This window comes from Ictidomys tridecemlineatus, chromosome 8 (assembly GCF_052094955.1).
Source record: "Ictidomys tridecemlineatus isolate mIctTri1 chromosome 8, mIctTri1.hap1, whole genome shotgun sequence".
NCBI lineage: Eukaryota > Metazoa > Chordata > Mammalia > Rodentia > Sciuridae > Ictidomys > Ictidomys tridecemlineatus.
Genome location: NC_135484.1, coordinates 45,561,171 through 45,705,349, shown reverse-complemented (window position 1 = coordinate 45,705,349; position 144,179 = coordinate 45,561,171). Strand labels below are relative to the sequence as shown.

The following is a 144,179-nucleotide window of genomic DNA, read 5'->3' as shown; positions in this document are numbered from 1 at the left end:
TGCATTTGAAATCTACAAGGACAGCTTCCTTGTACCTGAGTGATGGTAAGCCTCTTTCCAGCCCATCTCAGGGCTGGTGATCATTCTTCAGGTCCTTTCTTACATAATCTCAAGAAGTCTGTGCCTTCTGTTGCTTAACTGGCAGTAGCTACAGAATACTCTAGGGGTTATATAAACTTGTAAGTGGTTATATAAATTTGCAAGTGGGTTATATAAACTTTCAAGTGGGTTATATGAACTCACTAAGAACATAAATTTGTTTTCCACTACACATAGAGTTGCCCTTTCTAATTGATGTCCTGTTGTTTGTTTTAATGGTGGATATTACCTTTTGGTTTTCCACCATAACTGTTATTCATCTCACGTCTGTTCTAACATCTATCATGGAATTTTGAGTCATTCCTCAGTCTTTTGCTGCTCATACAAGCTGCTCTTAGATAATGATTCTCAGGTTCCCGCTAAATACAGAATTTGATCCCAGGGGAGATCTTGAATCTTTTCAATGTACAAATCCTCTTGGTTAGAAAGTAAGATGTAATCTGAGGCTAATTTCAGTTTATAAATATTAAACCTGTCTCTTATTCCTCATGAGATTTGTCAACTAAGTCTGTGTTTCTGAAATAGTCCATTTTGTGATGATCAACATACTGTGAAGAGTAGAAATAGGACTATTATTATTACAAGCTCAATAAGAATTTCTTTCATTATACAAATTTTAATGAACCGAATGTATAAGGGGGTCTTTTCAGGTTCTTAGACTCTTTTGCATTCCTCTCCTCTCTCTTTTTCTCGCTGATTCCTCATAGTTACCAGCTGTGAGACATCTAGACCAGTCAGTAATAACAGCTAAGCGAATAAGACAGCTGCTTCCATGAGCAGAAGCAGTGTTTTTTTTTTACTTAGTTACACATGACAGTACAATAACCTTGACATATCATACATTTGAATCAGATGGAATATAATTTCTCATGTTTCTGAGTGTACAGGTTGCAGAATCATATTGATCATGCAGTCACATATATACACACAGTAATAATATGCCTGTTTCATTCTACTATCCTTCCTATCTCCCCAACCCCTCTCCTCTCCTTTCTCTACTTCTCTCTACTTAATCTAGGGTAATGCTATTCTTTTTTTTCCTCACATCTTCATACATGTATTTTGTATAACAATGAGGGTCTCTTTTCACCATCCATCTAATTCCCTTTCTCCTTCCCTTTCCCTCCCACCTCTATTCCCTATGTAGAGGTAATCTTCTTCCCATGCTCTTCCTCTCTTTCCCATTTTGAGTCACCCCCTTATATCAGACATTTGGGATTTGTTTTTGGGGATTGGCTAACTGCATTTATCACAATCTGCCCTAATTCGATCCGTTTCCCTGCAAATGCCATGATTTTATTATTTTTTAGTTCTGAGCAATATTTAATTTTGTATATATGTCACATTATTTTTATCCATTCATTCATTGAAGGGCATTTAGGTTAACTCCACAGTCTAGCTATTGTGAATTGTGCTGCTATAAATGTCGATATGGCTGTGTCTCTGTAGTATGCTGTTTTTAGGTCCTTTGGGTATAGTCCAAGAAGAGGAATAGCTGTGTCAAATGGTGGTTCCATTCCTAGCTTTCCAAGGAATCTCATATTGCTTTTCAAATTGGCTGCACCAATTTGCAGTCCCATCAGCAGTGTATGAGTGTACCTTTTCCCTTGCATCCTCGACAGCACTTTTTGTTGTTTGTTTTCATCATGGCTGTCATTACTGGAGTGAGATGATGTCCTAGAGTAGTTTTAATTTGCATTTCTCTGATTGCTTCAGATGATGAGCATTTTTTTCGTATATTACTTAATTGATTGTATATCCTCTTCTGAGAAGTGTCTGTTCAAGTCCTTGGCCCATTTGTTGATTGGGTTATTTGTTTGTTTGTTTGTTTGTTTTTTGTATTGCTTTTTGAGTTCTTTGTATACACTAGAGATTAGAGCTCTATCTGATGTGTGGGGGGTAAAAATTTGTTCCCAGGATGTAGGCTCCCTATTCACCTCACATATTATTTTTCTTGCTTAGAAAAAACTTTTTAGTTTGAATGCATCCCATTTGGTCATTCTTGATTTTAATTCTTGTGCAATAGGTGTCTTATTAAGGAAATTGGGGCCTAAACCCACTTGATGGAGATTAGGGCCTACTTTTTCTTCTATTAGATGCAGAGTCTCTGGTTTAATTCCTAGATCCTTGATCCATTTTGAGTTAACTTTTGTGCATGGTGAGAGATAGGGATTCAATTTCATTTTGTTGCATATGGATTTCCAGTTTTCCCAGAACCATTTGTTGAAGATGCTATCCTTTCTTCATTGCATGCTTTTAGCAACTTTGTCTAATATAAGGTAGTTGTAATTTTGTGGATTAGTCTCTGTGTCTTCTATCCTGTACCATTGGTCCACCAGCCTGTTTTGGTGCCAGTACCATGCTGTTTTTGTTACTATTGCTCTGTAGTATAGTTTAAGTTCTGGTGTAGCCATACTACCTGTTTCATCCTTCCTGCTTAGAATTGCTTTAGCTATTCTGGGTCTATTATTTTTCCAGATGAATTTCATAATTGCTATTTCTGTGAGGAATGAGAGGTAGCGTTTTGATTCCCTTCTTCCCAACCACACAATGTTATGTGCATCTAGCAAGTAAGATGGCCTGAGAGGAATCCAGAGCAATGGCTGAGTGCAGAGGTGGGGCAGGTAAGGATAGATGTGGGACATCTGGTACCAGAGTGTAAAGATTCACACAAAGAATAATGACAAAGTCAAAAGACACCAGAGCCAGCTTGCAGGTATCACATCTGACCACTTCAGCAACAATTTGAATTTTGCAATACATAATCATTACAACCATTTCAGTACAATGAGAAAATATGAGTTTATATAAAGGTAAGACAAACCTTACTAGGTGGGACAGACATTAAAAGTTTAAGGCCTTTCAGGAAAAGTGGCAAGAATGAAGTAATATTCAGGTGTTGACAACAAACAAGTAAGAAAAAAGTTCCCAATGTTACTAACAGATGCAAAGATAACACTAATTTATAACAGTTCCTGTCAATACCTGAACTAAAATTAGAGTGCACTCATTTTGGAAGGAGGTATGATATTAGGCACGTATATTTTCTCTGGGCACATGTCTTCAGCTGCTTTAATCAAACATCATTTAGTTGATTCAACAGCAGGAAACAGCCTACCTTGCTTGTCTCACAAAAGAATACTGAGAAGTTTGTTTCCAGCATCATTTTTATTTTTCCTTTTCTTGTTTGTAAAAAACATGCATTTAAAAAGTGTTACTCTTTCCAAAACTAGACTCTTTAGAAGGCCTCACTCATTAAATCTCATTTGAAATATTTTTTATAAAAACAAAACCATGAAAATGAATCTATAATAAGTCAACATCTCAGTGATTCATTTGATAGCCAAGTAGGGCAGACTATTTTCTAATATGGAATCTATGAAACCATGTTTAATATTTTGTCCCATCCTATCAGATGTGGAACACCTATAAAAGCTTAAATGGAGCAAAAAATATAACATTTTCAATAACTTTGCATTAACCTGTGTTGAAATATTTGCAAAACTAAAAATTTGGAACTTGATGGGTTTTAAGCTTCTAAATGTTTCTAAACATTTCTTTCTTGTGAGTTGGGAATATTGTGATGATTGCTTAATCTGAAAATGTTGATATACACTATGTTCTTCAGCATTTGATAGTCAAATGGGTACTTTGCCAACTTCCTTAATAAGAAGTAATCCGCACTCCGTGTTTCCTTAAAAACACTCATAGTACACTTTTCCCTTCTAGATTTTACACACTAAATATGCACTGGTAAATTTAAAACATTAACTAACTACCAGGGTATGACAAAACACCTGCCACATGAAGCACTGTTGTGTTACAATGACATCACTGTGACTTGTAGTGCAATAGGCAGCAGTGCAAAGCAATGTTCATGTAGACAGCCAGGTGTAGTTTCTGCAACTATTGCTCAAACTGACTATGTAATACAAAAGTGATCAGAGACATATTAAATGAATCATAACATTTTGAAAATGAAACTCCCTGAAATTACACTGAAATTTAGAGTTCATACAATGTTTATGAGAAAAAAATTCTTTTAATTCTTTTCCATTCATGAAGGAAAATCATTCTTCCTTCACAGACTATACAGAAAGAGATGATGGGGTGGATTTGCCTCACATATTTAGATAAAATATCTCTGATGGGTACTGGTAATAAATGAAGGCATGATTAAATATGTGAGGAGGAACAATATCTCTTTGGACCTAAATATCAAGAAATAAATATAGAAGAAATAATGGGAGGGAATGCTTGAATGAGGAAGAGGTTATTTACATGTGTTCAAAGAATGCACTGCCAAATAATTAATAAAGTGCAGAAGAGTCATTTTACTTGTAAAACCCAGGTAGACACCACTTTAACCAAGTTAATCAAAGTAGCATCCCTAATACTGACATTAAGCCAACCTACATTTCTCCTATTGACCACTGAGAGCACATTGAATTCAGGGTATTCCTGTCAAAAAGTTCAACCTTATTCTATCATGAGTAAACATCAGATAAACTCAAAGTTAACCCCATTATGCCATATACTATTTTTATAAATGCCAAAAAGGAGTAAGCAAGCAGGACAGACAATGATTTGAGATTAAAGAAAACTAGCTACACATGACAATTAAATACAAAGAACAGTCTGACACAGTACTGTATGTCTGTAATTTCAGTGATTTGGGAGGCAGAGGCAGGAGGATTGCAAGATTGAGGCAGTTTGGGAATGTAAATTAGACACTGTCTCAAAATGAAAAATAGAAGAGCCTGGTAGTGTACCTTTGTGTTACAGTGCCACTGGGTTCTATATCCAGGGGCACAAATATAAATAAATTAATAAATATGCATGATGTTGCATTTGATCCTATCACAGAAAAAATTTATAAAGGACATTGTTGTTACAACTGAACATTTTAAAATATATATTTGTTGTTTACATAATAGGACCATGTCAATATTGAATTTTCTGGTTTTGATAAGTGTATTATGTTTTAGATAATGTCATTATTATAAGGAAATTCACATATAAGTAAATAGGAATACAAGGATATGATTTTAATTTCAAATTTCTTTTAAACATTTAGTTTTTAGTTGTAGGTGTACATAATACCTTTATGTTATTTTTATGTGGTTCTAAGAATTGATCCCAGCGTTTCATGCATGCCAGGCAAGCACTCTTTCCTCTGAGCCAAAGCCTCAAATATTTCTTCTATATGTAAAAGGAAAAATAGATATGTAGTATAGTAAAGGAAATAACAAATATAAAAATATAAAGTATTTAAAAAATTAAATTAAAATAAAGTATTTTTAAAAAGCACTTCAGGGTGCTTTTGTTAATCACATAAACTCCTGAGAAAATGAGTATCCACTTAATATTATCATCATCATTTACATTAGTTTAAATTAAGCCCCCCATCTTTATCAGTAGGCAAGCTTAAGTAATTCCAGAGCCAGGATAACTGCAAACTATTTTGCACTCCAATTGTTTTCTTTTTTTTAATCAATTTTTTTTAGTTATACATGACAATGTGGTTCATTTTGATGCAATTATACAAGCATGGAATATAATCTGTTCTAATTCTGTTTCCAATACTTCCCCTTACTCTTTCCTCTTTCCACCCCTCTTCCCTTCCTGTGCTCTACTGATATTTCTGCTATTCACTTATAGTTTATTAAAATTAATTTCCTGTGGATGAACAAGATGGTGAGATTCACTATGGCGTATTCATATATGTACTTGGACAGTTAGGTCAGATTATCCCATATACCCTCCTCCCTTTATTTCCCTTTGTCTGTTCCACTGATCTTTCTTCTATATTTTTCTTATTAATCCCCCCTTGCCATTTTGGATTAGCTTCTGCATATCAGAGAAAACATTCAACCTTTGACTTTCTGGGACTGACTTAGAAATGAATAATTTAAACCAAATGTAATAAAGACTATACCTTTTAATCTTTCATAAAAATATCAGAGTCAGATTAATTAGGTATGAAGAACTACTTTAGTAAGAAAAATAAAAGCACTCCAATGGAATAAATGACTAAAACATGAATGAATAAGCACACAAAAGGAAATCTGATTGGGGTATTAACAGATATCTTCAATTTTGTATTTGGTAGTAATCATGGAAATACAAATTGAAACTACTTTCCAATCACTAGGATGCTTGAAAATAAGCCAGACAGGGTAAGTCCAAGGGGATATAGAGAAACAGGAACCTCAGGTATTACTGGTCAGAATAAAAATTAACACAATTTGGAGAGCAACTTGACATATCAAGTCAAAGAAACACATCTATGAAGCAACATCAGTAGGAATTTACTTTTCTCTGTGGGAGGGTGTAGCAAAGAGGGGAATGCAATCAGAGAAAGATACTTTCTGTATCTAAAACTGATTGGTGGGTGTATGTGACTTCAGTGTAAGCATGAAGGTGTTCTCTGTAGCCTTATCTACTATTTGTATTTCATAATTAAGGAATATTAAATGTCGTAATGTTGTCTGCATCATTATTATCCAGGCTTCTTTGCTTAACTGGTAACTGCAGACTCCTGGGTTCCTCCTGTGGGAGCTGACAAGGTGTGGATGAGAGGCCCAGGCTCTGGTGGGATTGCAGAATGTGACATTGGTTATGGAGGGCTGCTCTGGCATCCAGAATACTGAGGAATGCGACTGGTCATCTGCACACATGGCCACTATGTTCCCTATGGTGGCTTCATCCTTTTGACCTACATCCACTTTTTCTTTAAGTGCTTTACTTTTCTATATTCTTCGTCATGAAGAGACCCAGGGTCCATATTTAAGATTCAGTGAGATGAAAGATGGCCATGCCATGCTTCAGCTGTGAAAAGTCTTCATTTTGTAGCCTTCTTCTCTCTGTGTTAGGACTAGTATTCTGCAGATCACCTACTATACCTCCAGGCTGCGTAGCACCAGTAATGCAGTTTCTGAATGAAGCCATGGAGAATTAGTTACTTCTTGTCCTACTACTTTCTCTAGTCATCCTTATATAATACAGAAGAGAATGAATAAAAAGATATCTTACTACCTCATAGAAAATGATGAACACTTGGCAGCTGTTAAGCTTTAAGTGTGAAACATGAATTATGTGGTAGATATATTATGCTGCTCCTATGAAGTTCCCATGCACCATTCCTTGTAAGTGTGCATTATCTCATTGCAAAAAGACTTGCACATGGAATGAAGATTACTAATCAGGTGGCCTTAATATTGGGAGATTATTTTTTATTTTCCAGCAGATCGCAGTGTTTTCTTACAAGCCCATGAAGCAGAAAAGAAGATCAGAAAACCAAGATGGATCCAACAAGTTAATGCTGATTTGATGAAGGAGGGAACCACATGTGAAGGAAAGGCAGACCTCAGTCTAATAACCACAAGGAACTGAATGCATTAAAACACATGAGTGACCTTGGAACTGCTTTCTTCCACAGTGTCATCAGAAAGGAAAACAACTTGATTTTAGTCCTATAAGGCCTTAAGGAAAGTACCTAGCCAGATCCTGCTGGAGCTCTCATCCTGCTTGAACTCAGAGGTCAAATAAGGGTGAGGTTTTTGTTTTTGTTTTTTTCATTTTTTCTTTTTAGATATACATGACAGTAGAGGATATTTGACATATTATACATGCATAGAGTATAATGTTCTAGTTAGGATCCCATTCTTGTCCTTTTACATGTTGTGGAGGTTCACTGGAGATATATTCATAGATGCATTAGGGAAGTTATGTCAGATTCATTCTATTGTCTTACCTATTCCCCTTTGTCTGATCCAATAAAGTTCTATTCCTGCTGCCCACTGATTGTTGTTTAGCTTTCACATATCAGAGAGAATATTTGGCCTTTAGTTTGGGGAGTGGCTTATTTCACTTAGCATGATAGTCTCCAGATCCATTCATTTGCCAGCTAATGCCATAATTTCATTATTCTTTATGGCTGAGTAATAATCCATTGAGTATATATACCGCATTTTCTTTATGCCTGTATCTGTTGAGGGCCACCTAGTTAGTTCCATGGCTTAGCTATTGTGAATTGAGTTCTATAAAAATTGATGTGACTGCATAATTATAGTGTGCTGATTTTAAGTCTTTTGGTTATAAACTAAGGAGTGACAGAACTTGATCAGATGGTGTTTCTATTTTTAGTTTTCTGAGGAATCTCTACACTGCCTTCTAGAGTGATTGCATATCACAACCAGTGTGACAGTTAATTCAGAAACTGGAAAGTTGATGTGGGGATGAACAATAGACAAACAGACAAACATAGAAGACAAAGCTGGGGCCAGGTGGATAGCCAAGCCCTGGAGAGGCTTGACTGACACTAGAGCTTGTTTAACATGTTCATTATATAGGTTTTGTCATCAGAAGGTTATTTGTGAGAAAGTTTTAGCAAAGCAGGCCATCTGAAGGATGCAGCAAAACTTGAGAGACTTTGAGGTCATCTTGTCATGCCCAGAATTGTCTACCCCAGGAGTTGGTGTCTGAATCCAAGGTTCTAACTGTTAGAGCAGCATGCCTTTGCTTGTAGCCACCTATGGCCATCATTACCATAGCAATTGGGGCATCTCAACTTGCACTTTTGTATAGACAGCTCCCAGCACAAATGAAGCCATGAGGGAATCAGAGACTAGGGTTCGAGTCATCACTCTCCACAACTGCACCAATTTGAAGTCCGCTCAGCAATGTATGAGTGAACCCTTTTCCCCATATCCTTGCTGACATTTATTGTTACTCGTATTCTTGATAAATGCCATTCTGCTTGGAGTACAGTGGAGTCTCAGTATAGTTCTGATTTGCATTTCTCTAATGGCTAAAGATATTGAACTTTTTAATACATATTTTTGATGACCATTCATATCTCTTCTGTAAAGTGCCTGTTAAGTTATTTTGCCCATTTTTTTCTTTCTTTTAAATTTCCATTTGTTATATATGACAGCAGAATTCATTTCAATTTATATTACACTTCTAGAATACAATTTTCTATCTGGTTGTACATAAATTAGAGTCACAGCATTCATGTCTTCATACATGTACTTAGGGTAATGATGTCCATCTCATTCCACTGTCTTTCCTACCTGGAGGCCTTCTCCCTTCCCCTCCCTCCCCTTTACCCTATCTAGAGTTCATCTAATTCTTCCATGCCCCTCCCCAACCACATTATGGATTAGCATCCTTAAATCAAAGAAAATATTTAGCATTTGTTTTTTGGGAGTTGGCTAACTTTTCTTAGCATTATATTCTCTAACTCCATCCATTTACCTGCAAATGCCATGATTTTATTCCCTTTTAATGAATAATATTCCATGTGTATACATACCACATTTATTTATTCATTCATTTACTGAGGGGCATGTAGGTTGGTTCCATAGTTTACCTATTGTGAATTGTGCTGCTATAAATATTAATGTGGTTGTGTTCCTGTAGTATGCTGATTTTAAGTCTTTTGGGTATAGACTGAGGACTGGGTTAGCTGGGTCAAATGCTGGTTCCTTTTCCTGTTTTCCAAGGATTCTCCATATTGCTTTCCATATAGGCTGCACCAATCCCATCAGCAATGTATGAGTTTGACTTTTTCCCCACATCCTTGCCAACACTTATTGTTGTTTGTATTCTTTTTTAAGTAGTAATAATGTTATTAGTCACTATATTATTAAAAATAACTGATATTTTAATAGTACAAATAACCTATTTTTTTCAATTTTGAAAAAGCACAATTTATTTTGTATTTTTCTTTTGCTGCTTATACTTAAAATGTCAAATCTAAGAATTAATTGCTAAATCCAACAGGAAGATTTTCCTGTTTTATTCTGAGTTTTTAAAAGTTTAATTCCTTATATATGACAACAGAATGCATTACAATTCATATTACACATATAGAGCACAATTTTTCATATCTCTGGTTGTACACAATGTAGATTCACATCCTTTGTGTCTTCATTCATGTACTTAAGGTAATAATGTGCATCTTATTCCACTGTCTTTCCTGCCCCTATTCCCCATCTGTTTAACTCCCTCCCCCTTTCCCTTTTGTCCTTTCCAGAGTTCATTTAATCCTCCCATCCCCCTCGCCCCTGCAGAATATTATGAATTAGCATCCTTAAATCAGAGAAATCATTCAGCATTTGGTTTTGGGGGATTATCTAACTTCACTTAGTATTATATTCTCCAGCTCCATCCATTTATCTGCAAATGCCATGGTTTTATTCTCTTTTAATGCTGAATAAATTCCATTGTATATATAGCACATTTTCTTTATCCATTCATCTACTTAAGGGCATGTAGGTTGGTTCCATAGTTTAGCTATTGTGAATTGTGCTGCTATAAACATTGATGTGGCTGTGTCCTTGTACTATGTTGGTTTGAAGTCTTCAAAACTGAGGAAGTGAGATAGCTATGTCAAATGGTGGTTCCATTCCCAGTTTTCCAAGGATTCTCCGCACGGCTCTTCATATTGGCAGCACCAATTTGCAGTCCCACCAACAATGTATGAGTGTGTCTTTACCCCCACATCCTCACCAACACTTATTGTTGTTTGTAGTCTTAATAGCTGCCATTCTGACTGCAGTGACATGAAATCTTAGAGTAGTATTGATTTGCATTTCTCTAATTGCTAGAGATGTTGAGCATTTTTTCATATATTTGTGGACTGATTGTATATTCTCTTCTGAGAAGTATCTGTTCAGGTACTTGTCCCATTTATTGATTGGGTTCTTTGTTTCTTTGGTGTTAAGATTTTTGAAATGAAGGAAACAATACATCAAATAAAAAATAGAAAGCATCACCAACAGACTAGATCACTTTTGTGCATTTATTAATTGGGTCATTATTGTTATTATTATTATTATTATTATTATTATTATTATTATTTTAGTGGTAAATTTTTTTTGAATTCTTTCTATATCCTTGAGATTAATGATCTGTCTGAGGCATACATGGCAAACATTCTCTCCCATTCTGTAGGCTCTCTCTTCACATTCTTGATTGTTTCCTTGCTGTGAAGAAGCTTTTTAGTTGGATACCATGCCATTTATTGATTTTTTAAAATATTTTAGTTGTAGGTGGATAGTATGTCTTTATTTTATTCATTTGTATGTGGTGCTGAGGATTGAACCCAGTGTCTCTCATAGGCTAGGTAAGCTCTCTGCCACTGAGCTACAGTCCTTTCCCCCATTTATTGATTTTTTATTTTATTTCTTGTGCTTCTTCTTGAGAAAGTCAGTTTCTGAGCCAGTATGATGGAAAGTTGGGCCTCCTTTTTAATAGGCACAGTGTATCTGGTCTAATGCCTAGTTCCTTGATGAGCTTTGAATTGAGTTTTGTGCAGGGTAAAAGATAGGGGTTGAATTTCATTCTGCTACACATGGATGAATAACCAATGTGATCCTGCAATCTGTACATGTGGAAAAATGAGAATTCATACCCTATTTGAATCAAATGTATGATATGTCAAGATCATTGTATTGTCTTGAGCAACTAATAAAAAAAACTCAAATAAATAAAATAAAGATGTTGTTTACAGTTATAACTAAAAGAATAAATATTAAAATAAATAAATAAATGAATAAAACAGACAACATTCTTCTTAATGGTAAATATCAGTGGTAAATATAGTAATTACTTTGTTTATTATTTTGTTTTTTATAATAAGTTAAAAAATGGGCTTTTCCAGAGCAAGCTGCCAAAACCAATGAAAGCAGCCAGGTCAGACAGAAATCAGATTAAATGTTTCAAAATTTCAAACATTAATTTTTCTTATAAGTGGCTTCTCTTTTAAGCTGCTATACTTATTTATCCAGAAGATATTGTTAGGCTTTATTTGTGAAACTCTCGTGTCAATCTGGTGAGTTATGCAATTTTTATTTTTATTTTTTTATTTTTATTTTTTTAGAGAGAGAGAAGAGAGAGAAAGAGAATTTTTTAATATTTATTTTTCAGTTTTTGGTGTACTAATTTTTATTTTCTAAGCAATTATTCCATGGCACTTCTGTTAAGATAGAGAATTTCTTAAGTTGGGAGGCCAAGTTTGATGTAGAACTTCTGCAAATTAAAAGAAAAAACAGATAAAAGAAGAAGAGCAAGCAGAAAAATATAAATTAAGTGGTATGATACTCCCCTACCTTTTTTTTTCTGTTACCCTCAAATATTTTGGTATCCTTTCTTGTGCAGCAAGAGGATCATTTGAACAGATTTTTATAAGACAATAATATTTGTAGGCATCTAGGACAAAAAGAGAAAATATATTAACATGATGTTATTTTTTAAAGTATAATTTATAATTCATTTTTCTCCTGTACAAAGGATATATTCCAGTGACCTTCTATCACTGAGTCATGTCCCCAGCCCTTTTTCATTTTTTATTTTGACATGAGGTCTCACTAAGATAACAAGGCCTGTCTTGATTGCAATCCTTCTGCCTCAGTCTCCCAAGTAATTGGGATTGCAGGCATGTTTCACTGTGCCTGGTTATGAGGAATTTTTATGTCTGATTTCTGGTACAAATATTACAACTAATAGATTTTGAAATACAGGAATATTTACATTTTATATAGAAGCAATCTCACTTTTCTAGTACTCTACATAGACTAGGTTTATCACTTGTTCCTTTTTAATGTGAACATATTTCATATACATCCTAGCTACTAATGGAGTTCATAAATTTATTGAAATTTGTAGGAAGATAGATTTTCAGACTTGTTTTCCTGAGTTTTTATATTTTTTTCAATGTTCATAGGGAAGGTGAATGAATACTATGCCATTTGAGTTAATCATACTTATATCTTTTAGGGAAACAGCTGTTTGAAACAGATCATAATCTTGACACATCTGATATCCAGTTCTTTGAGGATGGTGACATAATATCAGAATTCCATATGTGTATAATCTTGTCTTTAATTTTAAAGATCAGAGTGATAATTCAATGTAAATTTTTCCTCCCAAGACAGATGAAAAAATTCATTTTGAAGCAAAAACAGTTGATCAGTTAATATATTTGAACTGAATGTTTAATTCTACAACAATGTACTATTTGAACGTTTTATGATAAATTAAACAATCTATAGATAGGAACAGGTAGACATCTATGGTGACAAGAAAACAGGTGACTCAGATGACTTGTTTCCCTAAAATTTCTAGCATCACAGGTCTATGGGAATGATTTTCCATAGTCTCTCAGGGAGCTTGGAAAACCTCAGATATAGAACTCCTAGTATTTCCTCTCTTGCTGCCTCTTCATATCCAGTAAGTTACCAAAACATACCTATTGATTTTGCCTCTGAAATGTCTTTTCATCACTTTCGTTCTCTTACTTGAAGGTTTTATCATTTTCACTTGGACTTTTGTAGTAGCCTCTGAAACTATATCCCCAAATCTGTTCCTCCTTCTAATGTCCTTATATGTTTTATTGTTGCTGCCTCTGAGATGGCATTTCTAAAACCTATATTTAATCATAAAACCTCTCTTTTGAAATTCTTTCTTGGTTTCCATTAGTTTGAAAAAAGGGTTGACTTATGCTGTCCTCAGTCTGACCCTTATGTTTTATCTGTTGGTATTTTTCCTAGAAAACATTGCCTTCCAGGTCGACATATTCAAGGTCTTACTCTTATTCTTGCTTTTGTATACATTTCTACCAACAATTACTTTCACCTGACCTTTTCTTCTTGGTGAATTCAAATATATCACAAAGATATTTTAGATTTCATTTGCTCTGTGAAACCCTACAGAGACAGTTATTCTTTGACTAGGGCTTAGCATTTCATATTTTTCTTTCTGATCTACTCATAGGCATGAAATAACACTTGTTTTCTTTATATTCTCATTGAAGTGAATGTCAGTAAGTGAATCTGAGAGGGAAGGAAGTTTACAATGTGTGGGGATTCACTAGAGCTATGCTATCCTTTATTTATCTACTTCAGATAAAGTGAAGAGTGATATGTTTAATGGGGAGCCTGGCTATTGCTTACTGTAGGGCTCAGACACATGAAATCTTGAGAAGTCTACTGATTACAAGGAGTCTTGATGGAAAGAAAAGGTCAAGTTCCATCTGTCAATTAATTAGCAAGTATGAGAGATTTCTGGTATAAGTCTTATTGATAGTTAATATAACCAGAGCAACATATCTTCAGTATATAACATGCCACATTATAAATATGTATTCTATGGTGGTCCCTTAAGAACAACAATAACAACAATTTTTTTTTGAATTTTTAATATTTATTTTTTATTTTTTTAATTTTTATTTATTTTTTAATTATTTATTTATTTATTTTTTTAATTGGTTGTTCAAAACATTACAAAGCTTTTGACATATCATGTTTCATACATTAGATTCAAGTTGGTTATGAACTCCCATTTTTACCCCAAATACAGATTGCAGAATCACATCTGTTACATATCCACATTTTTACATAATGCCCTATTAGTAACTGTTGTATTCTGCTCCCTTTCCTATCCTCTACTATCCCCCCTCCCCTCCCCTCCCATCTTGTCTTTCTACCCCATCTACTGTATTTCACTTCTCTCCTTGTTTATTTACCCATTCCCCTCCCAACCTTTTATGTGTGATTTAGTATAACAATGAGCGTCTCCCTCCATTCCCATGCAATTTCCCTTTTCTCTCTCTTTCCCTCCCACCTATTGTATCTGTTTAATGTTGATCTTTCCTTCCTGCTCTTCCTCCCTGCTCTGATCCTGGTTATTCTCATTATATCAAAGAAGATATTTGGTATTTGTTTTTTAGGGATTGGCTAGCTTCACTAAGCATAATCTGCTCTAGTGCCATCCATTTCCCTGCAAAATCCATGATTTTGTCATTTTTTAGTGCTGTGTAATATTCCATGGTGTATAAATGCCACATTTTTTTAATCCATTCATCTATTGAAGGGCATCTGGGTTGGTTCCACAGTCTAGCAATTGTGAATTGTGCCGCTATGAACATCGATGTGGCAGTATCCCTGTAGTAAGGTCTTTTAAGGTCTTCAGGGAATAGTCCGAGAAGGGCAATAGCTGGGTCAAATGTTGGTTCCATTCCCAGCTTTCCCAGGAATCTCCATACTGCTTTCCAAATTGGCTGCACTAGTTTGCAGTCCCACCAGCAATGTACAAGAGTACCCTTTTCCCCACATCCTCGCCAGCACTTGTTGTTGTTTGAGTTCATAATGGCTGCCAATCTTACTGGAGTGAGATGGTATCTTAGGGTGGTTTTGATTTGCATTTCTCTGACTGCTAGAGAAAGTGAGCATTTTTTCATGTACTTGTTGATTGATTGTATGTCCTCCTCTGAGAAGTGTCTGTTCAGATCCTTGGCCTATTTGTTGATTGGGTTATTTGTTATCTTATTGTCTAATTTCTTGAGTTCTTTGTATACTCTGGATATTAGGGCTCTATCTGAAGTGTGAGGAGTAAAAATTTGTTCCCAGGATGTAGGCTCCCTATTTACCTCTCTTATTGTTTCTCTTCCTGAGAAAAAACTTTTTAGTTTAAGTAAGTCCCATTTGTTGATTCTTGTTATTAACTCTTGTGCTATGGGTGTCCTATTAAGGAATTTGGAGCCCGACCCCACAATATGTAGATCGGAGCCAACTTTTTCTTCTATCAGACACAGAGTCTTTCAGGATAACAACAGATTTTTGAACTGTGACCTGGAGCAATGAAATTCCTCTTAAAGTGTTAAGAGTCTCTATCGACAAAGAAAGATGTCATTTGCACTAGTAGTTTGGGATTTCATAAGTGACACCTCCTATATACACTGAGAAGCTTCTGTCTGGTAATCCAGTGAATTCTATGTTTGTTTTTTGAGTATAAAGCTGAGAGGGAATTTTGTTTTGCTTTTTGCAGCTGGAAACAATGTGGAGGTAGATGAGTCTTTGTTCCAGGAAATGGATGACTTGGCGTTGGAGGATGATGAAGATGATCCAGACTACAATCCTGCTGACCCAGGGAGTGACTCAGCAGACTAATGAACTGTCTCCATCTGCAGAGAAGTTGACTGCCACAGCATCTGTGGCTATGCTGAGAGGGTTTTGATTTTCCTTTCTTTTTTTTTCTAAGAAAAAAAATAATTTTCAGGAGACTATTTTTCTGATCACTTTCATCACTGACTTAATAAACTGACCTTAAAGTTTCAAATATAGAATGCTCATGTCTTCTAATTGATAAGCAGAATATTACATAGTTAAAGGTATTTAGTGTTGAAGAGAGATTCTTCCAATAACACCAAAATTTGAGGGTAGGCTTTGGCATGTGAGGGTTCATACATGAAGAACCAGAATAACTCAGAATTTCTCTGCTGGTGATAGTTGTTTCTTTGTTTCTAAGTGTTATCATTTGTATCAGAAGGCTGAGGCAAATAGAGCATTAATCCTAGATCCTTCTGACACAATAAACTTAAGTCTTAATAAAACCAGAGCCCATAATATATGCAGAGAAAAAATGGATTTAATATAATAGTAGGATTGGAGTCGGAATTTGTGGTATTTTTAAGAGATGTTTATTCTTAGGTGACTTCTCAGTTAAGACTTTTGTAAGTCCCAGTCTGCATTTTTAAACAGTGAAATTGCATACCAGTTCTACAGGTGATTCTGATGCACACTCCTTATTGAACTACTGTCATGCAATTGTGACATCTGTATGTTTTAGTGTTTCCCTGCTGCTTTCTAATTAGCCAGACTGAAGTTTTCTGAATTATAAGAGTTATACACTGTGTGCAAGAGGAACACACATCAATCTCAATACATGTGTAAGGCTGTCTTTTTATTAATTTGAAATGATTGACTTGGGAGTACCATATGTGACAGCCAGGCTGCATGTGAGTTTTCCAGTCTTTGAAGCCATGGAGGATTGATCCAAATCCAGTGGGAAATCACTTGTGCTGTTGTAAAGAGCTGCCTTTAGTCAAAAAAGATGCATTCCACATACCTGCAAACAAAATATGTCAAACCCACATTGACTCTTGGACTTTTGTTATTAAAAGCCAAATTATCATTGGGTAATTTATTACTTTTTTAAGGAAACTTCTAGTCAGTCTTGATGCCAGAGCAATAGAACAGAATAGCAGGGAGAGATACAAAAATGGTTACATGAGGTTTTGTTTTATCTAAAATATCCTGCTGAAAGCTGTTTAAAAGATGCATAAGCACGTAGAAGAAGCAGACTAACTGGGGCTAAGACAGCAATGAGGAGCCATGTGATACTGTGTTCAGTGAAGACATGACCTCACAGTGTCAAGAATGATTCCCAGGCCTGGGGATGTAGCTCAGTGGTAGAGTGCTTACCCAGTACGTGTGAGGTTCTGAATTGAATCCCTAGCACTGCCAAAAAATAAAAAAGATTCCTTTCTCCCCTTCATGTTGTTTTTAAGAATGAGTTTTATACATTTCCTCCAGGTATTGAAATGGCTTTCCACTTTTGTCATTTCAGACTATAGGCAAAACTTAGTGATAAAATAAATATTACCTGGTTAGTCCTAATATCATTTCCAAGTCTTTTCATGTAGGTATTCAGTTTGTGCTTGGTGTTATTTTGGGAATTAAATCAAGATTCAGCTTTCAAAACAGAGCACACAGACTCCCAGGATGAGCAATAGCATGACTAATGGTATATGAAGCAATAATTAGCATGTCTTGAATTATCTGTTTTTTCTTGGATTTGGGCAAATCTTTGTTTAGTTTTTCTACTTGAGCCAAGTTAAATTTTACCAGGTTAAAAATAAAAACTATATTAATTACAGTGTACTCTAGTAATGCCTGTCATGGAGTAAGCAGCTAGTATTGTTGAATGAATGAATTATGGAATAGAATGCAAAATGATGTACTTCAAAAGATAAAACATGAGAACTCAAAGAAATTTCATTTTTGCCAGCTACATCTTTGGACAGTAGTAGATTCCACATTACTCGATGTTCTTTTCCCAGAGGGGCTCTCCTGGGTAAAAGGCTGAACAGGTTGTGATCTAAGGCAGCACATTAAATAGTTATGTGGACATTGCCTGCTTGGGATAGAACCAAGGGGAGTGATCAGTCACAACTCAATGGAAAGAATGAGTTTATTGATGGTATTGTCACAAACTCAAGATACATGTGCCATGAAGGAAAGAGATGCATTGTTGGATCCCAGACAAAGAAAATTATTGTGGGTTTTCAGTATTTGTGTGCTTACACTTTGTTAGGTGTGTTGAAGTACAAATGAAAAGCAGGAGAACTGCCTCAATATATGGTGTTTGTCTTTTGAAGAATACACATGTCAGATGGTAAAAGTAGGAGACATTATGTGATTTGTTGTCAAAATGAATCACACTCTTTAATAACTGTAGCGAATGTTTTTTGAGAACACTGAATGGTAGGTAAACTTTTTCAAAGAAATGACATAAAAAGTAAGAATTTGTGTAACTGTATATATGTGAACAACAACAATTAGCTGTTTTAAGAACTGTGTCAAAGTGACATTTAAAAATATTGTCAAAAAGGTATATTGTTAGGTTTTCAGGTTTCATTTTCAGTGGATTCATGTGAACTTTTGATGAAGTTACTTGTGTAAGAAGGTGGCTGATGGGTCATTCTGTTGGTTAAACTCATAATTGTTGGTTAAAGTCATCAAAAGACTTAAAAATGGTCTATGATGATTTAATCTTACATCTAAACTTATTTTGCATTATCCTTTCTCAGTGACTGAACCTCAACCCAGTTTTCATTTTTTGGTTCAACTTTTAAAAATTTCATTTTCACAAGCACTTTGGAAAGCAAGAAAAATACACACAAATTTACTTTGGTGTTGCTGATTGGGAATGTTCACTTTGAAAGATCTGTTAACTAAGCTGACTTATTGAGCCAGTAAGGTGAGCAACTGATTCAGTTAACACTTGAGTGCTACTGTGTGCCACCTGTCATTTGTGGTAATGTGAATGTTTTTTCCCTCCTCACTGAGAAAGGAAGTAAAATAATGCAGTTTGGACCTGTGTTTTCTGACAAGCACTTTATCCACATGTAGCCACACGAAAATATAGGTTAGGTTCTGTAATAACCACTTTTAAAGACACTCCCCAGTACGCCACAAGTAAGCACACCAACACAAATGGTGTTGTTTGCAGTCCTGAACCACCAAGTTAAGTGGCTTTTCATTGTTTCTCAATTCTGTGATTGCAGCTAAATATTTTAGGTATATTAGGCCAACTGAGAAGAGAGCACTGGGTGGAAGAGGAGATAGGAAGAGTAAGAGAGACAGACTGATTCATGCTCTTGGAAAAGTGTAGTCTCTGAAAGAGACTAATGAGAAAAAGGGTTGTTTTCAAAGAACTAAGAGAATTGTTTTCCATAGTTAACCAAATCTTTTCATTTCCTTTTACATTTAATTAATGTTTTTAAATAATTGTTTTGTTTTCCTGCCTATTGGCTTTTTCTATTAGGCATTTGCTCATCCTAAACCTACTTAAGATATTTCCTCTTCTACTTCCACCTCATCTCTATATTTGCAACAATGTTTCTTTGAAAGAACACTTTGCTAGTTTTTCTGACTTTCTTTTCTTGTACAGAGGTGAAGAGTATTTACTTTTGGAAATTTTTTACTTTTGAACCATTTTTTATCTGAAAGATGCACCCTGGGATTCATTGAAAATAATTTGGAAACAAAGTATCTTTAGTTCTCCCCTTTTTTTTAATGATGAATTATTTAAACCACCAAAAGCAGGTGGCAGGGGTGGGCCATAAACTATCTCATGATGCACTTATATGCCAATACTAAAATAATTTTTTATAGCAATAACAAAATCAATGATTAGAAAATGGGAAACAATAGGTTTGATGAAGTTTGTATTTTAAGTAAAATCATATTTGCCACTATTCTCTTTCCTTCCTATTATTAACTAATTTTATGGGATTTTGTTTGGGATAGGAAGTCTGCACATTTGTTTATTATGTGGAATGGTTGGTGTTTTTCTGTCTATCTTCATTGGAAATCAATTGGTAATGAACTTGCATACTTTGAGCCAGTGCTGAGGGGCTTTAGCACAAGAGAAAACAAGAAATAAGAGTGAAGATTTAGTATTTAAAAATTAATATGTTAGTTCACCAATTATGTTGGCACATTTCTTAGTGTGCAAGTGTATGGTACAGTTGTTTAGAATGGTGAGGATTGAAATAGTCATGCACAAGTAGTGTGAACTTGAAGAAAATTCACTGAACCTGTCTGATCCTTGTCTCATCTGTAAGGGTGGGGATGATAATATTTAATGATTCACTTTTAGAAATGGAAAATTGTTGAGTTATTGGTCAACTACAGTAAAACTTTTCACTGGGCTTTGCCTATAAATGTTTCCTGATGCATCTTATTCCACAAGCCCTACACAATTGAATTGCATTGCTGTGTACTTCTCCATCTTCCTTTTTTTTATTATCATCAAAATGTCTAAACACAGAAAAAGTCAAAAGTTTATTTAGCAGTGTGTATCTCCTTTAGTTTGCACAAATATTGCTCTGCGTTCCCACCTGTGGCAACCAACCTGCCTCAAGTTAGAATAATTCTGAAGAGTAGAATAGGGAGCTCCTTATCTCCCTATTTGATCAGCTGTGGTCTCTATTGCAACTGCATTTCAATTCAGCTTCTCAAACCACCATAGAGGGTACTCCATTATCAAAAAATGGACAAGGGCCAGGTGTTTACTCACGATATTGTGGAGAAAGGATTCAGGCTCCATTGCCAAAAAAAGGACAGGGGGCCCAATGCTCCAGGGCCCATGACCACAAATATATGGGGAACTGGAGGAACCCAGTAACACAATCAGGGTAGTGCCCAGGACACATTATCCATAATATCTCTCATCAGACAAACCAGAGGGAGCACAGGGTTGGACATCTGCACCTCTGCCAGAGCAGTACTAACTCCAGAGATGGGAGTTCAAATCATTCCCACAGGAGAAAAAGGACCTCTTCCCCAAGGAACAGTAGGCTTATTAGGATGCAGTTCTTCTACTCTAAAAGGACTTATGATAAGTCCTGGGGTAATTGATCCTGATTATGAAGGTGAAATAAAAATTATAGCTAGCTCTCCAAGAGGTATATCAGTAATTTCACCAGGAGATAGAATAGCACAGTTATTAATAATACCCAGCCTGCACGACAAATTTTCCAGTAGTACTATAGAAAGAGGTTCTAGGGGATTAGGCTCCACAGGTGTAGATTGGACTATGCTTTTTTTCAATTTAGATTCTCTCCCAATGCTAAAACTAAATATTCAAAGACATGAATTTAATGGGCTACTAGATACAGGTGCAGACTTTAGCATCATATCTCATCAGGAATGGCCAAAACGTTGGCCATTACAACAAACCACTCAAACGCTTCGAGGCCTAGGAGTGGCAACTAATCCCCATAGAAGTGCAATGGTATTAGATTGGAGGGATCCTGAAGGATGTGAAGGAACTATACAGCCATATGTAATGGATCATCTTCCCATAAATTTATGGGGACGAGATGTCCTAGATCAATTAGGTTTGACATTAACAAATAACATCAATCCAAATGCTCCCACTATTATGGCTAGACAAGGTTTTATGAAAAGAAAAAGATTAGGAGAAAAAGGGCAAAGTATACTGGCACCAATACAAATAGATCAAGAAATAGATAGACATGGATTGGGTTTTCAAGAGAGGTCACTGAGACAATAAAAATTACTTGGAAATCAGAAAGACCAGTATGGGTTCCTCAGTGGCCTCTGACTAAAGAAGAAAAGATACAAGCAGCCCATGACCTGGTCAAACAACAATTAGTGGAGGGATATATACAATATTCTGTATTTCCCCATAATACTCCCATTTTTGTCATCAAAAAGAAATCTGGTAAATGGAGATTATTGCAAGATTTAAGAGCCATTAATAATGATATGGTTATTATGGTACCTGCTCAATCAGGGATTCCTCAATTGTCTGCTTTGCCAAAAACCTGGTATGTTTTAGCTATAGATATTAAAGATTGGTTTAATTCAATTCCAATTCATCCTGAGGATAGTCCACGTTTTGCATTTACTATCCCTGCACTGAATCATGAAGGTCCTGATCAGAGATATGAATGGAAAGTGCTCCCTCAAGGGATGGCTAACAGCCCAACTATGTGTCAAATTTATGTTAACAAAGCAACCCAGCCACTTAGAAATCAAAATCATGAACTAAAAATATTTCACTATATGGATGATGTATTATTAGCACATAAAGATAAAAACACATTGCTAGAATGTTATGCCACACTTACAAATTTATTTAAAAAATTATAATCTAGAGATAGCAATAGATAAAGTAAAATTAAATTTTCCAATTAATTATTTAGGAGTTCTGTTATCCTCAACCATGGTCCATCCACCAAAAATTCAAATATGAGTAGATCAAATCAAATCACTTAACAATTTTCAAAAGTTATTAGGAGACATAAATTGGATAAGGCCTTATCTAGGCATACCAATAGGAGAGTCGGGACCTTTATTTGATATCCTAAAAGGTCAATCAGATCCAAATTCACCCCGAATGTTAACGCCTGAAGCAAGAAAGGTATTAAAAATCATTGAAACATATATGGAAAATATGCATTTGGATAGAATTGATATAAGTTTGTCTTTATATTTAGTGTACTACCAACAAAAAATATTCCTACAGGAGTATTTTGGCAAGAAGGTCCATTATTGTGGATACATTTATCTTATTCTCCTAACACTATTCTTACTAGGTATCCTGAGGCTGTAGGACAATTGATACTCAAAGGAATAAAAGCAGCAAAGGGAGTGTTTGGAATTTCTCCCAGTAAAATTATTATTCCACATACTATGGATCAAATTGATGAGTTAGGTATTGAGTTAAATACTTGTGCAATAATCATGTGTAAATCTAATGTTTCATTTGATAACCACTTACCATCTAACACTTTGTTGTCTTTTTGGTCTTTTCATCCTATAGTTTTTCCAAAAACTACAAGAAAAACACCTATCAGGAATGCTCCAAATATATTCACTGATGGGTTAAATAATGGTACAGCAGCAGTAGTTACCCTTGATCAAACTTTTATATTTTTAGTACCCAAACAATCAGCTCAAAGTTAGAGCTTAATGCAGTATTACAAGCTTTTGTGATGTTTAAAGTTTCTGTATTTAATTTATTTTCTGATAGTCAGTATATAGTTAATGCTATAGTATCCCTTGAAGATGCTTGTAGGATTACCCATTCCTCTATTGTTTTCTCTTTGTTTTCTACTATACAACGCCTAATCTAGGACAGAAAAGATCCATTCTTTATAGGAAATATCAGGACACATACAGGATTGCCTGGAGCCCTTAGTTTAGGCAATGATTTTGCAGATAAAACTACACATGACATACATATTTTTTCTACACTAGAAGAAGCTACAAATTTTCATAAAAAGTTCCATGTCAATGCTAATACTTTACAAAAGCATTTTAAAATAACTAAGGAACAAGCTAGACAAATAATAAAACAATGTCAAAATTGTGTGACCTTTTTACCACAAGTTAATCTTGGAGTCAATCCTAGAGGACTGATACCTAACCATATTTGGCAGATGGACATCACACACTTACCAGAATTTGGAAAATTAAAATATTTGCATGTTACAGTTGATACTTCTTCTGGATTTTTGATGGGCTCCCTTCATGCCGGAGAAAAAACTAAAGATGTTATAGCTCAATGCTTACAAAATTTTGCCACTGTGGGCATTCCAAAACAGTTAAAAACAGATCATGGCCATGGCTATACTTCTACCTCTTTTAAACAATTTTGCTCATCATTTGGCATTACTCATATAACAGGAATCCCATACAATCCACAGGGACAAGGCATAGTTGGAAGAGCTCATCAAAATATTAAAATGTACTTATTAAAGCAAAAAGAGGGAATTGGGAAGAGGTATATATCCCCCAAAGATAAATTTAAAATAACCCTTTTTGCTCTAACTTTTTAAAATTTGGATTCATCCAGGCTTAGTGCTGCGGAAAGGCATATGTGTCCAAAAAATGGACATAAGCCTAAGGTACTTTGGAAGGATATTCTAACAGGACAATGGAAAGGTTCTGACCCAGTGATTGTCTGGAGTTGGGGGTCTGTTTGTGTGTTTCTACAGAGAGAACAGCAGCCAATTTGGATTGCAGAGAGACTAACTAAAGCAATTTCTACAGACCAAAAAGAAGGTGACTTGGCTCAAATCCATAAAAGCTGATATCCTTACATCTAAAAACAGTGGTTCTCCCACACCTAGAGGCTAATACATAATGAACATCATTAGAGCCTATTTCAAATGTAAAAAACCTTGGGGCTTGCTTGTGGGAATACCTTCAGACCTATATGCAAGTTACAGGAAAAAGAATGGGATATCCAAAGAGTCTAACCCAGGTGGTAACCAGGATGCTTTTTTCAATATCTATTTTATTATTGCCTTTTCCCACATATTGAAGTTCTATTTTATTTTTTGAGCTCATACAGACCTAGGTTAATGTTTTTCTGATCAGTTCTATTTTTTGACTGTGTTTCTTTTAAACATTGCAATGGAGATTTTACCTGTGAAAAGCTACAAGGCCTTTACTATTATGTTATGTGTTGTATGTATTGTGTTATGTGTGCACACTTCTGTTTTGTGTTGTATGTCTGTATTTGTTTATGTCATATATCATATATGAGGAGGGCTCATGAAAAAATGGATCCAAATATTTTTATTATTCATGTGATTTAAATAGTTTAATTTAAATTGGGTAAACAGCTGTTGGGGATTGTTTTAATATGTGAACAAAAAGGAGGTTAACAGATTTGTTTACTTTCACCTTTCCTTTTCATTATATTTAATAACTCTGTTCAGGATAATGTAAATTATTCAGAAAATATTTTTCTTAGTGCCTGCTGGAATGTTACATAATTTTTTAGCCATCATTGCCAGAATTTCTATCTTCATCCCAGTGCCAGTGAAGACAAAGATAAAACCAAACTATGGCTTCTACGATAGCTATTACAACAAACTGTATAAACCGATGCATCAATGAATAATAACTCAACAAGTAGTGCTCAATCAAGGAGTTGATTTACTTTGGGAGGAAATGGACATATTAATGGATTCCTCTGCTTTGAACTGCTAGCAGAACTTGCCTGGACTAAGTATCTCTTGTATGCATTGTGAACTATCTGTTGGTACAGTGAATTGTGGTAGTGCTGAGGTATCTTTGCTGATGGTGTCATTGGTGGTACAATTTTTCCAAAAGGGGCCAACATTTGGCTTGGTGTCTTGGCATTTTGCATCCTCCTCCCTTCTGCTTGTAATGGTCTAAATTTTGGGGGCCAACAGAGGTGAGGAAAACTATCTCACACCCCCACTGGCACCAAGGCCAAATTTGGGGGCCAACAGAGGTGAGGCAAAGAACCTCACCCCCCAACTTGTGCAAAGGCCAAATTTGGTGGCCAACAGAGGTGAGGCAAAGAACCTCACCCGCCCACACACTGGTGCAAAGTCCTATCCACAAGTATGACAGTATGCTGAACCATTAGTCAGTGACAAGTAAGATCCAATTGCAATGGTACCAACCTAACACAGGAGGCTGATGCCTTGAGGTCAGCTCATCAGATGATAGGTAAGGACAATATGTAGTATTAGACAACCTAAGACAGGCACCGTCCCTAAACCACATGCTTGTTGTTTAATTAAACAGAAGAGGGAGATGTTGAGAGCCACAGCCGAGTCGGAAAGGCCCCTGGCATTTTGCCAGAAGGAATGGTTGAGAGGTGATGCCAGCGAGCCATTGAGATGATGATAATTAAATTAAGCTGTGTATAATTATTATGACTGGATGATGCTGGATTGAAACAGGCTGTGTATTCAGTTGTATATAGACTCCTGCTGTCTGGCAATAGGGCAGCTCTTGCTCCCTGGGGCGCCCACTACTTTTGAGTTCTCGGGAGTTCCCGTTGAGTTGGTTGAGCTCTCGCAGGGATTCCTGGAGAGTTTGCATTGGTTGGTAAAGTTCCAGTGGAGGGAGTTCTGGTTGGTGTGTGGTGTTCCTGGAAGGGCAGCATGGGTGGCGTTCACGGGAGTTTGGGCAATAAAAGAGTACCTGTTGGAACCTACAAGTGTCTCATGGTGGTTCGATTATTTTGTGCCCAGCCAGACTTCGGCAAGTCTGTAGGTTGAATTTATTTTTTAAAATGATGATAATGGAGAATTAAGGATAAAATGACTTGGTAGAAAATAACATCCCCTACCCCTATGCCACTCTGAGTCATAGAGCAACAATCCTTACCAAGTTGTAGGAGATTGAGAGAATCATTAAAGCCCTTGACTTAAGTTTGTATCAGTGCTGGAAGGTGCCTCCCAGGCAGCAAATAACTCAGCCAGTGAGAGAGCAGAGCACAGCACTATTGAAAAGTTCTGTGAAAATGGACATCTTATAGGTCCTGCAGTGAGTTACACTTAAACAATATTCATTATTTATCAAAGACAGGAACTGTGTTGAAGTAAATGCAATGAATTTATTTTATTTTTTGATATTGTTTATGATGAAAAAGATAAGCACATCTTCAGTTTCTCTAACATGGTTGTGAATGAGAGAAATGAGACTAATGTGACTTTCACTCTCAATTATCATATGAGGCCAATACATTATCATTAAATAAGGAATCTGTACATTTTTCTAAGCATAAAATATACTCATAATAACTATAGTGTGGATATATAATTAATGGTAAATTTAAATGCCTCTTTTGATCCTAGAAAATATATTAAATAGAGTAAATTATCTGGATGGGCAGTGTTCATGAGCGCCACTTACTGGTAAAGTATTTATTGTGTTCCAACTGCCAGTACTATTATCTGTGGCTTGCTCCTGAGAGCAAATGGGAAACAAAAATAAAAAACAAAAAAGGAAAACTTTACCCTCCCCATTTTAGATTCTTCTTTTGAGTTTTGTTTCCCCTCCACAATCTTCCTGCCTTTTCTTACCTTTCTGTATCTTCAGCTACTTGAATTTTTGTTATTTACCTAGAGTTTACAGATGTTTGACAGATGGTCTCAAAGGGTGGTAAATTGCCATAATGGTATGGAAAATTGAATTGTATGGTTTTCACTGAACGGTTTTATGAATTTTTGAATTACCACACGGAGCTTTAACCTCCTGTAAGCTGGATTTATTTGAGAAAAAATCCTGGTCTCTTAGGTGGGTTTCTCTCCTATATGGTACATTTTCCCCCCCACAACTGGCATCTGTAGTTTTTCCTAGGAACCTGTGTTTTCTTGAATTCTTTACTTTCCAAGAATTCCTGATTTTTCCAGGTTACAGTTGTATTGAATTTAAACTTCATCTTCTTCCCCATTTATCCAAGATTCTAGAGGTAACGAATTTCTTATTTTCTCTTTCAACTCCACTGAAAGGTTAGAAATATATATACCCTTTGCCGCAGTCTGGCTGGGCACAATTCAGGAGCCACTTGTCAAAAGAAATTAACTTTATTTTTAGAACTACAAATGCCAAACAAAACAGCTCCTCAGGAAAAAAACCCTCAGAGCCCAACTGCCACCACCGGCTTCCACAAGCCTCTCACCCACCCAAACCTCACCACCTCACACAATCCTCCTGCTCTTGAGGCCGATTGGCTGGGTCATGTGGGCGGAGCCAAAGAAGTCCCCCAATGAGCAGCTCCGTGGTCTGAAAGGGCAGGGAAACAGCCCAATGAGCAGCTCCATGGAGGAGTCAATCAGCTTGATGTTGCTGGGGCCGCTGTGAGCCAATCATCAGCTGGCAGTCAGAAGGGCAGGGAAACAGCCCAATGAACATCACCACAGAGGAGCCAATCAGCTAGATGTTGCTGGGGCCGCTGTGAGCCAATCATCAGCCGGCAGCTGGAAGTTTGCTGGCAGCTGGAAGTTTGCTGGGGCCCCTTTGGCTGTGGCTCTCAACACCCTTGACCTTTCCTTCTTTTAAATGTTTTTTTTTTTACTTGTCAGTGGACCTTTAATCTTTTTAAAGAAATTGAACCCAGTACCTCACACATGCTAGGTATGTGCTGTTCCACTGAGCTGCATACAAACCTATCCCAGACCCTTGACCTTATTAAGGGGTGACCCGAGAGTTTCAGACTTTCCCAGATAAGTGTAAACCAGTGTGCTTATTTTTATGATAAAATAAAATTTATAGAAATGAAAATTCATATTTCTTTTCTAGATCTTTTTAAGGATCCTGTGTATTTCAGGTTCTATAGAGATGTTAGGCTTAAGAAACATTATCTACCTCGTTCCCCAAACAGTTACAGGGAAGATATTCTTTAATCCTTGTAATGACATCCATCAAATTCACTCTATAGGGGGCACACTTTTTATCTGTCCCTTCTCAATATTCTCAAGGTTAAGAGACTTCTGCCCATTGCAGAGGAGAAAACTTTAAAATTAACATTTAAAATCTAATTTGTCCTTATTGTCAGTGGTTTGCTAAAGGCCCAATGCTTTATTCTCTTTCTTTTATCATCTGGGACTTTTTGCATCTGAGCACATCATTAAGTATTACCTAGTTTTTAAATTTTGATAACTATGAATTAATGTTTTGTCCATTTAGTTACTGCAAGATATTTTTCTGCTCTTTGGAAATGTTTTCTTATTTATTTTATAAATCAAATAAATGTATGGTAAAATCAGAAAAATGTACAAATACTATGTACACTGTCACACAAATATTCCCAAAATGAACAGTACTGAGATTAAGGGGGAAAATGATCCTAACAACCCAGAAGTGCTCTCATTTACCTGTTGTTACTACATTATTCCTTGAAGGTGAACACCTTCTAAAACCATCATTAATTGCACCTGATTTTGAATCATATAAGAAAACATGCAATAAGTGTCTGTTTTTTTCCACTGAATATTATATTTCTAGACTTGTGTATGTTTTTCAGAGAGTTGTAATTCATGCTTCTTTATAGATAATTTGTTTCATAATGTGAAATGCCACAATTTACTTATTTATTTGGATGTACATGGATATTGGTTTGTGCTGTGGTTAGGGTAAGTGTCCTCCAAAAGACCCCTCTGTTGAAAGCTCCATCCCTACTCCTTAGTTCTCTTGTGAAGCAGAGTAACATGTTGGGTCTAGATTGAGGAAGTTAAGTCATCAGGGCCATTCCATTGGGGAATATCAGGACCCTGGACTTTTCTTCTTTCTCTCTTTTTCCTTCCCAGGTGCCTTGAAGGGAGCAGCTTTACTCCACTACACACTTCCCATCATGAAATAATGTTTCACTACAGCCCATAATCCACTGAGTCGAGTGACTGTGTCTAAAACCTCTGAAACAATGATCAAAAATGAACTTTTCCTTTCTGATGAATTTATTATCTCAGGTATTTTGTCATAATAACGGAAAGCCAAGTAACACAGGTTTTTTCCATTTGATGACTTTGTATGGTGCTACCCTCATAGGCTTATAAATCTACTAAACTTTTATTAAATGTTCAACTGTTAAATTTCTCTGATGTAATTGTACTGAGTGATATATTATGGATAGAACTTTTGTTGTAGTGGCAGTGGTGTTACAGTACTGGGGAATAGCCACAGGGGAGTTCTACTACTGAACTATATCCCCAAGTCTCCTTTCCTTTTCTAAAACTTTTGAGACAGGGTCTCTGTATGTAGCTGAGGCTGGCTAGAACTTGCTATCCTCTTGCCTCAGCTTCCTAGGTCGTGAGATTACAAGTGCATGCCATCATACCAGCCTGAAAAAACTACTTTTTCATCTAGTACAAACTGTGATCTGTTAAATTATTAAAAAGAACTACCTGTTTATGTAGGATTTCTCCATTTATTCTATATCACATTTGAATATCTACATTGATTTTGAAACCAAAGAATTAAAATTTAAGTACAATAATAAAATGATTTTTAAGGTTTAATTGATCCTGAGTTTAATTGTGGGTAATGGAAAATACACAATACAGAATTGTCTCTAAAGATATTTGCAAGTCATGTTTTATGCTTTCTGTTTTGCCATTTTCTAGCAGGGTACCAAAGCTGCAAAAGCAATTTAATTTCTGATTTGTAATTTTAATTATTGAAGTAAAACTAATTTTTTAAAATTTTAAAGAATTCATGGCAACTAATCTAAGCATAGTTTATTTATTTTGTTAGTTAAGTTTTATAATTAGTAATTAAATAGGCATAAATTATTATGTAGGTTAAGGTATAGCCTCTGATTAGAGTTTATATAATTCTTTTATGGTTTGATTACAATTCTACTCCTCATTTATATCCCAGATGAACTTCAGGGAAATGTCTTTCATTTCCCTTTGGAATATCTGGTCAAATCTTTCATTCTGCTCCACAGTAAAATGATGTTTCCAATCTCCAATGATACCTAATGGGATAAGAACATGAATGGCACTTTGGTGATAAAGAACACTTCATATTAAAGACTGCCTCAACCATTTGAACCCATGTGTCCCATTGTCCCAGATGTGGAACACCTGTCAAATTTAAATGGAGCAACCAATATACCTCTTGTGGTAACTTTGTAATAATATGTGAATATTATTGTGTTCACAGAATTAAAAAATTGGAAATTAATGGGTAAATCTCTTTTCAACCAAGCTAAATATTTGTTCATGTCCACAGGATTGGAGACCTCATCTTTTCTTACACAGGAATGATTGAATAAAGAATCTAGGAATGCAATAATGCAGTAAATAGATTTAAAATTGACTTCCCAGTATGTTAGCCTTTCCCCCTATGTGATCCTTAGAAGGGAAAAACTATAAGGATATGAATATATTAGAATTTTAGAAGTATGTATATATACCAAGTGAACCTCACACCAAGTGAACCACATTTATCAACTGTAATATAATTCTTACTAAAACCCTTCAAGTGTTTCTTTCTTTTTAAATTTGAAAAAAAAAATCCGAGACTCAAATAGTTTCAAGTAAATAATTCAAAGTCATATACAGCACCAGAGCTTCTCTTTCTGCACTTTTTTAATGCAATGGTAAACCATAATTATGCCATTTTTTTGTGTGTGGGGGTGAGTACTGGAGATTGAACTTAGGTGTACTCGACCACTGAGCCACTCCCCACCCCTATTTTGTACTTTATTTAGAGCCAGGGTCTCACTGAATTGCTTAGCACCTTATTTTTGCTGAGGCTGGCTTTGAACTTGCATTCCTCCTGCCTCTGCCTTCTGAGCCACAGGGATTATATTATGCCATTCTTCTTAAGTGAAAACTAACTTGGCATTTCCAGATATCAGGTTCACTTGTGTAGACATTATTATTGGCCTTTGGAAAAGATAAAAAGCTCTTAGGGATATGAGAATTGCTTTTTATCTGTTGTAGCTGAAGAATGAAACAGGAGAATTGATAATAAATGTCACCAAAAAAATAAGAATTTTAAAATACATCAATATCTAGGGCAATGTCCATAAGATGTTTATATAATTGTTCATAAATTAATATCCATCATTCTATTGGTAAATTAGGAGCCAATTATGACATAAATGTGAATAAAGTAGAAGTGAAGAGTTTAGAATGTTTATACACTAAATGATTAAATTAAAAATTAACAATTTGAAGCCAAGTGTGGTGGTGTATCCCTGTATTCCCAGCAGCTCAGGAGGTTGAGGCAGGAGGATGTTGAGTTCAAAGCCAGCCTCAGTAAGGGTGAGGGTATAAGCATCTCAGTGTGAGACCCTGTCTAAATAAAATACAAAATAGCAGCAGGGGACGTGGCTTAGTGCTTGAGCGCCCTTGAGTTCAATCCCTGGTACTACTACTACTACTACTAATAATAATAATAATTTGAATTTAAATAATATTCATTCTTGACAACTACTTCAAGCATGTAATAGGATCACAGTAAAAATGAATTTTGAAGTAACTGAATTCATAGCAGATAGCACTATTAAGATATCACTCTTTGTGATGACACATGGGAACACAGTAATCCAAACCTCCTCCCAGCACAGAAAAACACACATTAAGTTTACTTCTTAGATTATTCTAGAAGAAAAAGGGAAAATAAAGATTATTGTTCTTCTCATTTAATATACCTGACCAGGCTCATGTGACTTAGAAATAAGGCAATATTAATTAAACAAGTTAATGTGTCAGTTTGTATACTAAAACGCTTAGTTTTTTTGAAAACCTCTTCAGACTTACTCTCAGTTAGACACTTAATTTCTCTAGGTTCCAAATGTCACTGTTACTTGGAGAAACATATTGGAAGCACTTATTATTTCTCCTAGGTACCAAGGACTTGAATGACAGCTTACATCTTGCTACTATAAACTACTGAATATTACCTTTGCGCAGAAAATGTCCTTCATCATTTCTCACTCCAATTTCATATTTTAGAATATCATGATAATTTGCTTGTGGATTAGTCTTCATGTTCTGAAAGGTAGCCTCTTTCACAACAGTATCCACAACTTCTTCACTAAGTTCTTTCTCAAGAAATCTACAGATTTTCAGCACTGCACTTCTGAGGTCCTGAAAGAGTCAGGAGTATGCATGAGTTACAGCTAAACACACAACATTTTCCTATTCTAGTAAAATTGTTTCCTGGAATGCAAAGAAGTGTCATCGTATCATATGAACCGTGTAGTTTGTTATGAGAAGAGAATGGGGAAACCAACTGACATGATTTTCTCAATTGATGCACAAAAAACATTGAACAAAACCCAACATATTTTTATGATGAATTGCTCACTAAATCTGCAATGGAAGGAAACTACCTCAACATGAAAAAGGGTTTATATGAAATGCCTGCAGCTAACAACAAACTCAACTGAGAGAAACAGGAAGCTTTTCATATGAGATCTGGAGTAAGTCTAATTAAGTTTTTCCACTTCTACTTATCATGACACTAGAAATACTAGCTGGAGCAACTAAGCAATAAAAAGAAAAAATGGATTGAAACAGAAAATAAAGAAAATTAAATGATCCCTCTTAGTCCACAATACTATCTTTTACATAGAAAACCCCAAGAAAAATACTCACACACACCACAAAGAACATTAGGACAAAGAAATTTAATTACATTGTAGAATAAAAAACAAATATCTGATAAGTTCTATTACCCAGAATACATAAAGAATTCTTACAAATCAACAGGAATAACAAAATCAGACCAATGAAAAATTGGCAAAGAATTTAAATAGAGATTTCTCCAAACTACATATACACATGTCCAATAAGTACATGAAAAGATGCTCAGCATCACTAATCATTAGGGAAATGAAAATCAACTACAGTAAGGTACCACTTCACACCCATTCGGAAGGCTATTATTATTTGAAATTTTAAAATATTTTATTTCTTTTTTATTTCAATATTTTTATTATTAAAAATAAACCACAACAGAAAACAATAAGACCAAGGACACAGAAAAATTAAGATTTATGCATGTTGGTAGAAATGTAAAAATGCTGCAAATGCAATGAAAATAGTATGAATCTAAAAACAGTATTACAATATGACCCAACAAATCCACTTCTGTGTATGTACCCCCAAAATTGAAAGTAAACTCTCAAAGTGAGATTTGTACACCATGTTCATACATCATTATTCACAATGCAGAATATAAAAGTGATCTATATGTATGCATATGTATGAGATATATAAATAAAATATAGTACATATGTACAGTGGAATATTATTCATCCTTAGAAGAAAGGAAATTCTGATTATGGTACAAATACATGAACCCTGAAGACATTATGGTAAGTTAAATGAGCCAGTCAAAAAGGACAAATACTGTATGATTCCCCTAAGACTAATAAACTTTGTAAACAAAGAAAGTAGAATGGTTTTTTACAGAACCTACAAAGGGCTGAGTGGAAAATGAAGGATTATAGCCTTGTGAATATAGAGTTTCAGTTTTGCAATAAGAAATCATTTTAGACTAGGATTGTGGTGAGTTGGCACAAGAATATGAACATACTTCATGACACAAAACTGTTCCCTTAAAAAATGGTTAAAGCAGGCTGGGAACGGTGGCTCATGCCTGTAATCCCAGGGACTCAGGAGGCAGAGGCAGAAGGATGGTGAGTTCAAAGCCAGCCTCAGCAATTTAGCAAGGCACTAAGCAACTCTGTGAGACCCTGTCTCTAATAAAATACAAAATAAGGCTAGGGATGTGGCTCAGTGATCGAGTGCCCCTGAGTTCAATCCCTGATACCCATCTCAAAGAGGTTAAAGTGGTAAATTTTATGTCATGGATATTTTATCACAAGTAAAAAATATACTTTATGTCCATAGATATTTTATCACAAGTAAAAATTTCAGTGGGAGGATAAAACCTAAACAGAATTACTATAGGCAATAGTACTTTAAATGGAAAAACTGTATCTCAAAGAGGTTATAACAATTTTCATGAGAAAGGAACTTTTCTTTCAATTCAAGAAGCAAGGATTTCTCTTGTGAATAATAAAAAAAGAGCCCTCTACTACAGAAACCTGAAACCCCTACCCCTATGAAATGTGAACTTCAAAGTGCTGGACACACTATGTGCTCACAAGAAATGGAGATGAGTTGGCAGGTTGGGGACAGAGGATATGGAGCCTTGCTAACTTCCTGAGTATGTTAGTTGTATTCTTGTAGCGGAAAATTTTTAATGTGAGAGGATGAATAAAATAATAGGTCCACAGAAAAGGCTCAGGGGTTATTCCAGTTGAACTGGACTAATTGGGCTGTGCAAAATAACCACACAAGGGACACAAACACCTTTTTCTTTGGGGTGGCTGTGATGGCTCCTCTGACCTTAAGGGTCTGCAGGAAGAGAGAGAGCACACATGCCCTGACCCCTTTTATTGAGCAGAAGCTATTTATATGAGGAAAGGGGTCAGGTTTCAGGGGGCTGAGTCTATCATCATGATGTCCACTATCAGCAGGTTGACTGACACCTGGGTAGGCCACACCCAAAGGCACAGTAGGAGAAAGGAACACACACAGGTACTTCCATGGAAGATTCTATTAAACAGGGTAAGGGGTTATATTACAAAGCAACAGGTGAGCATAGCTCCACCCATGGGACTGTAGCAAGACATGCCCATGCACAAGACACCATCCCTTGAACCCAAGAAGGGTGAGGAAAGCTCTGCCACATTTCTGTGATTGAGTGCCTGAGCACCAGGCTGGGGAGTGTGACTCAGTCACATGCAAGGTTGGTTTCAAATATCACAGTTATTAACTTATTTCTACACCAAACTTGGGAGTAGATAAATCAGGATATAAATGAATACAAAGGGATAGAAAATGTGAACAAGCTCTAGCATAAAAAAGACAATAAAAATAGAACTAGAGATGTTACGAATGTAGAAATTATCCGAAAGAATTTCAAAACATCTATGCTTGTCACATACAAGAAGATAAGAGACAAAATTAAAATCTTTTCCCCAAAGATAACTATTATTTTTTATTAGCTACTCATGACATTACAATGATTTTGGCAATTCATACATTTGAATCAATTTGGGTATAAATTCTCATTTTTCTGATTGTACAGATTGCAGAATCACACTGGTCATAGAGTCACCTATATACATACAGCAATCATAATGTCTATTCTATTCTGCTGCCCTTCCTATGCCCCCTTCCCCTCCCCTTTCTTCCCATCATTTCTCTCTATTACAATCTAATGTGACACACTTACTTTTCCTTTTTCTCCTCACAACATCATACATGTATTCTGTATAAGGAAAGCTAACTATTATTAACCAAAATATCAGCTAAACCCCAGCATGTTAATTGAAATGTAGACTTTGGTGAATAATTTTAATGGAAGATAAAACACAGATTGTTTTAGTCAGGTTTTTCATTGCTGTGACCAAAAGACCTGACAAGAATAAACTTAGAGGAGGCAAAGTTTGTTTGGGGGCTCACGGTGTCAGAGGTTCAGCCCATAGACAGCCGGCACCATTCCACAGGGCCTGAAATGAGTCACAACATCATGGTGGAAGAATGTGGTGGAGAAAAGTGATTCAAGACATCTCACCAGGAAGCAGAGAGAGCTGCAATCAACTCATGACATTATACCTCAAAGGAATATCCCTGATGACCTACCTCTTTCAGCTCTACCCTACCTACCTGCCTACAATTACCACTCAGGGGATTAATGCCCTGATTAGGTCAGGCCTTTTATCATCCTATCATATATCATCCCTAAACTTTTCTTTCAAAGTCTCACATATGAGCTTTTGGGGGACAGATCATATCTAAACCATAACATAGATTCAGAGATTCTTTTCTAGGTCTTGCTACAGTCTTGCACTTTGGCCAGTTCTTCAACACACCAGCCATTCCCTAATTCTACTACCTATTGCTGTCCAATATTCTAGCCATATTTCACAAAATGTTTTCTCATGTAACACAACAGGCAGCTCTCTTCTTTACCACTTTATTTATGGGGTCTCCAAAGACAACTGCCCCATACCCTTTAGGTATGTATGCATTTCTTTCCTAGAGGCATCAGCCAGTTTCAATATATTGAAGGAAAAGATAACAGGATGGGAATGATTAAATATTTCATATAAGACTCCCCCCAAAGGGGAGTATCATTTCTCTTAAGGTAAATTAAAGTATTTCCAGAATTTTTACATTTTAAAATACACATATGAAAATGACACGCATTCCAGAACCACCCAATAAACACCCTTTCCTCATTTTAAACCTTGTTCTTCCCCCAATGATAACCTCCATCCTCATTAAATGATAATGAATTATTGGTCTTTTAACTTGACTTTTGCCACCTAAATATGAATCTTTATGCTTCTAGTTCAGTTATATACCACTCGACTCTACTTGTGACAGGAAGTAGAAAATAATCCTGCATAGTCATTAAGGTTCGAGGGCTACGACTACTAATTAAGTGAGAAATGTGAAAAATCCTCTGAGAGAAACTGCCCTGAGTTTATACATCTTGCTGGGTTTATCACTGGAGAAGCAGGCATGGGCAGTGTTTTTTAAAAATACCAAGACATTTCCAAGGGAAGCAGCAAAGGAAGACTCCAAAATGTATTCCAACTTTAATGAATACCTAATTTTTTAAAAAAATATTGTTTGCATATTGATGGACCTTTATTTTATTCATTTATTTAAATACGGTGCTGACAGTGCCTGACACATGCTAGGCAAGCACTCTACCACTGAGCCACAGCCACAGCCTTGAATATCTAATTTTTGACAACATTGTGAGGTTTCTCTAGAAAGAGCTCTAAAGCTGAAAACTTGACTTGACCAAGGTCTATATTCCTTCTCTCCTTTACTTCCTTACTCCATCCTACCCCAATCAATTTTATCCACATTCATTCTTCTCATACATTCTTTCTTTTTCTTTTTGGTATTGGGAATTGAATCCAGAGTCACTTAACCACTGAACCACATCCCTATTCCTTTTTATATTCTATTTTGAGATAGGGTTTCATTGAGGTGCTTAGAGCCTCACTAAATTGCTGAAGCTACTTTTGAACTCTCAACCCTCCTGCTTCAGCCTCTCAAGCTACTGCCATTATATTCTTTATAGTGATGATGTTCAAATTAATGGCATTAATATCTAAAGGCAGAAATTTTTTTGAGCTTTTGATTTGTATTTTTTGTTTCTCACTCTATTTATTTGATTTCTTCTAGATCACTTTAATCTTCATAGGTCAAAAACAACATCATATTCCAGCACCTCTGATCTCCCTCTAACCTGATCCTGCCTCAGAGTGCCCTAAACACCTTCACAAATGAGACCACTCTCTGCAGAGATGCACCAACTGAAAATAAAAAAGCATCATTGATACCTCTCTCTTTATCATTTGTCCTTTGTACAATCTTTTTTTCTTTACATCTTAACTGTGCCTCAAAAGTCTGTATTCTCCTCATTCATAATGACATTACTTCATTTCAAGGAACTACTGATGTTCAGTGGATTAACACACTGGTCTCTGTCTAGTCTGGTATCCTTATGTTCACTACTTTTCCTTTTCAACTCATGAATGGAAGTAATATTTAAAAATATGAGTTATATTTTATGACTACCATTCTTAATAATTTTTTAAGAGGCTCCTATTTTTAACTTTAAGCAAATCACTCTCATTAACATAGCCTACAGATCTTATAAATCTGGCTCCTACAAAACTCCTCTATATTATCTTTCATCTCTCCCACATTGTTCAAGTTCTTCCCTTAGGTCTTCAAAGGTCTCATGTATTTTCCTTTTTCCTTATAAGTCTTTCCCATTTCTTTTCTTTCTGTTAGCTCTTATTTATTTATTTCAGAAAAAAAGACCATCAACTATACTAGATACTCTCAGTACATATGCACATTGACATTATAGTTAGACTTTTCCTTAATAATTTCACTTATTACTCTTGAACTACATATACTAGCTTGGCAAGTATCTGTTTGGCCTGATAGAATATGAATTCTGTCTATAAAAGATTCAGTCATCTATTACTCAAGATTCAGTGCCAGTCACAGAGCAATCATTCAATGATTTTTAAAGTAACTGAATAGATGATGTATTAATGAATCAGCATACCAACCAGAGTACACAGAACAATAAACTTCAACTGTATTATGTTTGAATTACATAAAATTTTCAGGCAGTTTTAAAACTTTCACCAGCATGTAAGCATCCTATGAGTTCACATGAGAACTAGTTTTAAGATTCTCTTTAAAAAACAGGAAGATGTGCCTCATAGGGGTCACTCTCATATATAGCAACAAATATCCTGTCTTTGTAGTGGCTTCTATCCCCAGTGTCATGGTGTTCCTTGATGAACTTTCTTAAGTATAACTACCATGGAAAAAAAGTTTGGTGTATGCTCTATCCTAAAAAAAAAAAAAAAAAAAATTAAAAACAGAACTACTGTATAATCCAACTGTTACATTCCTGGGTATGTATCAAAAAGAAACAGGGTCACCATACATAGAAGAGACAACTCACATGCCCATGTTTATTGTATCACAGTTCACAATACATAAGGATTCAGCCTAGGTGTCTATCAAAGATGAACACATAAAGAAAATATGACGTGCAGGCCCACACACAGATACACACACACACACACACACACACACACACACACACAGTGGACTATTATTCTGATATAAAAAATGTAGTCCCTCAGAAAAATTTATGAACTGGAGGAGATCATGTTAAATAAAATAAGCAAGACATAAAAAGACAAGTAGTGCAAGAGCACACGTGAAAACAACAACAAATATTGAATGAAAGTACAATCGTGAATACTAGGGTCTATGAAGGGTCCAGGGCAAAGGGGAGGTAAGAGAGTGGGATAAAGGAGATTGAATATTATCAGTGCATGTTGTATGGTCATATAGAAATCAGATACCAAAACCCGTTAATACATAATTAATATTAATAAAAATGATTTACAAGATTGGTATCCTAGATATTTGAGGTTGCCTTTAATGCTACAGTTGTTACATGATAACCACGGTGACTGTGTGTAGTGAGAACAAACCCTTGAGGAAAACTAGTAATAATTCATGGATAAGCAGAAAATTAGAACCCCCACTTGACTCCCAAAGCATATAATATATGTATGAAAATGACTAGAAGAATGAGTTTTCCTGAAACCAGGAGAAAAAAAGGTTTAAAAAATAGAATTTTAAAAAACACTTCTTATTTTACCTTTTTCATATCTTCATAGCTCATGAACTGAATATTGAAGTCATGTCTGTGTTCATACCAGCCTTTTACATGATCAAACCAACGACTTCCCACCACTGTGAAAAAAATAATTAGTTAAAAAAAAAAGAAAAAGAAAAAAATAATTAGTAACATGGTGAAGATGTTGCACTTATTGAATAGCAAAGTATTCTGTTTTTTCCTCCTTATACTCACAAAAACAAAAATAAAGGCCCAACCACTGGACATATATATTACTGTTTTGAAATGATTACTGCTTAGGGAAACAATCATGGTTTTCATAGAGAAGTGACCATGAAATTGCCCTTATGGATGTAGGAAGGCAGCAATAAAGAAATGAGAAAGCCCCTGGGTCTAAGTTTAAATCAGATTTCTTTAAAGCAAGTTCCTCCACTTTCCTATATCCACCAGAAAACACACATGTTCATTTTTCTTCTCATTCTCTAAGATCTCTGGATAGCAAAGCTACCTGTTTACAATGAGACAGAACCTGAATGTAATCTTTAAATGAGTGTGATCCTGATACTTCTCACTACAAGTCCAGTAGAACAGTCAATCCTCATCAGTAGTGGAGTGATAAACTTCACCATGGCCCTAGAAGGCTTACCACAGGTCCAGGAGAGAGTACACAAACACCCTGATCATTAGTGATTCTGGAATATATTGTTTTAATTATATTTGTAGCTAGTTTAAATTGATAGAATATTTGTAAGCCTCTTATGGACTGGTCAAAATGTTTTCTAAACAACATGCCTTTGAAAACTTGACAAGACCCACATGGTCCTGGCAAGGAAGGAAAAGCCACTGGGTGGCAGACTAAGTTGATGTGTCATGAGCATCCATTGTACAATTGCCCTTTTCCATCTCTCGAAATATCTTCCCTAAATTCCTTGATAAATAAACTTAGAGTTACCTTGTCCATCTAGAAACATTTTCATAAAATTCTCAAAAGTTTCAGAATTCTTTAATATAGCCACCCAATTTGAATAATGAAAAAAGGAAACCAAAACATCTTTAGGATTTCTGTAGATATAAAGAATCTGCAGGAAGAATTAGAAACAACATTAACAATTCCAGCATACTATTTCAAGATTTTAACAGTTGCATCATATTCATTAGCTGAATGAATCATAATCATCTTAATCCATTCTTCTAATCATGGAAAATTAGGTGTTCCCCTAATTTTTCTCTATTACAAAAAGTGTTGAAATAAATTCTTTTACTTATAGGACAGAAACTGTATAAAGAAAATTAATATGAAAATACCACTAATGAAAAGATGAACCAAAAATGTCCTTTCACAGAATACACAATAATTATTGTCAATAACCTTTCAAAACAGGCTTAATCTCATTACTGAATATGGACATGTAGGTTAAGATCACTTTAACATACCTCTTCATAAATAACACATTGAAAAAATTTAAAATTCTGATATGTATCATTACTAGGAGGAAGTCAAAACATGTTCATTAGCAATTTAGCAGGAACTGATACACCTGCTTTCTTCAGAAAATATAGCCCCATCCCATAGAACTGAACATCCTTGTACTTGTGGCTTTGCAGTTTCCTACTTGGATATATATTCTAGGAAAATTCCTGCATATGTGCCCAAAGGGCATTCTCAAGAACACTAATAAAAGCAGGTAGTGATATGCAAATTTTGGAATATTCTAATTTTTCTATGAAGAGAAAGTACAGATCTGATAGAACTACTTTCAGAAGTGATATTATGCAGCAGTGAAATTGACATTTCAAGTCAAGAACAAACATGTGGCAAAGTCCCAGAGAATTAAGGAGATCCAACATGGCGGCAGGCGGAGAGGCAGCGATTTCAGTACCCCCTCAGTAATGGGGTCAGAGAGACGCAAATATACGCTTAGATTCTACCCGTGGAGAATCTCCTAGCAAAATTCCACTGAAGAGAGACCAGCCGGGAGTTACTAGGATTTTTGGAAGTGACAGATTGCCCCAGACAAGTGAATCCCCGCCACGAGATGCAGAGGTGCAGAACCCCCAGCCACTGTCCTCGCACCGCAGTGCAGCCACCTGCCCATAGCCAGTGTGACTGAGTGGCTAGCCTCTGAGACACAGCTTGGCAGGAAGAGGTCTTTAGCCAAGCCTTCATGAAATAGCGAGCCAGGAGCTAAGGCCAACCAGGGACAAACCAGTCCCACCCCTCACTTTGGACACTCTGGCAAGGAGCCTGGGGCCCGCCATAGCAGAGAGGTGACGTCACCAGTGTTCAGCTGACGGAATTCCTTCCCAGCGGAATCCACTTTAGCAGGTGTGTGACTACCACCCCATCCAGGTACAAGCAGCCAGGAAACCTCAGGAATCTCTCTGGGGGTGTGTCTGTAGGGAAGCAGAGGGGATTCTTGACCCCCAACCCCCCATATCACCAGCAGTGATGCCCAAGGTCTTAACCGCCAGTTTACCACAGCACTAGGGCTTAAATGGGACACACGGTGGGGCTGCAAGTGTAACTAGATCTTTGGGGAACCACTTCCCGTGAACAGGACCTGGCTGGCCGGCTGACAGGAGGAAGGGGGGAGGGGCTGGAGAAGTGAAAAAGCTTTGGACTGACAAGATTGAGAGACTCCCAGGAGCCACCTTACAGGGTTTGCTATCGGCACGTAGAGGGCAGAAGCTCAGATCGAAGGGCACAGCTCCGCCTACTGGAAGAGAAGAAAATGGATCTCTAAGACTTCAATTTGTTTTTCTTTTTTTTCTTCTCTCTCTGTTCTTTTCCTCCCTTTTCCTTCTTTCCTTCTTTCCCATTTCAAGTTTTATTGTTCTTTTCATTCTCCTCTAATCTATCTCTCTCTCTCTCCTTCTTTCTTTTAAAGAGCACCTTCCTTCCCCTAACCCCAACTTTCATCCCAAGCATTACGTCTTCCATTATATGTAATTATATACATGCAAATAGGTGAATGTTTCCAGGCTGTCTATAGGGCTCCTAAATACATAGCTACTACCAACACCCTGATCCAATCGCCTGTTAGTATCCCCCTTCAGTAGAGCAATCTTCTAAAGTAGCCAAGACATACTAACCCACATACCATCATAGCACCTAACATAAACATAAAGTCCTAAGAACAAACAACAAATCACTATATGCATACAGAAATCAGAAGTCTTTTATGAATTGAATGAAACAGCTTCAAAGTACAATAAAGCCCAACATTTCTAGGCATAATCTCCCACCACAAAGGAGAGACAACAGAGATATACAAAACCAAAACAAATTTATAGGAGAAAGCAGTTACACAGCAGTAAAACAGAGCTGGAAAGTAATGTGAACAACATGAAAAAACAAGGGAAAAAAGGATTACAAACAATGCAGGACAACTTAAATCTACAGGAGGACCTAGAAGCATCAGAAACATGGACAGGGAAAGAACTCAAGGCATACCTAACTTAGATGGAACGGAATATTAGAGAAGACATGAGACAGCAAGTCCAAGCAATGAAAGTATATTTTGCAAACGAATTAAACAAACAAAATCAAACTGCAAAAAATGAGCTTCACCAGGAGATAGAGATTAAAAAAAAACAGTAATCCTAGAAATGCAGGAAACCATAAACCAAATTAAAAACTCTAATGAGAACATTACAAATAGACTACATCAAATAGAAGTCAGAACATCAGATAGTGAAGAAAAAGTTTATCAACTTGAAAATAATATAGTCAACACAGAAAGGATGCTTAAATCTCATGAGCAATCTATCCAAAAGATATGGGATCTCATAAAAAACCAAACTTGAGAGTCATTGGGATAGAAGAAGGTATAGAGGTTCAAACTAAAGGAATGGACAACCTATTAAATGAAATAATCCTAGAAAACTTCCCAGAGATGAAAGATGGAATGGATTGCCAAATGCTGGAAGCCTACAGGACCCCAAACATTCAAAACCATAATAGACCAACTCCAAGACATATAATTATAAAGATAGCCAACATACAGAACAAGGAGAGAATATTAAAAGCTAGGAGAGAAAGGAGGCAGATTACATTCAGGGGTAAACCAATTAGGTTAATGAATGATTTTTTGTCACAGGCTTTGAAAGCTAGAAGATCCTGGAACAACGTATTTCAAATGCTGAAAAATAATGGATTCCAACCAAGAATACTGTATCCAGCAAAATTAAGCTTCAGATTTGACAATGAAATTAAAATAGTTCACGATAAACAAAAGCTAAAAGAATTCACAGCCAGTAACCCAGCACTGTAAAGCATTTTGAGCAAAATACTACAAAAAGAGGAATAGAAAAATAGCACCCAAAACTAACAGTGGGAGGTATCTTAGTAAAGGTGGAGAAAAATAACCAAAGAGGAAAAACTAGCCAAACTAAAATAAATAAATAAATAAACATGACTGGAAGTAAAAACCATATTTCAATTGTAACCTTAAATGTTAATGGCTTAAATTCACCAATTAAGAGACATAGGCTAGTAACCTGGATTAAAAAAACAAATCCAACAATATGCTGCCTTCAGGAGACTCATATGATAGGAAAAGACATACACAGGCTGAAGGTGAAAGGTTGCAAAAAATCATACCACTCACATGGCCCTCGGAAACAAGCAGGAGTGGCCATACTCATATTGAATAAAATCAACTTCAAACCTAAGTTAATCAAAAGGGATAAAGAAGGACACTATATACTGTTAAAAGGAACCATCCACTATCAAGACATAACAATTATCAATTTGTATGCGCCAAACAATGGTGCTGCAACGTTTATAAAACAAACTCTCCTCAAGTTCAAGAGTCAAATAGACCACAACACAATAAATATGGGTGACTTCAACACACCACTCTCGCCATTAGACAGATCCTCTAGACAAAAGCTGAATAAAGAAACTATAGAACTCAATAATGCAATCAATAACCTAGACTTAACTGTCATACATAGAATATATCAACCATCATTAAGTGGATACATGTTCTTCTCAGCAGCACATAGATCCTACTCAAAGATAGACCATATATTATGCCATAGGGCAACTCTCAGTAAATATAAAGGTGTGGAGATAATACCATGCACCATATCTGACCATAATGGAATGAAACTGGAAATCAATGATAAAAGAAGGAAGGAAAAATCCTGCATCACCTGGAAAATGAACAATATGTTACTGAATGATCAATGGGTTACAGAAGACATAAAGGAGGAAATAAAAAAATTCTTAGAGATAAACGACAATACAGACACAACATACTGGAATCTATGGGACACAATGAAATCAGTTTTGCGTGGAGTTCATTCCTCAAAAAAAGAAAAAAAACAACAAATAAATGAACTCACACTACATCTTAAAACCCTAGAAAAGGAAGAGCGAAACAACAGCAAATGTAGTAGAAGACAAGAAATAATTAAAATCAGAGCAGAAATCAACGAAATTGAAACAAAAAAAACATTGAAAAAATTGATAAAACTAAAAGTTGGTTCTTTGAAAAAATAAATAAGATTGATAGACCCTTAGCCATGCTAATGAAGAGAAGAGAGAGAACTCAAATTACTAACATACGGGATGAAAAAGGCAATATCACAACAGACACTAGAAAAATACAGAAGATAATTAGAAAGTATTTTGAAACCTTATATTCCATTAAAATAGAAGATAGTGAAGATATTGATAAATTTCTTAAGTCATATGATCTGCCCAGAAGATCAGGAAGACTCACACAATTTAAACAGACCAATAACAAAGGAAGAAATAGAAGAAGCCATCAAAAGACTACCAACCAAGAAAAGCCCTGGACCGGAGGGGTATACAGTGGATTTTTACAAAATCTTCAAAGAAGAATTAATACCAATACTTTTCAAGTTATTTCAAGAAATAGAAAAAGAAGGAGCTCTTCCAAATTCATTCTATGAGGCCAACATCACCCTGATTCAAAACCAGACAAAGACACTTCAAAGAAAGAAAACTACAGACCAATATCTCTAATGAACTTAGACGCAAAAATTCTCAATAAAATCCTGGCGAATCAAATACAAAAGCATATCAAAAAAAATTGTGCACCATGATCAAATAGGATTAATCCCTGGGATGCAAGGCTGGTTCAATATACGGAAATCAATAAATGTTATTCACCACATCAATAGACTTAAAGATAAGAACCATATGATCATCTCGATAGATGCAGAAAAAGCATTTGACAAAGTACAGCATCCCTTTATGTTCAAAACACTAGAAAAACTAGGGATAACAGGAACTTACCTCCACGTTGTAAAAGCTATATATGCTAAGCCTCAGGCTAGCATCATTCTAAATGGAGAAAAACTGAAGGCATTTCCTCTAAAATCTGGAAAAAGAAAGGGATGCCCTCTCTCACCACTTCTATTCAATTTAGTTCTTGAAATACTAGCCAGAGCAATTATACAGACAAAAGAAATTAAAGGCATAAAAATAGGAAAAGAAGAACTTAAATTATCACTATTTGTAGATGATATGGTAATATATCTAACAGACCCAAAAGGGTCTACAAAGAAACTGCTAGAGTTAATAAATGAATTCAGCAAAGTGGCAGGATATAAAATCAACATGCATAAATCAAAGGCATTCCTGTATATCAGCAACAAAACTTCTGAAATGGAAATGAGGAAAACAACTCCATTCACAATATCCTCAAAAAAAAAATACTTGGGAATCAACCTAACAAAAGAGGTGAAAGATTTATACAATGAAAACTACACAATCCTAAAGAGAGAGATAGTAGAAGATCTTAGAAGATGGAAAAATGTACCCTGTTCATGGATAGGCAGAACTAAAATCATCAAAATGGTGATATTACCCGAAGTTCTCTACAGGTTTAATGCGATGCCAATCAAAATCCCAGTGGCATTTCTTGTAGAAATAGATAAAGCAATCATTAAATTCATCAGGAAAAACAAAAGACTCAGAATAGCAAAAGCAATTCTAAGCAGGAAGTTTGAATCTGGAGGTATAGCGATACCAGATTTCAAACTGTACTACAGAGCAATAGTAACAAAAAGAGCATGGCACTGGGACCAAAACAGGCAGGTGGACCAATGGTACAGAATAGAGGACACAGAGACTAATCCACAAAATTACAACTATCTTATATTTGATAAAGGGGCTAAAAGCATGCAATGGAGGAAGGATAGCATCTTCAACAAATGGTGCTTGGAAAACTGGAAATCCATATGCAACAAAATGAAGCTGAATCCCTTTCTCTCACCATGCACAAAAGTTAACTCAAAATGGATCAAAGAGCTTCATATCAAATCAGAGACTCTGAATCTGATAGAAGAAAAAGTTGGCTCTGATCTACACATTGTGGGCTCTAAATTCCTTAATAGGACGCCCATAGCCCAAGAGTTAATAACAAGAATAAACAAATGGGACTTACTTAAACTAAAAAGGTTTTTCTCAGCAAGAGAAACAATAAGAGAGGTAAATAGGGTGCCAACATCCTGGGAACAAATTTTTACTCCTCACACTTCAGATACAGCCCTAATTTCCAGAATATACAAAGAACTCAAAAAATTAACAATAAGATAACAAATAACCCAATCAACAAATGGGCCAAGGACCTGAACAGACACTTCTCAGAGGAGGACATACAATCAATCAATAAGTACATGAAAAAATGCTCACCATCTCTAGCAGTCAGAGAAATGCAAATCAAAACCACCCTAAGATACCATCTCACTCCAGTAAGATTGGCAGCCATTATGAAGTCAAACAACAATAAGTGCTGGTGAGGATGTGGGAAAAAGGGTACACTTGTACATTGCTGGTGGGACTGCAAATTGGTTCGGCCAATATGGAAAACAGTATGGAGATTTCTGGGAAAGGTGGAAATGTAAACACCATTTGACCTAGCGATTGCCCTTCTTGGACTATTCCCTGAGGACCTGAAAAGAGCATACTATAGGGATACTGCCACATCGATAATCATAGCAGCACAATTCACAATAGCTAGACTGTGGAACCAACCTAGATGCCCTTCAATAGATGAATGAATAAAAAAAATGTGGCAATTATACACAATGGAGTATTACTCTGCACTAAAAAATGACAAAATCATGGAATTTGCAGGGAAATGAATGGCATTAGAGCAGATTATGCTAAGTGAAGCTAGTCAATCCTTAAAAAACAAATGCCAAATGTCTTCTTTGATTTAAGGAGAGCAACTAAGAACTGAGCAGAAAGGAAGAGCATGAGGAAAAGATTAACATTAAACCGAGACAAGTAGTGGGAGGGAAAGGGAGAGAGAAGGGAAATTGCATGGAAATGGAAGGAAACCCTAAACATTATACGAAATCACATATAAGATGTTGTGAGGGGAAAGGGGGGAAAACAAGGGAAAGAACTGAACAACAACAGATGAGGTAGAGAGGGAAGATGGGAGGGAAGGGGAGGGGGGATAGTAGGGGATAGGAAAGGCAGCAGAATACAACAGTCACTAATATGGCATTATGGCATTATGTAAAAATGTGAATTGTAACTGATATGATTCTGCAATTTGTATTTGGGGTAAAAATGGGAGTTCATAACTCACTTGAATCAAATGTATGGAAGATGATATGTCATGAGCTTTGTAATGTTTTGAGCAACCAATAAAAAAAAATCCCAGAGAATTAGAGAATAAGGAACAAAATGAAATTAAGTAAAATTGTAGGCCAAATGATTTAACAGGATGTCCCATAATTTGTTTTCAAAGACCAACAGAAAAGGAACCTTTGTCCACTGATGATCATAATAGAAAACCTTCAATGGAAAAGTTCTAGTAAATCTGTAAGTATTTTGATTTAGCCACAATTATAGTAGAACACTTACAGAGAATTGTCTTTAATAAAACAATAAAAGCAAAAATAAACTTGTAAAATTGATTATTAAAATTTTATTTTATTTAGTTTTTAAAATTTGTATAAGTATCCAACACAGAAAGTTTATCTCTTTTTCTCATGTATGAAATATATTACATGTTTGAAAACTGATCATGCAATTGACAATTAACTTTTAAATAAATTCCAAAAATTAGAATATGTAGACACCATTGTCCATGATAGAAAACTATACAAACACTTTCAAACTAAAAAAAATCTCAAAAGAGCTGAAAACAATTATAAAAGTAAAACTGAAATAACAGATTTTTAAACATTAACAAAATCATATCCATAATTATACTAAAAGTGATATTCATTTTAAAATGTTAATATTGACAAAAATAAATACTGGAAATAGGTAAACTGAACACTTAATTAAAGAAGATAGAAAGATATATACTAAAATGAGACAATAATTAAAATGAAAGTATACATCCAGAAAAAAAGCTAGTTCTTCAGAGGGTGAAAACCCAGTAAAATAGAAAACTCATTATATCCCGAAAATATAAAAATAAGAGAATATAAAATTTTTATCATTGCAGCATGAATGCAAATATATAACCACAAATTGGAGTAAATTGACAAGATTATTAAAAAGTTATACTTTTTTCTATTAAATATCTACAACTGGGTAAAAAGAGTAATAATAAAAGGTACATATTGATGGTATTAAGTAGACCTGATAAAATAGAGCCATAGAATGAAGCTCGAAGAATGTTGGTATTTTGCAATGTCTGTTTTCCCAGAACAAATGTCTCTTAAATTAAAATCCACAATTGACAAGCATGGTGGAACTACACTATATTGTAAAAAGTTGATAGAAAACTTTGCCTTACTAATTGACACAGAATATTTAAGAATAATACACTGTGTCAATTAGTGACTCTTGGTACAAGTATAATGCAATATTCATATCTCATATAATAAGCAGTATAAGATTTAATTTATAATCCTAAGAAGGTTTTAATATAGCCAGGCTTGGTGACCCAAGCTTATAGTCCCAGCTACTTAGGAGGCTGAGACAGGAGGATCACAAGTTCAGAGCCAGCCTCAAAAAGAGAGGTGGTGAGGGGCTGGGGATATGGCTCAAGTGGTAGCGCTCTTGCCTGGCATGCATGTAGCCCGGGTTCGATCCTCAGCACCACATACAAACAAAGATGTTGTGTCCGCCAAAAACTAAAAAAAAAAATAAATATTAAAAATTTCAAAAAAAAAAGAGAGGTGCTGAAAATATAAAACCACAGAAATGAAATGAAAGAGCAAAACCCTGTCTCTAAATAAAATACAAAATAGGGCTGGGGATGTGGCTCAGTGGTTGAGTGACCTTGAGTTCAATCCCATATCCCCCCCCCAAAAAAAAGGTTAAAAATAATGTTAGCTAGGAAAAAGCTGGAGGGTATTTACATAATATTTGTTGTTGGTGTTCTGTTTTCTTAGTAAATCACCAGAACCAGAAGTCATGAAAGAAGTATTAAGAGTTGGGTTACCTAAGGTTAAAAGTTTTAAACCGTTTTTCAGAAAAGTCTTTTCTTTTTAAAGGGGAAGACTTTGCCCCAAGTAAATATTCCACAAACAGTAAATAAGACAACCTAAAGAAATACAGGCAAAGAATAAAAAGGTTATTTAAAGGCCTATAAAAATATATAAAAAAATAATCTTATTAAAATTGAAAGATTAAGTTCACTCACAAATGAGATTACTTTCTTACTTAGCATATTAGGCAAATTTGATAATTCCCATTATTAGTAAGCATGTGAGGACAGAGGCATTCCTACATGGTATTTGATGAAGTATAATTCATATATCATAAAAACAGGTAGATAATCCCTGTCAACACTTAAAATATTAGACATTTTAACTTGTAAACTTCACATTAGTTGAAACATGGCATGAGAATTAAAGTGCAAGTCTTTATAGGAATGTTTATTACAACACAAGACATCCATTGGCTAAAACTTACCTGTCCATCAAATAAACATTAATTATTGCAAAGCCACACAATAAATTCTATGAAACCATAAAAAAGAGTGGCATTCATGGCCAATGTGAAAGAATTTTTGTTATATGCTATAGAATTACATTGCAAATTATATCCACAATTGCTTATTACAGGCATAGTTTTTAGGACTTCCACATATTTTTATTGTGGAAGGCAATATCCTAAACATACAATGATTGTAACATTTGGAAAACTGTGGTTTAGTGAGGTTGGGGAATCTACTTAAAGCAGGTTATTTTGTTTGTGCAAAAGAGAGAGAGAGAGAGAGAGAGAGAGAGAGAGAGAGAGAGAGAGAGAGAGAGAAATTTAAGCTGTATGACATACTTTAGCTTTTTTGTTCTTCAGACCTTTTGGAACTAAATAGTATGGCATGTGGGAAGTAAAGATTCGAGGGGATGGCATTTTGATAAAGTCCAAATTACGAGGATTGTATTCAAAGAAGGGAGCTCTATCCATTGTTTTGATGTCTTCGGTTCTGTTACGATGCCCCTCAAAATAAATCAAGCTTAGTATTTGCTGTGTCCAGATGGTACCTGAAAAAATAAATCATTTTGTTTTCAAACTCAATTAGTCATTAAAAATTAAGTCAACAGTAGTGTCATTCACCATAAAACCATTTGAGCTTTCTTTTAAACACTCTATGTATGCTAACAACTTTGTCCAACTTTCATTTTTGTCTCTATGAAACATTAAAGTTAATAAAGATAAAATCAAAGACTCTAAATTCCTTTATCACTTGAAGAGTTGTGTTTGTTCTGATTCCATGATAGTGATGATTTGGGTTATTTCTGCCTCTCCTCTCTTTTTCCTGCTCTGTGTTAGGTCCTTTTTTGTGTTTTTAACTTTTTCCTTAACTTATAATAATTCTACATATTGATGGGGTAGTGTGTGATATTTCCACACATGCATATGCCCTGCACTATTCACATCAGGGAAATTGGCATTTCCATCTTTGTGTCATTTCTTTATGTTTGGAGTCTTGGAGCTTATTTCTTCTATATTTTCTTACAATATGTTATTGGTTACTGAGTCCCTTTTGGCTATATTTTGTGGGTACCTGTTTCTCCTTCATGAAATTCCTTTTTCAGAACTTTACCCTTTAGGATTATAGACAAATTAACAAAATTATTGCGAGTTCACTTCCCCTTCTTTTTTTCTTTACTATGTAAGGTGGTTTTGTAAACTATTTAAGCATCCAAGGATGTCAGGAAATAGCAGAACTTGACATGAGCAAAGCTATATATATATATATATATATATATATATATATATATATATATATATATGACATTTTTATTCACTTATGTGGCCTAACCATGTATGACCAACATTCTTGTGGTATTCTGGGGAAACTACACTATAAATGAGCAAAACATTGTATGTGGACATTAATAACTTCAGCTTTACCTCTTAATCTACATGGGCCACTCTAAAAACTCAAGCTAAGTATCCTGTCCTGCTGAAGTAAAAGTCACTATTACATAGGCTGTTTAGTACTTGTTTAGCCCAACACGATTGTGTTTTACTACTTCTTTGTAATGATGGTATTCAAAAATCTCAAAATCATTCTTATTTTATTTTCTAGTAGAACTGACTGGTTGAAAACGTTTTTGAGAATCTTCAGTGGAATTCAGCTGTCATGGAATACTTCTCAAGAAAATGAAACATCTTGGAACATGATAAATATCTCAACCCATGAAGGATTTACAAATTAGAGAAAAGATGAGTTTAAACTGTGTCAGGTCTGTCTGGCAGACCATGTCAACAGGTCAGCATTTACCCAGTACCTGCTCTTGGCTCAGCATTTTATATATATATAACAAATTGACAATATATCCATTGTAAATTTAGGTAGTAGAGATTTGAGATTCATCTAACTTTTTTCTGATCCTTAATGGATATATAAATGTAGATCAGGTTGCTGTGGATATCTGAAAAACAGCACATTTACACACACACAGACACACACACACACACACACACATTTACCAAACTTAATTAAAAATCTACTATCATGAGGCCACTTTTTACACTTACCTGATTTTGGATATGTGATTATGAAGACATCATCATCTCTAATTTCAAAATCATCTGCACTTTCTACTACATGAATATTAACTAAAGACCTTTCAAAATTGTAGCCTTTATATTCAAATAAGTATTCCTCTGTTTTGTCCATAATTTTTCACCTACAAGTGCAAATATATAATATCAAGTTATTTTAGAAGTGAATAATAGTTATTGAGTGGTCAATATATGCCTAGCACTTTTGCAATGTCTGATGTGTATGAACATACTAATGGCCCTAACCACAACACATATATGAATGATTTAAAACTTCACAAAATGCCAACATTGCTGTATTGCTAGCATCAGTATTTTAAGGATGAGGCAGCAGAAATGCAGAAAAGTGAGACAACTCTTCTTAAAGGGCCATGAGAAACAGATATTATGATCCTCAACATAGAGAAGAGGAAATTAACTCAGAGAAGTCAACCAAATTATTTAAACTTGTCCAGCTAGCAGAACTGGATAGATTGGAGAAGGGATAATTTGGCCAGAGAATTCATACTTTTTATCCAGAAATTCTTAGTGTTTTATATTTTTATTGCTTATAATTTTTGATTGTTGTAGAAATAAGAAATTCTTCAATGAATATTCTTTTATTTCTAATGTTTTTCTAGAGTATGTATCTCATTGTGTCTGAAAGAAACTTCTGAATTAGGGATCTGAGATGCTGCTGAAAGTGAAGAATGATAAAGCTTTGCTTTTAAAATTGGTTTTTACCTCAGAAATGCTGCCCTCGTAGTTACAAGTTACTTCATGAAACTTATCATAGTTTACAGTAGGAGATTTAAAATAAAAAATCATATGAATCTTTTAATACAAAACTAAAACAAAAATGGAAAGCAAACAATGTAAAGACAAATATTATTAAAATTTTGTAATGAGAACAAAAAGGGAGACATACAGGCAAGATGCCGAGGCAGGAAAGATGACAGAATGGCCAAGCTGCCAGCTTTATTTATATCCATAGTTCACTTCAGGTCATTATCATCTTTGGTATGTATTGTTCATTATATGACTAGGCAGGTTACATAATTAGTAACATTATGCAGCTTATCCCTCAGTTACATACTAAATTGCAATGTGCAATGTTAGGAGTTGTATGTATCTCTCAAGAAAGTTTATTGTATAAAGTTACTGTTATGTGGAGAAGTTTAGGGTCAGTGAAACATTGTATTTGTCTCAGGAGCTATGTGCCTGAGATCAAGGTCTAGGCTGATAAGACTCTAGGGGCATTGCCACAGCAGCTAGACATAGCACATATATTTATTATCTTACTAGTTCCTAGGAGAAATTGCAGGGCATTCTAAGAGTGGGAAACAGAGTGCCAGTTACCCTCTCTGAATGTGCTCAGAAGAAGAATGCTACCCTGTCTATATCCATGGTCAGAATCCCTACAAAATTCAGACCAGCCAAGCATTTCTATTTGCTCTTCCTGAGAAATCTTTCCTTGAAGGTTACATGATTGAGACAATCCCATAAGTTCTAATAATTGTAGATTTAGAACCAGTATAGATTTCAGTTATTTTTTAAAATTCTTTGCATACCAAGAAACTGAATTTGATTTTTAAAAAAGCTGCAAATTTGGCTTTGTTTAAATTGTATGTCAAGAAATAACATTGAGTTCTTTACAAAGAATCCAAGTTACCTGATCAATAGGAGGAATTCAGAGTTTAGTCTTTTCCAGAATAAGAACAGAAAATGATTAATGTTATACTAACCTGAGTGATGCCTTCATGAATGGTTTCTTGGCTACCAAATGAAAGATAAAATTAAGGCCCTACTAAGCTGCTAGAGGTTTCCCCTCATTAAGTTGACATCTAGGAAACATGAAATTTTGAATAGTGGGGACAGAAGAGCTAGGCTGATGCATCAAAAGATTGTTTTCAATACAGGCAGATGGAGAGCTATTTTGATATTGAAATCCTGCATTTCCTAGGAAAAACCTTGGAAAATTCAGCCTTCAGATTGTGGTGAGGGAGAATTTATACTGCACCACATGGATAAATGGAGAAGAACATGGTAGGAGATATAAGTTAAAGAGAAAGCCAAAAGTGAAGTGTGATCCCTACCACATCCCTCCTAACAACTAGTAACACCATCCACACACACTTTTAAATGTCCCAAAGGGTTCCAGAAACTCTGGGTGATGAGAAAGAGCATCAGGCAGCATCTACAAACATTCCGAATTCTTCTATTTTCTTGTTGATTGCATTTAGTCACTCAACTTTCAGTCTGAGGGGAGAGAAAATTTTGAGAGCTCTGGTATCACAGAAGCAAAGGAGAAAGCTGCATGTGAGGAGGATTCAGGTGGGTGCTCACTGGCTCCTCAGTATAGTTTGCATGTCTTTGATGCATGTAGGAGAAGGCAGTTGTGTAAGTAGGAAGCCTGTCTGTGTCTCCCTCTTATTCCTTCATGGAAGTCCCAAAGAAAAGGGATGAGGGTGTTCATAGATAATTAAAGGAGGTAAATACAGATAGTAATCTCTCATGCAAAACAGGATGAGAATTGACAGTGGCTCAGAATCTATTCTGTTAGTACTCACTGTTGAGATCAGCTGATGAAGGAAAACCAGCTCTCACAAAAATTCCAGGCTGACAGGAACTGCTGTCACTGAGGAATAAATAGTCCCCATGGGGTTTGTTTTGGCCAGTGAGTAGTGTTCTATAACCTGTGTAACTCAGCTCTTATCAATTGGGTAAGATTTTGTTGACACTGGTGAAAGCATATCAGGTTATTTCAGGTTCTTTAAAGGGATCAAACCTTTGGAGATACTTCAAAAATTTCAGAAGAAGAGAGGGCACATTTACTGAATTACAGCAATTATGAAACAAACACAAAGATGCTTTCAAAATCTTCAAGGACAGCTTCCTTGTACCTGAATGATGGTTAAGTCTGTCTTTGCAGCCCATCTCAGGGTCTGGTGATCATTCTTAAGATCTTTTCTTGCATAATTTCACCCAGTTTTTTTCTTCTGTTGTTTGGCAGTGGCTACAGAAGGCACTAGGGTTATATGAACTTACAAGTGGGTTATATAAACTTGCAAAGAACATACATTTGTTTTTCAGTGTACATAGAGTTTGCCTTATTTGTTTTAATGATAGATGTTAGCTTTTTGTTTTCCACGATGACTTATTCATCTCAGGTCTCTTCTAACATCTCTCATGAAATCATTCCTCAGTCTTTTGTTGCTCAATCAAGATGCTCTTAGATAATGATTATCTAATGATTTATTCTCAAGTTCCCACTAAATACAGAATTTGAACCTTTTAGGTGCAGGACAGGCTGAGTAAGCTGTCTGCAGGGCATGCTAAACAAAGTTAGCTGCAGGATAACCTGGCCACTCAAACCCTCTGTCTGGTCCTTTATCAACTGTTTGCTTCAAGCCCAAAAGCCCAAGCCCCTGCTCAAGGCTGAGTGGTTCGCCCCCCTGCTCACTCTTGTACTTGCTCTCTCTCTCTCTCTTGCTCTCTTGTTCTCTCTGTCTCCCTTTCATGCGTGCTCTCTCCTCTTTCTCTCTCTCTCTCTCTCTCTCTCTCTCTCTCTCTCTCTCTCTCTCTCTCTCTCTCTCCTTTTCTTTCTTTCTTTTCTCCTCTGTTGCACTGCAATGAAGATCTCTTGGTCACTCCAAGTGTTGTGGTCACTTTCATTTCATTGGTGCCAAAACCCAGGAAGAGAGTTAAAACCCATTTTGGGGTTCCTTTTCCTTCGGAAGTGCCATTTACTGGACAGCCTGAACCCGTTTTCTCCACTGCCAGAACTCCATCCACCATCAGCCTTCGATTGGTGAGTTTCCCATTCCTGGAGTCCTAAACCCAATGGTGTAAGGAGTATTTGACCTTTGATTGTCCGAAAAATCTCTTTGCCCACCTGCAGGGAGGAAAACACCCCACCACAGCCTTCAAGGCTATAGTGGCCCTCAGGGATTCATTCCTAGGGCAGATTAGACTCCTGGGTTCAAAATTATTCCCTTCCCTTCCCAGCTGGTAGTTTACCAGCATAGGCTTTGTAGGTCTCCCTACAAACCTTACAGGCTGAGACAGACATTAAAAGTTTTAGGCCTTTCAGGACAAAGGGCAAGAACAAAATAATATTCAGATGTTCTCAACAAGAAAGAAAGAATGTCCCTAATTTTTTTTAACAGATGCAAAGATAACACTAATTTATAGCAGTTCTTGTCAATACATGTGTAGTAAAATTAGAGTGCACTCATTTTGGAAGGGGAGTGTGATGTTAGGCAACTTTATTTTCCTCTGGGCACATGTCTTAAACTGCTTTAATCAAAGTTCATTTACTTGATTCAATAGCAGGAAACAGCCTACCTTGCTTGACTCACAAATGAATACTGAGAAGTTTGTTTCCAGCATGATTTTCATTTTTCCTTTTCTTTTTTGAAAAAAAATGCATTTAAAAAGTGTTACTATATCCTCTTTCCAAAGACTAGACTCTTTAGTAGGCCTCACTCCTTAAATCTAATTAAATTTTTTAACAAAAAAAAATGAAAATCAATATGTAATCAAAGTCAACATCTCAGTTATTCATTTGATAGTCAAGCAGGGTAGACTATTTCCTGATGTTGAATCTATGAAATCATGTTTAATATTTTGTCCCACCCCATCAGATGTGGAACACCTATAAAAGCTTAAATGGAGCAAAAAAATATAACACTTTCAATAACTTCAGTTGCCTGTGTTGAAATATTTGCAAAACTAAGAATTTGGAATTTCATGGGTTTTAAACTACTAAAAGTTTCTAAATATTTCTTTCTTGTGAGTTGGGAATATTGTGATGACTGCTTAATCTGATAATGTTGATATACACTATGTTCTTCAGCATTTGATAACCAAATGTGTGCTTTGATAACTTCCTTAATAAGAGGTAATGCACACTCCGTGTTTCCTTAAATATATTCATAATACACTTTTCTTTTCTAGCTTTTACACCCTGAGTATGCATTTGTGATTTTAAAACATTAACTAACTACCAGGGTAGGACAGGACACCTGCCACATGAAGCACTGTTGTGTTACAATGACATCACTGTGACTTCTAGTGTGATAGGCAACAGTGCAAAGCAATATTCATGTAGACAGCCAGGTGTAGTTACTACAACTGTTGCTGAAACTATGTAATACAAAAGTGATCAGAGACATAATAAATGAATCATAACATTTTGAAATGAAACTTCATGAAATTAAACTGAAATTTAGAGTTCATATAGTGTTTATATGAAAAAATTCTTTTAATTCTTTTCCATGCATGAAGGAAAATCATTTTTCCTTCACAGACTATACAGAAACAGATGATGGGGTGGATTTGCCTCACATATTTAGATAAAATATCTCTGATGGATACTGGTAAAAAATGAAGGCATGATTAAATATGTGAGAAGGAAAAATATCTATTTGGACCTAAATATCAAGAAATAAATGTAGAAAAATGTTGGGAGGCAAGGCTTGAATGAGGAGGAGATTATTTACATGTTTCAAAGTGTGTACTGCCAAATAATTAAATTTTAAGTAATAAAGTGCAGAAGAGTATGCAAAACCCAGGTACACACCACTTTAACCAAGTTATCAAAGTAGCATCCATAATACTGACATTAAGCCAACCTACATTTCTCCTATTGGCCACTGAGAGCACATTGAATTCAGGGCATTCCTGTCAAAAAGTTCAACCTTATTCTATCATGAATAAACATCACATAAACTCAAAGTTAACCCCATTATGCCATACACTATTTTTATAAATGACGAAAAGGAGTAAGCAAGTAAAACAGACAAAGATTTGAGATTAAAGGCAACTAGCTAGACATGACAATTAAATACAAAGCATAGTCTGGCACAGTGCTGTACACCTGACTTGGGAGGCAGAGGCAGGAGGATTGCAAAATTGTGGGCAGTTGGGAAGGTTAGTCAGACACTGTCTCAAAATAAAAAAATAGAAGAGCCTGGTGTCTAACTTCACTTAGCATTATATTCTCCAGCTCCATCCATTGATCTGCAAATGCCATGGTTTTATTCTCTTTAAATGCTGAATAAATTCCATTGTATATATAGCACATTTTCTTTATCCATTCATCTACTTAAGGGCATGTAGGTTGGTTCCATAGTTTAGCTATTGTGAATTGTGCTGCTATAAATATTGATGTGCCTGTGTCCTTGTGGTATGCTGGTTTGAAGTCTTCTGGGTATAAACCGAGGAAGAGGGATAGCTGGGTCAAATGGTGGTTCCATTCCCAGTTTTCCAAGGATTCTCCGCACTACTCTCCATATTGGCAGCACCAATTTGCAGTCCCACCAGCAATGTATGAGTGTGTCTTTCCCTCCACATCCTCACCAACACTTATTTTTAATAGCTGCCATTCTGACTGCAGTCAGATGAAATATTAGAGTAGTTTTGATTGAATTTCCCTAATTACTAGAGATGTTGAGCATTTTTTCATATATTTGTTGACTGATTGTATATTCTCTTCTGAGAAGTATCTGTTCAGGTACTTGTCCCATTTATTGATTGGGTTCTTTGTTTCTTTGGTGTTAAGATTTTTGAAATGAAGAAAACAATACATCAAATAAAAAATAGAAAGCATCACCAACAGACTAGATCACTTTTGTGCATTCATTAATTGGGTTATTATTATTATTATTAATATTATTATTATTATTATTATTTTAGTGGTAAAGTTTTTCGAATTCTTTCTATATCCTTGAGATTAATGCTGTCTGAGGCATACATGGCAAAAATTCTCTCCCATTCTGTAGGCTCTCTCTTCACATTCTTGATTGTTTCCTTGCTGTGAAGAAGCTTTTTAGTTTGATGCCATCCCATTTATTGATTTTTTAAAATATTTTAGTTGTAGTTGGATAGTATGTCTTTATTTTATTTATTTTTATGTGGTGCTGAGGATTGAACCCAATGTCTCTCATAGCCTAGGTAAGCACATTGTCACTGAGCTACAGTCCTAGCCCCCATTTATTGATTCTTGATTTTATTTCTTGTGCTTTTTCTCGAGAAAGTCAGTTTCTGAGCTAGTATGATAGAAAGTTGGGCCTTCTTTTTAATAGGCACAGTGTATCTGGTCTAATGCCTAGTTCCTTGATAAGCTTTGAATTGAGTTTTGTGCAGGGTAAAAGATAGGGGTTGAATTTCATTCTGCTACACATGGATGTATAACCAATGTGATCCTGCAATCTGTACATGTGGAAAAATGAGAATTCATACCCTATTTGAATCAAATGTATGATATGTCAAAATCATTGTATTGTCTTGAGCAAATAATAAAAAAAAACAAATAAATAAAATAAAGATGTTGTGTCCAGTTATAACTAAAAAATAAATATTAAAAAAAATAAATAAATGAATAAAACCGACAAAATTCTTCTTAATGGTAAAAATAAGTGGCAAATACAGTAACTACTTTGTATATTATTTTGTTTTTTATAAAAAGATAAAAAAATGGGCTTTTCCAGAGCAAGCTGCCAAAACCAATGAAAGCAGCCAGGTCAGGCAGAAATCAGATTAAATGTTTCAAAATTTCAAACATTAATTTTTCTTATAAGTGGTTTATCTTTTAAGCTGTTATACTTATTTATCTAGAAGATATTGTTAGGCTTTATTTGTGAAACTGTCATGTCAATCTGGAGAGTTATGTAATTTTTATTTTTATTTTTTTATTTTTATTTTTTTAAAAAGAGAGAATTTTTTGAATATTTATTTTTCAGTTTTTGGTGGACTAATTTTTATTTTCTAAGCAATTATTCCATGGCACTTCTGTTTCAATAGAGAATTTCTTAAGTTGGGAGGCCAAGTTTGATGTAGAACTTCTGAAAATTAAAAAAAAAAAACAGTTAAAAGAAGAAGAGCAAGCAGAAAAAATAAATTAAGTGGTATGATACTCCCATACCTTTTTTTTCTGTTACCCTCAAATATTTTGGTATCCTTTCTTGTGCAGCAAGAGGATCATTTGAACAGATTTTTATAAGACAATAATATTTGTAGGTATCTAGGACAAAAAGAGAAAATATATCAACATGATGTTATTTTTTAAAAGTATAATTTATAATTAATTTTTCTCCTGTACTAAGGATTTATTCCAGTGACCTTCTATCACTGAGTCATGTCCCCAGCCCTTTTTCATTTTTTATTTTGACATGGGATCTCACTAAGATGACAAGGCCTGTCTTGATTGCAATCCTTCTGCCTCAGTCTCCCAAGTAATTGGGATTGCAGGCATGTTTCACTGTACCTGGTTATGAGGAATTTTTATGTCTGATTTCTGGTACAAATATTACAACTAATAGATTTTGAAATACAGGAATATTTACACTTTATATAGAAGCAATCTCACTTTTCTAGTACTCTACATAGACTAGGTTCATCACTTGTTCCTTTTTAATGTGAATATATTTCATATACATCCTAGCTACTAATTGAGTTCATAAATTTATTGAAATTTGTAGGAAGATAGCTTTTCAGACTTGTTTTCCTGAATTTTTATATTTTTTTCAATGTTAGTAGGGAAGGTGAATGAACACTATAACATTTGAGTTAATCATGCTTATATCTTTTAAGGAAACAGCTGTTTGAAACAGATCATAATATTGACACATCTGATATCCAGTTCTTAGAGGATGGTGAGATAATATCAGAATTCCATATGTGTATAATCTTGTCTTTAATTTTAATCCATAAAGATTGGAGTGATAATTCAATGTAAATTTTTCCTCCCAAGACAGATGAAAAAATTCATTTTGAAGCAAAAACAGTTGATCAGTTAATATATTTGAACTGAATGTTTAATTCTACAACAATGTACTATTTGAACATTTTATGATAACTTAAACACTCTCTAGATAGGAACAGGTAGACATCTATGGTGACAAGAAAACAGGTGACTCAGATGACTTGTTTCCCCAAAATTTATATCATCACAAGTCTATGGGAATGATTTTCCATAGTCTCTCATGGAGCTTGGAAAAACCTCAGATATAGAACTCCTAGTATTTCCTCTCTTGCTGCCTCTTCATATCCAGTAAGTTACCAAAACATACCTATTGATTTTGCCTCTGAAATGTCTTCTCATCACTTTCCTTCCCTTACTTGAAGGTTTTATCATTTTCACTTGGACTTTTGTAAAAGCCTCTGAAACTGTATCCCCAAATATGTTCCTCCTTCTAATGTCCTTATCTGTTTTATTGTTGCTGCCTTTGAGATGGCATTTCTAAAACCTATATTTAACCATAAACCTGTTTTTTGAAATTTTTTCTTGGTTTCCATTAGTCTGAAAAAAAAGGTTGACTTTTGCTGTCCTCATTCTGACCCTTATCCATTTTGGTATTTTTCCTAGAAAATATTGCCTTCCAGTTCGACATATTCAAGGTCTTACTCTTATTCTTGCTTTTGTATGCATTTCTACCAACAATTGCTTTCACATGACCTTTTCTTCTTGGTGGATTTAAATATATCACAAAGATATTTTAGATTTCATTTGCTCTGTGAAACCCTACAGAGACAGTTATTCTTTGACTAGGGCTTAGCATTTCATATTTTTCTTTCTGATCTACTCATAGGCATGAAACAACACTTGTTTTCTTTATATTCTCATTGCAGTGAATGTCAGTAAGTGAATCTGAGAGGGAAGGAAGTTTACAATGTGTGGGGATTCACTAGAGCTATGCTATCCTTTATTTATCTACTTCAGACAAAGTGAAGAGTGAGATGTTTAATGGGGAACCTGGCTATTGCTTACTGTAGGGCTCAGACACATGGAATCTTGAGAAGTCTACTGATTACAAGGAGTCTTGATGGAGAGAAACTGTCAAGTTACATCTGTCAATTAATTAGCAAGTATGAGAGATTTCTGGTATAAGTCTTATTGATAGTTAACTTATTATAACCAGGGCAACATATCTTCAGTATATAACATGCCACATTATAAATATGTATTCTATGATAATCCCTTAACAATAACAACAAGATATTTTTGAACTGTGACCTGGAGGAATGAAATTGCTGTTAAAGTGTTAAGAGTCTCTACTGACAAAGAAAGATGTGATTTGCATTAGTAGTTTGGAATTTTGTAAGTGACGCCTCCTATATACACTGAGAAGCTTCTGTCTGGTACTCCAGTGAGTTCTATGTTTGATTTTTTGAGTATAAAGCTGAGAGGGAATTTTGTTTTGCTTTTTGCAGCTGGAAACAATGTGGAGGTAGATGAGTCTTTGTTCCAGGAAATGGATGACTTGGAGCTGGAGGATGATGAAGATGATCCAGACTACAATCCTGCTGACCCAGGGAGTGACTCAGCATACTAATGGACTGTCCCCATCTGCAGAGAAGTTGACTGCCACAGCATCTGTGGCTATGCTGAGAGGGTTTTGATTTTCCTTTCTTTTTTTCTAAGAAAAAAATAATTTGCAGGAGATAATTCTTCTGATCACTTTCATCACTGACTTAATAAACTGACCTTAAAGTTTCAAATATAGAATGTTCATGTGTTCTAATTGATTAGTAGAAGATAACATTTTAAAAGGTATTTAGTGTTGAAGAGAGATCCTTCCAATAACACCAAGACTTGAGGGTAGGCTTTGGCATGTGAGGGTTCATACATGAGGAATCAGAATAACTCAGAATTTCTCTGCTGGTGATCATTGTTTCTTTGGTTTCTAAGTGTAGTCGTTTGTATTAGAAGGCTGAGTCAAATAGAGCATTAATCCTAGATCTTTCTGACACAATAAATTTATGTCTTAATAAAACCAGAGCCCATATTATAGGCAGAAAAATGGATTTCATTATAATAATAGTAGTATTGGAGTCAGAATTTGTGGTATTTTTAAGGATGTTTATTCTTAGGTCACTTCTCAGGTAAGACTTTTGTAAGTCCCAGTCTACATTTTTAAACGGTGAAATTGCATACCAATTCACAGGTGATTCTGATGCACACTCCTGATTGAACTACCGTCTTGCAATTGTTACATCTGTATGTTTTAGTGTTTCCCTGCTGCTTTCTATTTAGCCAGTCTGAAGTTTTCTGAATCATAAGAGTTATACACTGTGTACAAGAGGAACATACATCAATCTCCATACATGTTTAAGACTGTCTTTGTATTAATTTGAAATGATTGACTTGGGCGTACCATATGGGAGAGCCAGGATTCATGTGAATTTTCCAATCTTTGAAGCCATGAAGGATTGATCCAAATCCAGTGAGAAATCACTTGTGCTGTTGTAAAGAGCTGTCTTTAGTCAAAAAAGACCCATGCCACATTCCTGCAAACAAAACTATATCAATCACACATTGACTTTTGGACTTTTGTTATTAAAAGCCAAATTATCATTGGAAATTTAATACTTTCTTAAGGAAAATTGTAGTATGTCTTGATGCCAGAGCAATAGAACAGAATAGCAGGGAGAGATACAAAAATTGTTACGTGAGGTTTTGTTTTATCAAAAAGCTCCTGCTGAAAGCTGTTTAAAAGATGCATAAGGGATCCAACATGGCGGCAGGCACTGCGAGATCAATTCTCTGACCTCTTCAGCTGTGAGGGCAAAGGGAGTCTTAAACCAACTGAATGCTGTTTGTTCAGAATCACTTGGCAATGCTGGGCTGAAGTAGACCTGGGGCGAGCAGTTTGCACCCCTCAGAACCCACACCAAGCCCAGAGCCGGTGAATTCAGGCTCCCAAACACAGTTTCTGGCTGATTGACTCGTCTCGCTGCCAAACCGCCGTGACTCAGTGCTACAGATGCTCCTGTGGAATAGAGAAACAACTCTTCAGTTCTTCTGTGAACCTTTTGGGGTGATACTAAACGAGCCTTCTTAGGCAGCAGGCCCAGAATTGAGACAGGACCTGGGAGAGCAAGACCAGCACTCTTCACATCAGACACCCAGCAAATGAACGGATGGCTGCCATTCACAGTTATAAAAAAGGAAACAGATGTACAAATTGTAGAAGCATACAGGACACGGAGCATACAAAATCACAGTAGACCAACGCCAAGACACATTGTTATGAAGATATCCAATAAACAGAACAAAGAGAAAATATTAAAAACTACAAGAGAAAGGAGGCAGATTACATTCAGGGGTAAACCAATAAGGTTAATGGCTGATTTTTCATCACAGACGCTGAAAGTGAGAAGATCCTGAAACAACGTATTTCAAACACTGAAAGACAATGGATGCCAACCAAGAATTTTGTATTTAGCAAAATTAAGGTTCAGGTATGACAACGAAATAAAAATCTTTCATGATAAACAAAAGTTAAAAGAATTCGCAGCTAGAAAACCAGCATTACAAAGCATCTTGAGCAAAACATTACACGAGGAAGAAATGAAAAACAACAACCAAAACCAACAGTGGGAATTACTTCAGTAAATCGAGAGGGGGGGAAGCTAATCATGGAGAAACAAACTAAATTTAAAAAAAAGATAAATAATCAAACATGACTGGAAGTACAAACCATATATCAATAGTAACCCTAAACATTAATGGCTTAAACTCACCAATAAAGTGACATAGGTTTTTTTTTAATCTGAATTAAAAAAAAAACAGATCCAACAATATGCTGCCTTCAGGAGACACATCTGATTGGAAAAGACATACACAGGCTGAAGGTGAAAGGTTGCAAAAAATCATACCACTCACATGGCCCTCGGAAGCAAGCAGGAGTGGCCAACCTCATATAGAATAAAATCAATTTCAAGACTAAGTTAATCTAAAGGGATAAGGAAGGACATTATATACTGTTAAAAGGAACCATTCGCCAATAAGATATAACAATTATCAATATTTATAAAACAAATAATGGTGCTGCAACTTTAATAAAACAAATTCTCCTCATGTCCAGGAATCAAATCGACAACAACACAATAATTATGGGTGACTTCAACATACCTCTCTCACTTTTGGACAGATCCTTCAAACAAAAGTTGAATAAAGAAACTATAGAACTCAATAACATAATCAATAACCTAAGCTTAACTGACATATATAGAATGTATCAACCATCATCAAGTGGATACTTTTTTCTCAACAGCACATGGTTCCTTCTCAAAAATAGACCATATATCATGCCGTAGGGCAACCCTTAGTAAATATAAAGGTGTGGAGATAATACCATGCTTCTTATCTGATCATAATGGAATGAAACTGGAAATCAATGATAAAAGAAGGAAGGAAAAATCCTACATCACTTGGAAAATGAACAATATGTTACTGAATGATCAATGGGTTACAGAAGACATAAAGGAGGAAATCAAAAAATTCTTAGAGATGAATGAAAATACAGACACAACATATCGAAATCTATGGGACACAATGAAAGCAGTTTTAAGAGGAAAATGTATTGCCTGGAATTCATTCCACAGAAAAAGAAAAAAATCAACAAATAAATGAGCTCACACTTCATCTCAAAACCCTAGAAAAGGAAGAGCAAAACAAAAGCAAATGTAGCAGAAGGCAAGAAATAACTAAAATCAGAGTGGAAATCAATGAAATTGAAACAAAAGTAACTATTGAAAAAAGTGACAAAACTAAAATTTGGTTCTTTGAAAAAATAAATAAGACCAACAGACCCTTAGTCATGCTAACGAAGAGAAGAAGAGAGAGAACTCAAATTACTAACATACGGGATGAAAAAGGCAATATCACTACAGACTCTACAGAAATACAGAAGATAATTAGAAATTATTTTGAAACCCTATATTCCAATAATATAGAAGATATTGAAGACATCAATAAATTTCTTAAGTCATATGATTTGCCCAGATTGAGTCAGGAGGATACACACAATTTAAACAGACCAATATCAATGGAGAAAATAAAATAAGCCATCAAAAGACTACTAACCAAGGAAAGCCCAGGACCGGATGGGTATATATCAGAGTTTTACAAAACCTTTAAAGAAAAATTAATACCAATACTTTTCAAGTTATTTCAGGAAAAAGAAAAAGAGGGAGCTCTTCCAAATTCATTCTATGAGGCCAACATCACCCTGATTCCGAAATCAGACAAAGACACTTCAAAGAAAACTACAGACCAATATCTCTAATAAACCTAGATGCACAAATCCTCAATAAAATTCTGGCAAATTGGATACAAAAACATATCAAAAAAATTGTGCACCATGATCAAGTAGAACTCATCCCTGGGATGCAAGGCTGGTTCAATTTATGGAAATCAATAAATGTTATTCACCACATCTATAGACATAAAGATAAGAACCATATGATCATCTCAATAGACACAGAAAAAGCATTCGACAAAGTACAGCATCCCTTTATGTTCAAAACACTAGAAAAACTAGGGATAACAGGAACTTACCTCAACGTTGTAAAAGCTATCTATGCTAAGCCTCAGGTTAGCATCATTCTAAATGGAGAAAAATTGAAGGCATTCCCTCTAAAATCTGGAACAAGACAGGGATGCCCACTCTCACCACTTCTATTCAACATAGTTCTCGAAATACTGGCCAGAGCAATTAGACAGATGAAAGAAATTAAAGGCATAAAGATAGGAAAAGAAGAACTCAAGTTATCACTATTTACGGTTGATATGATCCTATACCTAGCAGACCCAAAAGGATCTACAAAGAAACTTCTAGAGCTAATAAATGAATTCAGCAAAGTGGCAGGATATAAAATCAAAATGCATAAATCAAAGGCATTCCTGTATATCAGCAACAAATCTTCTGAAATGGAAATGAGGACAACTATCCCATTCACAATATCCTCAAAGAAAACAAAATACTTGGGAATCAACCTAACAAAAGATGTGAAGGATTTATACAATGAAAACTACAGAACCCTGAAGAGAGAAATAGAAGATCTTAGAAGATGGAAAAATACACCCTGTTCATGGATAGGCAGAACTAACATCATCAAAATGGCGATATTACCAAAAGTTCTCTATAGGTTTAATGCAATGCCAATCAAAATCCCAAAGGCATTTCTTGTAGAAATAGATAAAGCAATCATGAAATTAACCTGGAAAAATAAAAGACCTAGAATAGCAAAAGCAATTCTAAGCAGGAAGAGTGAAAGAGGCGGTATAACGATACCAGGCTTTAAACTATACTACAGAGCAATGGTGACAAAAACAGCATGGTACTGGTACCAAAACAGAGGGGTAGACCAATGGTACAGAATAGAGGACACAGAGACCAATCCACAAAATTACAAATATCGTATATTTGACAAAGGTGCTAAAAGCAAGCAATGGAGGAAGGATAGCATCTTCAACAAATGTTGCTGGGAAAACTGGAAATCCATATGCAACAAAAGGAATCTGAATCCTTTATCTCGCCATGCACAAAAGTTAACTCAAAATTGATCAAAGAGCTTCATATCAAAACAGAGACTCTGCATCTGATAGAAGAAAATGTTGGCTCTAATCTACATATTTTGGGATCTGGCTCCAAATTCCTTAATAGGATACCCATAGCACAAGAGTTAATAACAAGAATCAACAAATGGGACTTACTCAAACTAAAAAGTTTTTCTCTCAGCAAGAGAACTAATAAGAGAGGTAAATAAGGAGCCTACATCCTGGGAACAAATTTTTACTCCTCACACTTCAGATACAGCCCTAATATCCAAAGTATACAAAGAACTCAAAAAATTAAACAATAAGAAAACAAATAACCCAATCAACCAATGGGCCAAGGACCTGAACAGACACTTCTCAGAGGAGGACATACAATCAATCAACAAGTACACGAAAAAATGCTCACCATCTCTAGCAGTCAGAGAAATGTAAATTAAAGCCACTCTAAGATACCATCTCACTCCAGTAAGATTGGCAGCCATTATGAAGTCACACAACAACAAGTGCTGGCGAGGATGTGGGGAAAAGGGTACACTTGTGCATTGCTGGTGGGAATGCAAATTGATTCGGCCAATTTGGAAAGCAGTATGGAGATTCCTCAGAAAGCTGGGAATGGAACCACCATTTGACCTAGCTATTCCCCTTCTTGGACTATTCCCCAAAGACCTTAAAAGAGCATAGTATAGGGATACAGCTACATCGATGTTCATAGCAGCACAATTCACAATAGCTAGACTGTGGAACCAACCTAGATGCCCTTGAATAGATGAATGGATAAAAAAAAAATGGGGCATTTATACACAATGGAGTATTACTCAGCACTAAAAAATGACAAAATCGTGGCATTTGCAGGGAAATGGATGGCATTAGAGCAGATTATGGTAAGTGAAGCTAGCTAAACCCTAAAAAACAAATGCCAAATGTCTTCTTTGATATAAGGAGGGCAACTAAGAACATAGCAGGCTGGAAGAGCATGAGAAGAAGATTTACCATTAAACAGGGATGAGAGGTGGGAGGGAAAGGGAGAGAGAAGGGAAATTGCATGGAAATGGAAGGAGACCCTCATTGTTATACAAAATTATGTATAAGAGGATGTGAGGGGAAAGGGAAAAAAACAAGAGAGAGAAATGAATTACAGTAGATGGGGTAGAGAGAGAAGATGGGAGGGGAGGAGTGAGGAGGGAGGATAGTAGAGGATAGGAAGGGCAGCAGAATACAACAGACACTAGGATGGCAGTATGTAAAAACATGGATGTGTAACCGATGTGATTCTGCAATCTGTGTACAGAGTGAAAATGGGACTTCATAATCCACTTGAATCAAATGTACGAAATATGATATGTCAAGAGCTTTGTAATGTTTTGAACAACTAATAATTTAAAAAGAATGCTAATTAGAAATTAGGAAATGAATAATAAGGAAAAAAAGACTGTTACAATGCTCTCCCCCAAAATAATGTGCTAACCTATTAATATGTAAAACTTTCATGTTTTTATATATCAACTAAAAATAAAGTTAAAAATGGGAAAAGAAAAAAATAAAATAAAAAATGCATAAGCTCATAGAAGAAGCGGTCTGGCTAAAACAGCAATGAGGAGCCATGTCGTACTGAGGTCAGTGAAGACTCGACCTCATGGTATCAAGAATGATTCCCAGGCCTGGGGATGTAGCTCAGTGGTAGAGTGCTTACCTAGTATGTGTGAAGTTCTGAATTCAATCCCTAGCACTGCCAAAAAAATAAAAAAGATTCCTCTCTCCCCTTCATGTTGTTTTTAAGGATCAGTTTTATATAATTCCTCCAGGTATTGAAATGGCTTTCCACCTTTGTCATTTCAGACTATAGGCAAAACCTAGTGATAAAATAAAGATTACCTGGTTAGTTCTAATATCATTTCCAAGTCCTTGTATGTAGGTATTCAGTTTGCTCTTGGTGTTATTTTGAGAATTAAATCAAGATTCAGGTTTTCAAAACAGAGCACACAGACTCCCAGGATGAGCAATAGCATGACTAATGGTATATGAAACAATAATTAGCATGTCTTGAATTATCTGTTTTTTTCTTAGATTTGGGCAAATCTTTGTTTAGTTTTTCTACTTGAGCCAAGTTAAATTTTACCAGGTTAAAAATAAAAACTATATTCATTACAGTATACTCTAGTAATGCCTGTCATGGAGTAAGCAGCTAGTATTGTTGAATGAATGAATTATGGAATAGAATGCAAAATAATGTACTTCAAAAGATAGAACATGAGACTTCAAAGAAATTTCATTTTTGCCAACTACATCTTTGGACAGTAGTAGATTCCACATTACTTGATGTACTTTTGCCAGTGGGGCTCTCCTGGGTAAAAGGCTGAACAGGTTGTGATCTAAGGCAGCACATTAAATGGTTACGTGGACATTGCCTGCTTGGGATAGAACCAAGGGGAGTGATCAGTCACATCTTAATGGAAAGAATGAGTTTATTGATGGTATTGTCACAAACTCAAGATACATGTGCCAAGAAGAAAAGAGATGCATTGTTGGATTCCAGACAAAGAAAATTATTGTGGGTTTTCAGTATTTGTGTGCTTACACTTTGTTAGGTGTGTTGAAGTACAAATGAAAAGCAGGGGAACTGCCTCAAATATGGTGTTTGTCTTTTGAAGAATACACATGTCAGATGGTAAAAGTAGGAGACATTATGTGATTTGTTGTCAAAATGAATCACACTCTTTAATAACTGTAGCAACTGTTTTTTGAGAACATTGAATGGCAGGTAAACTTTTTCAGAAGAGATGACATAAAAAGTAAGAATTTGTGTAACTGTATATATGTGAACAACAACAATTAGCTGTTTTAAGAACTGTGTCAAAGTGACATTTAAAAATACTATCAAAAAGGTATATTGTTAGGTTTTCAGGTTTCATTTTCAGTGGATTCATGTGAAATTTTGATGAAGTTACTTGTGTTAGAAGGTGGCTGATGGGTCATTCTGTTGGTTAAACTCATAATTGTTGGTTAAAGTCATCAAAAGACTTAAAAAATGGTCTATGATGATTTAATCTTATATCTAAGGATATTTTGCATTATCCTTTCTCAGTGACTGAACCTCAACCCAGTTTTCATTTGTTGGTCCAACTTTTAAAAATTTCATTTTCACAAGCACTTTGGAAAGCAAGAAAAATACACACAAATTTACTTTGGTGTTGCTGATTGGGAATGTTCACTTTGAAAGATCTGTTAACTAAGCTGACTTATTGAGCCATGAGCCAGTAAGATGAGCAGCTGATTCAACTAACACTTGAGTGCTACTGCGTGCCAGTTGTCCTTTGTGGTAATGTGAATGTTCTTTCCCTCCTCACTGGGAAAGGAAGTACAATAATGCAGTTTGGCCCCGTGTTTTCTGACCAGCACTTTATCCACTTGTAGCTACACCAAAATATAGGTTAGGTTCTGTAATAACCACTTTCAAAGACACTCCCCAATACTCCACAATTGAGCACACCAACACAAACAGTGTTGTTTGCAGTCCTGAACCACCAAGTTAAGTGGCATTTCATTGTTTCTCAATTCTGTGATTTCAGCTAAATATTTTAGGTATATTAAGCCAACTGAGAAGAGAGCACTGGGTGGAAGAGGAGATAGGAAGAGTAAGAGAGACAGACTGATTCATACTCTTGGAAAAGTGTAGTCTCTGAAAGAGGCTAATGAGAAAAAGGGTTGTTTTCAAAGAACTAAGAGAATTGTTTCCCATAGTTAACCAAATCTTTTCATTTCCATATACATTTAATTAATGTTTTTAAATAATTGTTTTGTTTTCCTGCCTATTGGCTTTTTCTATTAGTCATTTGCTCATGCTAAACATACTTAAGAATTTCCTCTTCTACTTCCACCTCATCTCTACATTTGCAACAATTTTTCTTTGAAATAACACTCTGCTAGTTTTTCTTTCTTTTCTTGTACAGAGGTGAAGAGTATTTACTTTTGGAAATTTTTTACTGTTGAACCATGTTTTATCTGAAACATGCACCCTGGGATTCATTGAAAGTAAGTTGGACAAAGTATCTTTAGTTCTCCCCTTTTTTAAAGATAAATTATTCAACCCCCCCAAATGCAGGAGGAAGGTGTGTGCCATAAATTATCTCATGATGCATTTATATGCCAATAATAAAATAAATTTTTATAGCAATAACAAAATCAGTGATTAGAAAATGGGAAACAAAAATTTGATGAAGTTTGTATTTTAAGTAAAACCGTATTTGGCACTATTCTCTTTCCTTCCTATTATTAACTAATTTTATGGGATTTTGTTTGGGATAGGAAGTCTGCACATTTGTTTATTATTTGGGAAGGTTGGTGGTTTTCTGTCTATCTTCATTGGAAATCAATTGGTAATAAACTTGCACACTTTGAGCCAGTGCTGAAGGGCTTTAGCACAAGAGAAAACAAGAAATAAGAGTGAAGATTTAGTATTTAAAAATTAATATGTTAGTTCACCAGTTATGTTGGCACATTTATTAGTATGTAAATGTATGGTACAGTTGTTTAGAATGGTGAGGATTGAAATAGTCATGCACAAGTAGTGTGAACTTGAAGAAAATTCACTGAACCTGTCTGATCCTTATCTCATCTGTAAGAGTGGGGATAATAATATTTAATGATTCATTTTTAGAAATGGAAAATTGTTGAATTATTGGTTAGTTACAGTAAAACTTTTCACTGGGCTTTGCCTATAAATGTTTCCTGATGCATCTTATTCCACAAGCCCTACACAATTGAATTCCATTGCTGTATACTTCTCCATCTTCCTTTGTTATTATATCATCAAAATATCTAAACCCAGAAAAAGTCAAAAGTTTATTTGGCAGTGTGTATCTCTTTAGTTTGCACAAATATTGCTCTGCATTCCCACCTGTGCCAGCCAACCTGCCTCAAGTTAGAATAATTCTGAAGAGTCAATTAGGAAGCTCCTTATCTCCCTATTTGATCAGCTGTGGCCTCTATTGCAACTGCATTTCATTTCAGCTTCTCCCTTGCTCAGTCATGCTTACTCCACTCCCACAAAGATATGGTTCCTTGGAGTTCTTCCCAGTCTATATACAAATCTGTCTCTTCCCTGGGAGAACTCAAACGAAGGCATCTTACACAATGATTTAAATTAAAAAAAATCATGGTGACCCAATGGCAGATGGTAGTAGATCAGACCTGGCTGAGAGCAGAATTTGGTCAGCAGGATCTTGAGCTAGTGCTTAAGCTAACTCCCACTGAGTCCAGGTTGTGCTAAGAAGAGTGGTTCTGGTTGGGTAGTAGAATATGTGGGAGCATTTTTGAGTGTTTGGATATACCAAAGTGGGTAGGAGCCAGTGATACTAGACATTTTCTACTCAGAAATTACAAAAGAATGGTATAGATTAGAAAACAGATGAGTCTCAATTTTTTTTAGCAAAATATGATTATTATTCTTTATATGAAGTTTCAGGAAGAAAAACCTGTTAAGAAAACAGAAATAATGCTTGTCTCAGATATGGAAACTGACTGGAAAAGATTTGAGTTGATGGAAATTTATATACTTTATGAAATCCATAATCCATTTGTTAATATATGTATTTTGTAGTATGTCTATTATACTTCCATTAAAACAGAGTATTGTGGGGAAAATAAAATTAGGAAATACTAAAGATAAGTATATAATAGGATGGGAATCATTGTTCTAAGACATAAAGAATTTCTACCAAGCTCCTGTCAAACGATGAAAAAGGGCTTGGGGTAGGATAAGGAGGTCACTCAGTGAAGACTTTTGAGACCTTAGACAAGGCAAGGTGCACTGCTCCCAATTGTAGTTGCCAATTTCACATAAGAGATACCTTTGCTGGATGCCTAGGTGGAAGAAGACACATTTAGTGAAGGTCATCAAAGATCAAGGAGACAGAACACAAAATGTGGACACCAAGCTTCCATGTCCTGTGCCATTTATGGAAGGAGAAATAGAAAGGGAAGATTCATTGACAGGACAACAACCCTGACAAGGTGTTTAAATTGCCTGGATATTTACTTGAAGTCACTGTTTAACACTGATGGTGATTTGTGAGATTCAGTCTGTAGGTTGAATCTATTTTTTTAAATGATGATAATGGAGATTTAAGGATAAAATGGGTAGAAAATAACACCCCTACCCCTTCCCCATTGCTGAGTCATAGAGCTACAATCCTTACCAAGTTGTAGGAGATTGAGAGAATAATTAAAGTCCTGGACTTAATTTGTATCAGTGCTGGAAGGTGCCTCCTGGGGAGCAAATCACTCAGCTAGTGAGTGAGCAGAGCACAGCACTATTGAAAAGTCCTGTGAACATGAAAATCTTGTAGGTCCTGCAGTGAGTTACACTTCAACAATATTCATTACTTATCAAAGACAAGAACTGTGTTGAACTAAATGCAATGAATTTATTTTTCATATTGTTTATGATGAAAAAAATAAGCACATCTTCCGTTTCTCTGACATGGTCGTGAATGAGAGAAATGAGACTGATGTGACTTTCACTCTCAATTCTCATATGAGGCCAATACATTGTCATTAAATAAGAAATATTTTTGTACATTTTTCTAAGTATAAAATGTACTCATAATAACTGTACTGTGAATATATAATTAATGGTAAATTTAAATGCCTCTTTTGAGCATATAGAAGACATTACATAGAGTAAATTGTCTGGATGGGCAGTGTTCATGAGCGCCACTTACAGGTTGAAGTTTTTATTGTGTTCTAGCTGCCAGTACTATTATCTGTGGCTGGCTCCTGAGAGCAAAGGGACACAAAAATAAAAAACAAAAAAGGAAAACTTTGCCCTCCCCATTTTAGATTCTTCTTTTGAGTTTTGTTTCCCCTCCACAATCTTCCTGCCTTTTCTTACCTTTCTGTATCTTCAGCTACTTGTATTTTTGTTATTTGCCTAGAGTTTACAGATGTTTGACAGATGGTCTCAAAGGGTGGTAAATTGCCATGATGGTATGGAAAGTTGAATTGTATGGTTTTTGTTGTACAGTTTTATAAATTTTTGAATTACCACATGGAGCTTTAACCTCCTGTAAGCTGGATTTATTTGAGAAAAAATCCTGGTCTCTTAGGTGGGTTTCTCTCCTGTATGGTACTTCCCCCCCCCCAACTGGCATCTGTAGTTTTTCCTTGGAACCTGTGCTTTCTTGAATTCCCTATTTCACCAGAATTCCTGATTTTTCCAGTTTACACTTAAAGTATTGAGTTTAAACTTCATCTTCATCCCCATTTATCCAAGATTCTAGAGGTAAGGGATTCCTTATTTACTCCTTCAACTCCATTGAAAGGTGAGAAATAGATAGACCCTTGACCTTACCTTCTTTTAAATATTTTTTTTACTTGTCAATGGACTTTTAATCTTTTTTAAAGAAATTGAACCCAGTGCCTCACACATGCTAGGTATGTGCTGTTCCACTGAGCTACATACAACTCCAGCCCAGACCTTGACCATATTAAGGGGTGACCTGAGAGTTTCAGACTTTCCCAGATAACTGTAAACCAGTGTTCTTATTTTTATGATAAAATAAAATCCATGTAAATGAAAATTCATATTCCTTTTCAAGATCTTTTTAAGGGTCCTGTGTATTTCAGATTCTATAGAGATGTTTGGCTTAAGAAACATTATCTACCTCATTCCCTAAACAGTTACAGGGAAGATATTCTTTTTTTAATATATATATATATATATATATATATATATATATATATATATAGTTGTTGTTGTTGTTGTTATCGGGGACACAACATCTTTGTTTGTATGAGGTGCTCAGGATCAAACCCAGGCGGCACACATGCCAGGTGAGAGCACTACCGCTTGAGCCACATCCCCAACCAAATATTCTTTAAACCTTGCAATGACATCCAACAAATTCAGTCTGTAGGGGGCATACCTGATCCTTCCCTTCTCAAGATTCTCAAGGTTAGGAGATTTCTGCCCATTGCACAGGAGAAAACATTAAAATTAACATTTAAAATATAATCAGTCCTTATTGTCAGTAGTTTTCTAAGGGCCCAATGCTTTGTTCTCTTTCTTTTTTCCTCTGGGACTTTTTGCATCTGAGCACATCACTGAGTATTCCCTAATTTTTAAAATTTTGCTAACTATGAATTAATGTTTTGTCCATTTAGTTACTGCAAGATTTTTTCTGCTCTTTGGAAATGTTTTTTTATTTATTTTATAAATCAAATAAATGTATGGTAAAAATCAGAAAAATATACAAATCCTATGTACACTGTCACACAAATATTCCCAAAAGGAATAGTAATAAGATCAAGGGAAAAAAATAATACTAACATCCCAGAAGTGCTCTCATTTACCTGTTAAGTTACTGCATTATTCCTTGAAGGTAAACACCCACCTTCTAAAACCATCATTAGTTGCACCTTTTTTCGAATCATATAAGAAAACATGCAATAAGTGTCTGGCTTTTTCCACTGAATATTATATTTCTAAACATGTGTATATTTTTCAGAAAATTGTAACTCATGTTTCTTTATAATTTGTTTCATAATGTGAAGTGTCACAGTTTACTTATTTATTTGGATGTACATGGATATTGGTTTGTGCAGTGGTTTGGGTAAATGTCCTCCAAAAGACCCCTCTGTTGAAAGCTCCATCCTTAGTGCTCTTGGGAAGCAGAGCAACCTGTGGGATCTAGATGGAGGAAGTTAAGTCATCAGGGCCATTCCTTTGGGGAATATTAGGACCCTGGACTTTTCTTCTTTCTCTTTTTTTCCTTCCCAGATGCCTTGAAGGGAGCAGCTTTACTCCACTACACACTGCCCATCATGAAATAATGTTTCACTACAGCCCATAATCCACTGAGTCAAGTGACTGTGTCTGAAACTTCTGAAACAATGATCCAAAATGGACTTTTCCTTTCTGATGAATTTATTATCTCAGGTATTTTGTTATAATAATGGAAGGACAAGTAACACAGATTGTTTCCATTTGATGACTTTGTATGGTGCTACCCTTAAAGGCTTATAAATCTACTAAACTTTTATTAAATATTCAACTGTTAACTTTCTGTGATGTAATTTTATTGAGTGATACATTATGGGTAGAACTTTTTGTTGTGGTGGCAGTGGTGTTTCAGTACTAGGGAATAACCACAGGGGAGTTCTACTACTGAACTATATCCCCAAGCCTCCTTTCCTTTTCTAAAACTTTTGAGACAGGGTCTCTGTATGTAGCTGAGGCTGGCTAGAATGTGCTATCCTCTTACCTCAGCTTCCTAGGTCCTGAGATTACAAGTGCATGCCATGATGACCAGCCTGAAAAAAATATTTTTCATCTAGTGTAAACGGTGATCTGTTAAATTATTAAAAAGAAGTACCTGTTTATGAAGGATTTCTCCATTTATTCTATATCACATTTGAATATCCACATTGATTTTGAAACCAAAGAATTAAAATTTAAGTACAATAATAAAATGATTTTTAAGGTTTAATTGATCCTGAGTTTAATTGTGGGTAATGGAAAATACACAATACAGAATAGTCTCTGAAGATATTTGCAAGTCATGTTTTATACTTTCTGTTTTGCCATTTTCATGCAGGGTACCAAAGCTGAAAAAGCAATTAAATTTCTGATTTTTAATTTTAATTATTAAAGTAAAACTAATTTTTATAATTTTAAAGAATTCATGGCAAATAATCTAAACATAGTTTATTTACTTTGTTAATTAAGTTTTATAATTAGTAATAGGCATTATGTATGTTATTATTACTATGTATGTTAAGGTATAGCTTTTGATTAGAGTTCATATGATTCTTTTATAGTTTGATTAGAATTTTACTCCTCATTTATATCCCAGATGAACTTCAGGGGAAAGTCTTTCATTTCCCTTTGGAATGTCTTTTCAAATCTTTCATTCTGCTCCACAGTAAAATGATGTTTCCAATCTCCAATGGTACCTAATGGGATAAGAACATGAATGACATGTTAAAAGACTGCCTCAACCATTGAACCCATTTGTCCCATTATCCCAGATGTGGAATACCTGTCAAATTTAAATGGAGCAACCAATATACCTCTTGTGGTAACTTTCTAATAGTATGTGAATATTATTGTGTTCACGGAATTTAAAAATTGGAAATTAATGGGTTAATCTCTTTTCAACCAAGCTAAATATTTGTTTGGGTCCATAGGATTGGAGACCTCATCTTTTCTTTCACAGGAATGATTGAATAAAGAATCTAGGAATACAATAATGCAGTAAATAGATTGAAAATTCACTTCCCCAGATGTTAGACTTTCCCACTATGTGATCCTTAGGAATAAAAAACTATAAAGATATGAATATATTATACTTTAAAAGTATTTTTAATGTATATACTCCTGTATATATACTAAGTGAACCTCATACTAAGTGAACCACATTTATCAACTGTAATATAATTCTTACTAAAACCCTCCAAGATAAGTATTTCTTTCGTTTTCAATTTGGAAGAAAAAAAAAAAACGAGACTCAAGTATTTTCAACTAATAAAATCAAAGTCATATAGAGGACCAGAGCTTCTCTTTCTGCATCTTTTTTTTATACAAGATTAAACCATCATTATTCCTCTTTTTGGTGGGGGTGAGTACTGGAGATTGAACTCAGGGGTACTCGACCACTGAACAACTCCCCACCTCTATTTTGTACTTTATTTAGAGCCAGGGTCTCGCTGAGTTGCTTAGCACCTTGTTTTTGCTGAGGCTGGCTTTGAACTTGCATTCCCCTGCCTCAGCCTCCTGAGCCACAGGGATTACATTATGCCATTCTTCCTAAGTGAAAAATAACTTGGCATTCCAGCTATCAGGTTCACTTGTGTAGACATTATTATTGGCCTTTGGAAAAGATAACAAGCTCTTAGGGATATGAGAATTGCTTTTTATCTGCTGTAGCTGAGGAATGAAAGGGAGAATTTATAATATATGTCATAAAAAAAAGAATTTTAAAATATATCTATCAATATTTAGGGCAATGTCCATAAGATGTTTATATAATTGTTCATAAATTAATATCCATCATCCTATTGGTAAATTATGAGCCAATTATGACATAAAATATGAATAAAGTAGAAGTGAAATGTTTAGAATGTTTATACACTAAATGATTAAATTAAAAATTAACAATTTGAAGCCATGTGTGGTGGTGTATGCTTGTAATCCCAGCAGCTCAGGAGGCTGAGGCAGGAGGATGTTGAGTTCAAAGCCAGCCTCAGCAAGGGTGAGGCTCTAAGCACCTCAGTATGAGACTGTGTCTCTAACTAAAATACCAAATAGAAGCTGGAGATGTGGCTTAGTGCTTGAGTGCCCCTGAGTTCAATCCCTGGTACTACTATACTACTACTAATAATAATAATAATAATTTGAATTTAAAGGGTATCAGTTACAAGGGAAATAATATTCATTCTTGACAACTACTTCAAGCATGTAATAGGATCACAGTAAAAATGATTTCAATGAATTTTGAAGTAACTGAATTCATAGCAGATAGCACTAATAAGATATCACTCTTTGTGATGACACATGGGAACACAGTAATCCAAACCTCCTCCCAGAACAGCAAAACACACATTGAGTTTACTCCTTAGATTATTCTAGAAGAAAAAAGGGAAAATAAGGATTATTTTTCTTCTCATTTAATATACCTGCCCAGGCTCATGTGACTTAGAAACAAGGCAATATTAATTAAGCAAGTTAATGTGTCAGTTTGTATACTAACACGCTATGTTTCTTGAAAACCTCTTCAGATCTACTCTCAATTAGACACTTAATTTCTCTAGGTTCCAAATGTCACTGTTACTTGGAGAGACATATTGGAAGCACTTATCATTTCTCCTAGGTATCAAGGACTTGAATGTCAGCTTACATCTTGCTACTATGAACTACTGAATAGTACCTTTGCGCAGAAAATTTCCTTCATTGTTTCTCACTCCCATTTCCTGTTTTACAATATCATTATAATTTGCTTGTGGATTAGTCTTCATGTTCTGAAAGGTAGCCTCTTTCACAACAGTATCCACAACTTCTTCATTAAGTTCTTTCTCAAGAAATCTACAGATTTTCAGCACTGCACTTCTGAGGTCCTGGAAGAGTCAGGAGTATGCATGAGTTACAGCTAAACACACAACATTTTCATATTCTAGTAAAATTGATTCCTGGAATGCAAAGAAGTGTCATCACATGAACCAGGCAGTTTGTTATGAGAATGGGAAAACAAACTGCCATGATCATCTCAATTGATGCACAAAAAACATTCAGTAAAATTCAACATCATTTTATGATGAAAAGCTCAATAAATCTGCAATGGAAGGAATCTACCTCAACATGAAAAAGTCTTATATGGAACAGCTAACAGCAAACTCAACTAAGAGAGAAAGATTTTCATCTGAGATGTGGAGTAAGTTCAACTCCATTTTTCCACTTTTATTTATCATGATACTAGAAATACTAGCTGGAACAACTAAGCAATAAAAACCAAAAAAAGGTACTGAAATAGAAAAATAAAACAAATGAAATGATCCTTGTTAGCCCATAAGATTATCTTATACATTGAAAACCCCAAGAAAAGTACTCACACACACACACCAAAACAAACAAACAAAAAAAAACCCAAAACAAAACAAAAAAAAACATTAGAACAAAGAAATTTAAGTTGTAGAATAAGAAACCAAATATCTGAAAACTTCTACTACCCATAATACATAAAGAATTCTTACAAATCAGCAAGAATAACAAAATCAGTCCAATGAAAAATTGCCAAAGAATCTAAATAGAGATTTCTCCAAACTAGATATACACATGTCCAATAAGTACATGAAAAGATGCTCAGCATCACTAATCATTAGGGAAATGCAAATCAACTACAGTAAAGTACCAATTCACACCCATTAGGAAGGCTATTATTATTTTAAATATTTAAAAATTTTATGTATTTTTATTTCAATATTTTTATTATTAAAAATAAAACACAACAGAAAACAATAAGACCAATGACACAGAAAAATTAAGATTTATGCATGTTGGTAGAAATGTAAAAATACTGCAAATGCAATGGAAATAGTGTGAACCTAAAAACAGCATTACAGTTAAAGTCTCAGAGAGAGATTTGTACACCATGTTCATACATCATTATTCACAATGCAGAATGTAAAAGTGATGTGTATGTATGTATATGTATGAGATACACAAATAAAGTGTAGTACATATATACATTGAAATATTATTCATCCTTAGAAGGAAGAAAATTCTGATTATGCTACAAATGCATGAACCCTGAAGACATTATGGTAAGTTAAATGAGCCAGTCAAAAAGGACAAATACTGTATGATTCCCCTAAGACTAATCAACTTTGTAAACAAAGAAAGTAGAATGGTTTTTTACAGGACCTACAAGGGGCTGAGAGTGGCGAATGAGGGATTATAGCCTTGAGAATATAGAGTTTCAGTTTTGCAATATGAAATCATTTTAGAGTAGGATTGTGGTGATGTTGGCACAAGAATATGAACATACTTCAGGCCATACAGCTGTTCCCTTAAAAAATGGTTAAAGCAGGCTGGGAAAGGTGGCTCATGCCTGTAATCCCAGGGACTCAGGAGGCAGAGGCAGAAGGATGGCGAGTTCAAAGCTAGCCTCAGCAATTTAGCAAGGCGCTAAGGAACTCTTTGAAACCCTGTATCTAATAAAACACAAAATACAGCTAGGGATGTGGCTCAGTGGTTGAGTGCCCCTGAGTTCAATCCCTGGTATCCGCCTCAGAGTGGTTAAAGTGGTATATTTTATGTCATGGATATTCTATCACAAGTAAAAAATATACTTTATGTGATGGATATTTTATCACAAGTAAAATTTCAGTGGGAAGATAAAACCTAAACAGAATTGGATATGATCAGTGCATGTTGCATGGTCATATAGAAATCAGACAACAAAACCCGTTAATATGTAATTAATATTAATAAAAATGATTTACAAGATTGTTATCCTAGATATTTGAGGTTGCCTTTATTGCTACAGCTTTTAAATGATAACCATGGTGACTGTGTGTAGTGAGAACGAACCCTTGAGGAAAACTACTAATAATTAATAGATAAGCAGGAAATTAGAACCCCACTTACCCCCCAAAAGCCTATTAAATATGTATGAAAATGACTAGGAGAATGAGTTTTACTGAAACCAGGAGAAAAAAGGTTTAAAAATAGAATTTTTAAAAATACTTCTCATTTTACCTTTTTCATATCTTCATAGCTCATGAACAGAATATTGAAGTCATGTCTGTGTTCATACCAGCCTTTTATGTGATCAAACCAACGACTTCCCACCACTGTGCAAAAAATAATTAGTAAGAAGGTGAAGATGTTGCACTTATTGAATAGCAAAGTATTGTCTCTTTTCCTCCTTATAGTCAAAAAAAACAAAAATAAAGGCCCCAACCACTGGACATCTATATTACTGTTTTGAAATGATTACTGCTTAGGGGAACAATCATGGTTTTCATAGAGAAGTGACCATAAAAAGCGACCTTATGGATGCAGGAAGGCAGCAATAAAGAAATGAGAAAGCCCCTGGGTCTAAGTTTAAATCAGATTTCTTTAAAGCAATTTCCTCCACTTTCTATATCCACCAGAAAACACATGTGTCCATTTTTCTTCTCATTCTCTAAGATCTCTGGATAGCAAAGCTACCTGTTTACAATGAGACAGAACCTGAATGCAATCTTTAAATGAGTGAGATCCTGATACTTCTCACTACAAGTCCAGTAGAACAGTCAATCCTCATCAGTAGTGGAGTGATAAACTCCACCATGGCCCTAGAAGGCTTACCACAGTTCCATGAGAGGGTACACAAACACCCTGATCATTAGTGATTCTGGAATGTATTGATTTAATTATATTTGTAGCTAGTTTAATTTGATAGAATACGTGTAAGCCTCTTATGGACTGGTCAAAATGTTTTCTAAACAACATGCCTTTGAAAACTTGATAAGACCCACATGGTCCTGGCAAGGAAGGAAAATCCACTGGGTGGCAGACTAAGTTGATATGTCATAGTAACTACTCAAGAGCATCCATTGTACAATTGCCCTTTTCCATCTCTCTACATATTTTCCCTAAGTTTCTTGATAAATAAACTCATAGTTACCTTGTCCATCTAGAAACATTTTTATATAATTCTCAAAAGTTTCAGAATTCTTTAATATAGCCACCCAATTTGAATAATGAAAAAAGGAAACCAAAACATCTTTAGGATTTCTGTAGATATAAAGAATCTGCAGGAAGAATTAGAAACAATATTAACAATTCCAGCATATTGTTTCAAGTTTTTAACAGTTGCATCACATTTATTAGCTGAATAAATCAAAATTATTTTAATCCATTCTTCTAGTCATGAAAAATTAGGTGTTCCCCCAATTTTTCTCTATTACAAAAAGTGTTGAAATAAATTCTTTTACTTACAGGACAAAGAAAATTAATATGAAAAATACCACTAATGAAAAGTTGAAGCAAAAAAAGTTCTTTCACAGAATACATAATAATTATTGTCAATAACCTATCAAAACAGGCTTAATCTCATTACTGAGTATTGACATGTAGGTTAAAATCACTTTAACATACCTCTTCATAAATAACACATTGAAAAAATTTAAAAGTCTGATATGTATCATTACTAGGGAGGAAGTCAAAACATGTCCATTACCAATTTAGCAGGAACTGATACACCTGCTTTTTTAAGAAAATATAATCCCCATCCCATAAAACTGAAAATACTTAAACTTTTCGCTTTGCAGTTCCCTTCTTGGATGTATATTATAGGAAAATTCCTGCATATGTGCCCAAAGGCCATTCTCAAGAACACTCATAGATATGAGTGATATGCAAATGCTGAAATATTCTAATTTTTCTATGAAGAGAAAATACAGATCTGGTAGAACTACTCTCAGAAGTTATATTATGCAGCAGTTAAAATGGCATTTCAAATCAAGAACAAACAAGAGCATGTGGCAAAATCCCAGAAAATTAGAGAATAAGGAACAAAATGAAAGTAAGTAAAATTGTAGGCCAAATGATTTAACATGATGGCCCATAATTTGTTTTCAAAGACCAACAGAAAAGGAACATTTTTACACTGATGATCATAATAGAAAAACTTCAATGGAAAAGTTCCAGTAAATCTGTAAGTATTTTGATTTAGTCACAATTATAGTAGAACACTTACAGACAATTGTCTTTAACATAACAATAAAAGCAAAAATAAATTTATAAAATTGATTATTAAAATTTTATTTTATTTATTTATTTTATTTAGTTTTTAAATTTTGTATAAGTACCCAACACAGAAAATTTATCTCCTTTTCTCATGTATGAAACATATTGCATGTTTGAAAACTGATCATGCAATTGACAATTAACTTTTAAATAAATTCCAAAAATTAGAATATGTAAACACCATTGCCCATGATAGAAAACTATGCAAACACTTTCAAACTAAAAAGAATCTCAAAAGAGCTGAAACCAATTATAAAAGTAAAACTGAAATAACAGAGTTTTAAACACTAACAAAATCATATCCATAGTTATACTAAAAGTGATATTCATTTTAAAATGATAATATTGACAATATAAACACTGGAAATAGGTAAACTGAACATTTAACTTAAAAAGATACAAAGATATATACTAAAATGAGACAATAATTAAAATGAAAGTATACACCCAGAAAAAAAAAGCTAGTTCCTCAGAGGGTGAAAACCCAGTAAAATAGAAAACTCATTATATCCTGAAAACTCTAAGAATAAGAGAATATAAAATTTTTATCTTTGCAACATGAATGCAAATATATAACCACAAAATTGGAGTAAATTGACGAGATTATTAAAAAGTTATACTTTTTTCTATGTTAAATATCTACAAGTGGGTAAAAAGAATAATAAAAGGTACATATTGATTGTATTAAAGTAGACCTGATAAAATAGAGCCATAGAATGAAGCTTCAAGAATGTTGGTATATTGCAATGTTTGTTTTCCCAGAAAAAAATCTCTCTTAAATTAAAATCCACATTTGATAAGCTTTGTGAAACTACACTATATTGTAAAAAGTTGATAGAAAACTTTGCCTTATCAGTTAAAATGTACAAAACAGGGAAGAACTGCTACATAATCAGCAGCAGAAGTGCCTATTTTTGGAATAAAGATTGCACACTGAAGAGAGAGACAATGAAAATTTAGCATATCAATATATAGACTTCAAAATAGTGGAGATACTCAAGTCAAAGTTTTAAGAAAATATTCTGTGTCAATTAGTATCCCTTGGGACAAGTATAATGCAATATTCATATCTCATAGTATAAGATTTAATTTATAATCCTAAGAAGGTTTTAATATAGCCAGGCTTGGTGACTCAAGTCTGTAGTCCCAGCTACCTGGGAGGCTGAGACAGTAGGATCACATGTTCACAGCCAGCCTCAAAAAGAGAGGTGCTGAAAATATAAAACCACAGAAATGAAATGAAAGAATGAAACCCTGTCTCTCAATAAAATACAAAATAGGGCTGGGGATGTGGCTCAGTGGTTGAGTGACCCTTAGTTCAAGCCCATGTACCTCCCCAAAAAAGGTTAAAAATAATGTTAGCTAGGCAAAAGCTGGAGGGTATTTACATAATCTTTGTTGTTGGTGTTGTGTTTTCTTAGTAAAGCATCAGAACCAGAAGTCACAAAAGAAGTATTAACAGTTGGGCTACATAAGGTTAAAAGTTTTAAACAGTTTTTAAGAAAAGTCTTTTCTTTTTAATGGGGAAGACTTTGCCCAAAGTAAATATTCCACAAAACAGTAAATAAGACAACCTAAAGAAATATGGGAAAAAATAAAAAGAATATTGAAAGGCCTATAAAAATATATAAAAAGATAATCTTATTAAAATTGAAAGTTAGATTTGCTCAAAAATGAGATTACTTTCTTACTTAGCATATTAGGCAAATTTGATAATTCCCATTATTAGTAAGCATGTGAGGACAGAGGCATTCCTACATGGTATTTGATGAAGTATAATTCATATATTATAAAAAGCAGGTAGGTAATCATAGTCAACACTTAAAATATTAGACATTTTAATTTGAAAACTTCACATTAATTGAAACATGGCATGAGAATTAAAGTGTAAGTCTATACGAATGTTTATTACAACACAAGACATCCATTGGCTAAAACTTACCTGTCCATCAAATACACATTAATTATTGCAAAGCCACACAATAAAATTCTATGAAATCATAAAAAAGAATGGCATTTATGGCCAATGTGAAACAATTTTTGTTATATGCTATAGAATTACATTGCAAATTATATCCACGATTGCTTATTTCAGGCATAGTTTTTAGAACATTCATATATTTTTGTTGTGGAAGGCAATATTCTAAACATACAATGATTGTAACATTTGGGGAATCTATTTAAAGCAGGTTATTTTGCTTTTGCAAAAAAGAGAGAGAGAGAGACTACATACTTTAGCTTTTTTGTTCTTCAGACCTTTTGGAACTAAATAATAGGGAAGATGAGAACTGAAGAGGCGAGGGGATGGTATTTTGGTAAAGTCCAAATTATGATTATTGTATTCAAAGAAGGGAGCTCTATCTATTGTTTTGATGTCTTCAGTTCTGTTACGATGCCCCTCAAAATAAATCAAGCTTAGTATCTGCTGAGTCCAGATGGTACCTGAAAAAATAAATCATCTTGTTTTCAAACTCAATTAGTCATTAAAAATTAACTCAACAATAGTGTCATTCACCATAATCATTTGAGTTTTCTTTTCTTTTAAACACTTTAAGTATGCTAACAACTTTGTCCAACTTTCATTTTTGTCTCTATGAAACTTTAAAGTTAATAAAGATAAAATCAAATACTCTAAATTCCTTTGTCACTTGAAGAGTTGTGTTTGTTCTGATTCCATTTTAGTAATGATTTAGATTAATTCTGCCTCTCCTTCTCTGTTTCCTGCTCCATGTTAGGTCCTTTTTCATGTTCTTAATTTTTTCCTTAACTTATAATAATTTTACATATTGACGGGGTAGAGTGTGGTATTTCCACACATGCATACACCCTGTACTGATCACATCAGGGAAATTAGCATTTCCCTCTGTGTCATTTCTTTCTGTTTGGAGTCTTCGAGCTTATTCCTTCTGTATTTTCTTACAATATGTTATTGGTTACTGAGTCCCTTTTGACTATATTTTGTGGGTACCTGTTTTTCTTTCATGAAATTCCTTTTTCAGAACTTTACCCTTTAGAATTATAGACAAATTAACAAAATTATAGAGAGTTCACTTTCCCCTCCTTTTCTCTTTACCATGTAAAGTGATTTTGTAAACTATTTAAGCATCCAAGGATGTCAGGAAATAGCAGAACTTCACATGAGCAAAGATAGATATATAGATATATATAACACATTTTATTTAATTGTATGGCCTAATCATGTATGACCAACTTCTTTGTGGTCTGGGGAAACCACACTATAAATAAGCAAAACATTGTATGTAAAATCTTAATAACTACAGCTTTACTCCTTAGTCTGCATGGGCAACTATAAAAACTCAAACCAAGCCAAGTATCCCGCCCTGCTGAAGTAGAAGTCACTATTGCTATTATTAGTACTTGTTTAGCCCAATAGGATTGTGTTTTACCACTTCTTTATAATGATTATCTTCACAAATCTCAAAATCATTCTTATTTCATTTTCTAGTAGAACTTAGTGGTTGAAAACATTTTTGAGAATCTTCAGTGGAACTCAGTTGACATGGAATACTTCTCAAGAAAATGAAACATCTTGGAACATGAATAATTATGGAAGATAAATCTTCCAATTCAGGAAGCATTTACAAATTAGAGAAAAGATGAGTTTGGACTGTCTCAGGTCTGTCCAACAGACCAAGCCAACAGGTCAGCCTTTGCCCAGTACCTGCACATGGCTCAGTATTTGGTTTATATATATATTTAACAGAATTGACAATATATCAATTGCAAATGAGCTTTGGTAGTATAGATTTGAGATTTAGCTTTTTTTCTGATTCCTAATGGATATATAAATGTATGTCAGGCTGCTGTTAATGTCTGAAAAAGAGCACATTTACATACACAGAGACACAATCTCTCTCTCTCCCTCTCTCTCTCTCTCTCTCTCTCTCTCTCTCTCTCTCTCTCTCTCACACACACACACACACACACACACACACATATACCAAACTTAGGAAAAATCTACTATCATGAGGCCACTCTTTACACTTACCAGATTTTGGATAGGTGACTATGAAGACATCATCATCTCTAATTTCAAAATCATCTGCACTTCCTACTATATGCATTTTAACTAAAGACCTTTCAAAATTGTAGCCTTTAAATTCAAATAAGTATTCCTCTGTGTTGTCCATATTTTTTCACCTACAAGTGCAAACATATAATATCAAGTTATTTTAGAAGTGAAAAATAGTTATTGAGTGGTCAATATATGCCTAGCACTTTTGCAATGTCTGATGTGTATGAACATATTAATGACACTAACCACAGCACATATATGAATGATTTAAAACTTCACAAAACGCCAACATTGCTGTATTGCTAGCATCAGTGTTTTAAAGTTGAGGCAGCAGAAATGCTGAAAAGTGAGACAACTCTTCTTAAAGGTCCATGAGGAACAGATATCATGATCTTCAACATAGAGAAGAAGAATTAACTCAGAGAAGTCAACCAAATTATTTAAACTTGTCCAGCTGGTTGAACTGGAAAGATTGGAGAAGGGATAATTTGGCCAGAGAATTCATACTTTTTATCCAGAAATTCTTAGTGTTTTACATTTTATTGCTTATATTTTTTGATTGTTGTAGAAATAAGAAATTCTTCAATGGATATTCTTTTATTTCTAATGTTTTTCTAGAGTATGCATAACTCATTGTGTCTGAAAGAAACTTCTGAATTAGGGATCTAAGATGCTGTTGACAGTGATAAAAGAAAATGCTTTGCTCTTTAAATTGCTGTTACTTCAGAAATGCTGTCCTCGTAGTTACAAGTTACTTCATGAAACTTATCATAGTTTACAGTAGGAGATTTTAAAATCAGAAATCATATGAATCTCAATAATAAACTAAAACAAAAATGGAAAGCAAACAATGTAAAGACAAACATTATTAAAATTTTGTAATGAGAACAAAAGGGAGACATACAGGCAAGATGCAGAGGGAGGAAAGATGACAGAATGGCCAAGAGCCAGCTTTATTTATATCCATAGGTTACTTCAGGTCATTGGCATCATTAGTACATATTGTTCATTGTATTACAGACTTGGCAACATTATGCGGCTTATCCCTCAGTTACATACTAAACTGCAATGTGCAATGTTAGGTGTTTTATGTAGTTCTCAAGAAAGTCCATTGTATAAAGTTACTGTTATGTGGAGAGATTTAGGCTCAGTGAAACATTGTGTTTGTCCTAGGGGCTGTATGCCTGAGATCAAGGTCTAGGCTGGTAAGATTCTAGGGGCATTGCCACAGCAGCTACACATTGCACATGTATTCATTATCTTACTAGTTCCTAGGAGAAATTCCAGGGCATTCTAAGGATGGGAAACAGAGTTCCAGTTACCCTCTCTGAATGTGCTCAGAAGAGGAATGCTTCCCTGTGTATATCCATGGTCAGAATCCCTACAAAATTCAGACCAGCCAAGCATTTCTATTTGCTCTTCCTGAGAAATCTTTCCTTGAAGGTTACATAATTGAGACAATCCCATAAGTTCTAACAATATTAGATTTAGAATCAATATAGATTTCAGTTTTTTTTAATTCTGTGCATGCCAAGAAACTGAATTTGCTAAAAAGCTGCAAATATGGCTTTGTTTAAATTGTATGTCAAGAAAAAACATTGAGTTCTTTACAAACAATCCAAGTTACCTGATCAATAGAAGGAATTCAGAGTTTAGTCTTTTTCAGAATAAGAACAGAAAATGATTAATGTTAGACTCACCTGGGTAATGCCTTTGTGATTGGTTTCTTGGCTACCCTAATGAAAGATAAAATTAAGGCCCTACTAAGCTGCTAGAGGTTTCCCCTCATTAAGTTGACATCTAGGAAACATGAAATATTGAGTCCTGGGGACAGAAGAGCTGGGCTGATGCATCAAAAGATTGTTTTCAATACAGGCAGATGGAGAGCTATTTTGATATTGAAATCCTGCATTTCCTAGGAAAAACCTTGGAAAATTCAGCCTTCAGATTGTGATGAGGGAGAATTTATACTGCACCACATGGATAAATGGAGAAGAACATGGTAGGAGATATAAGTTGAAGAGAAAGCCAAAAGTGAAGTGTGATCCCTACCACATCCCTCCTAACAACTAGTAACACCATCCACACACACTTTTAAATGTCCCAAAGGGTTCCAGAAACTCTGGGTGATGAGAAAGAGCATCAGGCAGCATCTACAAACATTCCGAATTCTTCTATTTTCTTGTTGATTGCATTTAGTCACTCAACTTTCAGTCTGAGGGGAGAGAAAATTTTGAGAGCTCTGGTATCACAGAAGCAAAGGAGAAAGCTGCAAGTGAGGATGATTCAGGTGGGTGCTCACTGGCTCCTCAGTATAGTTTGCATGTCTTTGATGCATGTAGGAGAAGGCAATTGTGTAAGTAGGAAGCCTATCTGTGTCTCCTTCTTATTCCTTCATGGAAGTCCCAAAGAAAAGGGGTGGGGGTGGTTCATGGATATTTAGAGAGAAAAGGAGTGAATCCAAATATTTGTCTCTCACGCAAAATAGGATGAGAATTGACAGTGGCTCAGAAACTATTCTTCTAGTACTCACTGTTGAGATCAGCTGATGAAGGAAAACCAGCTCTCACAAAAATTTTAGGCTGACAGGAACTGCTGTGTCACTGAGGAATAAATAGTCCCTGTGGAGTTTGTTTTGGCCAGTGAGTAGTGTTCTAGAACCTGACTGAGTAACTCAGCTCTTATAAATTGGGTAAGATTTTGTTGACACTGGTGAAAGCATATCAGGTTAACCCAGGTTTTTTAAAGGGATCAAACCTTTGGATATACTTTAAAATTTTTAGAAGAGGAGAAGGCACATTTACTGAATTACAGCAATTATGAAACAAACACAAAGATGCTTTCAAAAACTTCAAGGACAGCTTCCTTGTACCTGAATGATGGTTAAGTCTGTCTTTCCAGCCCATCTCAGGGGCTGGTGATCATTCTTAAGATCTTTTCTTGCATAATCTCACCCAGTTTGTTTCTTCTGTTGTTTGGCAGTGGCTACAGAAGGCTCTAGGGGTTATATAAATTTACAAGTAGGTTATATAAACTCGAAAAGAACATAAATTTGTTTTCCAGTGCACATAGAGTTTGCCTTTTCTAATCGATGCCCCATTATTCGTTTTAATGATAGATGTTAGCTTTTTGTTTTCCACAAATAACTATGATTCATCTCAGGTCTTTCTAACATCTCTCATGGAAAATTGAGTCATTCCTCAGCCTTTTGTTGCTCATAAAAGCTGCTCTTAGATAATGATTATCTAATGATTGATTCTCAAGTTCCCACTAAATACAGAATTTGAACCTAGGGGAGATCTTGAATGTTTTCAAAATAAAATTCCTTCTGGTTAGAAAGTAGTGTGTAATCTGAGGCTAATTTCAGTTTATAAATATTAAACTTGTCTCTTATTCCTCATGATATTTGTCTACTTAGTGTTTCTAAAATAGTCTATTTTGTGAAAATAAATACAGCATGAAAAGTAGAAATCAATAGGAGTTCTATTTACTTTTATTACAAGCTCAATAAGAATTTCTTTTATTATACAAATTTTAATGAACCAAATGTACAATGGGGTCTTTTGTGGTTCTTGGAATCTGTTGCCTTCTTCCCTCTTTTTCTCCCTGATTCCCAATAATTATCAGCTGTGAGACATCTAGACCAGTCAGTAATAAGAGCCACGTGAATAAGACAGCTGCTTCCATGATCAGAGGCAGCATTTTGAGTCCCTTCTTCCCGACCACACAGTGTTATGTGCATCTAGCAAGTAAGACGGCCTGAGAGGAATCTAGAGCAACGGCTGAGTGTAGAGGTGGAGCAGGAAAGGATAGATGTGGGACATCTTGTACCACAGTGTAAAGATTTACACAAAAAAATAATGACAAAGTCAAAAGGACACCAGAGCCAGCTTGCAGGTATCACATCTGATCACTTCAAGAACAATTCGAATTTTGCAATACATAATCATAAATTAAATCACAACCTTTTCAGTACAATAAAGAAATGTGAGTTTATATAAAGGTAAGATAAACCTTACTGGCTGAGAGAGACATTAAAAGTTTTAGGCCTTTCAGGACAAGTGGCAAGAACAAAATAGTATTCAGATGTTGTCAACAAGAAAGAAAAAAAGTCCCTAATTTTTTTAACAGATGCAAAGATAACACTAATTTATAACAGTTCTTGTCAATACATGTGTAGTAAAATTAGAGTGCACTCATTTTGGAAGGGGAGTGTGATGTTAGGCAACTTTATTTTCTCTGGGCACATGTCTTCAACTGCTTTAATCAAAGATCATTTACTTGATTCAACAGCAGGAAACAGCCTACCTTGCTTGACTCACAAATGAATACTGAGAAGTTTGTTTACAGCATCATTTTCATTTTTCCTTTTCTTTTTTGTAAAAAAAATGCATTTAAAAAGTATTACCATATCCTCTTTCCAAAGTAGGCCTCACTCATTAAATCTCATTAATTTTTTTTTTACCAAAAAAAAATGAAAATGAATCTGTAATCAAAGTCAACATCTCAGTGATTCATTTGATAGCCAAGTAGGGCAGACTATTTTCTGATGTTGAATCTATGAAACCATGTTTAATATTTTGTCCCATCCTATCAGATGTGGAACACCTATAAAATCTTAAATGGAGCAAAAAATATAACACTTTCAATAATTTTACTAGCCTGTGCTGAAATATTCATAAAACTAAGATTTTGAAATTTGATGGGTTTTAAGCTTCTAAATGTTTCTAAACATTTCATTCTTGTGAGTTGGGAATATTGTGATGACTGCTTAATCTGATAATGTTGATATACACTATGTTCTTCAGCATTTGATAGCCAAATGGGTGCTTTGCCAGCTTCCTTATTAAGAGGTAATCCGCACTCCGTGTTTCCTTAAAAATATTCATAATTAATACACCTTTCTCTTCTAGCTTTTACACACTGAGTATTCACTGGTCATTTTACTAACTACCAGGGTATTACAAAACACCTGCCACATGAAGCACTGTTGTGTTACAATGACATCATTGTGACTTCTAGTGCGATAGGCAATAGTGTAAAGCAATGTTCATGTAGACAGCCAGGTTTAGTTTCTGCAACAATTGCTCAAACTGACTATTTAATACAAAAGTGACCAGAGACATATTAAATGAATGATCATAACATTTTGAAAATGAAATTACACTGAAATTTAGAGTTCATATAATGTTTATGTGAAAAAAATTATTTTAATTCTTTTCCATTCATGATGCAAAATCATTCTTCCTTCACAGACTATATAGAAACAGATGATGAATGGATTTGCCTCACATCTGTAGATAAAATATCTCTGATGGATACTGGTAAAAATGAAGACATGATTAAATATGTGAGAAGGAAAAATATCTCTTTGGACTGAAATATCAATAAGTAAATATAGAAGAAATAATGGGAGGGAATGCTTGAATGAGGAAGAGGTTATTTAGATGTGTTCAAAGCATGTACTGCCAAATAATTAATTTTTAAGTAATAAAGTACAGAAGAGTCATTTTACTAGGTAAAACCCAGGTAGACACCACTTTGACCAATCAAAGTAGCATCCCTAATACTGACATAAGCCAACCTACATTTCTCCTATTGACCACTGAGAGCACATTGAATTCAGGCAATCCTGTCAAAAAGTTCAACCTTATTCTATCATGAGTAAACATCAGAAAAACTCAAATTAACCCTCATTATGCCATATACTATTTTTAACAATGCCAAAAGGAGTAAGCAAGCATGACAGAAATGATTTGAGATTAAAGGAAACTAGCTAGACATGACAATTAAATACAAAGCATAGTCTGGCACAGTGCTGTACACTTGTAATTTCAGTGACTTGGGAGGCAGAGGCAGGAGGATTGCAAGATTGAGGGCAGTCAGGAAGGTTAGTCAGACACTGTCTCAAAATAAAAAATAGAAGAGCCTGCTGGTGTACTTCTGTGTTACAGTGCCCCTGGGTTCTATATCCAAGACCACAATATAAATAAATTAATAAATATGCATGATGTTGCATTTGATCCTATCACAGAAAAAAAATCTATAGAATATTGCTGTTACAACTGAACATTTTAAAATATATATTTGTGGTTTATATAATAGGACTGCATCAATGTTGCATTTCCTGCTTTTGATAATTGTATTATGTTTATTTTAGATAATGTCATTATTCTAAGGAAATACCCATATAAGTAAATAAAAGTAAAAGGACATGATTTTAGTCTTAAAATTTTTTTAAACATTTAGTTTTTAGTTGTAGGTAGACATAATACCTTTGTTTTATTTTTATGAAGACAAATTATTTGCTTTTATCAGTAAATATAGAAAAAGTATTTCGCAAAATCTCGTGCTCGCTCATTTTGAAAAGAAACTCCAGCAACTTAATATTGGAGTGGGACTTTATTTTATAATAAATATCTTTAAAAAATAATGCCTACATCTAGCATTGTACTTAATGGTAGAAAAATAAATTATTTCATCCTAACAGAAAAGTAAGAATGTGCCTTTATCACTCCTATTGTACTACATGGTCTAGAAAATACAATTACACAAGTAAAGGAAATGAAATGTATACTTGTTGACAAGAAAGAAATAAAACTGGTTCTGTTCATAAATAATGTGAATATTATTTACTGAAAAAGGTAATATGCTATCAAATCATGAAAAGACAGGGAGGAGATTTAAATGCAAAAGGTGCAAAAAGATCAGTCCAAAAAGATTAAATACTGTGTAATACCAACTATAGCATATTCTGGAAAGAGCAACTATAGAAATAGTGAATAGATTAGTGGTTTCCAAGGTTTGGGTTAAGGAAGAGGGGTTAACATGTGGAGCACATAGGATTTTTACTGAAACTATTCTGTATGAACTTTGAATGTTGGACTCATGATGTATTGGTCCAGACTATAAAACAATTGAACATGAACAATGAACCCTAATGTAAACAGTGGACGTTAGTTAAAAATGCTGTATCAATATTGGTTCATCAACTATGACAAAGATGATGATTAGCTTGCAATCTTTTTATGTTATAGACGACACTTGGAGCTTCCTTTCTCCCTCACTCCATCCTACTTAAACTGAAGCAAAATTCCTAGGCTGGTATTACGGTTTGGATATAAGGTGTCTCCCAATAAGCTCATTGCAGTAGTCAATACAGGAATGCTCAGAGATGACATGATTAAATTAAGAGAGTTGTAACCTATTCACTGGACTACCCCATTTTATGAAATAACCTCTGCCCTTTGCAACAGTTTTTTGAGTTTGCACCAGTTTTCTCATACTAAATAAGAGACTATGGACTGAACTTCTAAAGACATGAGCCCAAAATAAATTTTTTTCTCCTCTAAGCTGTTCTTGTCAAGCATTTTATCACAGTGGCAAAAAGCCATCTAATGGGGCAGGAATGCCATATCATGGTTTCATGGTTTCTTTTTAAGCTGTTCATCCTTCACATTTCAAGTTTTTCAATTGGGTCTCCTTATGTAAGGAGATTCTTCACTTCTCTGTATCACCCATGGTGCTGGGTGTCCTTGATGTAGTTTGAGAATCATCAGCAACATCAGCTAAGACTGTAGTACTTACTTCTGTGGAAATACCTGCCCTATGTAATGTCCTTGGGTTTGTGCCCAGTTAGCCAATCCCTAAAAAACAAATACCAAATGTCTTCTTTGATATAATGAGAGCAACTAAGAACAGAGCAGGGAGGAAGAGCAAGAAGAAAAGATTAACATTAAACAGAGACATGAGGTGGGAGGGAAAGGGAGAGAAAAGGGAAATTGCATGGAAATGGAGGGAGACCCTCATTGCTATACAAAATTATATATAAGAGGTTGTGAGGAGAATGGGAAAATAAACAAGGAGAGAAATGAATTACAGTAGATGGGGTAGAGAGAGAAGATGGGAGGGGAGGGGGGATAGTAGAGGATAGGAAAGGTAGCAGAATACAAAGTTACTTATAGGGCATTATGTAAAATTGTGGATGTGTAACCGATGTGATTCTGCAATCTGTATTTGGGGTAAAAATGGGAGTTCATAACCCACTTGAATCTAATGTATGAAATATGATATGTCAAGAGCTTTGTAATGTTTTGAACAACCAATAAAAAAATAAATTAAAAATAAAATAAAAATAAAATAAAATAAAACTCAGGGTAATTTGAAAGTTGGGATCATCATATATTTGATTGGAGATGTGCTATTAAGTCTAGGGCTATTCTGACTCTTGCACACTTGAAATAACCACTCACAGGTCTGAACTGGAAGGTTATTCACTTGAAGCTGCCTGTTGCTCTATGGTGGGGAAAGAATGCCACCGGAGGAATAGGGTCAGAGCTGGCTTTCCTAGCTCCTGTCATCACTGATTAAAAACTGTCTAGGACAGGACTGAGTTTCTTTAGGGCCCACACAAGTCTGAGCACATTAAATACAGAAAAAAAAAATGCTATTGAATTTGTTTCTTTTTGCTATTTAACAAAATAAATAATAATAATAGTGGTGTTCACTTATTCTTTTACATCAAAATTTACATATTTTATCTATTGCTGCTGTTTCATCATTTGCATACCTCTAGTTTCACTATTCTGAAGAGTGTTTGTCAACAACTGCATAAGCCATAACACAAACTGGTTTCAAACACCTCATCAATAATGTGAAATTAATATCGTGAGGTTTTTCAGCAAATGTTAAGCACGACTTAGAGATACAGTTCCAGAATTATGATAATTAAATAATTAAATGCTGTAATCTATTTTCCACAAACCTATTTGTAGTACTGATTGCAAAGGCACCCATAGGTTACTTGTGAGATGTCTCAGATGATCTAGCCCAGCTCTCTGAGCTAAATTTACCAGTTGCCACTTAGAAATACTGAATAAGGAAACTGGAACTCAGTGGGCTCTAGGGAATAAAGGGAGGAAGAGGTGACTGAGGCCAAAATAAAATAAAATAAAGAAAGTGGATTATCTTCCAGTATCTTGTCTTGTCTTTGGGGCCTGTCAGCCAGGCCCTGCTGTGAGTATGAGGCCAGTTTTATCAGACAAACTCTTCTGCTACTCATGACAAAGTCTGGTTGTTCTCCTATTAAACATAATCAATCTTACATAACCATAACGTTAGGATTAGACAAGGCCACTCTGTGGCCATGATGGATCAAGACAAAACAATATCACTTTGTTCACAAAAAGCAGTTTTTGTTTATTGTTTTTTGTTTTATTTCTGTTCTGGGCAAGTTAACTTTTCAAGGACACCTGGGAGGGGGAGAGCTTTTTCTTTCCTTTCTTTCCTCCCCCTGCCAGCTGTTACCATGGAGCCTAGTTGAAAACTCCCTTATCTTAGAAATGTAGCCATCACTATGAAGCCCAGCTCAAGGCCAGAGGCCTTATTTACATATTTTGTGAAAAACTAGTAAGGGGGTGTCTAGCTTTTGGAGCACTGATTTTTCCAGCCAGAGGCCAAGTAAAACAGGACAACACGAAACAAGGAAGTTTATCTACACTGAACTCTTATAGGGATTCTTTTGCCGAAAGTCCTAAGATCAGCCATGGTGAAGATTTCTGGAGAAGGTCAGTTAAGACTTTTCTGTGGGCCTGGATAGGGAGAGGGAAGATGGGAAGGTGGGGCTGAGAGCAGCTCTGGTGGATCTGAGAATGAGGAAGGAGATGTAAAAGAATAATGGGAAAGGGGTTTGGGATTTTCCTAGCAAGGAAAACTTGAGCAGTTGAACAGGTAGAGCAGAGGGGAAGACCAGAGTGAACATCCCAAAAATCCTATAAGGGACTTTAATTCTTAGTAACCTGTTTTCAATGATGACAAAGCAACTTTAAAGGCCATTTTCATCAGATCTCTGATACGGGTCTGAAGGCTCTACTCAGCTTGTTTGAGTTTTCAGTTAGCTGGTAAGAGGACCTGGTGGGTCTGAGTGTGGGCACTGACAGGAGAAGAGAGGAGTGAGTGGGGGGGGGAATAGCAGCTTGTTGTATCCCTGAGGCATATTGTTCTGCAGTCCCTGCGAGCATCCCCAGGGTAATGGGACCTACAGGAGTAGCATGTTGATTTCTTTCTGCCTGTTCGGATCCAATGTGTGCTTTCTCTTTGTTGAAGCATCTTTTTCTTTTAGAATTCTTTTTTTCTGGTTATACTTTGGAATAATTTGTTGAAACCTTAGAATCTATAAACAAATTATTGTACTTTGATAAGAAATATCAATAAAAATGTAGTTAAAATCCTTAGATATTTTGTAGACAGAATTATATTTGTTAGATAGAGAGACAAGAGGGGAGGGGAGGGGAGGAGAGGGGGGATAGCAGAGGATAGGAAAGGCACCAGAATACAACAGACACTAGTATGTCAGTATGTAAAAACGTGAATATACGACCGATGTGATTCTGCAATCTGTATAGGGGTAAAAATAGGAGTTCATAATCCACTTGAATCAAATGTATGAAATATGATATGTCAAGCACTATGTAATGTTTTGAACAACTAATTATAAAAAAATAAATAAAAAAGAATTATATTTGTTTATCATCTTATGAGTTTGAACAATAACTTTGAGAATTAGAAACTACTTGAAGATTGTATTTTCACTTAAAAGCAAATTTATAGTAAATACATTTATCTCAAATATCTGTAACTGAAAAGGCAGAGTATCTGATGAATGTACATATAAAACATATAAATTACGAGTTTTCTGTTAAAAAACAATTAGGCAAATATATATTAACTAAACAATTAGACATGTGCTAATTATTTTACAGATTATATTAAGAATAAGGACATAACTTATAATTGTATTAACTTTATGTAACCACGTGGTTTTTAAAATACTTGGGTCCATTTCAATTTATTTTTACCTAGGAGTGCACTTTTTTATGTGATGTCACTTGATGTAACTGAAATAAGATCCTTGTGTATACATATTTATTTTTTTATAGTCAGGAATTAGAATAAGGATTTTTTTTGGTCATTACAGGAACATTGCTGGCTTTGTTCCTGTGGTGAGCAAATGCATCCCCATAACCTCCAAAATTAAAGTTAAATACAAACAAGCATGTTAGATATCTCTTATTAACAGATTATTTAGTAACACAACTATAAGAAAAGCCAGGTTATCTTTTTTTAAATATTTTTTTTAGAGAGAGAGAATTTTAATATTTATTTTTTAGTTTTTGACAGACACAACATCTTTGTTGGTATGTGGTGCTGAGGATCGAACCCGGGACTCACGCATGCCAGTGAGCGCGCTACCGCTTGAGCCACATCCCCAGCCCCAAAAGTCAGGTTATTTAACTCAGAACTAACTTAAATTTAGGGCTGCAACATAGAAACCTGTGGAATTAAATTTTGTCTGAAAAAAATATCTTTCGTTAGCATTTACAGATAGGCATTCTTAAAAATATGGGCTCTGGGCAGCTCTGGAAGCAATCTGAAACAGAAAATACAAGTTAGCTAGAAGTTCTGTCTGAGTGATTGTGGAAGAATCAATTGGAAGCCCACAAAAGTGTGGGAGGTGGGACCAGGAAACTTGCCCTTTCCGCCAGGCATCTCATGGTTACCATGGTGACGCAAACAACAAGGAGTTGGCTGCCCCTTGTTGGGACAGGAAGAATCGCCAGGACCAAAGCCCTCCAATCTGCCTTGGTGCATGGTTGATGGGCAAAGCCCTGAAGTAATTCCTTGAGATCACCTGGATCCCAGGGATACCAGGCTGCAGGGCGATTACCACTTGGATTAATATTAACAGGAAATAATTGATATGGCCCCGAACTAAGCTGTGGGTGGGGTTCTGACTCCGTGTGGAGCCAGCAACTGGTAGGAGACTTTGAGCCCTTAGAAGGGAGTACAGCTTCGGTCTGGAGTTCAGATATGGTGGAGGAAGGGCAGAGGGTGACCTGCTAGGGCTGCTGGTGGATGATTTAAAAGGGTTCTGAGAGGATTCAGAACTAGGTAATGGAGGGTAGAGAGAATTTCCCTGTCTAGGAGGCCATGGAGCAGCATCAAAGGGGTCCAAGGTTCCTGCATTTTGGCTCTCCCCGGACTCCTCTTCACCCCTTTCCCTTTTAGGACTGGCTTCAGTTGAAGGTGTGGTCAGGGTCTCCTGGGGGAATAGATCTTGTCCTGAGTGCCTCCCTTAGCTCCGGGCCCTTGACCTCTGGTGTGGAAAACGACCTACTAGGAGGGAAACAACTCTTAAGGGCTGACAGGATGGGATAAACTCCAAGAGGAGAAATTTCACCCCGATTAACCTGGGCTTTTGGGACCAGCTGTTCAATCCTATCCTAGGTCTCCCAATCAAATAAATTACTCTCTGGTAGCCAGGAAGCAACCTTAACCATAGTCTCCCAGGTCTTAAACGCCTGAGTGTCAGAAATCTTGAGACCTCTACTCTTAAGAAGGACTCCGAGGGATTGAAGGGAGAGATCATTTTTTGAAGAAGACTGCCCCATAACTTATGTGGGTACACTCACCGGTAGACTGATTGCTCATCAGCGAAGTTCCCTCCTCACACTGGGCACCAGCTGTCAGAGCTGTCAGAACCGCCCTCCAACAGAGATTAGCAGAGAGCACTAGACCAGCTAGTGTCCCCAGGGCTTAAGGAGATGAGTGTCACAACCCTGCCTCTGCCACCCCACCTGGCCAAAAATCACACAGAGTCGAGAGTCAGCCAAAATGGCCCAGCAACTCTTATTGTGTACATAGGCTTTTTATAGAGAAAGGAGGAGGGGCTTGAATGGAGGAGATAGCAGGAACCAATAGAGATAAGGCACACCCTTGTTGCTAAGGGCTTTAGCAGAATTAGGTTTGCATATGCGGAAGCCATATCTGCCTTCAGGCAGGCACATATACGGAAGCCATAGTCCTAGTGTGTCAAGACACTTCACGGAAATCACAGGCATGTCTCAAGAGACTAGCTGTCACAAGACTGAGTTTCTTGCAAAACTTCGACCCCGGATATTGCCCGACATCACCCGAAGATTTCCTCTGACATTACAATGGAAGCTACAATGATGATACATCTTGCATTCTGCCAGCTTGCCCAATGAGATCATGTGTGTAATGCCAAAGTCTGCATCTGCTATGAGCTGTGCCTTGGCTTGCTTGATCCACAGATGTGGCAGCCTCTGAGTACCAAGTTGGCTATACATAGAGAAATGATTCTCTAAGTAGTCCTGGGCATTCAGGGTGGCCTAGGGCTCTTTTCTCAAATGATTCTTCTCTGCAATACTTTTGAAACAAATTTGCATTTTTATATCTCAGAGCCTGTGATGGCTGCTCTTAAGAAATCCTTCTTATTGTCCAAGTGTGAAGCATTGCCATACCCATTTTAGTTGAAACTTTCTGTACTCTTTATTTTCTGGTCAAGCTAAAAATTTTCCAAATCCCTGTGCTCTCTTCCTTTTTGCTTTTCAATTGCATGCATTAAAATCAGTCAGTAACACCAATGCTATGATCTGAACGCTGTGTTATCTTGAAATTTCCTTCACCAGAAAAACTAGCGCATCATCTTTAATCTCAGACTTCCAAAAGTGTCCCACAAGGGAAAGGACAACATCCAGGGAGTTTTATAAATAAAGAACTATGAATGAAGCACATATGGACATTATATTGAAACTTAAAATTATATTGAAAAATAAAATAAGACTTTGGGCTTGGAGTCTGATTTTCCTAACTCCTAACTGGAGCAAATCAAACACTCTAGTTAAAAACCCTGCTATTGCCCCCAAACAACCATCTTTTTAGTCTAGAGGCTTCTCCATGAGTTTCAACACTAAATAAAAATTAGGCAAGGTTCATAAAGTTTTAAAGAAACTCCTAGTCAAAACAATCCTGTTGAAGAACAAGAACAGTGATGTTTGGGCAACAGAACAACATATACTTCAAACATAAGATTTGTGAACTGCCTTTCACATTGGTTGCCAATAGCATATGCATATTTTCTTGTGCATATTTCTCTCTCTCTCTTTCTCTCTCTCTCTCTCTCTCTCTCTCTCTCTCTCTCTCTCTCTCTCTCTCTTTCTCAGTGACATTAACTTTACTTGCTTTGGTTTGCTCAACATATTAAAAATGTTCAACATATTCAAAATTAATGGCTATCCTTACTCCTTGCCAACATCTCTTCCTATAAATGTTTGTGAACATTATCAGAGGCAATTCTTTTATTCTCTGTGATAGAAATCATGTAATTTTATATGTTTCATACTCTTTATATGAAACTTTCAAATGAAATGGAACTGTGGAAGAATTATTTTTAGAAGACCCTTAAATATCAATAAATTATGAGAATATAACTAATGTGAACAATACACTACCTATACTATATTTGATGCAAGAATTAGCTATTATCAAATAATCCCTATGAAGAGAAATTGGAGAATAATAATTGGAGAATAAAATAATTAAATAAAAGCTATAAGAATTTATATTGATTCTTTTCAGAACATCATAAAATTTTTAATATATATCTACAAAGATTAAGACATGCCTTTGGTGTATGAAATCAGGAACATTGTACAACTAAATTCAGAATGTCTTTTGACATTCTTAAGGTCAAAGATAAACATACACATTAAAGAAGAAACTCAGAAATAATATCTCAGGTCAGTTAATAGTAAATAGACAATTATTGAGCCTATATTTATTTTGTTTCTTTCTAGCAAAGGAGGAAATAAATAAAAAATACAATTATAATCTTGGCCATGGAAGAACCTAATGCAGTTTCTGAATAGGAAATATATAATTTACAAAATTTTATAGCAGCAATTCAGTGTTCTCAGAAAGAGCCACTCTAAACCAAGGAAGAATTGTTTGGGAATGACATAAAGTGGTAAGTCCTTGAGCATAAAGGTGATTTTAAAATATTTTTTGAGAGAAATGACATACTGGGGACTTATAAAGGCTATTAGCTGGTTCTTACCATATGTATGAAAATGATTTTTATTAAATTTACTTCACTGGGACAGAAGGTCTAATTGAACAAATAATTAGAAACAAAGTTTGAGAAATAATAAAGCATATTCACCAGAAAAGCAATTCATGCCTGTAACCACACTGAACAGAAGAGTTTCTTTTCAATGTGAAAGTATTTTGACAGAGACTTTTGTTTTCTTAAAAGTAAATCCACATTGCAATTCTGGGATTTGAAAAAACATACACTAGTATTTATGTATAAAATGCAACTAATTATTGAGAGGGTAGAGGAAGTTTCATTAATTCAGTTTTGAAAGAAAAAGCAGTGTTTTTTTAAAATATATTTTTAATTGTCAGTGGACCTTTATCTTATTTATTTACACGTGGTGCTGAGAATGAACCTAGTTCTTTACACATGGTAGGCAAGCACACTATCAATAAACCACAATCCTAGCCCAAAAGCAGTGTTTTAAAAACAAGATATTAGGGATGTCACATTTAATAAAGAGGAGTAATATTTGATAACTTGTCTTTGGTCATGTGTGGCTGGAGATTGCAATATGAAATGCATTCTTTGTAGTTCTTAACTCACTGGAGCAGATAATTGGCTTAAATAATGAGATAGAAAGAAAAGGAACACATCTTAAAGACAGAATCAACATGATTTAGAAATCAAATTGGATTTGGTGAGAGAAAGTGGAAGAGGGAGTGGAAAAGAAGGTAAGGAAAAAGTGAAGAAATATATAACCAAGCAATTTAAATTTCATAAATGAAATATGACAATGTACCTGATGTGGAATAAGTATCTTGCTATGATGTTTTTCTTTAATAACTTAAACATACAAATCGTAATACAGGTGTTTCCTAAGAAAGTTCTAGGATATGTTTGGTTCATTCATGGTATAAATTTTTCACTGAAAAATCTCCTAAGATTTCAAATTATTGAAATTCCCTAAACATCCAACTGAGCCTTCATGAAATGATTCTTTAAATGTTCTTTCTTCATGACAGTAGCGGGGTTTTCTTTTTTTTGGACATATTATACATACAAGAAGTTTACCTTATTCTAATTAGGATCTCATCATTGTGGTTGTACATGATGTGGAGTTTCACTGGTTGTGTAGTCATATATGAATACAGAAAAGTTACATCTGGAACCTACCAAAAAATATGGAATCTTCTCTTTTGGGGTAGATATGATTATATTTTAACATGCTGATGAAGACATATTAGATAAGTGTCCTGAAAATGTTGTTGACATCATTGAAATCATTACCCAAGATATAAAAATGACACATTTTAAATGAAAAAATTTACATTTTAGTAAAATAGATACACTCCAAAATGAAAATGAGTTGCTTACAATGCAGGAAATAAAGAAAAGCAGAGGCTCTTTTTTCTCCAGGGTTTAAAAGGAGCTGATCGTGAATTAGAAAATGAAGCTGTAAGTCATTATTATGACTTTTAATATTTAAATTCTGAGGGATTATTTGGGTTTGGTGGAGTGTTGTTTTAATTTTTTGTTGTTGTTACTATTTATTTTATAATTCTCCAAATAGTATTTGTGCTCTATTTTTAAAAAATCTCTTCAAGCCTTCTCCAATCAACCTTACTTCTCACCACCCACTTCCTTATTTAGGCATTTCTATTTCATATCTTGTTTTAGTTTTTTTCAACCCTCATATTTTGCTAAATGTTTGTGGAGTAAGTTTCTGGATAACAGATAAAATGATTTTCTTCTGTTTTATGTTCTCCAAATTGCTGCTTCTCATTAAATATTTGTTGAATAATGAATAAATATCAAATGCAGTCATGACAGTGACCCCTTAAGTTTTTAATGATCTGGAAAATTCCTGTCATCTAGTAACATCAAAGTTGTCACAAGGTCACAGCACAAAGCATTATGCGTTTGTGGTTATGGTGTAAACAAACCTACTGCACTACCCATTATATTAAAGTAGAGCACACAGTGTGCTCCTAGTGTATATAGGCTGTGTTTTCTAGGTTTGTATGAGTGCATTCTATGGTGTTTGCACAATAACACAATCACCTAATGACATATTGCTTAGAATGTATCCTTGTCATTATGATGCATGATTGTAATGAAAAGGCTTAAATTGATTGCATGTTTTCCCTTTAATTTTTTAGAAAATTTGAAATAATTCTAGTGTAATCTGCATTCTGTTTCAAGGCAAGATCCTTATATTATGTTTTGATATTATGCATATTATATTCACAGGACATACTATAAGAGGAAAGGAATCAAATAGTTTTTATAAGCTTCAGAGCCAAATGGGTGAAAGAGATGGTACCAAAGGAGGAAAAGTTACAATAGAGAGTAAAATTTGTTGTATTACAAAAATTTTAGCTTCAAATATTTTAAAATTGTATATTTCCTAAATGCCTGTATACTTGTAATTTATGCATATCCACTGAGCTTCTATGTTCTATTATTGCTAGACTATTTAAAATGTTTATGTATTTGGAAATTTAATGTCTAGACAGGGCAAAGGGGTCCAAGGGGGAGGGAGGGGCATAGGGTTAGAAATGATGGTGGGATGTGATGGATATTATTATCTAAAGTACATGTATGCGCTGGGGATGTGGCTCAAGTGGCAGTGTGCTTGCCTAGTATGCATGGGGCATTAGGTTCAGACCTCAGCACCACATAAAAACAAAATAAAGATATTGAGTCCACCTAGAACTAAAAAATAAATATTAAAAAAATAAAAAATAAAGTACATGTATGAAGACATGAATTGGTGTGAATATACTTTGTATACAGAGATACGAAAAATTGTGCTCTATATGAGTAATAGGAATTGTAATGCATTCTGCTGTCATATATAAATAAAAATAATTTTTTAAAAAAGAAATTTGATGTGTAGAAAAGTGTCTTCAGTAACAGACCCTGTCATGGAAAAGATAGGAGGGGCAGGGAAAAGATCAAACAGTAGGTGCATTCCCCAGGGATCAGCAGCCCATTGGAGAGACAGCCTGGTGCAGTGAGTTCTAGAGTGCTCAGACAGAAGGAACAGGCCATAGGAATCAAGGAATTAATGGTAGGCTCCTTTGGTTGCATATCCATGCCTAATGACAGACACAACACACATGGGAGTGCACAGCAGGTGGGGATCAGACTGATATTCAAGGCAGCTCTAGTCAAAGAAAAGTCCAAACTCCTGTGTAAGAGTGAGGCATTGGCTATCTATGGGCACAGGATCACAAGGCAGAGATCTGCACCCTAAAATTAAGGTTTGAGGGGAACACAAATAAGCTGCATTTGATCCTCAAGCCTGAGCCCCTAAGCTAGATTCCTTAAATCTTCCTAACAAAGGTAGGATTGGTTTTAGAACCTGGAAGAGCTGAATTATCAGGTGCAGATGAAAAAGCTCCATCTCAGAGTGGAAAGACTCAGGAACTGGAAGGGAGGAAGGTCTCTGAAACAATGTAATCTGAGCAACTCTGTCCCATATTTATGTTACAATGCTCATGGTTTTATTCCTGTTTTGGATACACCATGATTTCTGTTCTTAGTTCTCAACTTTCATCTGTTCATTTACCAATTCACTTCCAGACTATGACTGTCTACTGCCTTCCAGGCCCGGAGATGTACATGTAAAAAAAGATTTTTCTGATTTTGAGTTGCTTACAGTTAAGTGAAAGAGACAATAACGATGTATAAGTGCAACATATAGCTTCATATGATAGAAAACCTTGGCTTTGGAGTTGCATCTGTGTTAGAATCCTAGATCAATCACTTACTAGTTGTATGACTTTGAACAAGTGATTCAATTTCTAAGCTTTGGGGATAATCACATGCCAACAAGCTGAGACGTAGAGGTAGTCAAAAGGTATAAAAGTAAATAGGTATAAAATAAATATAAAAGTCCGGCATATACTAGAAATGTATTATAGCAGTTACTATTCTATAATCTTGACAGCAGGCTACTGTGTCAGAATCTAACAACTAACTCTGCTTTTGGCACCAGGAAAGGTTGTTTTTTTTTAAATTTTAACAATGCATTTAATTTAACCTAATATATTCCAAATATTATCATCATATTGTAGAGTTAACTAATGAGATACTTTACACCCATTTTTTTTATATTGTCTTTGAAATATGTTGGGTATTTTACATCCCAGTCCTCTCCATTTTTTTTCTTTTTTTAAAATTTTTATTTGTTTTTTTTAGTCATACATGACAGTAGAATGCATTTTGATATATAATACATACATGGAATGTACATACATCAATCATATTGTCTATTCTGCTGCCTTTCCTATCCTCCCTACTCCTCCCCTCCTCTCCCATCCTTTCTCTCTATCCAATCTAATGTGACACACTTTTTTTTCTTTTTCTCATTACAACATCATATATGTATTCTGTATAACAATGAGGTTCTCCTTACATCTTCTGTGCAACTCCCCTTCTCCCTCTTTTTCCCTCCCACCTCTCTTCCCTATTTAGTGGTAGTCTTCTTCTCATGCTCTTCCTCCGTATCCCATTTTGAGTCACCCCCCTTATATCAGAGAAGACATTCAGCATTTGTTTTTTAGGGATTGGCTAACTTCACTTAGCATAATCTGCTCTGATGCCATCCATTTCCCTGCAAATTCCATGATTTTGTTGTTTTTTAGTGCTGAGTAATATTCCATTGTGTATAAATGCCACATTTTTAAATCCATTCATCTATAGAAGGGCATCTAGGTTGGTTCCACATTCTAGCTATTGTGAATTGTGCTGCTATGATCATTGATGTGGCTGTGTCCCTGTAGTATGCTCTTCTTAGGTCTTTTGGGTATAGTCCGAGAAGGGGAATAGCTGGGTCAAATGGTGATTCCATTCCCAGCTTTCCAAGGAATCTCCATACTGCTTTCCAAATTGGCTGCACCAATTTACAGTCCCACCAGCAATGTATGAGTGTATCTTTTTCCCCCACATCCTTGCCAGCACTTATTGTTGTTTGACTTCATAATGGCTGCCATTCTTATTGGAGTGAGATGGTATCTTAGAGTAGTTTTAATTTGCATTTCTCTGATTGCTAGAGATGGTAAGCATTTTTTCATGTATTTGTTAATTGATTGTATATCCTCTTCTGAGAAGTTTCTGTTCAAGTCCTTGGCCCATTTGTTGATTGGGTTATTTGCTTTTTTGTTGTTTAACGATTTGAGTTCTTTGTATACTCTAGAGATTACAGCTCTATCTGATGTCTGAGGGGTAAAAATTTGTTCCCAGGATGTAGGCTCCCTATTCACCTCACATATTATTTCTCTTGCTGAGAAAAAACTATTTAGTTTGAATTTGTCCTACTTGTTGATTCTTGGTTTTAACTCTTGTGCTATAAGTGTCTTATTAAGAAATTTGGGGCCTGCCCCCATGTGATGAAGATTAGGACCAACTTTATGTTCTATTAGACGCAGAGTCTCTGGTTTGATTCCTAACTCCTTGATCCATTTTGAGTTGACTTTTGTGCATGGTGAGAGAAAGGGATTCAATTTCATTTTGTTGTGTATGGATTTCCAGTTCTCCCAGAACCATTTCTTGAAGATGCTATCCTTTCTCCATTGCATGCTTTTAGCTCCTTTGTCTAATATAAGGTAGTTGTAATTTGGGGGATTTGTCTCTGTGTCCTCTATTTGTACCATTGGTCTACCAGCCTGTTTTGATGCCAGTACCATGCTGTTTTTGTTACTATTGCTCTATAGTATAGTTTAAAAACTGGAATCGCGATACCACCAATTTCACTCTTTCTGCTTAGAATTACTTTAGCTATTCTGGGTCTCTTATTTTTCCAGATGAAGTTCATGATTGCTTTTTCTATTTCTGCAAGGAATGTCATTGGGATTTTGATGGGAATTGCATTGAATCTGTAAAGTGCTTTTGGTAGTATGGCCATCTTAATAATATTAATTCTACCAATCCATGAGCAAGGTAAATCCTTCCATCTTCTCAGGTCTTCTTCTATTTATTTCTTTAGGGTTCTGTAGTTTTCATTGTATAGCTCTTTCACCCCTTTTGTTGATTCCCAGGTATTTAATTTTTTTTGAGGATATTGTGAATGGAGTAGTTGTCCTCATTTCCATTTCAGAGAGTTTGTCACTGATATACAGGAATGCCTTTGATTTATTGGTATTGATTTTATATCCGGCCACATTGCTGAATTCATTTACTAGTTCTAGAAGTTTCTTGGTTGAATTTCTTGGGTCTGCTAGGTATAGGATCATGTTATTGGCAAATAGTGCTAATTAAAGTCCTTCTTTTCCTATATTTATGCATTTAATTTCTTTCGTCTGTCTAATTGCTCTGGCTAGTGTTTCAAGAACTATGTTGAATAGAAGTGGTGAGAGAGGACATCCCTGTCTTGTTCCAGATTTTAAAGGAAATGCCTTCAATTTTTCTCCAATTAGAATTATGCTGGCCTGAGGCTTAGCGTATATAGCTTTTACCATTTTGAGGTAATTTCCTATTATCCCTAATTTTTCTAGAGTTTTTAACATAAAGGGATGCTGTATTTTGTCGAATGCTTTTTCAGCATCTATCAAGATGATCATATGGTTCCTATCTTTCAGTCTATTGATGTGGTGAATTACATTTATTGATTTCCATAAATTGAACCAGCCTTGCATCCCAGGGATGAATCCCACTTGGTCATGGTGCACAATCTTTTTGATATGTTTATGTATCCTATTTGCCAGAATTTTATTGAGGATTTTTACATCTAAATTCATTAGGGATATTGGTCTGTAGTTTTCTTTCTTTGAGATGTCTTTATCTGGTTTGGGAATCAGGGTGATATTGGCCTCATAGAATGAATTTGGAAGTACTCCCTCTTTTTATATCTCCTGAAATAGATTGTAGAGTATTGGTATTAGTTCTTCTTTAAAGTTCTTGTAAAACTCTGCTGTATACCCATCTGGTCCTGGGCTATTCTTGGTTGGTAGTCTTTTGATGGCTTCTTTTATTTCCTCACTTGATACTGGTCTGTTTAGGTTGTTTATAACATCCTGACTCAGTCTGGGTAACTCATATGCCTTAAGGAATTTATCGATGCCTTCACTATCCTCTGTTTTATTAGAGCATACGGTTTCAAAATAATTTCTAATTATCTTCTGTATTTCTGAATTGTCTGTTATGATGTTGCCTTTTTTCATCCCGTAAGCTAGTAATTTGGGTTCTCTCTCTTCTCTTTGTTAGCGTGGCTAGTGATCTATCAATCTTACATATTTTTTCAAAGAACCAACTTTGAGTTTTGTCAATTTTTTCAATTGTTTCTTTTGTTTCGATTTCATGATTTCAGCTCTGATTTTAATTATTTCTTGCCTTCTACTGTATTTGCTGCTGATTTGTTCTTTTTTTAAGGCTTCGAGATGTAGTATGAGGTCATTTATTTGTTGGCTTTTCCTTCTTTTAAGGAATGAACTCCATGAAATGGATTTTCCTCTTATTACTGCTTTCATAGTGTCCCAGAGATTTCGATATGTTGTGTCTGAGTTTTCATTTACCTCTAAGAATTTTTTAATTTCCTCTTTGATGTCTTCTGTAACCCTTTTGTTCATTCAGTAGCATATTGTTTATTCTCCATGTGATGTAGGATTTTTTCTTTCTTATTTTATTATTGATTTCCAATTTCATTCTATTATGATCAGATAAAATGCATGGTAGTATCTCTACTCCTTTGTAATTGCTAAGATTTGCCCTGTGACATAATATATGGTCTATTTTTGAGAAGGATTCATGTGCTGCGGAGAAGAAAGTGTATCTGCTTGATGTTGGGTGGTATATTCTGTATATATCAATTAAGTCTAAGTTATTAATTTTATTATTGAGCTCTATGATTTCTTTATTCAACTTTTGTTTGGAAGATCTGTCAACTGGTGAGAGAGGTGCATTCAAATCTCCCATGATTATTGTGTTGTGGTCTATTTGACTCTTGAACTTGAGAAGAGTTTTTTTGATGAACGTGGCTGCACCATTGTTTGGGGCATATATATTAATGATTGTTAAGTCTTGTTGTTGTATGGTTCCCTTGAGCAGTATGTAGTGTCCTTTTTTATCCCTTTTGATTAACTTTGGCTTGAAGTCTAATTTATTTGATGCAAGTATGGACACTCCTGCTAGCTTCCGGGGTCCATATGAGTGGTATGATTTTTCCCAACCTTTCACCTTCAGTCTGTGTATGTCTTTTCCTATCAGATGAGTCTCCTGTAGGCAGCATATTGTTGAATCTTTTTTTTATTCCATTCTACTAGCCTATGTCTTTTGATTGGAGCATTTAAGCCATTAACATTTAGGGTTACTATTGTACTTCGAGCCATATTTGATTATGTATATTACTTAACATGATTTGTTTTTTCTCTATGATTAGTTTTTCCTTTACTGTACTACCTCCTGCTGTTGATTTTCATTGTTATTTTTCATTTCCTCTTCCTGTAATGTTTTGCCAAGGATGTTTTGAAGAGCTGGTTTTCTAGCTGCAAATTCTTTTAACTTTTGTTTATCGTGGAAGATTTTTATTTCATCTTCAGTCCTGAAGCTTAATTTCACTGGATACATAATTCTTGGTCGGAACCCTTTTTCTTTCAGTGTTTGAAATATGTTATTCCAGGATCTTCTAGCTTTCAGAGTCTGTGTTGAAAGATCAGCCATTATCCTGATTGGTTTACCCCTAAATGTAATCTGCTTCCTCTTTCTTGTGGCTTTTAAGATTCTCTCCTTATTCTGTATGTTGGTCATCTTCATTATTATGTGTCTTGGTGTGGATCTCTTATGATTTTGTACATTCGGTGTCCTGTAGGCTTCTAGTATTTGAATTTCATTTTCATTCTTTAAGTCTGGGAAGTTTTCTAGTATTATTTCATTGAATAGATTGCTCATTCCTTTTGTTTGGACCTCTATACCCTCTTGTATCCCATGAACTCTTAAGTTTGGTTTCTTTATATTATCCCATAATTCTTGGATGTTCTGCTCATGATTTCTTAACATTCTCGCTGAGCTATGTTCTTTTCAAGTTGAAAAACTTGGTCTTCATTGTCTGAAGTTCTATCTTCTAAGTGTTCTATTCTGCTGGTAATACTCTCATTTGAGCTTTTAATTTGGTTTATTGTTTCCTGCATTTCCAGGATTTCTCTTATTTTTTTAAATATATACTCTGTCTCCCTATAGAGTTGATCTTTTGCTTCTTGGATCTGTTTATGTAATTCATTGTCAAAGTGATCTTTCATTGTCTGAATTTGCTGTATAATGTCTTCCTTGAGACTCCAGATCATCTGAAGCATGTATATCCTGAACTCTTTATCTGACATTCCATCAGCTGCAGATATTATCTCATCTAATGTTGAATTGACCTGTATTGTTTGTGGTCCTTTCTTTCCTTGTCTTTTCATACTTCTCATGTTTCCTTCTAGCTTTGTGAAACTGTTGTGTTAATGGTTTTCCCCTTATATATTTATATTGTTCTTGTATAGCTCCAAAATCCCTCTTTTGCAGAGAAAGACAATGTTAACTGTTCCCAATATCAACAGTACATCATCTAAGCACAAGTTTTTATTATAAATACATTTATAGTTAGATTCTAAGTCTACAGATATTGGTTTTAATTATTATTTAAGAATATAGTCATTAGTTTCATAAAAGGCACACCATATCTGGTGACATATAGAAAACTTACTTTCAGACGAAGGATGTTATACTTAGAGGGAAAGGAGTGAGGGTATGAGGTTAAACTAACTTAGCAACTTTGGAGAACTCTAACCAACAGACTGATAATTTATGGAAGAATGTATAGACTCAACCTCCTATCAGTATTTAGATAGTTACCCTATGTATAGATAGCAAAAGTTAGGAGGTCGAAAGTGGGCTAGAGGGAATACAAATGAAGAAAAGAAAAAAATAACAAGGAAGAAAAGAGAAATAAGAGAGGAAAAAGAAAGTAAGATAGAAATAAAGAAAAAAACGGGGGGAAGGTGGGGTATATGCAATTCCTCTATATTATATTATTTTGGTGATTCGGTTGTTCATGCACAGTTCTTGGTTTCACATATGTTGAGGTTGTGAAATAGAGAGAAGAAAAGAGAGAAAGAGAAAAAAAGTCTCTCAGAACACTGTTTTCCTTGCTTCCAGTAGGTGGCATTGTCTATTCCTAGCTTGAGTCTCTGTGTTCAGGGTGGTGGATATAGCCAGTGTGAAAGGACATGAGCTTCTACCTGTATCTTCCCTACTCTAGTCTCTGAGGTGGAAACCAGTTGCCTGTACAGTTGTTGTTTTGCATTGATAGCTACAACCCCCAAAAGCTTGTGGGAAATATTCTGAGTTATTGCAGCTAAGGATGGGGGAGTTGGAAATTGGGTACCTGGATCAGCTACAGAACCGTCCTGGTAGCCACACCCCCTTCGATGGGTTTTAAGGGTTGATGGGCTTCCTCCAGACTAGCATGCTGGGCAGGGCTGGGCTTCCTCCTCTGCTCTGGCTTGGCCAGGGAAAGGTTTTTAGTATAGGCAATATTTCATTGGAACACAAAAGATAAATAAGAGTTTACCAAGATGAAGAGTATAAGAAATAAAATTCTTGGGAAAAATGAACAATAAGAAAGCCAGGAAATATTATTTAAACTTCAAATAGCAAGAAATTACTTGAGTTGTTGTGGGAGAACTCTTACAAGAAAAAAGCACTGAGTGATAAGAGGACTGAAAAGAAAATTGGGGACAATAAGACTCAGGGCTCAATTAAGAAAAAGAAGCAAGAAAAGAGGCTAAGAAGAAATACGTCTAGAGGGCTGAGAAGAATCAAGAGAGAGTAGTTTTCCAAATGCCAAAGAAGGACTCTTACAATCCTACATCAAAAAGATGAAGATTTTAAAAGGCATTGTGTTTACTTTGACAATGGAATAATAATATCAACTGGAGCAGATCATTTGTAGGAACAGCAAGTGCTCTCAATTTCTCTAACTTGCAAGTTGTGAAGTTGCCTTACAAGTAAATCCTGACCTCAGTTAAGTTTTTTTCCTACATTTTCACAAATGTTTTCCTACTACACTTAATATTCTGCTTATTCATTTTTCTGTCTTTCTTTTGTGGAATTATTTATGTTCTCATTATTTTAAATTCCAAATTAATTATTGTAAGTAGGGGCAAGTATCTGACAACACTAAATCTTTAACTGTAGGCTGTGCATGAGCACTTAGTCATGTTTTCCTTTTATTTATGCTACATCTTACTCTGTGTTTGTTAATATATTGACTTTTATTTACACTATGTATATAACCATGTTTAAATAAGTATTTTTAAATGTGACAATACAAACACACATACACAAAAACATATATATATATATAAAACCATGTTTTTTCTAAATATATGTGTACACAAATCATACCACACCTTATTTTAGGATTTTAAGACAGCTGCTTAAATATTATTTTATAAAACAAGAGTGTTGTAAAAATCAAAAGCAAGTTTATATGTGTGTGTGTGTGTGTGTGTGTGTTCAATATATTATGGAACAAAGTAAACAGTTCCATTAAAAAGGGAGAAATTATTCATTTTCATGTAATTTCAAACTTAAAAAATTATATGGATAGAACCACAAATTCATGGGTACTCTTTCCCATAATCACCATTTAAAAAATATTTGCTCCATTTTCTTCAATATTCTCTTTGTACCTACCTCTCTTTTTCAACTTTCATATATATGAAAAATGCTTGAGACTGTGAAATCATTCCCCTCTATTAGTAATTACTTGCATGTGAATTTCCTAAGATATAAGACACTAAAATAAGCACAATAAAGTTACTTAAATAAGTTATTTAAATAAAATTATAAGATAAGGAAATGAAACAATAATACAGTAGTATTATATAAACCACCAATACATATTCAAATTTTTCCCATTGTAACAATAATGTCTTATATAGACTTTTTTGTTTTCTGTGACATGATCAAATTCAGCATCATGTACTCTATCTTTTTTGTGTCTAATCTGAAATAATTTCTCTCCTTTCTTCATTTTACCAGACTACAGCATTTTTGAATAATACATGCCATATGTTGTACAAATTTATTTCTTCTGATGTTTACTAATGATAAAATGAGGTTGAACTTTTTGAGAAAACAGACTGAAGTTATATGTCTTTGATGATCATAATAGGAGAAATGTCAGGTTGGTATAAACAGCAATATTCACGGTGTTAGCTTTCAAATGTTGGCTAAGGTGGTGTGTGCCAGAGTTTTACATGGTAAATTTTATTACTAAGAAATTAATAATTTGGGGAAATATACTTTAAAATGTTTAAAGAAGATCCTCTTCTTCATTCAAACTTCTTTTCCAATCATTTCTTCTATACTTACTTCATGATATTCCAGTCCAAATAGGTATTTCCCTTCTTATTCATTTAATTCTGCATGCATTCACATCAGTTATGACTGGGGCTTTCAGTCTATCTATGGGACACAAATACAGCCAATAATCTACTTTTGTATGATCTGTGAGTTAAGAATAGTTTTCCAATTTTAAATTATTGAAAAAATAATTAAGAATAAAAGCTTAGGCATATTTTTCTTTCTTCCTAAAAACAACTGCATGTCGTCTTCATTCTTGCCATTTGGCCTACAAATCCTAAAACTCTGTCTGCTCCTGTCAATAACAGTTGTCTACCCTTGGGAGAGACTCATAGTTTTTTATTTTATTCAAAAAGTTGTGATCTTCTCTATGATTTTATATTGCAAAATTCAAATTGTTCCTGAAGTGGTCAGATGTGATACCTACAAGTTGGCTCTGGTGCCCTTTTGATCTGTGTCCAGAATTCTTTGCATAAATCTTCATACTGTGGTACAAGATGTCTCAAGCTGCTCCTCTGTCCTTTCCTGCCCCACCTCTGCAATCAGCCAATGCTCTGCGTTCCTCTCAGTCCCTCTTACTTGCTGGATGCACATAACACTGTGTAGCTGGGAAGAAGGAAATCAAAATGCTCTCTGCTCATGAAAGCAGCTGTCTTATTCACTTGGCTGTTACACTTACTGGTCTAGATGTTTCACAGCAGATAACTATGTGGAGTCAGGGGAGAAAAAGAGGGAAGAGAGGAAGGCAAAAGAGTTCAAGAACCTCAAAAGGCCACAAATTTCTATGGAAAATTGTATTATAAAATCTAAAAACCTTCATTTTAATCCATAGTCTATTCCGTTGATTTCTACTCTTCACAATTTGCTGTCCTCTGAAAATGAACTGTTTTACAAACGTAGCCTTAGTTCTAGATAAATGTTATGTGAAATAAGAGACAGGTTTAATATTTATAAACTGAAATTAGTCTCAGATTACACCCTAGCCAGGGAAGGTTTGAAAAGATTAGATATCTCCCCTGGGATAAGATTCTGCATTTACTGGGAACCTGAGAATCATTAGAGAATTATTATCTAAGAGCAGCTTATATGAGCAATAGAAGACTGAGGAATGAGTTAAGATTCCATGGGAGGGTTGGGACTGTGGCTCAGTGGTAGCACACTTGTCTGGCATGTGTGAGCCACTGGGTTCGATTCTTAGAACCACATATAAATAAATAAAATAAAGGTCTATCAATAGCTAAAAAATATACATTAAAAAATAGATTCCATGGGAGATGTTAGAATAGATCTGAGATGAAAAAACAATTATTGTGGAAAACAAAAAGGTAACATCTGCCATTAAAAAAAAGTAACAGTATTGTAGGGGCATGAATTAGAAAGGGCAACCCAGTGTGCACTGGAAAAGGAATTTGTGTTCTTCATGAGTTTATATAACACCTATAACCTTCTGTAGGTACCAGTTAAACAATAGAAGAAACAACTGGGTGAGTTTAGGGTAGATGATAGGAGAGTGCAAGAAGGGAACTGAAGAATAATCACCATCTCCTGAGATAGGCTGAAAGATTTGACTTACCATCATTCAGATACAAGGAAGCTATCCTTGTATATTTCAATTAGAATCCTTGTGTTTTTTTTTTTCATAATTGCTGTAATGAAGTAAATGTGCCCACTCTTCTCCTGAAGTTTTTTTTAGTCTCTCTAAAACGTTTGATCCCTTAAAAGAACCTGGGATAACCTGATATGCTTTTCCCAGCATCAACAAAATCTTATCCAGTTTACACAAGCTGACCTACCCAAATAGTTTCTAGGACAGTACTCATTGACCAAAACAAACTCCATAGGGACTATTTATTCCTCAGTGACACAGCAGATCCTGTCATCCTGAAAATTTTGTGAGAGCTGGTTTTCCTTCAGCAGCTGATCTCAACAGTGAGTATTCACAGGATAGATTCAGAGACACTATCAATTCTCACCTCTTTTGAATGAGAGATTACGATATGTATTTACCTCCTTTTCTCCCTACTTATCTATGAACACCTCCCCAACCCTTTTCTTTGGGACTTCCATGAAGGAATAAGGAGACACAGACAGGCTTCCTGCTTACACAATCGCCTTCTCCCACAGGCATCAAAGCCATGCAAACAATACTGAGGAGCCAGTGGGCACCTCCTCACGTGCTCTCTCGATGGCTTCCCTGATACCATGGCTCTTAAAATTCTCTTTACCTTTAGACTGAAAGTTTAGTGACTAAATGTAATAAATAAGAAAAAATTCATTTGAAATGTTTTCAGAAGCTGCCTGATACTCTTTCTCACCACCCAGAGTTTCTGGAACCCTTGGTGGCATTTCAGGGTATGTGTGTGACCATGTTGTGGGCTGGTAGGAGGCATGTGGTAGCAACTCACACTTCTCTTTTGCCTTTCTCCTCAACTTATACCTCCTACTATGGGCTTCTCCATTTATCCACATAATGCAGTGTAAATTCTCCCTCAGAAAATTGTTTAACAAATATTGTGTGAGTCTATACATATGAGAAAGAAGAAACAGGCTCAATATTTTAAAAATTTACTTATTCTCAGATTATAGCCTCTTTCTTTACCAGGGAAGATTTGTACTTTGAAAATATTAAAGATTACCCTGGAATTAATTTCTGGGTTTAGTGTTTAGTAATTTACTTCTCAAATAATGTATTCTGGTTCTAAGTTATTACATTTTTCTGAGATTCTTTCACTTATTTAACATCCCATAAATATTTTTTAGGCAGACCTAATAGAGTTGCTTGGCTGATCTGAATTTTGAAATGTTTTTTGTTTAGATTGTTCACTTTCTGTTGTTTTTAAGTTTATTATTTAAATTTGTATCTGATTTCTAATTCAAACACCTTCTATTGGAAATTATCATAATTTCTATGCAGAATCTTGTAACACTAAGGTAATATTTCTGAAGTAAAACCAATTGGTGTCCCTTAGGAAAAGCATTTTCTTCTATTTTTTCACTAAAAACAGCTTCTCAAATCCCAAGGTACAGAAGACATAAAAAATTACCATAACTAAAAGTGTATCCATTAATGAATTTATTTGTGTAATAATGAAAAATGTAAGGAATAAAAATGAAAGATAATTCTAAGATATTTTGGATTAAAAGCATGGCCAAAATGTCTGTTACCAATCTTCCCAGCACTGCTAACTGGACAACTTTGAATAATTTGTTTGACTTGTCTGTGCCTTGATTTCCTCTTATCTCTGTTTAGAATCATGGAGGTTTGAGGAAAAACTACCTAACTTCTTATAATCTCTGTTTTCTCATCTTTAAAATAATTATGATAAAATACAATGTTGGATTAATGTAGTTTTAATTAATTTAACGTATGTGATGTGTTTAGCATAGTAAGAGAGTTAATACATATAAATGTATTAACTATTTGAAATGGTACTTGGTACTTGGCATGTATTTATCACTAAGTATACAAAATAATAAAATCCTATAATATATTAAGAACTTGAAGAGGATTTTGTTTGTACTTGTAGGTGAAAAATCATGCACAATAAGAATTCATACTTATATAACTTTAAAGGCCACTATTTACAACGTCAGTTTGCTAAAATTGAAATACTGGAAGCTATAGAAGATTTTGAAATTAGATATGATGATGTCTTTCTTTATAATAACATATCCAAAATCTGGTAAGTGTAAGGAGTGGCCTCCTGATATTCTTTGCTTTGGATTGGTATATATGTGTATAAATGTGCTATTTCCCAGACATCAGCAGCAGCCTTCATTTGGATATTCATTAAGGATCAGAAAAAAGTTACGTGAAATTTAGATCTCTACTATGTTAGAAATACCTGTGTCAGAAAGGCAAAAATGTACTTCTGCAGGAAGTTGGGCTAAAGAAGGTACTGAAGAACATTTTTAAATGGTGGCTTCTACTTCAGCAGGGGGTGACACATGGAGGGCTTGGTTTGTACTTTTACAGTGGTCAATACAGACTAAGAGATAAAACTGTAGATATTAAGATTTCACACACAGTGTTTTCTTATTTATGATGTGGTTGTCGCAGAACATCACACAAAATAAAGTTGGTCACACATGGATTGGTGAGACACTTCAAGTCAGCCTATCTCCTTAAATATTTCACAGAGTTTGATGGGCACTGAGGAAATCATTCTATCTCACTAAACTCTAGAACTCAAGACTTCCATTGTCACAATCTGAGAATGGTCTAAAATGTATTCTATATGTAAGCTAACTTGTTAACGTGCCATAGTTTCATATATGCTGACAGATGACAAGAGAGTTACAAGTTAAATACTAAGGATGTTGTCATTTATGGTACAGTAAACAGCATGAGCCTATTGTTTGCATGGGTTTCCTTTGGAAAATTGACTTCCACCAATCTTTATGGATCCCAGTGCTTTCAGAGTTCTTCTTGAATTATTTTGTTGAGATGGAAGAGTTGAATGATAGTTTGCCTAGTGTGTGGTCACACCAAATACCTTGATAATTACAGCAATAATTGATGGTATTGCTTATTTCAATGATAAGAATCAGTTCCGTTTCTTTATGGTATGTATTCATAGATACTCTAACTCTAGCTCAGATACCCCTTTGGAGTTCAGACACACAAGCCATAATAAGACTTGGCATAGATAGAACAGTATAAAAATAGCAGTTTCATGAGATCACCCATTGGTATGGCTATTAAAGAACTTAATAATCACCAGCAAATTGCCAAGTGCTTCTGGATATCCTGGGCCAAGATTGTAGTGGTTGATGAAAACTTACGTAGGGCCATAGAGGACACCATAACTTTTATTGTTATCAGCTTTGGAGCCTGAAATATCTTGGCATGAGCAATTTTTCAAAATTGTGTGTTTTGCTTCATAAGAAGCACTATTATCCTGCTCTTGAGAACAGTGGGATTTGTGTGTTCAAGTCCACAATGCCACTCATAAATAATTCAAAGTAATCATTAATAAATAAGGGGAAACCTTAGTACCATTACATGTGACCACATCTGGGTCCATTCTAATTGGAAATGGAATAGGACATTTCCATGAATTTCCCAAATCCCTTCATAGCCTGTGAGCAGAATTGAACTCATTAAAGAACCAAGAATCAATAAGAACATTGAAATTTTTGGTCTTCTCTTTCCCTATAATGTCGGTTATCATGGTTTCCTGGGAATATGACATAAGAATATTTCATAGCCTTAAATGATAATAAAAAGGGGGGAAGAAACTGAACATGCTATAATTTTGTTAATTTGTCTAAACTTCTAAAAGGTAAAGTTTTAAGAAAGAAGTTGCAGTCAATTTGATGATTAACATTTTTAATATGCATGTGAGGAGAAAAAGCATTCTTAAATGCTATTTACTAAAGAGCACAGAAATACTAACGAAGACAAAAGTACCCATGAAATGTAGTAAAACAGAACTCAATATTATAATTTATTTTATGAAAATCTAGAATAAATGAAATCAAAGGATCTAAACAGAAAGAAATGGCAGAGTGGGAAGTGCTAATTTCCCTGATGTGATCAACTCAGTCTCTGTACGTATGTGGAAATATCACACCCTACATCATCCATAGGTAGAATTATTACAAGTTAATAATAAAAAAAAGACCTTACATGGAATACAGGAAACAAAGAGAACATCAAGAATTAATCCAAGTCATCACTGTACAGAATCAGAACAATCACAACTCCTTAAGTGAGAAAGGAACTAAGACTACTTGATTTTATCTTTACTAACTTTAATATAGACAAAAAAAAATTTGGGCAAACTCATTAGCATATTTGGAGTGTTTTAAAGAAAAAAAGCTCAAGTGATTTCATGATGCATGAGATTACTATTGATATTTATTATTTCAACTCCTTCAGGTTTGAAAACAAGATGATTTATCTTTACAGGAACCATCTGGACTCAGCAGATTCTATCCTTGATTTATTTTGAGGGACATCGTAACAGAACTGAAAACATCACAACAACCCTTAGAGCTCCCTTCCTTGAATACAATAATCACAATGTGGAACATAGCAAAAGACCATCTTCTCGCTTCTTCACTTCCCATTTGCAGTATAATTTAGTACCCAAAGGTCTGAAGAATAAAAAAGCTAAAGTATGTCATACAGATTAATTAACCATTTTGGGGACAGAAAAAATAAATCCCTTTATCCACATACTTTGAAATGTTATAATTATTCTATGCTTAGGATGTTGTCTTGCACATTATATGAAGTTATTAATATATGCATACTCTTGAGCAATTGCACATATAATTTGCAGTATAATTCTATAGTTTATTGCAAAATGTCTTTTACATTGGCCATAAAATTCTTTTTTATGGTTTCATAGGATTTTATTTTATGGTTCACAGTACATAATGTGTATTTAATTAACAAGGTAAGTTGCAACAAATGTGTATATTATATTTTAATAAACATTCTTATGAAGATTCACGTTTTTATTCTTGTGCCATGTTTCACTAAAGATGGAATTTTCAGATTAAAATAGCCAACTATTTTAAGTGTTGGCAGTCATTACCTCCTTTTCTTCTATAATGTATCAATTTACTCTGTAAATTGATACTGTCCATTCTTCATTTCAAAAATAGATACTTCTGTTTGATATGTGATAATTCTTCATTGGTTTACATATTTTAACTCATTTAAGAATACTTTTTCTCCTCATATGCATATTAAAATTGGTAATCATCAAATATGACGAATATACTAGAATAAAAACCACTTGTTCTTGAGTACATTGCAAACCTTTTGATTTTAATGAGTTTACCTTTTATATTTTCATAGGACTTTAAGTAACCTTTAAATATCCATTGGCCCATTTTTCTCTAATTAGTCTTATTTACTGTTTTGTGGAACAATTTCCATAAGGCAGTGTTTTCCCAATCAATGAACTACATTTAAAAATTGTTGAAAGCTTTTAATTTTATGTAACTGATCTGTTAAAGTTAGTTTCATGACTTGTAGCTTTGGTGCTTTAGTAAGGAAACACTTTCCCACTGCAAAGATTATGCAAATACTCTCAAGATTTTACCTAATTAACTTCATTTTTTGTTCTTATTTATGATTATAAGTTATATTTCATATAACACATGATGAAGCACATAAATATTGCATGATATTTATCCAACAGTTTTACTAATTGATCTAACACAATTTCTTGAAAGATTTGCTTTAAAAATTTCCACTATTTTGAAATCTAAATATTGACATACTAAATCTCTATTGTTCCTCTCTTTCTACTGTCCATTCTTCATTTCAAAAATAGATACTTCTGTTTGATATGTGATAATTCTTCATTGGTTTACATATTTTAACTCATAATGCAAATTATCTCATCCACCTTAAAAAATATTTTAAAACCACAATGATTTTTAAATAGAAACAGGGATTAGTTCTGAGCCAACTAGTATTACAATATTCCAACATTCGACCATCTTCATTCTATGGTTCTATTTTATCAAGTCTACTTCCATGTCTTCCATATGTACCTTATCTTGTTCTCAGTGTAATTTTACCCACTTTGTGTAGATCTTAAATGGCTGAGAAAAGTAGAGCATATTTTCCCATCATCTTATCAATTTACTCCAATTCTTGGTTTCATATTTCATTTATTCTGGAATGATGAAAATTTTATATTCTCTCCTGTTTAGAGTTTTCAGAATACAAGGTGTTTTCAATTTCACAGAGTTTCTATCCTCTGAAGAAGTTAATTCTTTTATGAATCATAATTTAGTATTACCTACTTTGTTATTAATGCTTTCATTTTAATTATCCTTTTCATGTTTTGTTTGCATTTGTCTTTCTACTTCTTGAATTAAATATTTAGTATATCTACTTCCAAATGTATATTTTTGAATTTGAACATTTTAAAAGGATACATATCCTTTTTAGTGTAGGTATGGATACAATTTTGTTAATGCTTTAGATACTCTGTCATATCATCTTTATTTTTCTAATTGATTCCAGCTCTTTTGATAATTTTTTTTTATTTGTGAGAGTTTATATAATTATCTATCATCAGATAATGGTACTTTAAGAGTTCTGATTTTGGGCCAGGCATGGTGCAGGAAGATTGCGGGTTTCAAGCCAGCCTCAGCAAAAAGTGAGATGCTAAGCAACTCAGTGAGATCCTGTCTCTAAATAAAATATAAAATAGGGCTTGGGATGTGGCTCAGAGGCCGAGTGCTCCTGAGTTCAATCCCAGTACACAGTCCTAATTTTAGGGACTTATTATTGTCAATTATAGGATCAGTTTTTTTCATATGTGATGTGTTCCACAACTACATAAGAAAAAGAGATAACTTCTGTGTGTAGCTGGGTGCAGTGGTGCACTCCTATAATTCCAGAGCCTCAGGAGGCTGAGATAGGAGGTTCCCAAATACAAGCCAGCCTCAGCAATTTAGTGAGGCCATGAGCAACTTAGTGAGACTCTGTCTCAAAATAAAATACAATATTTTATCCCTTGTTCTATTTTGTTTCCCCGGCCCCCCTGGGATATTTGCCACATGCTTTTGTTCTAGATTTTAAATGCTGTTTTCACTACTGCATAGTTTTACAAGTTGCGTTGGTAGTTCTATCAGATCTCTACTTTCTCTTCATTTAATAATTGGGTTACTCAAATATTCTGCTATAACTACATGCTGCTAAGAATGTTCTTGAGTGTGTAACCTGGGCACATCTGCAGCAGCTTCCCTAGATTATACATCCAAGAAATGAACTGCAAAGCCACAATGCAAGGGTGTTCAACTTTATGGGGTGAGGCTATATATTGTTAAGAAAGCATGTGTATCCAGTCATACTGATATCAGTAATTGATGCGTTCTTAGTTTCTTATTTTATCCCTAGTAATTTTACATATCAGACTTTTAATTTTTTATCAATATGAAAGTTATAATCTCAAACTAATTTTAATTTGCATGTCTATACTCAGTTATGAGATTAAATGTGTTTTTTTAAACAGAGGTCTAAACTTTATTTTCTATTTTCACTTTTTCCAGTGCTACACATCAAATATCAGATAATATCAAGGATGTTCAATTAATACAGTCTATGTAAACTAATTTAAAATATTTAACATCTTTATAAATAATTAATTCCACTTTTTAGAAATTTGTCTTACATTCTTGCACACATGTGAACCATCATATAAATAATGGTATTAATTTATTTGAATTGAATTGAATTAATACCAAAAAGAATAAATTTGAAACCACCTAAATTTCCAAAACTAGCAGACTATATGAAAATAATTATGATTCAATATGGTAATAAAACATTATATAGCTGTTAAAAATTTGTAATAATAACCAAGGATTGCTAAAATTATTTTGTACTTCTCCTTGTAGGTTCTTTATGTCTACAGAAATCCTAAAGATATTTGGTCTCTTTTTTTTATTTTACAAATTGGCTAGCCAAATTAGAACCTTCAGATACACTTGACATTTTCATGGAAAAGTTTCTAGATGAAAAAGGTAACTAAGACTTTACTTATCAAGCAACATGTTTATGAAACAATGCTGCCAAAGGCCAAATTCCCTAATTTAGGAAACATGTTTTAGAGAGCCAGGGAAGGACAATTGTAGACCATGGATGTTTGTGAGTAATTACTATTGTACATCAACTTAACCACACATGGCTTTTCTATCCTTGCCAGGATCATTGGGGTTGTCAAATTTGTGAAGCCTATTATTCAGGAAATATTTTAACCAGACAATAAGAGGTGCAAGAATATTCTAGCAATTTCATCTAACTAGAAATGTAGGTAGAGTCACACATTCCTGAATTATTAAGAATCAGGAGGAGTTTCTGTGCTGTGTCATGGACCTGTGGTAGGCTGTCAAGGAAGCTATGGAATTTTCACTCCACTTCTGAGGAAGATGGATACATAAGAGATTTGTGGAGAGTGGCATCAGGATCTCTCTCCTTTAAAGATTGTGGTCAGGTTCTGTATCATTGTAGATGGCTAATGTTATTATCCAGAGATCTTAAGGAACGGAAAAAATGAAAACATGTTTTCAGTGAAGGAAGCAGGTAAGAAATTGACCTTAAAATTTTATCTTCAAACTTAGACTCCCTTGGTTTTATTTCTGTATTATTGCTTTCTTTCAATATATAGAACAGTTTTGCATAGCGAGGTTTCTATGAAAATCATATGATTGTTTCCCAATACAGTACCCATTTAAAAACAGTAATATAGATGTCAGTTGGTAGGAAATTTTTATTTCTGAATAGCAATTGTTATTCAGAAGAAGGAGGAGGAGGAGGAGGAGGAGAAAATATAGTCTGCTGTTCAATAAGTGCAACATCTTCATCTATTTTTTCACTTCTTTTTTTCCACAGTGCAAGCAAACTGTTGGTTTGATCACATAAGAGGCTGGTATGAACACAGAAATGACTTCAATATTATGTTCATGTGCTATGAAGATATGAAGAAGGTAAAATAAGAAGGCTATTTAAAAATATATGTATATATTCTCCTAAGCCCTTTCTTCTCTTGGTTTCTTCAAAACACATTCTTGTAGTCATTTTCATATCGAACTATTCCTTAGGCTTTTAATACTGCAGGGATGAGGGTGGCGTTCCTAATTTCCTGCCTATTCCTTATTAATAGGTCTTCCTCAGGGCTGGGTTCTCACTCTCCACAGTCATTATCCAGTCACTTTGCTATATCCACCACATATGGCAATGAAGGTATCTGACCCCTGTTTTGCCCTTCCATGATGTATCTTTCTGGATGTTTTTATTTCCCCTGTCCCTAGTTCCCAGTTCTGTATTTCTCTTTCATCTGGGCTTAACTTTCTAGGAAATTTATTCACTAATATCTCCATTTCAATTAATGAGCTTAGGTCTATTTTAAGTCTGAAATCTGATAGAATTAATCCATCTTTCTTATGAACAGCTATTGCATATCGTATTTCTAGTTTGGTTTTATCCCCATTGCACTTTTTAATTGTGGTAAAATATCCATAACTAAAATATACCATTTTAACTATCTTTTCAAAGTTATTTCACATGATCTTTATTTTATTTTTATTTTTTTATTTTTTTTTTTTGGTTGTTTGTTTGGTTGGTTGATTTAGTTTGGTTGCTACTGGGGATTGAACCCAGGGTTTCTCTACCACTGAGTAACATTTCCTGCACTTTTTGATAATGGATTTCAGTGTAGCATGTTCATGTATACATATAACATATTTTGATCAATTCCACACTCCCCTGTATGCTCCCTTATTTCTCTTCTCAACTCCCTGACTCCTTTCTTCTTCTCTTCTACATTCATGCTTTCTTTTTTCCCTCTAAATCCCACATAAGACAGAAAAAAAAATGTGATACTTCTATTTCTGAGTCTGGCTTAGTTTGCTTAAAATGATGATCTCCAGTTCTATTCATTTTTTCTGAAAATGACGTTATTTTTTTCTTGAAGAATGAATAGTATTCCATTCTGTACATATGCCACATTTTTTCTTTATTCATTTATATGCTGATGGATATATTGCTTTCTTTCAATATATAGAACAGTTTTGCATAGGGAGGTTTCTATGAAAATGAATAGTATTTTCATTCTATGAAAATGAATAGCTGTTTTTCTATGTTGAATATTGTGACTCTTGCTGCTATGAACATGAACATGCATGTATACTGCCACAGTCTGGCTGCAACAAAATAACCAGGGGATGACAAGCAACTTGTGTACATTGATACAGCAGGAGTGGGAGCCATTTATTGTAGGACAGGAGGGGTATATATACATTCCACACAGCTTATCTTAATTAACATAAACTAGATACAGCAGTCAACCAATAAGGAATCTCCATACTTAATGGCTCGCTGGCGTTACTTCACAAACCACTCCCTCTGCAAAATGCCAGGCGCCATCCTGACTTGTTTACAGACCCTAACATATCACTATATGCTAACTTTAATGCTTCTGGATAAATTCAAAGGAATGGTAAAGCTGGGTCATATGGTAATTCCATTTTTAGTGTTTTGAGGAACTTCCATACTGATTTTCATAATCTCTGTACCAATTTGTAGTCCCACCAACAGTACATAAGGGTTCATTTCCCCTCTCACATTCTTACTAGCATTTATTGGGATTTTTTGTTTGCTTTTTTGTTTTGGTTTTGTTGGTACTAGGGATTAAACCCAGGGGTACTCTACCACTGAGTTACATTTCTGCACTTTAAATTATTATTTTTTTTATATTGGGACAGGGTCTCACTAAGTTGGTGAGGCTGGCATTGAACTTATGATCCTCCTTCCTCAGGCTCCTGTGTTACTGGTGCATTCTGACTGGAGTGAAATGGAATTTCAGTGTGGCTTTGATAAAGGGATAAAGATGTTGAACATTTTTTATGTAATGGTTGGCCATTTGTACTTCTTTTTGAAATGTCTGTTTGGTTCATTTGCTGATTTATTGAATGTGATGTTTGGGTGGGGGTTATTGTTCTTTGTGAGTGTGTGTGTTATTTTTAATTCTTTATATTTTCTGAATCTTAATTATCTGTCAGAAGAGTAGCTGCCAATGATATTCTCTCCTTCTGTTGGCTCTCTCTTCAGGCTGCTAATTGTTACCACTGCTGTGCATAAGCTTTTTAATTTGATGCAACACCATTTGGCTATTTTTGCTTTTATTTCTTGAACTTTAGGATTCCTATTTAAGAAGTCATTGACAGTGCCTGCATGTTAGAATTTTTCACCTATTCTTGATTGTGTTGTGTGTTTACCTGTATGTAACTCATGTATCCTTCAAATACTGAATAATCTTTCATAACTATGACTCTTCCAGGACCTCAGAAGTTCAGTGCTTAAAATCTGTGATTTTCTTGCAAAATCACTGAGTGAAGAAGATTTGGATTCTATTGTGAGACAGGCTGAATTTCAAAACATGAAGTGTGATCCACTAGCAAACTATAAAGATATTGTAAAATATAAACTTGGAATTAGAAATGATGAGGGAAATTTCCTGTGCAAAGGTAATTCTCAGGGATTTATAGTAGCAAAAATATTGAGAGTTCTTTTGGGTCTTTGTAACCTATGAGAAAAAAATCAGTGCTTTCAATATGTCTCTTCCAGTGATAATGATATTTGAGAACAGAGAAGATCAAGCATCCTAACTGAAAGTAGGCCTGGAGTATTTTTCAGGGAACCTAGCTGTATTTTAGTATGCAGCCTGACAATTTAACTTGTTTAGCAAATATTTCCTTCTTTTCTTGTAGGTCACATGACCTACTCTTTTTAAATCTTGTTATTGTCTTATGTGAAAGCAATGAATATATTAAACCAGTAGAACAATAACCCTTTTTTCCTTTATTTCTCCTAAATATCCCAAGTAAACTTAGTGCATATTTTCTTAAGGGAGAGGATGTTTGAAATATTATTTCCTAAAAGTCAGAGTGCTTCCTCACAAAAATGTAGTGCAATATCTTCATAGTATTATCTGCTATGAATTTAATAACTTCAAAAAATAACTAAGATCTCCATTTTTGTATAATCTATTATATGCCAGGAGTTGTTAAGAATGGATATATTTCCCTCTTAATTGATATTCTTTAAGTTCACAGTTTTTAATTTAAACATTTAACTTAAAACATTATAAACCATAATTTGGCTTCTATTTTAATTCATATTTTGTAACATTCATAATTTAACAATATTATGATAAATGTTGATTTGTAAGTAATTATTTAAGTATTTTATATAAATTAACTTGGATATTTAGTTTTTATATTTTTAAAATTAATTAACTTATTTGTTATATATGATAACAGAATGCATTACAGTTCATATTACAAATATAGAGCTCAATTTTTCATACCTCGAGTGGTATACAAAGTATATTCACACCATTCATGTCTTTATACATATACTTAGGATAATGATGTCCATCTCATTCTACCATCTTTCCTACCCCCATGCCCTATCCCTTTCCTTCCCACCCCTTTGCCCTATCTAGAATTTGTTTAATCCTTCCTTGCTCCCTCTCCCAACCCCACTATGAATCAGCCTCCTTAAAATCAGAGAAAACATTCAGCATTTGTTTTGGGGGGGATTAGCTAACTTCATCTAGCATTACATTCTCCAACTCCATCCATTTACTTACAAATGCCATGATTTTGTTCTCTTTTTTTGTTAAGTAATATTCCATTGTGTAGACATACCACGTTTTCTTTATCCATTGATCTACTGAAGGGCATTTCTCAGTTGGTTCCAAAGTTTAGCTATTGTCAATTGTGCTGCTATAAATATTGATGAGGCTGTGTTCTTGTAGTATACTGTTTTTAAGTCATTTGAGTGTAGACTGAGGAGTGGGATAACTGGGGCAAAAAGTGGTTCCATTCCCAGTTTTCCAAGGAATCTTTGAACTGCTTTTCATATTTGCTACACCAATTTGCAGTCCCACCAGCAATGTATAAGTGTGCCTTTTCCCCCACATCCTCACCCAACACTTATTGTTGTTTGTATGTATTATTTTTTTAGAACCAAAAGAGGCTTTTAATGCTGAAAAATACAATAACTGAAATTTAAAAATTTTTTATTAATTGCTCAAGACAATACAATGATCTTGACATATCATACATTTGATTCAAATGGGGTATGAATTCTCATTTTTCCACGTGTACAGATTGCAGGATTACATTGGTTATACAGCCACATTTATACATATAGCCATACTAGTGTCTGTTGTATACTGATGCCCTTCCTATCCCCGCTTCCGCTCTCCTCCCCTCCCATCACCTCTCTCTACCCCATCTATTGTGACATATTTCTCTCTCTTTTTTTTCTTTCCTCTCACACCATCATACATGTATTTTGTATAACAATGAGGACCTCCTTCCATCTTCTGTGCAATTCCCCTTCTCCGTCCCATTCCCTCCCATCTCTGTCCCATTACCCTGTTTAGTGGTAATCTTCTTCTCATGCTCTTCCTCCCTACTCTGTTTTGAGTCAGTCCCCGTATATCAAAGAAGACATTCTTCTTTTTTAGGCATTGGCTAACTTCACTTAGCATAATCTGCTCTAATGCCATCCATTTCCCTGCAAATGCCATGATTTTGTTATTTTTTAGTGCTGAGTAATATTCCATTGTGTATAAATGCCACATTTTTTATCCATTCATCTATTGAAGGACATCCAGGTTGGTTCCACAGTCTAGCTATTGTGAATTGTGCTGCTATGAACATTGATGTAGCTGTGTCCCTGTAGTATGCTCTTTTAAGGTCTTTTGGGTATAGTCCAAGAAGAGGAATAGCTGGGTCAAATGGTGGTTCCATTCCAAGCTTTCCAAGAAATCTCCATACTGCTTTCCAAATTGGCTGCACCAATTTGCAGTCCCACCAGCAATGTGCAAGTGTACCATTTTCCCCACATCCTCACCAGCACTTGTTATTGTTTGACTTCATAATGGCTGCCATTCTTACTGGAGTGAGATGGTATCTTAGGATAGTCTTAATTTGCATTTGTCTGATCACTAGAGATGGTGAACATTTTTTCGTGTATTTGTTGATTGATTGTATGTCCTCCTCTGAGAAGTGTCTGCACAGATGCTTAGCCCATTTGTTGATTGGGTTATTTGTTTTCTTGTTATTTAGTTTTTTGAGTTCTTTGTATACTCTGGAGATTAGAGCTCCATTTGAAGTGTGAGGGGTAAAAATTTGTTCCTAGGATGTAGGCTCCCTATTTACCTCACTTATTATTTCTCTTGCTGAGAAAAAAACTTTTTAGTTTGAATAAGGCCCATTTGTTGATTCTTGATTTTAATTCTTGTGCTATACGTGTCCTATTAAGGAGTTTGGAGCCCGACCCCAAGAGATGGAGATTAGGGCCAACTTTTGCTTCTATTAGACGCAGAGTCTCTGGTTTGATTCCTAGATCCTTGATCCATTTTGAGTTAACTTTTGTTCATGGTGAGAGAAAGGGATTCAATTTCATTTTGTTGCATATGTATTTCTTGTTTTCCCAGCACCATTTGTTGAAGATACTATCCTTTCTCCATTGCATGCTTTTAGCACCTTTTTCTAATATAAGGTAGTTGTAGTTTTGTGGATTGGTCTCTTCATCCTCTATTCTGTACCATTGGTCTACCTGCCTGGTTTGGTACCAGTACCATGCTGTTTTTGTTACTATTTCTCTGTAGTGTAGTTTAAAATCTGGTATCCCTATACCACTTGTTTTACTCTTCCTACTTGGAATTGCTTTAGCTATTCTGGGTCTTTTATTTTTCCAGATGAATTTCATGATTGCTTTTTCTATTTCTGCGAGGAATGTCGTTGGGATTTTGATTGGCATTGCATAAAACCTATAGAGTACTTTTGGAAATATGGCCATTTTAATGATATTAATTCTTCCTATCCATGAATAAGGTATATCTTTCCATCTTCTAAGGTCTTCTGTTTCTCTCTTTAGGGTTCTGTAGTTTTTGTTGTATAGGTCTTTCACCTCTTTTGTTAGGTTGATTCCCAAGTATTTTATTTTTTTTTTGAGGATATTGTGAATGGAGTGGTTGCCCTCATTTCCATTTCAGAGGATTTGTCACTGATATACAGGAATGCCTTTGATTTATGCATGTTGATTTTATATCCTGCCACTTTGCTGAATTCATTTACTAGTTCTAGAAGTTTCCTAGTAGAACCTTTTGGGTCATCTAGGTATAGGATCATGTCATCTGCAAAGAGTACTAATTTAAGTTCATCTTTTCCTATATTTATGCCTTTAATTTTTTTATCTAATTTCTCTGGCCAGTGTTTCGAGACATTTATTGAATAGAAGTGGTGAGAGAGGGCATCCCTGTCTTGTTCCAGATTTTAGAGGGAATGCCTTCAATTTTTCTCTATTTAGAATAATGCTTGCCCAAGGCTTAGCATAAATAGCTTTTACAATATTGACATAAGTTCCTATTATCCCTAGTTATTCTAGTGTTTTGAACATAAAGCGATGCTGTATTTTCTCAAATGCTTTTTCTGCATCTATCAAGATGATCATATGGTTTTTGTCTTTAAGTCTATTGATGTGGTGAATTACATTTATTGATTTCCGTATATTGAACCAGCCTTGCATCCCAGGTATGAATCCTGCTTGATCATAATGCACGATCTTTTTGATATGTTTTTGTATCCTATTTGCCAGAATTTTATTGAGGATTTTTGCATCTATGTTCATTAGAGATATTGGTCTGTAGTTTTCTTTCTTTGAAGTGTCTTTGTCTGATTTAGGAATCAAGGTGATTTGGGCCTTGTAGAATGAATTTAGAAGTACTCCCTATTTTTCTTTTTCCTGAAATAGCTTGAGAAGTACTGGTATTAGTTCTTATTTAAAAGTTTTGTAAAACTCTGCTGTATACTCATTCGGTCCTGAGCTTTTCTTGGTTGGTAGTCTTTTGATGGCTTCTTATATTTCCTGCATTGATATTGGTCTCTTTAAGTTGTGTATATCCTCCTGACTCAATCTGAGCAGATCATATGACTTAAGAAATTTATCAATGCCTTTTCTATCTTCTATTTTATTGAAGTATAGAGTTTCAAAATAATTTCTAATTATATTCTGTATTTCTCTAGTGTCTATTGTGATATTGCCTTTTTCATCCTGTATGCTAGTAATTTGAGTTCTCTCTCTTCTTCTCTTTGTTAGCATGGCTAAGGGTCTGTCAATTTTATTTATTTTTTCAAAGAACCAACTTTTAGTTTTGTCAATTTTTTCAATTGTTTCTTTTGTTTCAATTTCATTAATTTCAGCTCTGATTTCTATTACATTTTCAGTTGTTTTGCTCTTCTTTTTCTAGGGCTTTGAAATGAAGTATGAGATCATTTATTTGTTGGCTCTTTCTTTTTTTGAGGAATGAACTCCAAGCAATGAATTTTCCTCTTAAGACTGCTTTCATTGTTTCCCATAGATTCTGATATGTTGTGTCTGTGTTTCATTTATCTCTAAGATTTTTTTAATTTCCTCCTTGATGTCTTCTGTAACCCATTGATCATTCAGTAACATATTGTTCATTCTCCAAGTGATGTAAGATTTTTCTTTTTCTTTGATCATTGATTTCGAGTTTCATTCCATTATGATAAGATAAGATGCATAGTATTATCTCTACTCCTTTATAATTGCTAAGAGTTGCCCTATGGCATAATATATGGTCTATTTTTGAGAAGGATCCATGTGCTGCTGAGAAAAAAGTATATCTGCTTGATGATGGTTGATATATTCTATATATGTCGGTTAAGTCTAGGTTATTAATTGTGTTATTGAGTTCTATAGTTTCTTTATTCAACTTTTGTTTGAAGATCTGTCCAATGGTGAGAGAGGTGTAGGGAAGTCACCCATAATTATTGTATTGTGGTCTATTTGTCTCTTGAACTTGAGGAGAGTTTGTTTTATGAATGTAGCAGCACCATTATTTGGGGCATATTTATTGATGACTGTTATGTCTTGTTGGTGAATGGTTCCCATTAACAGTATATAGTGTCCTTCTTTATCCCTTTTGATTAACTTAGGCTTGAAGTCCATTTTATTTGATAAGAGTATGGCCACCCCTGCTTGCTTCCAAGGTCCAAGTGAGTGGTATGATTTTTCTCAACCTTTCACCTTCAGCATGTTTATGTCTTTTCCTATCAGATGAATCTCCTGAAGGCAGCATATTGTTGGCTCTGTTTTTTTAATCCAGGTTACTAGCCTATGTCTCTTAATTGGTGAGTTTAAGCCATTAATGTTTAGGGTTACTCTTGCTATATGGTTTTTACTTACAGTCATGTTTTTTTTTTTTAATTTACTTATTTATTTATTTTTTAATTTGGTTTGTTTTTCCTCTTTGATTAGTTTTTCCCCCTTTGCTGAGGTACTTCTCACTGTTGGTTTTGGTTGTTGTTTTTCATTTCCTCTTCATGTAGTGTTTTGCCCAAAATGCTTTGCAGTGCTGTTTTTCTGGCTGCAAATTTTTTTAACTTTTGTTTATCATGGAAGGTTTTTATTTTGTTGTCAAATCTGATGCTTAATTTTGCTGGATACAATATTCTTGGTTGGCACCCATTATCTTTCATCGTTTGAAATATTTTGTTGTAGGATCTTCTCGCTTTCTGTGTCTGTTATGAAAAATCAGCTGTTAACCTAATTGGTTTACCCCTAAATGTAATCTGCCTCCTTTCTGTTGTAGCTTTTAATATTCTCTCCTTGTTCTGTATGTTGGATATCGTCATAATAATGTGTCTTGTTGTTGGTATGTTTTGATTTTGTATATTCAGCTTCTAGGCTTCTAGGATTTGGAAATTCATTTCATTTTTCATGTCTGGAAAGTTTTCTAAAAATTTTTTATTTATCAAATTGCTCATTCCTTTGGTTTGGACCTCTATACCTTCCTCTATCCCAATGACTCTTAAGTTTGGTTTTTTTATGATATCCCATATCTCTTGGATGTTTTGCTCATGGTTTCTTACCAGCCTTTCTGAGTTGACTAGACTCTTTTCAAGATGATATATTTTTGTCTTCATTGTCTGATGTTCTGACTTCTACTTGGTGTACTCTACTGGTGATACTCTCATTTGAGTTTTTAATTTGGTTTATAATTTCCTTCATTTATAGGATTTCTGTTTGTTTGTTTTATAACCTCTATCTCCCTGTAAAGTTGTTCTTTTGCTTCTTGAATTTGTTTATGTAATTCTTTGTCAAAGTTATATTTCATTGTTTGCATTTGCTGTCTAATGACCTCTTTAAGATTCCATTCCATCTGAATCAAGTATGCCTTGAGTTCTTTATCTGACCATTTCTCTGATGCCCCTAGCATCTCCTGTAAATTTAAGCTCTCCTGCATTGTTTGTGTTCCTTTTCTTCCTTCCTTTTTATGATGCTCGAGTTTGTTTCCAGCTCTGTTTGACTGATGTGTTACTATTTTCTCCTATAAATTTGTTTTGGTTTTGTATGGCTCCAAGATCTCTCCTTTGTGATGACAGACAATGTCTAGAGATGTTGGGTTTAATTGTAATTTAAAGTTAATTCATTAGTTTCATAAAAGGCATATGGATTCTGATGGCTTATAGAGAACTGAGGTTTGGTCTTAGACTTTATGTTTAGGCCAGATGATGTGATGGTATGGAGGTTAGTATATCTTAGCTACCTTGGAAGATTGCTCTACTGAAGGGGGATATTAACAGGAGAATAGACAGGAGTATTTGGGGGTATCTAGGGACTTAGGAGCACTATAGACAGCCTTGGAACATTCACCTATTTGCATTTAGTAAATTACACATAATAGAAGTCATAATGCTTGGGAAGAAAGGCAGGGGAAGGGGAAGGAAGAAATCAATAAAGTTTCTTCAAGATAAACAAAAATGAAAGTTTGTGAGCACCACAGCCTAATTGAGGTTTATCAACTTGTGCCCATATCTCTTCTATCTCTGGGCACCTGGCCTTTGAACTCAAAGCCAGGAACCAATAAATGCTGTGAGCTGCACAGAATCCCCTTTGAACAGAGCATCACCAGTGACTAAGCAATCTCTATGGGTGCCTTCCCACCAAGAGTTCTCAGAAAGGCATACCTCTGCCTTGGGATATGTCAAAGAAACCTGTAATCATTCACCATTCCTGACATAATATTGGTTTTTATTTTCTATAAAGCTAAACTGCAAGAGTGGTAAGTCTATAGCCTAAGTGACATTGACTTCTTTAGTTGGTGATCATTGGGTTTCCATTTTTATAATGTAAAAATGAAGAAATATGTATCTTCTAGGTTTTCATTGAGAATCATATTAAATTAGATAATTGTAACTTGCTAAGTATGATGTCTGTCATATAGTCAAAATATTTTTAAAATCCTAAGATACTCATATCTTTTAGATTTTTTTCTTCCTAAAGAATGGATAAGATTAAGTGGTGAAAGTCTAACATGGGGAACTGAAGTCTAAATTTACTGAACTGTTGTGTTCCTAAGGGTTTTTTAAAATTCATTCCTAAGGAAAGGTAAGGTATCCAACCCCATGGAGAAGTTAAAAATTTGTCTTGGATTGGAAAAGAGATTAAGATGGATTGGGATAACCTTTGCCATGAGAGTGTTCCTTATTCATACGTGTTCTCTTTATGTGTTTATTCCATTAGGTACCATTGGAGATTGGAAACATCATTTGACTGTGGCACAGAATGAAAGATTTTATAGAATATTCAAGAGGAACATGAGAGACTTTCCACTGAAGTTCATCTGGGATATAAATGAGGAGTAGAATTGTAACCAAGTGTAAAATAATTATATAAAAATGTATTAATCAGAGGGTGAAATTTAACTTATATACTAACTTTCTACCTATCATTTAATTATTAATTATAAAGCTATTGAATAAAATGAGTAAACTATGCTTAGATTAGTTGCCATTAATTTGATGAATTCTTTGACATATCAAAGCTTAAATTGATTTGGGAAATGGCTACCTGGATCACCTGCTTGAAAACAGGAAAATAGAAAGCATAAAACATGACTTGTTTCTAAAAGTCTTCAGGGAGTATTTGATAGTGTGTATTTTTTTATTTATCTATAAATAAGTTAAGGATCAACAAACATTAACAAGTCTATCTCCCATCCACATCCCACGTGGGCAGTAGAAATGGGTTTCCTCAGTGGGCTGGCTCTGGAATAAAGGCTAAGGAAAATAGATTAATGAAAAAACCACAGAACACAGGAAATATTTTTTAAAGAACAAGGACAGGATGGGATAGCCCATCATACCCTTCAAGCTTCCACACTAAAAAGAGCAAAATGGAACCTGTGATTGCTTTATTTATATCATTCAACTTCAAAGGCTTTCCATGGAATGTTCTTTGCTGAAAAAAGTAGAAGGTGGGCTATACAGTTTCCAACGGATTATGCTCATTTGCAGAGCTACTGAGGGATCTTCCTAGTAAACTGGAGATAAAGATCATGTGCCTTGGGCAATCTATAGGTTGGAGGAGCCACAGATAGTTCCCAAGGAAAAACCTAAATCTCCCTGGCTTTCATACTGAGTGAAGACCTGCAAATAATTCATGGGTGGCTTCCTGCATCTATTGTTCTTGCAATTAAGCTTCAATTCTTTGGTTTCAAAGTTTTGTTGGGGTCTAGGGTTGTGGCTCAGTGGTAGAGCACTTGTCTCGAACATGTGAGGCACTAGATTTGATCCTCAGCACCACATAAAAATAAATAAAGCTATTGTGTCCACCTTCATCTAAAAATATTTGTTTTTTTAAAAAATTTTGTGAATATTGAAATGTAATAGTAAGCAGAATATTTGAAGAAGTCATGCAGCAATTCATGCAGCAACAACAAAGTTGTCAAGTAGGGGCAATGGGAGACAAAGAAAAACACAAAGACTTTTTTAAGCAAAAGCTGGGGCCAGGTGGGACACTGCCCTCTGATGGAGGAACTAGCTCAGAACTAGCTCAGCATGTTTATTTTATCAGGTCTCATTATCAGGAAGTCAAACCACAGAAGTTCTGTAATTGTTCAAGGCTTTTGAGTTATTAAATGGCTCCTATGTGTACTAAAACATCACAGAGATAGAAACATTTTTGTAACTATCCTGCTGTACCCAGAATACCAGTTCACTGGAACATCTGATAACTATTAGTATCAGAGCCAGATATCAAGGCCGTGCACATCCTTGCCTTTTGGCAAGGAATGTTTCCCAGGTCTGACTTTTGCCACAGGAACAGCCAATAACCAGGGCTCATCCACTCCTCAAAGTGGACTAGTTATTTACTGCTTCAGCCATTATGTATTTGGATGAAAACAAAGGTTATAACCATAGTGTGTCATTCATTAAATCTATGCAACATAAAATTTAATAAATATTTAAGATAAAATTATTTTAAATACCTAGAAAACTACTGGTGAGTATGTTTACAATTCTCAAAATGAGAAAAACATAAAGCATAAAAGCAGTAAAAGAAACCAAAAAGGAAAAGTTTAATGAATTTAAAATCATAAACATTTAAGAGTAGCACCATTCATAATGGACACCAAATGGGAACAAACTATATTAATCTGCTGCGCCCCTCCCCTGACTCAGGCATTGGCAAGGCCCTACTGAGGTGGATGGCGCAAGGCGTCCATCCTCTGGAGGAGCACAGTATGTTTCTGGGAATGGGCTGGTATGTTTTTGTATTCCTTTAATAAGTATAGTTGAGACTTCTCATATGACCATTAAGTATGAAGGAAAAAACATTACTTTCTCAATTAATGCAACTACTTCTAAAGAATAAATCTGTTTGCTTTAAATGCAATGATTCATCTGTGGAACGTAAATTATTAATGTTCAATGAAAAACCCCCTTTAGGAAAAACAGTCATGGAAGTTTTTGAGAAATTAAATTAAAATCTAGAGAAGAAGAATTAATGTTAAGAAGACAGATTAGCGCTTAGTACTGGGCAACTTGTTCTTGTTCCTGTACACAATGGTTTGTGTTCTTGCTCTTGTTTGGTTAAAATTAGTAGTCTCTCTTTTCAAGTTAACCACTTGCCATAACTGTGGTGCCACTTCTATTCAGTAAGTCAAGAAAGAATAGTGAAGGTATAGGCTAATAGTCTGGGACATTTCTAACTATTATTAAAAGCTAACTAAGCAGAAACAGCTCAAAACAAAACGCTAACTGAAAGTAAAAATGCTTGCTTATGCCTAAGCCAAGATATATTCTTCTTATCTAATTGTAGCTATGCAATATTTTGTTTCTTTGAATAATGACTCCTGTTTTGTAACCACAAAGTACTGTGACCCTGCCAAAATGAAAGGTATGTATGATTAACTTCACAAGTAAAGACTGGGGTTCAGCACCTTCACTTTTGTGTCTTCTCCACCCCCCTTTCACTGACTTCTCACCATTCGTTTGTCTCCTGAGACCCCCCTGTTGGAGCTGCACTCTGACATTACTCAGCTTTATGATATTGAAAAAAAACACCTTAGATAATCAACCCATAAAGAGGAAAGTTTTATTTTAGTTTATGATTTCAATGGTTTCAGTCATGATTTCTTAGCCCAGGGCTTATGGACCTGTAGCGAGGCATTACATTATGGTGGGAAACATGTAGAGCAAAGTTGTTCATCTGAAGACAGTTGGAAAGTATACAGAGAAGAAGAGGAAGAGGCCAGGGTCCTAAAATTCCCCTCAAGTACAAGCCACCATGACCTAACTTTAGTGCACTAGGCCCTACATCTTAAAAGTGTCACTTTCTCTGAATATCATTAAGGGCTGGGGAATAAGCTTTGAAACATTAGTCCCTGGTGGACACTTATCAAAGTCATTAAACAATGCAACATCTGTGTATACTCCAAAAAAGTAAATTATCACATTTCAAATGATGAAACTAAATATTGGTAATGATGAGTGAATTACAAATACTTGAAAGACATTAAAGAATTACAGAAACATATATTCAGTAGAAGAAAACCCTGACACAAATTTCAAGTTTCATTACATAAGACTCAAAAACACATGAAACTAATCTATGGTTTCAGAAGTCAGGAGAATATTTACCTTTGGGGACAGGGTGGTAACTAGACAAATAAGAGAACTCCTGAAATGTTAGGAATATTCTTTTCCCTGCTCAGTGCTAGACATTTTATGATTATTCATCTAACTTCATAGGTATGATTTGTGTGTTTTTCTGTATTTTTGTAATACTTTTATAACATTTACAAAATAATTCATAATTATGAAAAATTTCTAAAGAACAGGAAAAGACTTTGCAATCATTAAGTGGTCAAAACATTAATTCATAGTTGGTAAAGTTTAAAAACTGGAATATTCAATGTTGAAGAGAGTGGAGGGAAATAAATAATCTCATATATTTTTGTGGATATGAAAATCACTTCATTACTTTAGAACAAAAGCAAAAGTATCAAATAACTATATTCTATGATCCTGTGATTTCATTTCTCAGAAACTTCTAAACTACTATTTCATTAACTCAATTTTCTATAATAATAATGTTTCTTTCACTACATTTTTTGTTTCAGCTATAGAATACTTTTACATATCCAATACAATTAATTACTTTTAATTTGGAGATAAAACATCTACTTATATCTCCATGGAAAACTGTCACCAGCTGGCCAGGCTGGCAACAAAAAACTACACAAACACAGAAGTACCTTTTTTGGGGATCAGAGGCAGCTCTGAGACTTCAGCTCCTATGTTGGAGGGCAATGGGTGAAAGAAAGGAAAGAGAAAAGACATAGAGCACACCTGAAACCCCCCTATTTATTGAGGAAAAGCCATTCATAGAATATTCCACCCAAATAAGACAAGGGATTGGGTGGAGGCATGAGTGGTGATGTCTTGTGGTCCAGGTGATGTCTTGTGGTCCAGGTTGATTGACATCTTGGGAAGCCACACCTATCTCAGGTGCAGTGTTGGATCACAGGCAGAGCAAGAGGAAAGTCATACATGCCGTGGCACAGCCCAAGAAGCAGAGAACGCCTGTCCAGTCCCCTCATAGGCTCAAATGCACATAGCTCACACACACAGTCCATGGATGGCTCGCTACAGAGAACATAAATCTTTCATTTTTGAAACTCTTAGTGCAGCTTTGTTAGTCAAATACTTTGTTGAAAAAAAGAATAATTTATTTCTAACTAGCTTATGTAAAAACATGGTAGCTCATTAAAATGATTTATATAATATTAGAAAAGGATTTTTCTTGAAAGTATGAAGAACCAGAACCAGGCAGTAAGAAACAATCAGTGATTCACATAGTTTTCAGCTTTTGCTTTCCTTGTCTATTGGCCCTTACAAAATGGGGCTTGATGAAACTTATCAAGACATACCTCCCATAGTGAGTACTCTCAGGTAGGGCCAGACCACTGCTTCAGGCAGGAGGATGAACCCATGGGAATTTCATCTTGAGCTACTCCAGGAGTCAAAACTCCACTTTTTGGCCTGTTTCTCATTCATCTCAGTACAAAGAGGTTTGAATTGATGTAACTCAAGCCACAGAATTAGGGCTCCAATGCACAGTTTGCTTTACATGAGCTATATAAGTGTCAATCTTCTGATGGTCAAATCAGATCATGATTGGTTTGGCCTCAGTCTGCATTAATGTCAATATTTCAAGAGCGTGTTTATTTTTCTTTTAGGTAATGAGGAAGCCTCCTTCTTTCCAGATAGTACTATTGGCTTATACTATCATGACAACATATTGTGAGTGTAAATATTTGAGTGTAAATGTTTACCTTCTTTTCTTGGAAAGTCTGAGAATTCTTAATCATTTTTGTTCTGGCAGTTCTGGGAATTGAACCCAATGACTCATAAGCACCAGGTAAACAATTTACCACTGAGCTACCTCCTCAGTCCCAGTCTGAAAGCTCTTGGTGGAGCAATTAGCTTGACTTTCTAGACTGAAGTTCCCAGTGGAAATGCCTCAGCTTCCAATGCCTATTGCTCTGTGATCACTGTATCTAGTCATCCACTGGTCATTGTACATGAAGCTGCTCCAATTGATAAAAAAGTTCCAGTCTGGTTCTGTGGCATATTTCTCTTTCTGTAAGCTTATTTGTTTAGTTTTTTAATGGAAGTGGCCCTTTATATTCTTTCCTTAACTGTGGGAGGCCAACCTTATACGTGACTGAGTTACACTCCCTGGCTGGGTGCTGAGGCACTCAGTCCCAGAAATGCGGCACTCTTCTTGGGTTCAAGGGTCAGTGTCTCATGCATGGGTGTGTCTTGCTACAGCTCCATGGGTGAAGCTATGCTCACCTGTTCCTTCGTAATCTAAACCTTTGCCCTGTTTAAGATAGAATCTTTCATGGAAGTGCCTTGTGTGTGTCCCCTTCTCTTACTGTGTCCTTGGATGTGGCCTACACAGGTATCAGTCAATCTGCTGACAGTGGACTTCATGAAGATACTCAGTCCCCTGAAACCTGGGCCCTTGCCTCATTTCAATAGCTTCTCCTCAATAAAAGGGGTTAGCGCGTGTTCTCGCTCTCTCTCTTTCTGCAGACCCTTAAGGTCAGATGAGCTGTCACAGTGACCTCAAAGAAAAAGGTATTTGTGTCTCTTGTGTAGTTATTTTATGCAGCCTAGTTAACCCAGTTTAACTAGAGTGACCCCTGAGCCTTTTAGTTGCAAGAACAGAAACCTGGCACTCAACTCTTTAGAGAATCCTTTTTCAAGAGTTGACAAATCCAACCTGTTAGAGTAAATAATCTTCAAGATTGCTCAGGGTTGTTGAATTTAAGGTGGACATGGATTTAAGGTTGACATTTGGGTTCTCTAGTGGAATGGCCTAGTATTTCTCCATCAGTCAGTCAGTAGCCACCCTTTGTTTTAGTAAATCCAGGACTTGGTGAGGAACAAACAGCACTGAATTATTCTAGAATGAACTTCTCAACCTCTTGTAGTGATTCATAAGTGCCACTCAATAGTCTGATTGCAGGAAAAAGAACAATCTTTTTGTTGTATGGTCAAGCTGCTTTGACAAATAAGGTAATGGTCATGATATATCTTTCAATGTGTGTAAGAGAATTCCACAGGTGGTTCCTTGCACATATAATCCAAAATCCTTTTGTAAATCAAGCAAGTGTAAAGTATGGGGTGGTTATGAGGCTTTTTTTTAATGTCTCAAAAGTAGATTGGCACTCTTGGATCCAAAGCAAATACTCTATTACTGTTCCTATAAAGGTCTCATATAGGTGGTTAGCTATTAGTCAAGTTAGTGATCCAAAAACATGAGAATTTTGTCATTCCTAGAACCCATATACTGCCTCCCATTCCTGGGTTCTCTAAGGCTCAAAATAACTTGCATATGATCTGATATCAAACTTCAGGTTCCTTAGTAAATCTGTAATCCCAGAGAGTTTACTTATCATTTAGGTAGTTTAATACAGTAATGGTGTTTGGAAAGCAATGTTTGCCATCAGGGTTAGTTATAAACAGATCATCCACACATTGCAAAAAAAATTACTTGATTCAGCCATAATCCTGGCATGTCTTTTGCTAGACTCACATTAAATAGAATAGAAGAGTTTTAAATCCCAGAAGTAGTCCAGCAATTTGGGGTGGTAACTTTGGAATTTGGGATCCTGTTGCTCTAAAGCATGCAATAATTGGGACTTCCTTTTCAGTGAGATGAAGAGGAATGTATACTTTAAGTCCAGAATTGTGAACTATCCATAGTTCTCTGACATCACACTCAGTAGGAATAGAGATTTGATATTGTGGTGTAAATATTCTGGGCAATATTATTAGTCTTGAACAAATTGGTAATTGTAAGTGGGTTTACTGTCAGAAGGATAGAGGTATTATAGGGAATCTGGCAAAACCAACTAAATCTGTGGTTTATAAATTTGTCTAGAAGAGGCTGGAAACATATAAATATCTCTCCTAAGAGGATGTTCTTTCTTCATGAGGCAGGTTACCACCTCTTGGGGTAAAATCTAGATTGGGGTATCATTGAGAACCCTTCTCAGGGTCCTTTTGACCCAATGGCTTGACTGATTTTTTTTCACAGATCTCCAGCAGAATGGATTCAGTTCTCTCTCTCTCTCTCTCTCTCTCTCTCTCTCTCTCTCTCTCTCTCTCTCTCTCTCTCTCTCTCTCTCTCTCTTAACCTAGTTGGCAAGTAAAAGCTGAA

General features: G+C 35.0%; 2 protein-coding genes, 1 non-coding gene and 2 pseudogenes across 7 annotated transcripts; 3 read left to right on the top strand and 2 right to left on the bottom strand.

The window, feature by feature from the left end:
* Positions 1-6,254: 6,254 nt before the first annotated feature.
* LOC101966514 (RWD domain-containing protein 1-like) lies at positions 6,255-16,231 on the top strand (annotated as a pseudogene). Its single transcript, XR_013424530.1, has 4 exons — positions 6,255-6,278; positions 12,067-12,201; positions 12,886-12,948; positions 15,934-16,231. The product of XR_013424530.1 is annotated as an RWD domain-containing protein 1-like (transcript).
* A 13,744-nt stretch (positions 16,232-29,975) lies between these two features.
* On the bottom strand, positions 29,976-55,324 carry LOC101966219 (amine sulfotransferase). Of its 2 annotated transcripts, none has more exons than XM_078019344.1 (7): positions 55,230-55,324; positions 52,654-52,805; positions 50,941-51,149; positions 49,724-49,793; positions 39,732-39,826; positions 32,392-32,578; positions 29,976-30,453 (listed from the first exon to the last, which is right to left on the bottom strand). In XM_078019344.1, exons 2-7 carry the CDS (start codon positions 52,793-52,795, stop codon positions 30,332-30,334), a joined length of 825 nt encoding a protein of 274 aa, XP_077875470.1. In that variant the 5' UTR covers positions 52,796-52,805; positions 55,230-55,324; the 3' UTR covers positions 29,976-30,331. The 2 variants fall into 2 exon arrangements, with proteins under 2 accessions (XP_077875470.1, XP_077875469.1); XM_078019343.1 differs by lacking the exon at positions 49,724-49,793 and adding an exon at positions 40,663-40,789.
* A 640-nt stretch (positions 55,325-55,964) lies between these two features.
* On the top strand, positions 55,965-63,169 carry LOC101965918 (uncharacterized). Its single transcript, XR_013424592.1, has 2 exons — positions 55,965-56,470; positions 62,875-63,169. It is a non-coding gene; the product is annotated as an uncharacterized LOC101965918 (transcript).
* A 14,213-nt stretch (positions 63,170-77,382) lies between these two features.
* On the bottom strand, positions 77,383-141,564 carry LOC101965332 (amine sulfotransferase). 2 transcript variants are annotated; one of them, XM_040283236.2, is made up of 7 exons: positions 141,376-141,564; positions 88,306-88,457; positions 86,530-86,738; positions 83,173-83,299; positions 82,260-82,354; positions 79,933-80,119; positions 77,383-77,959 (listed from the first exon to the last, which is right to left on the bottom strand). In XM_040283236.2, the coding sequence occupies exons 2-7, from the start codon at positions 88,445-88,447 to the stop codon at positions 77,838-77,840; spliced, it is 882 nt and encodes a 293-aa protein (XP_040139170.2). In that variant the 5' UTR covers positions 88,448-88,457; positions 141,376-141,564; the 3' UTR covers positions 77,383-77,837. The 2 variants fall into 2 exon arrangements, with proteins under 2 accessions (XP_040139170.2, XP_005342475.2); XM_005342418.5 differs by lacking the exon at positions 141,376-141,564 and adding an exon at positions 100,803-101,023.
* On the top strand, positions 97,532-137,772 carry LOC101965038 (amine sulfotransferase-like; annotated as a pseudogene). The gene is made up of 9 exons (XR_013424923.1): positions 97,532-97,898; positions 102,990-103,159; positions 115,256-115,400; positions 119,107-119,262; positions 121,494-121,702; positions 124,955-125,080; positions 125,949-126,043; positions 128,395-128,581; positions 136,683-137,772. The product of XR_013424923.1 is annotated as an amine sulfotransferase-like (transcript).
* Positions 141,565-144,179: the final 2,615 nt, after the last annotated feature.

Coding starts and splice junctions, on each gene's coding strand:
- LOC101965332 (XM_040283236.2), bottom strand. CDS start 88,447: ATGGACAACACAGAGGAATACTTATTTGAATTTAAAGGCTACAATTTT. Junction 83,300..86,529: donor TGAAGAACAAAAAAGCTAAA/GTATGTAGTCTC, acceptor TTCTTCCTGCAG/ATTCTTTATATCTACAGAAA. Junction 77,960..79,932: donor AGGAAATTTTCTGCGCAAAG/GTACTATTCAGT, acceptor TTATCCCATTAG/GTACCATTGGAGATTGGAAA.
- LOC101966219 (XM_078019343.1), bottom strand. CDS start 52,795: ATGGACAAAACAGAGGAATACTTATTTGAATATAAAGGCTACAATTTT. Junction 40,790..50,940: donor TGAAGAACAAAAAAGCTAAA/GTATGTCATACA, acceptor TTCTTCCTGCAG/ATTCTTTATATCTACAGAAA. Junction 30,454..32,391: donor AGGACATTTTCTGCGCAAAG/GTAATATTCAGT, acceptor TTATCCCATTAG/GTATCATTGGAGATTGGAAA.